At 40.6% G+C, this 123,561-nt stretch overlaps 1 protein-coding gene across 2 annotated transcripts; it reads right to left on the bottom strand.

Annotated features, from left to right (window-relative positions):
* Positions 1–5,829: 5,829 nt before the first annotated feature.
* LOC140316802 (nuclear factor of activated T-cells, cytoplasmic 1-like) lies at positions 5,830–67,797 on the bottom strand. Of its 2 annotated transcripts, none has more exons than XM_072394778.1 (10): positions 67,280–67,797; positions 62,343–63,432; positions 59,331–59,490; positions 51,125–51,327; positions 47,452–47,624; positions 46,328–46,468; positions 37,023–37,078; positions 33,605–33,737; positions 25,770–26,435; positions 5,830–7,673 (listed from the first exon to the last, which is right to left on the bottom strand). In XM_072394778.1, the coding sequence occupies exons 1-10, from the start codon at positions 67,401–67,403 to the stop codon at positions 7,618–7,620; spliced, it is 2,802 nt and encodes a 933-aa protein (XP_072250879.1). In that variant the 5' UTR covers positions 67,404–67,797; the 3' UTR covers positions 5,830–7,617. The 2 variants fall into 2 exon arrangements, with proteins under 2 accessions (XP_072250879.1, XP_072250880.1); XM_072394779.1 differs by lacking the exon at positions 67,280–67,797 and adding an exon at positions 65,467–65,585.
* Between the last annotated feature and the right edge of the window lie 55,764 nt (positions 67,798–123,561).

Below are 123,561 nucleotides of genomic sequence, written 5' to 3'. Positions count from 1 at the left end.
CTTGCGCAACAACCAATGTGTCAGGCATAGAAATTGAAATGCTGGATGACATAAAAAAGGCAACTAATCATGTATCTAATCCAATCAACCCACTGCATCAACCGCATTGGCTGGGCATTAGCTTGCCGAAGCTAGCATTACACCAGAACAGCTACTGGCTCCTCTAACCGGAGAGAGGCTCGTAACATAATAAATGCAGAACTGAAATTCTTTTTAAAGTCCTAAAACAAGCATACTCCACAATCATGAGCTGCTGGTTTGACCACAGAAGCGTGAACATCAGCTGACTTTTCAGTTCCATCCTTTGGGTTTTCACTCGTGGTGTACTGCCTGTACTTGTTTTCTGGTAGTGTTCAGATTGCAAGATTTTTAGTGTCGTTGGATTCTTTTATCATTAACACTACACTATTTCTATTGTGTTCAAGAGATTTTAAGTAGTTGCGTGTGTGATGGTAAAATTTATGTCTCAGGACTGACAGACTCTCCAATCCACATTAACCATTTGTATCACCCAGACACGCTAATTGTTTTAAACTATTTACCTCTTAATTAATACTCAGACAATATAATTGTTTTAACCTCCTGTTTCTTAATTATCATCAAGACTGCATCCTACCCCCCCTGCAGATGTGATTACACATCTAAAGAACAAAGCCCCCCCTCCTCAGGTATAAATGCTCTGTATTTCTTTTGTCTGTATCTTTTCATACCATTGCTGCTGAATGGTGTGGACTGATCTTTTTCCTTGCAACGAAGAATAAAAAACTTAGCCGGCCGGCCGAAAAAGTAAGTTTCTCTATTTCATTGCTCATCAGAGGTATTAGGAAGGAAGCGATTGAAAACTTCCATAACATGTGTTCACACTAGATTGTGGAGCTGTGGTAGAGATTTTTTTTGCCAGATTTAACCACATTTGACAGACCCCTGTCGAGTATTTCCGGCAGTCATTCAGACAAATCTCTCTAGTCAGTAAAGGCACACTGTTAAAAATGCAAGTAGGGTCATGTTATTTCTATCACTAATGTTACTGCTGAAGCGAACTGGCAGATTGTCTCCACGGCTTCAGGTTTTGAGTTGCATGCTTGAAACATCAGAGACATGGATGTTCTTGTTTGACCAAATTCTGTTAGGGGCCGTTTGTATGTGACCTTCACCATTTGTCTGTGAAACGAAAATCAAGCTTGAAATCAAGTAGCGTAAACCAGACTACTGACCATGATTTGGGGATCGTTTACGCTGCTGCAGGCTTATTCAACTGACGGCCCTTTTATTGCTTCAGTATATCAATTATATCAATAATCTTTTTTTTTCAAATGAATGTTATGAAATGGGACAGTGTGTTTAATTTCATATAATATGATAGGCCTTTCTATGATCTATTTCCTCGGTAAATTTATGACTCTAGTAGGTGTATTTCTTGTCTTTCTTCTACATTCTCAGACTCAGACCGTTACTCAGTTTGAGTTTGTCATCATAAGGTCAAGAATCTGTGAAAGTCTGTTACTATTTTTCATACAAAATTCTGAACATAAATTGCCCCGAAGCAGGTTATGAGCTTAGCCTAATTTACCATAATAATTGAGCCAGGTTAAAAAGGAGCCACCTATGAAAACTCAGACTTTCAGCTCAACATAATTTGCTAAACCACTAATCTCGCTTCATAGTAGTTGCCCTCTACTTATCAAAAGATAATCATACTTAGAAAAAGAAGATCTGCCCTTCTGACAGGGCTTTTTAGTAGCTGAAAAAGCACTGTGTAGTCCGTAACACCGTATAGACTAAGATGTGCTGTATGGGTGAGTGTGTGTGTGTGAATGGGTGATTGTGGCTTAAAAAGTGGTCAACTTGACTGGTCAACTTGACTAGAAAGTGCTATATAAGTACAGTCCATTGCCAAGTCTGTGCCCTTACACTGGTTATTTCTCTGTTTTATTTGTTCTATCTAAGCTGGCTGATTTGAAGTGAAGTAAAACTTGTATTATTCCAAAAAAGGGAAACTATTCATAAATTATTTCAATCCAATGATAGCACGATCGTGACAACTTTAACAGAGCAGACAGAGTTTGTGGTTCGGCATTCGTGATCACTGTTAGGGAAAATTATAACAAACCCATTCAAAACAAAATGAAATAACTTACAGCAAACTCACTCATTTCAGGAAGTCACTTTGCAGGGGTTGGATCTGGGGTCAGCTTTTGGTCATGCTGGGCATCCATTAGTGGCCTTATTTAGAGACTTGTTCCTTTAAGGGGAGTGATTGGCCAGCTTAGACAAAGAATCATTACCTTTGCCCGCCCCCTCCCTGCCAGCAGTCAATAATGAGGGATCATTAAAATGAATAGATGGACATTCCCCTTTTCTCCGGATCCTTATTGCAAAATCAGTGTCAGGGGAAATGAAGATTGAGCTAGGAGAAGGCGTCTAAAAGCCTAACAGTGATTGTCGTGAACTCATCTCCAGTGCCAGGCTCCTTTATCTACTGTAAGAGTCTGCACCTGCCTGAACTCCTGACGAGCAAGGGCTTTTACTGCAGCCCATTAAGAGCATCCCTAATGCGTGCTACTTCCAACATAAACATTCTGCATATGTACCGAAACATTTACAGCAAACAATGAAGGAATGACTGCTTTGGATATCTCGGAGTTTCTTCTCCCTCACTGTGAAGAATTAGAGCTTTCAGTGTGAACCAGAGAGTGATATTGAATGCCATGACTTTGATGTGGAGAATAGAGAACTCACGTGTTGTGATCATATAAACAGACACTTAAAGATAATTCTCACTTTGCACATTGCTTAAGCTCCACCATCTGTCCCCGTTCTGAATTTTATAAATCCTTGCACAACATTTCACGCATCACAAAAGAAAGAGCGAATCAAGCTGAATGATTGCAGATGGAGAATAAAAGACAGCACAAGTTTTTCCAGACCCCATCTGGTTGCCTTTCTGAGCGTCTCTTAAAGTGTCTTTTAAAAAGGTGATTTGTCTGTGCGTCTGCAACGATGTGACCATGTCAGCATGTCATCTGCTGAACCTGTCACACGTGAAACGATCCTATAAAAGGAGTTTGTGTACACCTGTGGAGCTTGACAGTTCCACCCCAAACAGATTAAACAGACATGTGTAAACACATGCTCAGATCCACACGTGCACACACATGGTCCTCATCTACTCTCTGAAGGTAACTGATAAGAGGATCTGTTTATAGTCATCTAACATATGTTTCTGAAGAATAAAGAAATCACAAAAACTGACTCGAGGGACCAGAAGAGATCAAATACACCACTCACTTATGGGGCAGAACTATCACAGGTCCCCAAGTATGGTCAAGCAATTATCTCTTAAAGCATCTCTTAAAGCCACCCCCATGGTTCTCTCAACATGCCATTCATAACAGAGGTATATTGAGGATTTACTGCCTGCAGATGGCCGACGAGAGACAAGGGCAACAGCTCCAGTGCTGTGCCTATGCACTGGCTTTATAAAAGCTGAATCAAGAGCTCTGAGGGAATACAATAGAAAGGAAGTGGGGCAATAAAGACACTATAAATCTGTACAATGAAACTTCTAAGTCATGCCCTCTGCCAGGTGGCGTGTACATGTGGACCCTGGGGAAGAAAGGCACGCGCTGCAATCATTATGATCAGGGACTGACTTCTTTTGCTCGTCTGGGCTGTCTTCACCGAAGGGACACTGTTGGATTGTCTGTCAGTCCGATCGTAAGGCGATCAAGTCATTTGATCACTTTGCAAGCATTGGAATCTTCAATGGAATGGAATCTTCATCTGAGTTCAAGCAGCTCTTGTGTGCATGATACCTTAATCTATGACATTTTTATACTAAAACATTACGTTTTTGAAAGTTTTAAGATAACCAAATGGTACACTGACTACACACACTTTTGAAATTTGTTTGCATGTTGTGCCCATCTACGAGAAATCTTTTAGAGATCAGATCAATAGGTAAATAGAGCATTTAGCTACATACAGATTAATGATGACAAAAAAATGAACCAAGCATGACTCACTGTAACAGTCATTCAAGGTTTTGGGCAAACTTTTGTTCGAAGATTTTCTAACCCAACAGAAGGTTAACTAAGGTTAGTACTGTGTGAATCCTGGGCACAAGGGGGATTATTTAAGGAAAAAAATCTGCAAAGCTACAGTTAGACTATTTTCTGAACAAATTACAGTTACTTGCGGGGTGGGTCTGTGCAGTTAAATGCATGTGTTATGAGTTACTCATACCAGAGTCTAGCAAGCAACAATTTGGTGGAGAGAAGACAGCAAGGCCAAGCAAAGCGCCAAGGCTTTCGGCCAGCTGACGTAGCCTCAAGAGTTGATAAACTGGCCTATTTAGGTTAACTTGACCAACAGCTTGAGAGGTCTCTAGGTTGTGCACTCCTTAGCAAGCCAAACTAGCTTTAGCGCAAACTAAACACGATCTCCAAAGCGCTCCACCAGGAATTATGGAAAATAATCTGGAGTCACAAACTAGCCAAGCTAGCTACAACAGCTCTCAGTTGAATGAACAGCTCCCAGCTGAGGGATCCCAAAGGCTCTGGAGATCCGGGTTTGCTCACCAGAGAACTAGCCAGCTGGGAGCCAAGAGGTAGGTCTGCTCACCGCCTCAGCCAAGAGCTCGCACACCAGAGCTCTTGGCGGGCAAGCAGTGCCTTTTACTGTTGAAAACCACAGAAAGTAAATATGTTAGCTTTTGAAGGCTTGGGCTTGCATGTGATCTTGTAATATTTAGCTTTTCTTTTCTTGTGAATTGCTTTTTGATTAAAACATTCACTAGAGACCATAAGCAGTCTTTTTTCTTTCTTTTTTGTGGCAGATCTTAGAAATGTAATATTTTGAGAAAACAAATGAGTTTTTAAGGGCTTAATAATCACCAGAGTGGCACTTGAAGCAGATTTTGTTCTGGACTGAATATAAAATTTGCTTTTCATCAGTCGTTGCTTTAAGAGTGAATCGGTGTATGTATATCACATGTGTTGTAAAACTTCCTCCACATGAACCTTACTTCAGCAGTAAAACTACGTCCCTGCAGTCATCTCTCCTCTGTGTGTGAGGGGATGGTGCTGTGAGAGGAAGACTAAGGTAAGAAGTACACGGTGCCAGGAAAAAAGGGTGCGACTACATCTGTGAATAGTGGGGCTATTTCGGGCATATCATGCTAGTACAGGGGAGCACTGCCTAGGCCTGCCTTCTGTCACTATGGGAGCTCCATAACTTCGCAGAATGGAAATAGTCTTTAGGACTGACAGGTGGTACATAGGAGTGTGGCACAGCTCCCAGGGTGAGGAGCTCTTTCACTCACAACTACCCACCATGAACAGTTCTCCCCAGAAAACATGCAGGCCTCTGCTCAGAATGGTCCTATCAGAGGCTTGTCCCATTCAAACAGAAAATGTATAAGGTGGAAAACTGCAGAAAAGTATTTAGAAGCCAATGCCAGACAACACTGCTTTCATGCCTACAGTGGTGATTCAGTAGCTGTGGTTCAAAGTGTATCACCTCAGATAAGTAATTACTGAAAAGTGAAAAGGCAACAATACGGCATTTTTTATGTTTTATAAACCTAAACAGAAAACATTCTTAAACTTGTTTACAAATAAGAAGTATTAGACACATATTTTATATTCAGGTTTATTTGTAGTCATGATATAAAAAAACTTCTGCATGAATCTGTCCAACTTAAACAACCAATTAAGGCAAAATGCTCCCGTGCAAGCCAAAGATTTCTGATGTCAAACTGAAACAAGTTCACTGGACAAAATCAATTATATATATATACTTGAAAAAGTGTAAATATAAAACCAAGACTTCTGTTATTTATGGTCACCATTATGCCATTTATTAATTAGTTTTGGAGAACACATTAATTAAATGCACTTAAAACACATTTCAGTTTTCATAAATATTTCATATTAAAGAGAAATATGTTTCACCTTGTGCCAACACAGGAAAGCATTACGCAGTTGCAGCGAAAGAGAGTAAGGCACAAAATAGAAACCTTATTCATATGGTTTAGTCATGCTATTATAGAATATGTCCAAAAACTGTTCTAGGAAGCCATTGTGGAAGCTACTACTATTAGCTAAATGATCCACAACATTAGTACTGTGTGCATGCTTCGAAAGACACAAAACGCTGCAACAACTGCAGTGTTGTGGAAGAAGAGTTGAAGTATGTTTGTGACACGACAGTGGAAATCACTCTACGATATTTGGTCTGGTCTGCTCTGTTTCAGCGGTAAAGTGCATGTTTTCTTGTACGGGGAAACCGCTCTGCGCTAAAGTCTCAGACAGAAGAAGGAAACTTGGACAATAATTTCACCAAAGATACAATCCTTTGGTTTTACTCAGATCAATTATTGCCAGCTGTAAGTAACAGTCATGCCGACTCCTCAGCAAAATCACCCAGATGATGCGTTGAACCAAGCCTGTGGTGCACTTAGAAAACCCCTGTGCCTATTTACATGCAAACCTGAAGTTTAAGAAGTAACTGACATAAACTGTCCAGGAGTATTCTGTATTCTCATTTCAATTCAGCAGGTAAGCATACCGTTGTTCATCTATCTCATTGCGGGGAGGGGGGGCACAGAATCCTTGAAACCTGCCTTTATAAGCCCCTACAAACAGGAACTGTTGTCATAGGATATATTTTTCATTTTCTCTGATTGTCTTTACATTATTATGCCACAATAAGGGTGGAGGACTGGAAGACCGGAAAATGCTGTTAAAAATAGGCACTAAGGTGAAAAGCATAATGCAGGGTAGAAGACAAGCTAAAAAAATTATATCAAGGGAAGAAAAAGGGAAAAGCAGAAAGCTAAAAAATAAAAAGGATATAAGCATAAGGCATACATATTTTCAAAGACATTTTTATACAAAAGAATATCATACATAACATTCAGTATAAGTGAACAAAGATAATAATAAGGAAGCAGTAAAAGTCAAACTAAAATGTATTCACAAACTCCCTACATATTTCCCAGCCTTTTATTCTGTTTCCCTGTAAACAAATCATTGAAATGATACAAAAACATCATATAAAAACTTCTGCTTTGGGCTTCAATTTCATTTGTGTAACTGCTGTTGCTGTTTGCTGTCAGTATCACTGCTGTAAGGCACCAGTTTGGTTGTTACTGACCAGCTGCACAAACAAATGAGTCAAAGTGATGAAGCTTGACATTTATTGTCCCATTAGCTTGTCCATGCATTGACATACGGATCACACTCGAAATCAAGATTGTCATTTGTAGAAGAGTAGAAGAGTAATTCAGTCTCATTGAGCTGCTTGGTCCACTAAAGCACATCTGCTGTAAATTAAGGCAAGTGTAGTCACATACTTTGCCCCTGATATCACTTCCCTTTTTCTTTTTTTTATGTAACATTCACCTGTTTATTCAAATAGAGCTTGCCAGTGATTGTCAGTGAGTCTGCAGCGAGTCTTTGAGTGAAGAGGAGCTGATGGCGACGATGGTCTGGGGGGAGATCCTGGTCAAAGCTTTTTTCTTCATTATCTGGATCTCTAGATTTTTCTGTCCTCATGTGGTTATCGCTGCTGTCGGAGTGTGTGTGTGCGCTGCAGCAGAAGACATCTGGATGTCTACGCATGAGTGTGCACCGAAATGCTGGAGAGGTCGTTCCTGATGATCTCGTTAACTGTAGAGACAAAAGAGAAATAGCTTGTCATTACTGACCAATCACAGTGAATATGACTTCAGATCATTATGGCCGATTGTAGTATTATCAGTTTGGATACCTGAAGAGGTTAAATTGGCAGCTTTGGATCCAACGACTTAAGATCAATCTACTTACTCCACACATTGAGATTAGTTTAGCTGCAATGGTTAATGTCACTCAGCCCGATCTAACAGCTATCAACAGACTATAAGGTGTGAAGGTATAAAGGTATAAAACTGATGGCATCAGTTGGTTGGTTTCAAACTTTATCAGAAAGCTTCTGTTGGTAATTAGGAGTTTTGCCCAACACAGAAAGATATTATTAATTTGAAGCAATTATTAATTTCTGAAGCAAAAAAGGTACTAGAAATAACATGGATTCCCTACCTTACTGACTAGGCTAAAAGTCTTGGTAGTGTCTATACTTTGCTTAAAGGCCTTTATCAGTTAGGTTTTGTGTTGGTACATCTAAAGTTCAAAGCTTGCTGTTCGTTTTTTGTTTTTTTTTGGTAAACTCTTGCCACCGTCTGTTTTAGCTCCTGTCTCTTAAAAAAATGGTGGTCTTCGAAGCAGTTGCTCAGTCTGTGTTTTGTGCCAAACTGTTGAGCAGGAAAGCACAAGGCATTATGTTGACAAAATGTTTCGGGAAGTACAAGAGGAGAGCCTAACTTGTGTTCAAAAGTGAGTGTACCCTGTGACTCTATAACTGGGTAAATGTTAGTATTTAAAATGTGTTTTTTATTAGATTACGTCATTTTCTCTGTATTTCTTTCAATAAAAAAGGCTTAAAACTGACAGCATGCAATCTGTCCACAGTGAATACTTGGCATAGTTTTGGTCAAGCTGACAAATGCTGGATATCAGTAGCTGCAATCCAAACATATCAATGTCATTACTAACTCATATCGGTGCTGTACACACATCACTGTTTTTAAGTCATCGTCTTGTCTTTCCTGCACCAGTTCCTGTGCCCGCGCTTTTCCCACAGTTGGGCAGGCAGGGATCAGTCCCCTCGATTATCTGCTCTGTGTTCTTTGGCAAAACAGAGGGAAGTGACTGAGAAGATGGCGAGGACCCCGAGACCTGTGGCTCGACACAAACAAGAAGCCTCATAGTTGAAGGGCTCGGAATGATAACGCGGCCTGATGCAGACGGAGAGTGAGAAAGAGTCTGGCGTAACCAGAGACAGGAAGTCCACCCACTCTGAGGTTCAAAGCGGACCTGCAGTTTGCTATCGCTAGATAATGTTTGGCAAATTGTAAAGCATCAGCAAAGATCAAGATGAAAACAACACTAAATTAGTCCATTTTAATTCTCAACAATTCTCATACTGCTGATTATTCCTCTTACAGCACTACAATGATTTGAAACCCATTTTGTATCCCAAAGTAATAAAAGATCATCTGGTCCTTCGCAGCCAGGTGCTCGATTAATTGACCACCAGTAAGTACTCTGGAACATTCAGGTGTGAGTCCATTATTCTGCAGTGAGAAAGATTATTCATAAATGGAAAACATTAAAGACAGTTGCCAGTCTTCCCCAAGAGTGGAAGTCCCAGTAAGTTCAACACAAGGTCAGAGAAACTGCAAAAATCCCAAGAACTTAATCTCAGACTCTACAGGCCTCAGTTAGCATGTTAAAATGCTAACTGACAGTGCATTTTGAAAAAGATTGAACAAGTATGGCTTGTTTGGAAGAGTTGCCAACAAGAAGGGTTAAAGTTACTCTAGAACATGGCTGCACAGTTCAACACGGTGCACATTTTCACCTGAACAAACTCAAAGACTGAGGAGACGTTTGGTCATAATGCACAGCACCAAACTTGAAAGGTAGCAGATCTACACAAACTCCTCACACTAACTGTCAAGCATGGAGGTGGAGGGGTAATGATTTGGGCTTGTTTTACAGGAGACCTGCACAAATCCATCCTAAATCTAAAAGCTTGGCCAAAACTGGGTCATATAACAAGTAAATGATCCCAAGCACACCAGGAAATGTACAACAGAATGTCTGAGGGATGTCCTGATACATAAAACATTAGAAGTGACAGGGTGCCCTTTCTCTTTCACATGACATAAGTGAATTAAGTGCTGAAACATGACAGAAGTATTGAAACCTTTTTATAACCCATGAAATTAGAAATATATATATATATATGTATATATAAGCAAATTATTAAATAATGTGTAATCCTTTTAACAAAGTTTTCATGCCCAGCTCTCTGTATGGGAACACCCATCTATTCACACACGTACACACACACACACACACAGGTTGGTTGGGACTCACCTCCCTCATCAGGAGGAACTCCCACTGGAAAAATTCAACCTGTGCCAACACTGCTGGCTGTTTTCAACCCTGTTCCACTCCGGCCTAAACAGGCATTTACACGCGGAGGTTATTTTTAGTTCAGCCAAAGCAGGACACAAAGGAAGTACAGGCACATGCAACAATAAAATGATCCAGCTTTAATGTCGCTGCTCAGCCCTATTTGCAGAGGTGAGAAAATAGCTCCAGGTAGTTTTGGAGATGGGAAAACCCGACAGTTTGGCAGCAAGAAGCCACAAATGTTCCCTTTGTCTCTCTCAAACTGAAAGCAGTGGCTTCCTTTCTAATTTTCAGTCATTGTAAAAATAAAAAAAAATAGTGACACATCCCCCACCCACATGTTAGCTGTGGTGTTATTTTGCCGTGCATTACAAACTAATATTTTCCATTGGCATGCTCAGCAATGTTCCACTCTGAAAAAACTGAGTGATAACAAGAGAAGAAAGGTACGACACTGGCCCCTGTGTTTTCATCTTTGTGCTCTGTCGACAACGTGAAAATTTTAGAAACAGGATGTGGCCAACTGTTGCACCACAAGACAACACCAAAATGCTATATATAGCTGCTTAATGATGCCGCACATGTCACTATTTAGTTGCAACAATTTCTGGGAAATGAGGACATTCTGAAGAACCTGAATGGCTGACAGGTAAACCCCCGCACAGGTAATGACTATGAGTGAAGAAATGGGTTTTGCAAAACAAGCAGAATTCTTCTAATCTTGTTCTGAAGACAAACTTTCACTGAAGAAAAGGAACTGAGATCAGGCTCTGTCTTTCCATTTAAGATTAATTTTCGTATGACGTCTTTTGTATTTTTGAGTCTGTCTCACCTTCCACAAAGTGACTAGATAACCACAAATATGCAGTAAGGGGGAAGGCAGTCAGACGAGCAGGGGAACATTTTGTTCTGAGTGGAATTTGGCTTCAAAAGTTCAGCCCCTTGCGTAAAGTGGATGGGTGGGGGTATATTAAATGGTCAAATCAGTAAACTGCAGTCGGTGTAATTTTCCACAGTGATATTTCCACTATTAATGATCTCTATATTGTAAGAAAAAAAAATCCATGTTATGTTACGTTACACAATATTGAAGCACATCGGTGTTGCGTCTCTCTCAGCAGCAATGGAAACTTCTTCCTCTTTTTTTTTTTTTTTTTTTCAACTTGCCCAGGTTAATAATGGAAAGCTGTAACTGGGAGGATACCCTCTCATGAATAAACAAAAACAGCGGAAAACTGAGCTCCAAATATTCCCCTGTTGACAAAAAAGAAAAAAGAAACAAAACACGTGCCCTCCAAGCGTTAGTTAAACAGTGCGACATCCTTTATTAGCTGCGCTGCCAGTGCAATCAGTAAGCCACAGCAGTCCCGACCTGTCAGGACTTATACCTGGGGCCGGGCGGCTGGGAGATCTATTTTAGGCCGATGCGAGAGTGACATGAAAATAAGACTTTACTGTGATGTAAGCTGAGCTGAACAGTTCAATAGACAATTCAACTCTTTTGTGAGGGCTTGCCGGTCTTTCTTGGCAGGGAGCGTGGCTTTTTGCTCAACCCCAGTCTCCATTGGGTGTGACAGTTGGCTGAATAAACATTGACCCTGCTAGAATAACCTGTCTGTATCAACTGTGATGGAAGATGATGTGCTTCAACCTGCTAAGAGGAGAATTATGTCCAGTTTAAATCCTGCTGTTTTTATAAACAACATAACATTAACCGGTGACAGGTTAAGACCTACCAGAGCAGCAAGAACAAAAATAACACTCTTCTAGGGAACTCTCAGGGTCGTGTTGCACCAGATATTAGTCAGAAGAAACAGCCTAATGCAGGGCGTATAACTCATGAATGTACATGTACAAACCACAGCAACAGGGTTTGGAGCTTCCATCTCGATGACTGGAACATAAATACCAGAAGAGTAAAAGACTGCACAGCACAAAAGTCTCATTGAAAAATGGATACTAATACCTGTCTTGTTAAAGAGGCTGGAATTTGTAGAGATTAATAGTTGTTTTCATCTCTTTTTTTGGATTCTAATACCCCAAGAGACAAGAATGCACAAAATACGGAGCTGTGCAAGTCTTGAGCCACCCCTCATTTAGTTATATTTTGCTTCCAAGGAGCCAGATGTTCTTGTAATCTTCTAAATTGGTTTTGAGAAATAGTTCTCCAGACTATCTGAAGGTTTTTAAACTTTTTATTTGGGCATTAGCTACTTTTCAATCGTTTTCACTCCAGTCACTCCATGACCATTTTCAGAGGAATGTGTTTTTTATTTGTTAAGCCATCTAACGCTTACCTATGAACCATTAACTCTCAAAAAAGGCACTTACTTCAAAGGATGAATCTCTGTTTTTGTCTCTGCACCCATGTCCTGTTTTAATGCATCATATTAAGAAATTCACATTCTAACTCATCTACATATCAATCACATAAAAGTAAAAGCAAGCCAATATGTTTGCCCCATTGCAGTGTTTTGATCTACTTTTAACTCTAATGTCAGCATACTTTTGGTGAGCACTCAATGAACATGTTATGTTAGATATCTGAGACAAATACAAGCATAAATAAGTATGATGCTACAATTTGACTCCTTTGTTATACAGTAATTCAAGTATGGGCGTTATGACTCCATTTAGTTACTCTCAGAGTTCAGAGTGAACCTGACCCGCACCAGGGATTTAGTTAGCATTGTTAGAGACGAGCGCTGTGCATTGGTTTTCGATAACAGCCGGACTTCCTTAGAGAGCAGAGGATACCCTGTGGTCTGGAGAGAAACGGAGCCTCGAGGCCTGAGAGCCTCTTGGAGGTTCTTGCTGTTGTAACACGATCCCCTGCAGTCAAGTCAGGCCTGACTGGCCAAGACCAGGCAGAGAGCTGACTTCACCTCACCCCGGCTTCCCTCAGCTGACTATCCAAAACATGACCTCTGAACTTGAGGTTGTAGTGGCAGCTTCCTGGAAGCAACTTTTGTTCCTACTAAGAGTCTCTTGATACAGAAGGAGTGGAGGGCACCTTCCTGAACTCCTCTTACTTTCACAACATGTATTAACTGCAGCTGTCTTAAGGTCAAGGACCTTCACAGTGAAGCAGAGGGGAATATTTCCTCTGCTTGCTTGTACCTCCCGCAGTACAGCAGCAGCTTTGTGAGAAATAAGAGGTAGCTTCCTTCTATTGTGGTAATCAGACTCAGCAGCATGTGGGGAAGTTCATCTGAGTCATAGAAGTTCTTTCATGTAAACACTGATACACTCAAATCTGTGCAGGAGCAAGAGAGGGTAAAAGCAGTCTGGCTGTTAGGCAGACTCAGAGTTAAACCTCATCTGAACTCGTGTTTTCTTGTGAAATTGATTTGGTGGGGAAGCCAAACCAAAGCTCAAACTTGCCGGAGAGAGACAATTGAATTTCCTGTTACATATTACTTTTGTTTCCCAGCTATATCAAATCTTCTCTCGGCCACAGCAGAAACACTTAATGGACAATTTGCCGCCTCCCACGCACGGCTCAAGCAGCTCGGACAGCATCACTTATCTTCTGCTCATAACCAGCAGCATCAAAAATAAGGAGCGAGGCCAAAGGTCAAAACACACACGTGGACGACGCAGAGCGAGAAGTCAAGATGGAGTGAGTGAAAGGGAAGGAGTGAAACGGAGGGAGAGGCAATCATTATTCGCGCCGATAAACCCAAATGGAAAGAGACAAAGCGTTCCGCTGCTGCTTCATCGTGATAAAGTGCTTCATAAATTCATCTGAGCCTTGCAGGTTGACAGCTTCTAATCCATCGCAGGGATCCCTCTGGGCCTAATGATGTGATGATATGTACAGACAGTATATTTCATCTGCACAGCTAGGCTGATGTGTGAAGCCCCAGGCACTCCCATGTGGAAACACTCACTCTCCACGACTGACAGGAGGATGAAGTGAAGAAAGAAAAAAAAAGATGGTGCTGCAGAGCAAGAGTCTACGAGAAAGCTGCATTTACCTCAAGAAGAGAGGTTTTACGACTACCTGAAACAGCCGCATGTTCCTGCTGTGCTAGCCAGGATAGAGCGGAAGCTAACCCACAACATCTTATTTTTGCGTTTGAGTAACTCACAAAGTTTCTCTAAACAGGATCAGCAGACTGTCCAGCTGCTAAGAGAGAGGAGCTGATAAGAAAATGTTTATACATTCACTGATGTCTGTTAGCATTACAAATGAGCATGTACAGACATTTGCAGACGTTTTTTCATCTCTCATGCTGCAACTGAACTTTCATCTCTGTTAAGGCAGTGAGATAAAGCACGGGCCAAATTTCAAAGAAAGAAATGTCAGCCAGACTCGTGTTCGGAAAACGAATCCCAACTATTATAAAAAAACTGCCTCAGATATCAAAGCCCGAAACAATCCCAAGTAAAGTTAAAAGCATTCTTCATGTATGACAAACAAGTTCTGCATGTCAATTTAGAGTTAGCAACATAAGGCTGAATGATCATTTACTTGTTGTCTGTGCCTTTAACCTGCATTTTTCCCCCATCTGTGCTGAGCTGAATCTTAACAGGGTGCATAAGCCCTTTACATATACCTCTACCTGCCAAAGTATTTCTACCTTTCAAACAAGAACTCCTGTTGTGGTTTTTAATGCTACTTGTGATTAGGAAGAGCGCGCCGGTCCTGCACGCGATGGGATTGAAACTAAGTTAATTAAATTGGCATCTCATATTCTTATTTATCCCCTGACAGACTTGTTTAAACTCTCTTTACATACATTTGAAATAGTGGTTATCTGAAAATCACATGGGGTTCTAATGTGTAAGACGGTACATATACTGTGCTAAAAGACAAGGCTACATTTGCAGAGCTGGTTTAAGTAATTCCATTACAAAGTGCCATCTGCTTGACTGACTGAAACATGTGAATGCAAGAAACTGCACATATACATTTTTGTTTTGTATGTTTGCTTGTTTAACTGTTACTTTGGGTGGGGTAACCATTGCCTTAATTTGCACTCCACCCACGTATCACTTCTGAAACTACACCTGCACCGTGGTTGACGAGTGAGAAAAAGACAGTGAAGAAGAAGAGGAAGAAGAAGTGCAAAGATGCAAAGAGAGAAGTGATACACAAACACTGGGCCATTGTAAGCCGTCGGGTCTCCAGTCAGCGTGTCTGCTGTGAAGCTCCTGGCTGAGTTGGATGAGGGAGAAGGTGCAACCTTGACAACTGACTCTGAAAACTCTCAAGGGGTGAAATGAAGACCACCTGTGAGTCTCAGAGTGAATTGTCTCACTTTTCAGAGGATAGGCTTCGTGCCTCTCTGTAGTGGATGAATCGAACATCCTGCCAAACCAAATGGCATGACCCTGGAGAGTTTCGCTCTCTGCCTGGCCCAGTTTACAGTCGCTTAAACCGTCAAATTTACTAGAAAGGCATGGGAACAATAAAACAGCGGTATCCCAAATTAGAAATCTAAAGACAACAACTTTTACTGAAAGCCCCACCACTGGCAAGCTTATTTTGGCCGTAGTGGGGCAGAACCTTTGTCTTTGATGTTGCATGGCGTGCTCTGCCTCTCCCAATCTCACCTCACCCTGTCTCTCTTTGTGGGCCTGCCACTTCCCTCCCCTCCTCCTCCTCCCCCCTTCTCATTTCCTCCTGCACCCAGGAGGCCGCGGGTGTGTGTGCTTGAGGTCGGTCTCCAGGGAGGATGAGGGGGAGGTGTTTACATGGAGCTAATCTCCAGCGCCCTTAACGCCATCTCCTCTGAATTCATCTAGCAGTCGTTACAGACGGGACTATTAACAACACCAAAAGAAATGAATCCAGCCAATATAAGAAAAAAAAGCACTGTGAATGAGGTGCATTTCGCAAATGCACCTCAAAAGAAATGAAAAGGATGAAATAACTTCCCTGCAAGTGCAGGGCAGATGCTCGAATACTAGGCTCCAAACTTGTGCTTTGTAAATTTTCTGATTACACAGCTTAGCTTGATTGCATTAAAATGAGCTCATGCTGCTGCAGTGGAAGAATCCCACAACACATCTCGATAATCTGCGTTTATCAAAAACGAGCACAAAAGTAACAGGCTAAAGAGCTTCTGTGTGTATGGTTGATGACTGGGGAATTTGCGAAATCAAAAGCTCTGTTTCACACAATAAATGAAGCATAAAGCAAACACCAGAGTCTGAATATGCACCCAACTGAGCAAAACACATATATCTTAGTGGAGGAGATATGAAACGGAGTCAGATCAAAACTCCTTGCATGGCTCATTACCTGTGGGTTTATGGTAAAATAACTCAGCCATCTGATAAACTCGGAGTGATTAATTCTGGACTAGGAAACAAATGTTCCAGCGGAGGCTGATTCAGACAGTTGATGGTTGATGGTTGAAAGTGGCAGAAAGTGTAAAGCATACTGAAACAATCAAAATTTTGTAAGCTGCAGCCATTTGGGTGAGAACTTGGCTGCGCACCTGCACAGAATACAATTTATAACAGCATTCTCAATGTGCATCTTAAATCATCTGCTGCCTCTTTAAAAACTGTTTTCTTTTATTCATATATAGAGAGGTCTCCATGTCCAAAAAGAGTTACCTCAGTGCATGCCTTATCCTTCACTATCCATCACAGATACATGGCTCAGAGAGGCTCTTTCCTGTTGTTTAGTGTTCTGTCGATGTGTGTGTCTAACAGCATGTCATGGCCTTCGAGTAACCTCTCTGTTTTGCCATCCCTGAAAAATCACAAGCTCTCTTACTGTCATCTGCTGCAGGGATGCCAAAGCAGAACAGTTGTGGCTGTTTCCAAACCAAACTGGTACAGTTGTTCATGACTAAAAGCCTTGCAGGACTTCAAGTCTTTTTTTATTCCACCTAAATAGAAGAACATCAGCAAACAGGACACGTGGGATCAGAACTTCCTCTCCGAAACTCAAACTGGCAACCTTAGTCTCTTATCGGTTGTTTTACAGCTTTGGATCGCATGATATGATGAGAGTAACATCTTCACTGATCCTGCATCTTGGTGAGCTGGACAGAAGGTTTTAGCAGGCTTCATCCTAAAGTCACGATATAGGCACTGAAGAGTATAGCAGAGGTAACTTAATCTTACAGAGGTTCCTGCTGCGCACAAGAACATGCCCTCTCTCTTTTCAACATCCCTGCGGCGCTCCGACTCTGTACCGAAGCTGTGAGGGATCTGATTAAGACTCTGTCTGCTGACCCTGAGAGCTGCCCTACAGCTTTAAATCCTCAATGACGGCTGGGATTCATACGCACAGAGGCTGAGGTCTCCTCAGGGCACATCACAGACGTATTCACACAGAAGAAGAAGGAAGGTGGAGAGAGGCAAACTTGGCCACAGTTCCATTTATCTCTTTTCCAATGCATTCAGTCTCGCTTTGATTTCCATAGACAGACAAAGTAACATTCATCTGGAGACTATGCAGTTCCAGACTGTCTGAGTCGAAGGTGAAGACAGGGCTACTCTTCCAGAGACGGCAGGTGTGGAAGAGACATTTTCTGTCACCTGTAAATCATAGGATCCCATTTTCACCTGCTTTTGTTCATACTGTTGCAAATCTTACAGCTTTTACAATTGCTGTGGCTCAGAAGTGGAGCTGCCACATGGCCACATGAATACCTTCAAAGAATCAAAGGCCTGCTGTACCTTGATTAAAATGTATGTGATATTTTCACACCGTTGTTTCACTACATGACCTGAACTGGGTTGTCTTCTTCTAGAAAGAAGAAATGACTTTTTAAGAATCAGGAAAGCATTTAGTAGTAGTAATATATCATCAAAAAGCCATACCAAAGCAATTCTTAATTCCATCTTTTCTCAAGATATTCTTATATTTAACATTTCAGCGTGTTACAGCGTGACTGCTAACACTGTATGTGAGCGTGTGCAATCACAGAATTGTAAATACATTTACCAATAAACAAAAGTTTCCTCTTTTGATCATCAAAGGAACTTAGCTTAAAGTTTCATTTCTCGGTGCCTTGATTTCTCTTTTTGTTCACATGATGTTTTGAGGGAAACTGAGCTCAGCTGAGTACAATCGAAGAGTCGAGGGACTAGTTGAGGTTTATAACTGCCAAGGGTCATGTGTCGACAGTAGGACACTTACAGTTCAGTGGTTATGTTCATTCCCTCCCCTGAAGTAAAGCTGTTCACCCGCTGCGTGGTAAGTCTCTGCGCTGCACGCAGCCAATGGTGGGAGAGGAAGAAAACGGGATCTTTTTCTTTGGCTGTGTTTTCCTCTTTTCAACTTTTAGTGTTTTGATTTTAACAGCTTTTGTCGAGAAAGAAGAGCATAGTGTCTGTGTGTTTCCCTGTGTGTGTGTGTGTGTGTGCACGTGCACGTACATGCGTGAATAAAGAACAGGGGCAGTGAGAGATGCTGCCAGGGAAAATCACCAAGATTGCATGCTACTTTCTTCCACCTCAAATTTTCCCCTCTCTCTTTTAGTCTGTCTGTGTCTCTGTCTCCTTCTTCTCTACGGCTGACCTGCTTCTCCTCATGCTCGCTGAATATTCCTGGATGTGAGGAAATTATGAGAATCTCCTGACCCTAAAGTCTAAAAACTATGAAACACATACAACCACGACTCATGACTTGTGGTTGTCCCTTTATTTTAGGTGCATCAGATACAGTTTGGCAACAGATTTCTTACTAATAAAGCCTTTAAAAAATCACCGCCCCGTCACTCAAAACTTCTTTCTAATACACATTTTTTAAAATAAAGATTGTGAGATGTGAGAGCATATCCCTTTTTTTCTGCCTATTCGTTATTTCTGCCAGCTGCATTTTTTACTAACTTTGCTTGAATGATTTGTCAGAGGGTGATACCACTAAAACAGGGAACATTTGTATTTGATCTTAAGTCTTGTGACCGATTCTACTCTCACTTCTTCAGAGTTGCACACATACTTCTACCTCCTCCTCCCTTCAGTATCTCTCTCCCTCCCATCCTCTACTTTCTTAGGTATTTGTGCCAATAGTTGCAAAACCCGACGGCTTTCCCCATCCCACCAGGCTGGACCAGACTTCTCTGTTGACATCCGTCGCTACAGGATACTATTTCACTAAGCTAACGAATTTCAGATGGGGAGCTGTTATTAAGTGGTCTGGTCTGGAGACCTGCTCCTGTTTACTGATGCCGCAGGTATTTATATTCTATAAATACAACTGCTTGGAGCAAGCAGCTCTCTGTGGTTATTATGTCCAAATACAGGATTCCCGCCCCCTCCCCTTGGAACCACACACAACTCTTTGTGTCTTTGTGCTTGACACATTATGAGCTAGATGGCTGCCGTCCAGAAGCTGATCTTGACCTCTGACCTCCTTCCAAAAAGTAAACTTGTCTTTTGGCAAAAACACTGAGCTTGTTGGGTGTTTAGCATTGTATGACTTTTCCATGTGCTCATATTTTCTAATGCCAGGAGCAAATATCCAAGATGCGAGACAAATTTATGGTTTCTGTGACGGTGCAGCATTCTTGCTGTTGTCTTCGTAGAGAAACATTGTTGCAGTAGTAGTGAATATAAGTGTAAGCATTTGTGGAGTTTACTGAATGCTCTTTTAATTACAAACTGAACAGCACAGTAACAGTCATCCCTGAAATCACTGAAGGGGACTGACTTTTACACTTTCCAAAGGAAAATAAAAAGCTAGTTTTGTTCCTGAACAATGAAAGTCAAAAACAGCTTTTGAGATCAAATAGCGCGAGCCAGAAAGTAAACGGATAAGAGCTTGGATGAGGCAGCCTAAACGAAGCCCTTGCCAAGGCACAGATAACCTCAGAGCCTTCTGGGGGAAGCAGACTCACTCAGTGATCAATCTGTCAGAAAAGTCAACCACACTGACATTTGTCATATTATGATTCAGTAATGAGGGAGTCTGGCATGAAGTGGTAGCTCCATGATCACAGATATACACTGGAAGATCCCAGCCAAGCCACAGGCCCTGTCTGAGTCCTGACCTGCTGTGATCCATGTGGCTCGGTGGCTTTTCAACGCGTGTTTCCTCAACCTCAGAATGTGAGCCACATAAACCGGGCCTTTAAACGGCTGTGTCAGGAGAAACTATAAGAAAAACATTACGTATGATGAACTGAAGAAATATAGCTTTAATGAATAGACTCAAATGTGTCTGGACGGGGAAGCATTCACTGTGCCTTGTGGCTTTACTCTGCTACATTTGATTTTATACTTCTAAAAAGACCATTTTGCGTTTGATGTCAGGTAATTACCCTGCATAAAAAGTCCAGTCTGTGTTACTTTCAAGACAACTTGGTGAAATAGTGAAAAAATGAGACAAAAATCTTTACGGTAGCAATCTCACTGCATATATTTATGCCATATGGCAACATGAAACCCATTCAAAATCCGAATCAAAGTCTCTCATCTAAATGTGCTTGTGTGTGGACCTCAGACACAAAAGAAACCCAATTTGTTTAGATAATCTCACTGCAGGTTTTCAGCAGACGCATTCTTTTACAGTGACTGTGGATATTATGACGGAGCAACTGAAACTAGACCAGATCCTCTGGTTCACCTGCCAGGATTTGGGGTCCACACACACACACACACATCCACGCACACCCACACATATGCATAAAAGCCAACCTGCTCCACTAATAAATGGACGGAATTCTTATAGATTCATCTTTCTGCACTCATTCAAACTAGTAATATCCCAATTGGTTTTACAAAGAGCAAAAAAATAAAGAAAAGTACAAATACAGTGACCCCACTATCTTATGTAAGCACCTAAATCAAATAATGTACTAAATTGCAAGGAACTTTGGGCAATGGTGTCAATAATTCAGTGGGTTTCATAATATGCAACTAGAAAACCTATGATCAGAACCAGACTTGCATCAGCTAGTGGGAGAGAGACAAAAAAGATGTAAAAGGAAATGGTGTGCTAAGGTAATCCAGAGGACTTCTGCTAAACACAGCTGTGTCACTTTAATTTCTTAACCAAAGAACATTCGAGTTGCAATATGGTCTGTGTTCTGTGCACAGTGTAACCAATCTGTAAAACTGCCTGATGCCAAGTGCAGTGGCAAGGGGTGGAAATCAACATTTTAGTGCAAGCTGGAGCTGCTATGAAGTTTTTAAAGTTTTTAGTTGTATTAGATGCCGGGAAAAACAAAATTTGGAAAGGTGTTAGCTTAGCCCCAAAGTTAGAATTTCTCCCTGATTCTCCAAACTGCGAGCGTTCGGAGGGATGTCAACTGGTGGTAAGACACAGTCCACTCGTAGTAGTTCACTCAACCCCACATAAAAAAAGGATATCCATTAAATATACTTTTGTTATAACTTACATGCTTTACATGTCAAATTAACATGCTACATTGAAGTTTGCTTTGTAGAAATGTTGCAAGTAAGTGCTGATATAGGGTAGTAACAGTTTTCATTCATACCACAGATTATATGATCTCATATCCAATCCGTTTAATTTGCAAGTTTGGAAAATCAAATAAACAGTTGATGTCTTACACTTAAAAGTTGTCAGCAAACTGATCACGGAATGCAAATTCTAGCACAAGAAGACCTGAGTTGATCTTCATAATTACAACAGAGCACTTCCCTCCAAGTGCTTAGTGAAGACTGTAGTATCAGATAATGGGCAATAAGAGCCAAAGCTGCTCAATTCACACTGTAAAAGTAATGGTTTTTAATCTTAATGAGAGGAAATTGAATCAAATCTATTGCTGATCCCAAAAGTATAGTTGTTGATCCACTGCTTTGGCAGTCAATGACTCTCATAGGTAACTGCACCCATCTATTAATTTTTCCCATTACTATAAAACTTCTTCAAGAAGCTTGAACTTTTACTTATACTCCACTATGAGACATGCTGCCAGGAAAACCGGACTCCTAATATGAGAAGACAGCAACAACAACAACAAATATCCACATCCTCTCTGTGGTCATGAATAATGAAAAAGCCATCACGCTTTTTCTTGTACCTGTCAATATCCCTACATGTGGATAGGAGACTATGTTCTAGGCATTGCACTTAACCACAAGACTGCCTCCCTTTCGGTGCACTATTAGCTGGACCTTGACCTGCTCCCTAAAGGCCAGAGGTTCAGAGGTGGAGTGTGTGAAAGCACCCGCTGTCACTTACAGCGCTTCCGCACACACTCACACACACACTCACACACACTCTGCTGTCTACAGCTACAGGGGCAGCACTGCTTTAGTGAGTCCCATTAGACACTTCAAGCTCCACTCTAATGAACACCCTTCCCCCAAAAATCCTCTCAGTCCACTGCTTCCCTCCAACCCAGCCTCGCGGCACACTCCAATGTTGGCGACTCAGCATGTTTTCAGCATGGCGAGGAGGCGCTCTCAATCATCATTAGGGGTTTTGCGGAGTCCTGGGGTCTGGGCAACGTGCCAAGATGTGTAAAAGTTTCCATGAGGAATGCCTTGAGTTGCCTTCAGAGGCACTGAAGGTGGACGGAGATCCTCAGGAAGCATAGAATGCTTCTTTTTTTTTTTTCATTGCTCGAAGGAAGGAAGGAGGAAAAGGGAACTGACAACAATTCTGTTTCCAGTTTTAGACAAAACAACCTTTGCAGAGTTTTAAATGCACCAACCTTGAATTGAGCAGGAAACAATCACAAGGCAAACTAGCCTGCAACACAAAGTAATCAGGGCACATATGTCACATGTCAGAAATCGTCAGAGGCTACGTTGCACTCTGTGTTTTTCTTCTTTTGGATGAATAAGGCCCCTCTGTTTCTCAAAAAGGCAGCTGGTAGAAATCTGGCTCACTGATTAGCACAGGCTCCTTATGAATTCAGCGCAGTTTCATATCACCCATCTCAGCAGCGACTAATGGGACAGGACACACGGCATCAGCCTCAAATGGCTAGTTACTGCATCTGCTCCACAAACACTCACACAAACACACACACACACAGGACGTATCCAAAGTGCATTTTAACACCAGCGAGGGCATTCCAAGTCAATGGTTTGCAAAGTATGTGCATGTGTAGATGGACATGTGTGCCAGTGATTGTTTGAGACAAGAGGGGGGTATGATGTAATCAGAACTGCTCCTTCAAATATATGACAAAACATGCTGTCATGTTAGCTTTTCTTTATTTAGACTTAATTAGTGCAAATTCACGAGGCAAAATGTAAATGCTACAGACTGTTCTACAATTCATTTCTCCAGCAGTCATATGTCTTGTAAAGGACATGTAGTGGGTTGTGAGTAAGTAAGTGATTTTATGTGAGCCCCACCATGAGCTGTTTATGACGGTGAGTCAACAATGCAACGAGGCATAGTCTTCTCATCCACTTCTGCTTCCATTCCCTGGAATGGATAAGGCAGGATAGGATATTCAAATATAGGAAGTGAGGCTGTGGCAGGCAAGAGTCAACATCGCATTGAATAAAAATGGGCGATAAACGTGCCAGTTTAATTTCTCCCATAACACGTTATGCACAGATACCAGAATCACCACCTCATGCCTTTGAGCTTCTTCTATCATAGCAATGGGAGGACTTTCTCGGTTTACAGAGGAGACTATGTATGGCAGTCTGGGGTCTTTACACCTCAGGCTCTCTGCATAGTAACCCAGTTCCTTGCGGTACAGTAGCTCACCGTTGATAAGTTGAGTGATTTCTCAGAGGCTGAGTAAAATCTGTGTCTGGCCTCAGAGACACATTTCCTCTGGCTGATGAGAGCCGGAGGCCTCAGTGTTGAAGCGTGGGAGGTGCACCACTCTTGGGGAAGATCAAGTGTACTCCCGCAGACTCCAAATCACTGGCCCCTGGTCGCTGAGGAGGAGGGCTTTTCTACACGGCTGGCGTTAAATCACCGCTGCTGCGGTGAGGTCATTCGCTTGCCTTCCTTCTCTAATGGAGCGCTGACTCGCTAACATACAGCCGTAATGCGTGTGAACTGGGAGCGGGGCGCCCTGCGAGCTGCCTTCCGATCTTATTTATTTTAGCTTAGGGCTCATTTGAGGGGTTTGGGATAGGGCCGGGCCTGGGAGCAGCAGATGCCTTTGCAGTATGCTGTTACCACCACACACTTACCGGGACTCCAGCAGCTCACCGCAGATGCTTGCACAGACGTTAGGTGATGCAAAACAGCAGCGAGCTGAGGTTTTCAAGGGGCTGCCTCACTGTCCTCGGTCAATCAATATGCATTCCTGTTCGTCCCTAATGCAACTGTAATCACTGGCTGAATGCATTTGGCCACCAGGCTAGAAGAAGATTGAGCCCCTAAAGTGACAGCGTATGGAGTAGTGGGGAGGAGAAACAAGATTATGTGATTTTACTTACATTAGCACTGCTGTGTACATTTGGTTTAACTTCACACTGTTGGTGTAAAAGGACCTCGAGTCACTTTTCTTTTTTTTTCTTTCACAAAAAACATAACAAAGGTCTAGTTTCACTTCATCCAGTTAAAAACTGAAATTAAAACTTCTGCCCATGATAGTTATTGAAACATTACAGAAAAGGTTGACCTGAGCTCAAATTACATTCCAGACAAAACAGCACTTCAAAACAAATCAAGAAAATTAAAAAGGAAAGAGGAGGGACAAAGTTTAAAATGAGTTCACAGAGCTGATAACCGCCTTGTCTCTGTAAAGTCTGTTGATGAAGAGAGGACTAATGGGACTCATCAAGACTGACAGAAATGCTGACAACCAAGTTTATTCTCAATTATGGTTCCACAGCAAAACTCCCCTGGTCCCCTCATGCCTATCACTTCTCTAGTTCCAGAGCTGATGAGTGAACAAAGTGAACTGATGCTTGAGCACAAGCACACACACACATTCACATGACATCAGGTTACTTAACAAAAGGTGCACAGGAAGACTTATATTCCTGCCTTCAGTGTGGAGGTGTCTTCCCCCCGAACCTCCACGAGGATGCAGGTGGATTTTTAGCATTTCAAACTGGCAGGATGCCAGTGATGTGATCCGTAAATGTATATCATAAAAACAAGTGAAGCCTCTGCTAACATAGATAACAGGTTGCTGACCTGAGAGACATAATGTGAAATGGGCACAGGAGGTAATAAACCCGACCATATGGTCCCTTGGGTGTGACTGGTTTCATTGCCGGAGGGAGACCAGTGACCCCGCAGCCTCCCCTGATGACGACAGCTACATGGTGTTGACTCCGTGGGGAGAAGACGGGAAAACAAAGCCTCTGCCTCCTGCCTCTCAGCATCCCTCCCAGAAATATGGGGGGAAAATGGTTTCAGTTCAGGAAACCCCGACCCATTGTTTTGCTTCCTTCATTAGTCGTTGTGTCAACAGTTTGGCTCGCTATGCGTGTGCCACTGTTTTTGTTCTGCTGCACCCCGTCTGACCTCACTGCTCTGATGTTTTGACAGATTGTTTCAAAATCCCATCAAGGCAATTTGGTGTTTTAATGCAAAGCAGCTACTTGGACAACATAAGCTGGGCCGAATGTTAGAGCAAAAGAAAATAAATCTGCTGGGTCTAAAATTAAACAAACGTGACGCAAATCTGTAGCCAGAGTTTCATCAGGAAATACTGAGAGGTGCAGCAGGGTGTGGCTATGTGTGAGGGCCGGCAGATAAGCAAAAGGTGTTAAATAAATGTAATGTGCTATGTAAACAGCCATTTTTGGCATTGATTTTCACCTCATTAGGAGTAGCTTTCAACTAGAAATAATAGATACATATTATTGTTTCAAATATTATCAAATGAAAACTTTTTAGGTTGTTTGTAAAACTTCTATAATGTAACTCACCATCATCTAGATACATCTGGTCCAGTTCTTGGGGCTCCCGCTTTACGGTGATGGCCAGGGATGGGGGACTGCCATTTTCAGGTAGCAGGCTGGGTGGGCTGCCTCCAGCCTGAGCTGAGCAGGCTGCTGCCTGTGCCTGACTGGGACTGTAGGCCTGAACAAATTGGCTCTCTGCAGGTCCACCAGGAGTGGAAGGGTGGGACACCGGTGAGGATGAGGGGCTGCTGTTGGCATAGATAGGGTGGTAACCATGGGGCCCTGGGCTGTTGAGGTGGCTGGGGCTGCTCTGTGTGTGGAGCATCCCTAGGGAGGGGTTGTGGTCTGGTGATGTTGGATGGGCAAGGTTAGGGCACCCCGTGGTCTCCTGAACTGGGGGCACCACGGGGCCTGGTGGTGCTGTATGGGTGGGGCTGTTGGGGAGGCACTTGCTGTATGCCACAGGGGACAGATCGTGTAGGGTAGGACTGGAGCTGGGGGACGAAGGTGGCATAGCAGCATGGCGAGGTGGGCAGGATGGATATCCACCAGCCAGGAAGGCTTCGGGATCGGCCACGGGCATGATGGAAGTGAGCCTGGGCTGGCCATAGTAGGGCTTTGAATGCATGGACAGCCCTACAGTCCCCAGAGAATCATAATCGTCATTGGGTTCTGTCTTTATTATCGGCACTGGAGGGGAAAAGCACAAAGAAAGGTAGAGATGTTAAAAAACGTGCACGGAAGCCACGTGGCGCAATGAGTGCATGAGGGAGGTGGTGAGCAGGCACAGTTGTGGCTGCGGTACCTTCGATAATCCAAACAAACAACAACGAGTGGATTTGGGCAGAGTTTCAACTTGGCTGAATCTTCTAATAGAGGAACCCTCACACCCCCCCTATCCGAACCCCCTCCCAACCACCCATCTTTACCACACCATGAAGCAAAAAAAAAAAGAAAAAGAAAAAAAAAGAAACAGAAAAATAGGGGGAAAGAAAAATGGATGAATCATCAGTGTGGAAAGCCACAGCTGGCTCTAATAATGAATAAGACCTATTTTCTTTGGACTCTCCTCCAGCTCTGATATCCAATAAAAGTACTTTAAAGTGCTGGACTGCTGCTGCTGCTGCTGCTGCTCGAGGAGCCCAGAACCCCCAGGTTTCCTCCACACTCTTGAAGCACTCATTTCTCTCAGGGCCAAAAGATAGGGGGAGAGTGAAAAAAGGAGATGATTTGATTTTGATTGGACTGCCTGAGCTCCTTAAGAGGCTGCAGAGCTGAGCCTGTGGTTTCAGGAGCTTCAGACCTCAGCTAATGCAGGAGAGTGCCTTGACCCCACTTGATCATCCTGCCTTTACCCTTTGAATTCCTCTTCCAGTGCAGACCGTCTCCATTGCTTCCTGATCAGCTCTGACTGACAGGTATCACATGTATCCTCTATGCTGTCAAGAAAATATTTCAAATCTAAATCTTGATCTAAACACACCACAAACAGAGGATGTATGTAGACTGAGCTGTAAGATGGAGAGAGGTCCACATTAACAAGCTCTCTGCTGAGTTATTATATAAGTACGTTACAGACTGTGCCAGCACAAACCTAATAGGCTGACGTTAAGATACCCTGAAGCATAACAAAGTCTTCTGAGTCACAATGGACACACTGTTTCTATTTCTACACATTGTTAAAACGTGTTAATGGGTGTGGTGAGTGTTTGATGCCAAGCATTAAAAGTTTTTGGCTAAACTTACTCCAAGTGACATTTACACAATGAATAAGTTGTCTGTCTGATCTGTTTGATTTTGTACACAACAGAACCTTTGAGGGATCGTAACAACTAACGGTGCGAATTAAGCGTTAGTGTATCATATGAAAGACGGGCTGTTTTTTCAGCGTTAGTATATTTCTTGAGTTGGGTCTGAAGAGACATTAATCTCGCTTGTGGCCTCTGGGGTGCTGAGCTGCGGTGCGGTGATAACGCAGCAGGGAGCACATTTACGTCAGCCCTGTCTGCCTTAAGAGCCCAGGGACCGGTCTTGGTGTCTGGGGGAGCATCGTAAGGTGAGTCCCATGATGCACAGGCCTCCGTTCCACAGCCTGGGGAATAACAAGGGAGTCACATGGTCCCAATACATCCACAGCCACTTCCCTCTGTGATTATCTTCCTCCTCTCTTCCTCTTCTGTAGTATGACTGGATAGTAGAGTGCCAAGGAGCCAAAGGTGCACGTCAGAATTGCCATACGTAAATCATTTGATAAAAATTTGACTCAGGCTCTGGATTGTTTCCATTGAAGTGATGCACATTTTTTACCTTTTTCTTTTCCTGGTAAATAAACCAAAAGTCTTAAATTCTCATAAAGCTTGATGGAAGCTGAAAACTGATTTACTGATGTACACGCATGAAAGGTTTCCTTGCAGCTATCTGAGAAAAAAAGCTACTTCTCAAATCAATTGCATTGCTTTGTGGTTAAACTTGAAGTACCGCTGAGCTGAGCAGCGAGTGCTCATGTGAGAATTCATACCAACCCGATGAAAGAGGCAAATAGTCTAATTAGAGCAAAACTGTTGACGTTATTTTCCTGCCTTGTGACTATGAGAAAGACTGGCAGCATCGCAGGTCTGATGACTTTGGATTGATGGTCTTTTTTCAAAGTAACAAACATTTTTTTTTGCTTTCCCTATCAACTTCCAGTGATATAAACAGAGGTCTCCCCTCCAGCTTGATTCATCAGTGTGTCTCCTTTCCACTTTGTGTGTGAGCAGAGAAAACAGATTCACCAGGCAAGTCCCAACTTCAGCTGGCTTCTATTTCCTCCCAACCTGTGGGTTATGGCCCACAGACAGTTGATGCTCGGCACATGGTTTTCTCTCCGTCTCTGGCAGTTTCCCCAGCTGTCTGATCCTATTAAACTGATCAGCCGTGGTCTACGTATATTACTGATCACTTGTTTCTTCTGAAGGGAGCATAGATGTGTCTGTGTATTCATTAGCAATGGTAGATGATCTTCTAAATCTCTCTATACTTGTGACCATCAAAGGATTCTAAGTCTCAACTCGTCTTTTTCAAATGACATGGATGTGCCCTGACATTTATCAAGGAACAGGTGGCAGTTCATTAACTCCAAGGTACCTGGTGCACCATGTCCCACTGAGCAAACAATCTGGTCCCCCAGCATACTGTGGGCTTCAGTATAGTGGAGGTAAATCTAACAAAAGCCAAAGCTGCGCACATGACAGAAACAGCTCCATCATTTCCCCGTTTACTGAAAAGGATGACTGTGCAAATACTTTAAAAGAAAAGAGAACAATGTGCGGTTCGTTAGCTTTTCCTGTATGTGTCATAGAACATGTTTCTGGCTTCCCTCCCTCCAACTCTAACCACTAACCATTGCAACGGAGGGAGTATGCCACCAGATTGCGTTAAGAATAGAATTTGATATTATAGAGGAATCTCCAAACGGCCTGTAAAAATAAAGGGGTTCCGAGAAGCTCTTCGCTCGAGCTTCGGTCATTGCCAGCACTTTTTTGGCCTTCGTTGTTTAATGTGGTTGGTGAAAACTGTTTCTTATTTGAAGAGCAACACGTCACGTCTCTACTCACGCAAGAATGATTGGAAGGGAGCTTGGAAAAGCAATGCTCATTGTGGGAGCCAGACAACAGCAATTGTATGTGCATCGCTGCATCATGGACAAACAACAGAAGCTACCGATAGTATATGATACTGCAAATGTCATCTGGATGTCTTTGTCATCATTCATTTCTTCCTGGGAGCATAATTTAAAAAAAAAAAAGATTCATCTGTTGTCAATTCCAAAGTATTTAACTTTTTACAAGAAATTAGCCTTCATGTTCCTGTAGAGCAAAACTTATCCCACAAACCTCACTAAAATATATTGAAAACCTCAAATCTGTAGTCCAAAGCACCTATTTTCAGTTCCTTCACTGATCAGCTTCATAGTATGTAGAAAATTTGAACAAATTTGCAATTTGATGCCAGCAATGCACTAAAAAAAAAGGTGTTATGAAGTTCAGCTGCAGAGTTAGCATATGACTTCCTGACTTTGTATAACACAGTTTCAGATTACATTTCAGGATGCAGCTTTTTAAGGTACCCCTGAGCCCATGAGACTATATTGGCAAGGTGGTCTTTCATGCAGTAAGGGTCCTGCATATCAAACAGAAGTTTCTGTCCTACTTCCCCGAACTCCCTCAGTCTTTACACAACATCTTGCACTCCAGATGCTGAAAGACTAAAGTTCTTTGCAATCTTGTACTTGCACAGAAATATTGACAGACTGTTTGATGATTCTCTGACTGAAAAACCCATCCAAGACTAAGCGTTTGATGGATGCTCCTCTTATGCCCAAATTGTGACACACCTTGCCTGTCACCGATGAATCAGCTTACTGTAGAATCTACAGTTGTGTTATTTGTTCTTATCTTTACGTCTTTCACGTCTTTCTTTGCAACCTATTTTCATGTGTGTTGCTGACATCAAATTTCACATTTGTTTGCAATGGCTAAATACAATGATATGGTTGCTTAAAACACAGAGAATCATTTCTTTCTAAATGAGTTTTGTTTCTTTTCTTCGTTTTGCTAAATAAAGATTCAAACTAATTAACAAATACCAGATAGCATTTTTACGGAAGCCGAGACGGCCATTTTTATGCACTGTTATCTCGTGATAATGAATTAATTATTTCGTCATCTCAATATAACATATAACAAAGATCGTTTTCTCGTGATCACGAATTAATCTATAATATGTTTGTCTTTAATTAAACCAACAAGAGCTGCCACAAACGGCTTCCAAAGCCACTGGCTGTAGCTGTAGCCTACCGGTAAGTTACACTGGGTTTGTTTAGGGGCAACCGGTTAGCAGATGAGAGGCTGACAAACTCCTATCTATCCGGCTGCTTCAGCTAAGGTAAACGTTTGTTCGACATATCGACATAACGAAATAATTAATTTGTTATCACGAGAAAACAATCTTTGTTATATCGAGATAATAATAAAATAAGTCGTTATCACGAGAAAACGGTGCATAAAAAAATATGAAAACAAAATTTGAAAACAAAAAAATAATAAAATCAAGGCCGTTCTCAGCTTCCGTACATTTTCGAACATTTCCTCTTTTATAGAAATTCTGTTTGGAATTCACTGAAGCACAAATGATCCCTTATTTGTAAACTTTAATGTGCAATGCTAAAGACAAATTGCTAAGAATATGTTTCTGAATGACTCAAATCCTGTTTTTACTTTTCCAGACATTAGAAAGGCAGAGTTTCAACGGGTTCACAGCCCCCAACTACTCATATCGCAGAAGCTCATCTATGTCTGTCAGCAAATATGAATGGGACAACTATGTTTCCACTACAAACTGAATAATATGTTACTATTCGCACAGGAGGCGGGCGAGGCTGAGAGGTGATAAAATCTGCTGAGATGTCTGAAACAATGCAATCTACCTGAATTATACATCTGAGAGTGAAACCTTTTTCTTTTTGTTTCTGGTGTGCTGTTAAAATTCTGCAACAATACGTGCTAATAACATTTTCATTACTGTCAAAGAATAACAAGATGGTCACATGGCCTGGATGGAAAATAAAGGTGGTTTTTTAGTATCTGCGTCCCAGAGGGTCTTTGCCTCATCCTTCCGCTGTTTCAAACAAGTCAGGCTATTTTAAGGGTTGGCTTTGCCTTTTTATAGAAGAGCAGACACCAGAGAGTGAAAGAAATGTTCTCTCTAAACAACGTCACCGACCACAGCTGTGCTTGAAGTGGGACATCGGGCCGGAAGAGCCCTTTTCATACAAGTGAGCAAAAAAATTGTTGACAAGTGTGTCTGTGTGAGCGCGAGTGTGTAGGTGTTCTCCTCACCAGTCCACCCCCAGTACCCGGCCACAGTGTTGCTTGTTTCACTCACTGTTGGCACACAAACACACACTGAAACCCTCAAAAGTAAACAGCTTCACAATGGTTTTGTCATTCTGTGCTGCCGTATTGAAACCACAAAACTATCGCGCTCGTCGGCACTAAAAAGGGTCTGCTTTTTTATTTTCTTTATTCGCTCTTCTTTCAAATCAAATCCTGTTTATTTTGTCTGTAAATAGATTTCATTTATTTTTTTCCCCACTACCTTTAACAACAGATTTGCCTGTTTTAAACCCATTTGACTGTATGTAGCAAGTTTAAGCACTAAAGCAAATTGCACTCAGCTGTTATCCAACTCTAATGCTTGAGTTTTTGATCTGAATAGTGAGTATTTGTTTTTCAAAGTATATACAATGTTGTATATTAAAATGTGTGCCTTCAAAAGAGTGGTGCGTCTCCAAACAGGACTCAGTAGTGTGTGATTCCTGGTCTCTTTGGCTGTAACACTTGTGAGTTAATTATGCATGTTTGAGAAGACATTGGCCCTGCTTGTGTGGTCTGCACTGTAATTGTGGTTTACTTGGCAGGAAAAGAAAGAGCACGACAAGTCATCTTTTAATTAGAGCAGTGTTTATATTCAGGCAAATGACTTAGAACAAACTTGGTGTAGGCTGAGAAGCCTCGTATCTCTTTCTCTCCGTCATCCATGTGGATGCGCAGTACATAAAATGGATAAGCTATATATGGCCATAATTTCTCTCATCCACTCTGGTCTAGTTACCCACAATGCACTTGGTCAATACATAATCAGACATCTTCAAATAGCGCTGCACTCCAGCCTCGTCCAAAATCCTTATCACTTATCTCCTGTGGCCATAAATACATCTGCTGATAATGTAAATGTCATATCTTATTAACAGCTGTGGATTTAAAACACACTGCAGGCTTTCCCAGAGGCATTGAACCCATTAGGCACTGATCAATAAAAACAAGATACCATTGTTTTGATCTAATGGATTCCACTTGTTATCATGATGCAGGTCTAACTAATGCACAGTTCCTAGTTGGAATCCCTTAACCAGCATAGCGGCAGAAAAATGCTAAACATGCCTTCAGCAACAACTGTTTCTAAAGACGGAAATGCTGATTAATGTCTCCAGAAACTCTAAACTGGTTCAGCACAGCTTACAGCTCACAGACGTATGCACCATGGATAAGAAGTATAGTTTTGTTGAAAAGGGGGGCAAACACATCTCATCAACTATTTTTGGAAACATGCAATATTAAAAAAAGAGGACTCTATCAGGACGCTGGAAACTGAATTCAAAGCTTTCACCTGTGCCTCACAAGGTAAGCAAACAACTCAGAAAATCTGGAAGGCAGAACTCGCCTCTAAACTCACCAATTCCATTCTTCAAATTCCAATATGAAAGCCATCTCTAAACACTGAGGCCAAGGGCGTACGATAAACACACAGAGAGGTAATCCTGGCTTCACAGGTTGCAACATGAATGACAGGGCAAAGTAGTGGTGATGCGTGTGTGTGTGCGTGTGTGTGTGCGTGTGTGTGTGCATACATGTTTTTCTGTCAGTTCACCGGTGTGTTGGTGAACCAGGGTGGCATTGTGTGAGGAAGGGTGTGAAAGTCAGGCCCCTGGCAGATTGACTTGTCTACATCGACAGAGCTTGGAGGTTCTGTCACTCAGCAGGTACACCTCATGGCTGGGGAACGCGCTTTTACTACAGAATAAACACGCCTCACATCCTCGCTTCTCACTCACAGGCTAAAGGCAAGTGTTGCCAGGCTGTATGTCAAAAACATCCATAAAAAATGGCTACGAATGCTGACAGTTGAGGTAAACTATAGTGCATGGATGTCAAGTCTTGACGAAATATTCCTAATGATGAGTTCAGTGTGTGCAGCCAGTGAAAAACATACATGTGTTTCTGAGACACTGCTAACATAAAGATCGGGCTGATGATTACCATTTGGAGGCAGGAAGGTAAAGCGCTGGTATTGGCTCCTCTTCCTCTTGCCGTTGCAGACGTAGAAGTTAACCTGCACGGGGCTGGATATTCTCTGGTTCCTGTATGGTGGGATCTCCACAACAAGAGTACTCTAAAATGCAAATAAGATGTAAGAAGATTCAGTTATGTGAAAAAGAAAATGGCACTTCATATATGAAGATGCAGGATTAGGTAAATGCTACTTCAGATAATCAACAAAGCTTGACACAGTACACAGATTCATTATATAGTTAATAAAAACTTAGCCAAAATGCACCAGCAGTGTGTAATAAACTAAATACACCCTCACTGCCTCTGTAGGATTTAAGAGAGTAAGTAACAGCAAGGTTCTGCCAATACAAAGCAGTTGATTAATTGATCATCAGCAAGTTTGAGCACACTCTACAGAGGCAGAAGTTTTGGCAGTTTGCTGGTCTAATGCATTTAGGTGTATGTTAACGTAATGCAGAGGAGGAAAGACGGCAGAAAATATCTTAGAGAAGCAATTGTTGTTGCTCATCAATCTGGGAAGCCTTATACGATCAGTAAGACTGAACAAGTATGGCTTGTTCGGAAGAGCTGTCAGGAGAAAGCCTCTTCTCTCTTAGTTTTGCAAATCTGCATGTGAACAAACCAAAGACTTCTGCAACAATGTTCTTTAGACTGACGAGACAGAAGTGGAGATGTCTGGTCATAACACACAGTGAAACCAAAACACATATCAGCACAAGTACCTCAGACCAACTTTCAAACACGGTGGTGGAGGGCTGATGATTTGGGCTTGTTTTGCAGACCTCAGCACCTTGCAATCACTGAGTCGATCATGAACTCCTATACCAAAGCATTCGAGAGTCATTTGTGGAGCCATCTGTCATGCAACGTGACAGCGATCGCAAGAAAACCAACAAATTCAGTCCTCAACCCAATGGCAATGCTGCGGCAGGATCTTAGGAGAGCTGTGCATAATCCAATGCCCACAAAGGTTTGTTTGTGGGCCAGTGAACTAAAATAATGTTGTAAATAAGAGCGGGCCAAAGTTCCTCCACAATGATTAAAGAGACTGATAATGTGATGCAAAAAAGGATAACTTTGGGATAACTTTTTTTTGCTGCCAACGATGGTTCTACTCATGGGTTGAACTTAGTTTTTCATCACTATTTCTGCACTTTCGGGTAGTTTTTCTGAAATAAATGACATGGTGTAAGATATCACCTGTTCTTGTATTACACAAATTTTAGGACCTTCTTTTTAAATCATAGCCTGACAAATAAGACCTTAGAATTGATAGAGGGTGTAGTTTCTCTTTCCCGTTGCATGAGATAAGACGCTTGCTGATACAAAAAGAAAGCAGGGTCTGAGTCATTGTGATACCTGCACTCAATTGATTTTGTTTTTCGATTTCTGCAGCAAATGAAGTCCTTGACAACAAAGGCACGCTTCATATTTTCTTTTCTCAAAGGTATTGAAATTCTTCAAACTATTTAGATGGCTAATATGTCTTTTCAGGCCCACTTCACCATGATTCAGTTTGAAATTTTTTATATCTGAAAAGCTTGGCCTTCACTGGAAATCAAGATGAAGTGTTACATTAAAATACATTCTGAGCCCAGGAGGTTTGAGAGGCTAATCAACAGCTATGTTTATTTTACAGCTGCCCTGCATTTAGGATACTGTTTCCAAGAGGTTGGTCTGGGAACTGGCTTAAATTAGTATGTCTGGACTGTTTAGACCTAGTAGTAGGGCCCGTGAGGTTGGTCCAGTGCCCGTGTTTGTCTCTGAGGAAAACCCTTGGGGCTTTAGCTTTTCCCTGCACAGCACAGGAGAAGAGAGGATGACTTATTTGTTTGCACAGCCGTTCCTTCTATGGGAGGGGTCGCCTGTCCCTACCTCCCCACCCCATTAGACCACAGCAAGTCTGGACGGATATGAACTTTTGACTGCTTTAACTCTGACAGGGAAAAATTGTGAAATTTGTCAGGGTGTTTGTGTCTAATTCCTGGGATAGCTGTCACTCTCATGAGGGCCTACACAGGCCAGAGTGGGCGACTTTGACAGGAAGCAGGTTTTTGTCGGTCATCACTGTGCATGGCGGAAGGTGGGAGGGACAGGGTAGAGGGGCTGGGGGAGTTGAAGGTGAGCTCAACCCCAGTCTGCTTTCCAGATGATGACAAGGAAAACATGCAGGTGGCTGATTGAGTGTGTTAAATGCGTACATGCACATAACTTTCCCTCTCAATTCCAACCAACCAAAGTTAGCACGCTCTGGATAGCAATAAAAACACAGCCAGGCGGGCAGACTGGAGCACTTTAAAGTAGTCCGGTCGCAGCTGACATTGGATGAAGCGCTCTCTTGCTGTCTGTTGCTTTCTCTCGCTGTTTGTTGGATCTATCAGCACACTCTAGTAGCTGTTTTTATCAAAGCCGCATTCCTGCACCTCCACCCCAAAGCCAAGCCTTCCTGCATCTTGGACTCCAGCCCCAGCTCATCAGCCAGATATACAAATAATTAGGCATCAGGGTCTATATTTTCCCTCCTCATGCACCCACATCATTTACCTGAGTGAAATAAAAGCAACAGCAAGCAGGAAAACGTCTTGAAGTTGCAGCATTTAGATGTTTTATTTTAGTGCCCTTGCCAGGGTAAATTGCCCCAGTTGGGGGGAGGATGAGACGACGCTGATGAAAGCCATCAGAAGTTCAAAACATACCGTCATCATGCACAAGCAAATAGGTTTTCAAAGAGCCTGTCCTTGACTCTCCACACGAAAAAGGAAACTTAACGAACCTCGATGAAATCTTAATTAACTCCAAAGCACAAGAAGCTTTCTGTGACACGAAGAACAACACTTGCTTCATTCCCTCTGTTGACAATTCCCTTTTGGTCGGTTTTATATTAACACAGTCTGAATGTGTGACTGAGTGTCAGTAAAACGAGAGCGCGGGTTTATTTTCTCATTACGGCCTTCATGAAAAGCAGCAGGTAGGAAGCCGGGGTGTGAGCCACTCTTGGCTGCACGATCACGGCACATATGAGGTGTTTTAAGCCCAATTCACCACAACACTTTGCAGTGAACTAAACGTCTGGCTATGCTGTGGTGTGAGTGCACATTTGTGTGTGTATATATCTTTATGTATATATATATATGCATTGGTTTTGTAAGCTCTTGTTCATACAGCAATCTGACAGCCGTTGTTTATCTTCACAAGCGTGAAGAGATTTGGTGAAAATTCCATTCAGGATTGCATCGGCTCATCAGCATTGTCTGTGTTCTAATTTGCAATGCCTTAGCAAAGGTTACATCACTACATGCGACAGATGAGGAGGCGACAGAAGAAAGAGAAAGTCTCATGGGGAAGGGGGTAGATTTTAAATAAATCATCAGTCAGGTGCACTTACAGATTTGACGGAGTCCTTGTCTACTTTGGCTTCTGTCTCCCACAGGTGATGCCCATCTATCGACACAATAAAAAACAACACATAGTATGACTCACGATGCAGTGTATTATCATGCAAATAGGACTCACTTTATGTACCACCAAAAAACAAAGAAAACATTCTAAATGTTGAAAGTGAGACAACTGACTATTTCTGGATAAACATTGTCTCATCCTTAATTTAATTTATGGGATTTACAAATCATTTGCCTTCTAGTTTTATTCGCTTATCACACAGTACCCTTGAATACTCTTGTGAAAAATAACTGTGCCTCTCTTCTCTTTCCCTTCATTTCCATCACGTTGAGGTAAAAAGGTTTCCCTTTGCTGCCGTGCAATAAAAATCCCGTGAGCTACCGCAGCTGTTGGGAGCCTGGAGAAGCTCAGCTCACATTCTTTGTGCTTTCTCTGTGATTTCATGCCACACCTTTGCGAACAGAGACTCTCGGTTCTGCTGGGGCAATCAGCACTGACCGCAGTGCAAGTTTTTTTCATTATTTTTCATAACCGATGAGTCATTACATCTGTCAGAAAAGAAGTGACACAGGGCAGCCTTCATGTCAGTGGCAGACCAGTGAGGCAACAGCATGGTTACTGTGCCACTGCTGCCATAAGTTCGTAAATGGAAGCAGCAGCTAGCATGAATGCAGTATTACATTTGCAGTAAATGCTGCACTTTGTTTTAAAGACAGGAAACCATCAGATAAGATAATAACAGTAGTGATAGCACAAATCCAGCAGCTCTGGAAGCTATAAAAAACATGTTTTTTTCCAAAGAGATGCTGTTTTTCACATCATGTGGTGAGTGAAAGAGTAAAGGATTCCAGTCACGGTTGGCTTATTATTGGTGAGATGTGGTAGTGGGGGCGGGTGGTCAGCTTTATTATTCAGAGAGTGTACATCAGTAGATATATCTTTCCAAAATGGCCATATTAAAGACAACAGATTAGAAAAGCAGACGGTGGAGAGATCCGATAAGAGAATTCTATTTGAACTCGGGGAAATCGGAGTTGCATATGGAGAAATGTGCCTCGTTGAGATGGAGATGAAGTGAATGACTGGGGGATGGTAGCGGGGTCATGCCTACAAAACTGCCAAGGAACACAGCAGTGATACCGTTTATGTGGCAGGTGATTGAGATGGGCAAAAGAAAGAGGCAGACGCAGTGAGGATGAAAAGAGTATGGAAGGGCGATTAGAGAGAGCACAGACAGAGAGAAGGTCAGAGCAAAGGGAGGGAGACAGACAGAGATGAGTGTTCCTCATGTTACGTCTAGAGGAACCAAGAGGGAATCTCACCCGCCTCCGCTCTGGGAGACACTCCAAGAGGGAAACCTTAGACTACGACATCAACCCCGAGCTCCACAAGTAAACATGTTTTTCAAACTTTTCATCAGTTTCTCTCTCTCAGCCTTTCTTTTGATTCTTTCTCTCACCTTTTGTAACTTTTGTTCTTCCTCCATCAGACTTATCAAGTCTAAAACTGTGCTTGGATTAGGATGGTGTAACCTGTGGCATATAGTTGCAGATCAGAGAGCGTCATACAACCACAGGACTTTCCATTTGCTCCTTGTTCCCTGCAACATCTGCAAAACGCTTCTGTTCCCGACAACACCTCCTCCTTCAACCAACCTCCACCCACGCGTAATGCATACAAACAGATGCAGACACATGCACACACGCAACCGCAATATCCTTTACCTTTGTTCAGGCCTTCAACTTAAATTATAAGAGGGGGAAGCACAAAACAATAGGTGGCATGTAGCGAGTGTCTGGACTGGTGTTGGTATAATCCTGTCTCAGTTAAAAAGAGAAATGAACGGACATGTGCACACTTATATTTAGGTTTTGTACTCAAAGGTAAACCAGCAGTCTCTGAACTGCTCTACATGACTCATTTGTGCAAATGAGATCCACAAAGACTAACTCCAGACAACCAGCACAACACACCCAGTCATCAAGCAATTAGACTGCATGTGGGGTGAGGTTTCTTCGAGTCATCACCTTCAGCTCTCGACAACACATGAGGTTGTGTACCTGGTGACAACCTGGCAACACTCTTGTTGTCATAGAAAAGCTCACACAAACAAACTTGTATTTTCGTTGTCTGAAGTATGGCTAATGAGCAAGAAGTAGAGACCCCGTCTGGTGTAAATTAATTGCAAAATACAAACAAACATTTCAGACATCGACTATGACACCAGCTTCAGACTTCCTGACAGCTGACTGGTGATATATCCAAACTCATAATAAACTTATAGATCTTCTGTTCTTTTTTTTATATACTGATAGGCGGAGGTGATATTTCCTTGTGAAAAACACAGTGTAGCACACAATAGCTTCCACTGACCAAAAACAGAAAGAAAAAGAAAAAAAAAACAGTTCACTTCAGGATTTTTGAGAATGGAAAATATGATTCACATGCTTAATTGTGGAGGCTGTCTTGTGAAACAACCCAGATGTATTTTGCAGTCTCTTTTCCAGAGATGATTTTAAGGAGCATTTTTCTCTCTTTCCTGTTTACATATCTCAAGTTCATTTTCCATTTTATTACCTTTCTGCTGCTGTTGCCTTGAATAAAAATGCTTCAGTAATTTTTACACACATTTTCTAAGCAATCACCCTGTTGTCCAACAAAGAGCAAAGCCAAGAGGCCAACCAAAGGGATTCCCCATGACTGATCTCGGAGATACAGCTGCTTTCTCCTATGAAGCACCTGGTCTCTGCCAATCTGAAAACTGGTGAAATTGGAGAAATGTGGGTCTGCTTTCGATTGAGAGGCTTCTGTATAATTTATGACCATACAGTAGATTTATGATGGGTTTATAGTTATTCTTGATGTATAACAGGGAAAGTATGAGTTGACTTGACCTGGAGCTGTACAGGCTAAGAAAGGTGGCAGTCAGAGGAGTGAAATTTCAACCTTTTATCACCAGTCCAGCTGTGTGGCATTGAGTCTGATGATGACCTAAACACTGACTGGAGGATCCCCCAAACTTGCACATTCATGTAAAATATGCTAAGAGCATTTTGTTTGCAAAAGACTGTTGCTCTGAAAATGTGGCTTTGCATGGTATCGCAAAGCCTAGCAAGGGTCACTTCAAGGCCCATAATAATAAACCCTCAGAAATGCAGTTTGGTGCGTTTTGGTATTTCAGCAGGGTCTTTTCAACAGCTTGTAGCCAAATGGGGTACAAAGAACCATGTAAAAAGCCCCATTTCTTCAAATTTTCCTAACCATCACAAGCACAATCTTTCACACATGCCCCAGAGAAAATAATTGTATTGTCAGATTTACAAGGATTATCTGGCTATAACATGTTCATACAAGTTCTGAAAAAAGGGTGGAGGCCATGGGACAAAAAACATCCTCATGCTCAGATGAGCTGTTGTGTAGCAGCAGCGCATGCCTAGCTTTCTCAGTTAGCATGTAAAATGATGCCCTGCTCGGTTCACTGGTCACGGCCATTCAATCTCTACACAATGAATCCCAAACTTTAAAGGCAAGAGGAAACTTCTCTTTCGGTTTCACTTTATATAGCAACAGCACCCTACATCCTACATTTAAGTTTGGAGCTTTACTATTCATACAATAAATATTTGTACAATACATGCTTAGTTAGATAAATGACTTATTTAAAAGGGGATTAAAAATTGCAGCAAAGAGCCATCAGTGAGGATGACTGAGCACGCTACCACTAGAAAATGCTAGCTGCCAGTAACATTAACAACTTGTTACTTAGATTTCTTACCATAGATAACTGGAGTGCAAACATCACTCTTCAGACAGCTCAACTGTAAAATGGCTGGTTAACTTTTCTACCTGAGATACAGGATTTGAGAAATTATTAAATATGTTTCGGGAACCATATCTTAAACTTATTTTAGTAATTTGTTGATGATATTTTGCCGATGATTTGTTGTCCATAACCCAAGTGTGCACACTGTGAGCCAAGATCATGATGTTTACCCTCGCCTAATGCCAAAGGGCAGTCTAGACATACATGTGTGCCGTTTAAACTTGGCGAAGGTAGAGCGTTTAACCAAATATAAACTGTCCTTGAATTAGCCCTAACAATTCAGATCATATTGTACGGACTGGGTTCTTTGAACTATGAAGCTATGAAAATCCAAACATTTCAGCCTGGTGTGCAGGCTTCTTCACACAAGAATAAAAATAACTAAAGGCTATTGTTGTGGAGGCGATGTCCGAGATAGTACCGTACAGATAGTACCATAGCTCAGAACTCTCTCTCCGGCCTGAGGAAGACGTGGAGAGGATCACGCTTCTCCCTCCTGCAGACCAGGCCGTGCGGTACTGCTGAGCTCCAGGCAACACTCCAATCAGACCAGATGTAAAAACAATCCAGCTCACCAGGGAATTCCCTCACCTCCCTTCTGAGTCAGAGTGCAGGCTTTCCCCATCTCACTCTCTCTTTCTCTGTTTGTCTGTCTGTCTCTCTATTTTCCCTGCCTCTAGCGCTCATTCCACCCATGGAAAGCAGGGCAAGCCAGAACACACACTGCAATAGGTGCGCCAGGTATGTCTTCCTACTGCTGTGCCAAAAGAGCGGTTTGGGCAAACTGAACCACTTGACACAAAACACATACACATAATAGAAATAACAGAAAAACTGAATCAAGCACAACAATCCAAAAGAAAATGGAAAGTGTCATAAAGGCCAACACTGCGGCTCTGTAAAAAGCACTACTCTTCCCAGCAGAAGAAAAAAAAATGACAAGGCCTATTAAAAGTACTTGTCAATGAGGAAAAAATAATGCTTTCATTGCAACAGAAACAAAAATGTGGGGTTGGGATTTCTTGAGTCTATCATTATCCTGCTGCAGACTGATTCACTTAATCTCCCTTCTATATGTGATCTGTAATAAGCTGAAAAACCTGGAAAACCAATGACAGTGATTAATCTGATAATGAATAAGAGTTCATCTGTAAAAGCCACATGAATTAATACAATCTTTTGCAAGGACAATTGGAAATTGCTGCTTCACTTTGCATTCATTCATTCATTAAATGAGATTTAAAAGTAGACCAGAATATATGCTAACAGCTATTAGCTCAATGTTGCAGTGCACAATAACGCAAGCCTTTGTTTAGGGAGTCCTGCCTTTTCCTACCCTTTCTCTTCCTCCTCTCTCTGTCTACAATCTTGGGATCTTGTCTTTTCCGTTTCATCCCTCTGCAGGGAATCCTTTGTGGATGACTCACTGAAAACACTTCCTACTGAACAACACAAACAGGCCCGGAGGCCAGCAGCTACAGTGCATACACACTTGCACAACAGTAAACACACACATGTTCATGCAGTGGAGGCACAGGGTTTGCATCAGATATCCTGAGGGTGTCGAAGGGGAGTGGTGGGGATGGACGTGACATCTAAAAAGTAGAAGTAATTATTTTTCAGGATGCATTAAGGATTCCCGCAGTGGCAACAGCTAAGAGCTCTGCACATCTGACACTGGGGATATCCAAGTGGGGGTGGGGGGCAGACAATCAGACAATCAAGACGGAGAGGTAGCTTCAAGTAGACAAACGCTATTTTAACATTACAACAGGTTGAAAGAACACCACTTATTCAAGTTCCCAAAGAAGCGATAGTACACTTAAGACTGCACTCTTTTGCAACACTGCAGCTCTTTATAATCCATGGCCAAAAAAAAAGTCTGTTGGGCCATCTTTGGAGTTATAATGACACATTGTAGAATAGTATCTATAAGCTTATGCAATGTCACAACATCTTTTGCATTCCAGAGTTGCCAAAATGTTTTGTCGAGATCTTGTACTGATGATGCGTGAGTGGGACCACTGCGTAAAGTCTTCTCCAAAACATCACAAAGCTTCCAAGGTGTGGGCTCAAACTGATGACCAATCCATGTGTGAAAAAAATGTCACGCTCCCTAAACCACTCTTTCACAATTTCACCCAGATAAATCCTGGGATTGTCATCTGGGATGTCCTGTGGCATCAGGAAAGAAAAAAAATCTATTGATAGAAAAATCTGGTCATTCCAGTATATTCAGGGAGTCATCTGATGTTGAAGAACCTAGATCTGATCAAGTAACGCAACCCCATATGAAAACGCTGCCTGATGGGAACAGCACTTCATCAGAAATCTCCTTACCCTCATGCACCCATCACTCTAGAACAGGGTCAGTGTGGACTCATCGGACCACATAACTTTTTCCCCAGAGTTTAATCTTTATGCACCCTTGCAAACTGAAGCCTTTCTTTTTATTATGATTTTTTTACAAGCTCCTCTTATAAGTGGTTTTCTTAAGGCTACAGAGCTGTTTAACCCCAATACTTTGAGTTCTCTTTGCATTGTGTGTGTGGAAATACTCTTATTTTCACCATCAAACATCGCTCTATATTCTACTGTTGATGTTTGATGATACCAGTTTAGGAAACCTCCAATCACAATCATTCAAGATTCAAGATTTTACAGACAAAATGTGTCCTCAAACATGACTATTTAAGGAATGAGAAGCTTCACACTGCATCAGTTCAGGTTAAATAACTTGTTACACGCTGAAACACATTATTCATGCTGTACTTTTCTAATGAGAGGCTCATCTAACCGCTTAGGTAAATCCAATAATATGTGGACCTATAAAATGAACCTTACTTTTAGCAAAGAAATGATCATTTTTAACTTTGAAATCGGCCCATCCTATCACTCTAATTGAACCATCAAAATCACTTTCATGATAAAGCCAGTGGTTCAGTGATTCACTGAGGACTGGTGGATATTTTCCTCACTTTACCACAAATTGCTAACAATCTCTCAAACATTTGTGGCATACTTTAAAAATCACTAAATGCAGAAAAAAAAAATAGGGGGCAGTTAAAGAAATGAATGTATTTATGAATTATAGCTGTCGATTTTGTGCTAATAGGCTTTTGTGCTGTGCGTGATCCCCCTCTGACTCAACTTAGATGATTTCAACTCTATATGGAATTAATCACACGAATTGGACTGAGACTCCCCAAATCTGCCTGTTGCTCCTTAGGATTTGTGGAATTCTCTGGAAGGTGTTTATTGAAGTCAATTTTGGAAAGTGAGCAGCCACTCTGACCTTTGATGGAAGCAGCAGTAATGGCTGTCACCACTGTGGCAAAAGCAGTGATTGGTGTTGTGCCTTACAAAGAGTTTGGCTGTACGCGCTTGTGTGGGTCTCAGTGTGCGTTTAAGCAGATGTCTGCGAAATGTAATTATTGCGGCGCAATGCTCTGTCTTTCATGGGTGCATTTAGTCATCAACTTTTCCAGCGGAAAATAGAACCAGAGTTGTAGAATGAATCTGTTATACAATTATAATTTTATAGGTTTCTTTTTTTGTTCCCCTTTAAATCAACAAAAAGAAGAATCTTACGTCTGAGAACTTGAAGCAGAGGATTCTCTGATTAAAATGCCACGAGACATTATTATACAGTGTATTTGGTGCATGAGTACTTTTCCACACTCATCCTCGCTCACACACAGTTGACATTATTGAGTGATGTGTGTGCTCCTGTGTATACATGTGTGTTTAGAGTGCGTGGGTACGTCTGTAATGGGCTTTTTAACTTAGGAGACCCTGGAAGTGGTGGGTCATTAAAGTTTACATAAAAGCAGTCTAAGTGGCCGACAGACAACCTCTCTTTCAATCTCTCTTTCTTTCCTTCTCAACACCACAGAGTCAGACAACAAACCGCTGAAATGTCAATGGCAGGGCCGACTGTGGGGATCCTGCTAGTGTGGAGCTCCATGCCGGTTAATGTTTTTAGCGGGTATCGGGGATAGAGGTAAGAAAAACGAGAAGATGAAGGAGGTAAAACAGAGGAAAAGGAGGAAAGGAGGAAAGGAGAGGGGGTGGAAGAAGGGAAATACAGCCAAGAAGAGGTCACAGATCTCAAACTGGAGGGGTGTATGTATGGGCTTTCCTCTCCAGGGTAACCCCCCCCCCCCAACATGACTAAGTAAAGCCAGGAGGAGGGAAACCCCTTATTACCAAGTTCAACCACCTCCTGTCACCTCGTCACTGCATCTCATCACTGTCCTTTAAAGTACATTACTCAAACGGGGATAGGTGTCAATGTTAAGAATGATTCTTAATACAAAGGCTTTGAATTCAAAAGTTTTCTTTTGAGTCGACAAGATAACTCCAGCGTAATTTGAGTGGAAAGTCTTTTTTTTAATTGCATACATTATGATGATTCATTTAAGTCCTCTGCCTGGAATGAAAGAGATGGAACAGGAAAGAATGATATATTCAGTGCAGAATGTCTGTTTGTTTTTCACCAAACAGAAAGATAAACTGCAAGGCCAAATTTCACGACTCTTAGTGGACAAGTGATGCACAGACAATGATAGAGGCTGTTCATTTTTGTGTGGATTATTTCTTTAAAACTAAATGCAAATTTAGATTTAATATTTAGTTAGTTATTAACAAATTATGCAAGCAGGGGCATACTTTGACTGTTTTTTTTCTTTAAAGAAAGCAACAGAAACTGTCTCGAAATTGAAAATGTTAGTAGTTGATAAGTGTGACAGGATGGTCAAATAGCCACTAAGCCAACATACAGTCATAGATGTGAAACAATATACATCACCCTCCTTTATCTTTCTTTAAGTGGTGCCAATCGGCAGCAGTAGACAAATCGCATCTTAACAGACCGCAGAGATAACGCTGAGCTTTATGTTTGCTTTGATTTTTGTGGGTGTGACCAAGAAAATGATCACAACCATCAATCAATCTGCTAACTTTATGAGTAGTCTTTTCACTGTTGCTTCCACCCACACATGGAGAAAACACATAAGCAAATAAAGAGAATAGCCTCGTGTCAGGCAGCCAGGGGGAAATGTCACTGGCAGAGAGGGCAGAGGAGGGAGCCACTGAAAGTGAGTTAGTGAAAGGGTTAGCTGTCAAAATCAGGGGAGTAAGGGAAGAAGGGACAGCAAGGGAAAGAGGGAAAGTGAGAGAAAGAGACGTTGCACATGCTCTGGTTGTGATTCATTTCTTCACTTGTGGCGAGCACCAGCGAACAGGCAATGGAAACTTCAGCAAATGTAAATACGCTTTGGTTAAAAATATAGTGGCCTAATGCACACCACATGTGGCTTGCTGGCAAGTCTTGCACTATTTTGACGAAAAGAAGAACTAAGAAAACGCAACTGGGAGAGAAAAGGATAGAAACATTTGAAAGAGATATTAGGAAAGGAAATTAAAATGCGGTGAACACAGTCTGATAAGGTTTAACTCCAGCTTACCCTGTGCCTTCTCCACGAACACCACCTTGGACTCAGGGAGGAAGTTGAGACCACTGAGTAGCATCATTTTGCCTCCGGTGGCGGGAAAACTGTCCACACTCTGCTTCTCCACCAAGGGAAGCTCTTGAGCAGAACGCTGGGCTACAGAAGGAGAAACACACACACACAACTTTCAACACAGGATAAAGGTCCACGTGAATACACATCCTGATCGTCATCTAACCTGGAAAGAACATAGCCAGCACACAGCCAGTAAAACAGCAGTTTTTGATTAGGGATACAGGCTTATCAAATTTATTATGATGATTTCATGAATCCTAGCTAAGATGTTTTCAGCCAAGAGCTGCCTTTTAAATGACATTGAAAAAGGCGCATGATTGATCAAAACAACATTTTCATGGTCAGATCGCTGTTCATTAGTTTCCATCCAGCAGCCTGCGGCCAGTCACCTGTCTCTGCTTTCTATGAAATGAGGCAAGCTTGTCATCTTTGACCTCTGGAATGCAGTGACCACATTCATAGCCAGAGAAATACAATGAAAATGTCTTATCACATAGTTGTGAATTTTATCTCCAAATGTACATAACTAGGCGTTCTCTAGAGAGCTAAAGAACACAAACTCTTCAGTCATGATGAGCCAACTCTGATTAACTTCAACTTAGGACCATAAACTATAATGCCAGCAATGTCTCCATCTAGTTTTAATTGGTTTCCTTGGGTGCAAATAACATCACACCTACACACACATATGAATGACAAAGGAACAGAGGTTTCTTTCAATGCATTCATTCAGCGGTGCCAAAATTGGGGTTGGCAAATGACCTTTGTGAAACGTACGCTAATGGGGTAGTCTTACCACAATAACTTGAGCATTCAATCATAAAAAGTGAATTTGAGAAAGATAACATGTGTGTTTGGCATCATGTACAATGCATCTATTGCCTTGGCAAATTCCTTTGATCATATAAAGCGTATTGGGTGCAGAAGTAGTGAATTTGCTCCAGCAGGTAATAAAATAGTGGCTCAGTTTATTGGATTACAACAATAGATGCCACCTTTTGCTTAAGCAGAAAGCCAAGAGAAGGTGCCAGATTTCTCTGCACATATTATTATGTCAGACTTACAGCATTCAATGGGGTTCGAGGCAGCCTGTAGGGACACTGTCCTGCCGTTGGGCTGGTTGATGTGGACACGGAACACCAGTCTCACACGAGTGTTTTTACGTCCAATGTCTGTTTCCCCCTTGCGTAGCTCAATGTCTGAGTTACGCAGCTTCAGAATTCCGGCACAATCAATTCTAGGAATAGAAGAGGAGAGAAAACCTTTACAATAACATCTACAGTATAACATGAAATTACATCAAACTCTTTTTTTTCTTTTTGCCTTAAGGCAGGACTGCTTTCAAAAAGCATCACTCAGCCAGTGATTAAAGAGGATACAGTTAAGGTGGGACACTATTGAATTTCTTGACTGTAGCTGTTTTAACAGCAACTCTAAGAAAAGCTGCTCTGCATTAGGAACAGCAATGCAGTCCCCAACGGTGTTATAGATCACGTTCTGGAAGTTCACTGGAGCATGACTGCTTTAATATTAATCCACCTTGTCATCAAAGAGAAAATTTTACTTTAATGGCTTTACGTCAAAGTTTTAAATGGTCACAGTGGTCCAGGAATAAGCAGAAGTCTTCTGAGCTGAACACACCATAGGTTACCAGTATCGCACACGGTCCCATCAGTACCCAAAAGTAATTTTGCTATCACAATTCATCAAGCCTGTCCTGTTCCTTCACACCATTCACTTCATGCATTCTGCATTTTAACCACTGTTAATCATTGCCACATGTAGCAACAGACCCTTCTCTAAGCTGTCTGTCTTTATTTATTTAATTTCACAATTTGGGAGGTGAAGGGCTAACGTTTCTTTTCCTTTTCTAGGTGGAAAAAAAACATTCTTTCACAGGCATTGGCTTTCATTAATTCAAATAAAACTATTGTGGCTGGTAAAATTTTTAGTGAAAACAAATGGAATATGGTTTGGCATTTCGGATATTTTACATGGTAGGTTTTTGGGAACTTCTCCTGGAACATGGCAACTGTCAAGTTTTGAACCAATTTTTTCCTTTGGTTTGTACAATTTGAGTGAGGACAAACTTGAATGACCAGTCCTGCCGATAAATCACTTTTGATGATACTTTGATCTGGTGCTTTGCCATACAGTAGTTTTAGGCATGATTGATTTATTTGAAATAACTTATTATGGCCAACAGTACATAATCTAATATCAGAAAATGAAATACTCATCAAATTGGTTAGATTTAGTTACGGTATAGTATAGATTAGATGAGTTAAAAACAACTCTTTCATATCATCTCCAACAATTATATTTCGTATGATTAAAAGTTATGGTACAGTTTGCAAGGTACGTGCAAGACAGACTGGAGCAGTCTGAAAACTTTGACTGCAGTTTTAAGAAGTATCCCACACAGCAAGCGAATGATTGCTGGCAAAAGAGCAGAGAGATGGATGCTGCATTATCAAGGTGGCTGTTTAACAGTTCAGTGGAAAGAGGCAGTTTAAGGCTTTTTCTTCATCTGTGACTGTTATTCTTGTCAGAGGAGAAAGAGGGAACTTTCACTCCTCAGCTTCTAGCCTGTGCTGACAAAAAACGAGGAAAAGAAACCATACCCTGGGGGACACATCAAGTCAAACAAGTGAGCAGTGCCCCTGAATATGTTACAATATAATGGATATTGTGGTATTGTTGGAAATGATACAGTAAGGCAATACGAATGTTAAAATCATCCATGCAGTCAGGAACCTCTTATGTCCCATAAATATCTTTATAATACCCATCATTTAAACAAACATTAAAGTAAGTCCCACAGAAAAACTGAGCAGTGTAACCAATTCTTTGTTGTTGTTTTTTTGTAGTATTCTAAACCTGAAATTTTGACGGATAAACACAAGGTGCAGTAAGAGTTAATGGCCTTATGTAATGTTCAGATACAGTAGTTTTATCCATAACACAGAGGTCTGGGCCCCAGGCCAAAACAATTCACTGCTGCCTTGTTTGAAAGGAGGACAGCAGCTACTGCTGGATACACTGTAGAGTGAAGCCTCAAGGATTACTGCAAGGCTGGATGGAGGATGAGAGAGGCCAAGCCTAGAAAATGTATGTGTATTTTTCTAAAGACGACAAAGTACAACTAAAGTTAGATAAGAACTTCAAACCACATCTCATTCATTAGTTTTCGGTGGACCTCTTAGACTACAAGAAGAAAGGGAATTAGCTTGTTAGCTGCTGTTTTTCCTTAAACTTCTCCACTGCACATGAGTGTGGTCCATTTGTGGCAGCTTCACCATATGACTCAGTATTTTACCATGTGACTTCACCATGGTAAGATTCTGAGTCTCTTCTAGAATTTTTTAGATGAAATTGTTTGGCTTTTCAAAGGTTTAATTCAATGTTATCAACTTTTATCTACAGTTAGCAGCCGTTTGTTATAGATCATGCAAGTGCTTTTTTTCTTTTTTTTCTTTTTTCTAGTTTTTATTTGACTAAAATGAAACATTGGTGCAAACTGTCTGAATCGAATTCTTTTAGTTTGCTAATGTACAGCAGCAGCTGCTTGGATGCTCAGGTATCAGCTGCACGCTAAAGTGCAAACTGCATCCTGCCGTGTCTGCAAGCAACTTAGCCACTGTTGGGCATAGCAGTTCATAATAATGATTTTCTGATCATTTTCTGCTTTCTCAGATTAACTACTGTGATGGTAAATTTTATGTCTCAGGACTGACAGACTCTCCAATCCACATTAACCATTTGTATCACCCAGACACGCTAATTGTTTTAAACTATTTACCTCTTAATTAACACTCAGGCAAGATAATTGTTTTATCCTCCTGTTTCTTGATTATCATCAAGACTGCATCCTGCCCCCCCTGGAGATGTGGTTACACAAAGCCCCCTCCTCGGGTATAAATGCTCTGGATTCCTTTTGTCTGTATCTTTTCATACCATTGCCGCTGAATGGTGTGGACTGATCTTTTTCCTTGCAACGAAGAATAAAAACTTAGCCGGCCGGCAGAAAAACTAAAGTTCTCTACTTCATTGCTCATCAGAGGTATTAGGAAGGAAGCGATTGAAAACTTCCATAACATTATGTTGTGTGACCAGAGGCTCAACAAGTTGTTTAAGGTAATCATGGTTAAAAGCTATGATCATCGTGTCTGGTATGTGCACAAATGCTGTATACAATTTAATATTTTCAATATTACATATGGCCTCTGTATTGCTAAATGTGCATCAAAATTGCTGTTTCAGTGCTTCAGGAATTTAACTAAATGGTCCCAACATCTGGATAATTCCTTCGGTGTTGCAGTATTCTTTCACCATCCTTGTTACTTCAGTGGGGATGTTCTAATTCATTCATCTTATTGCTTATATTGTCCATAACTAATGTAATGGAACTCCATCATACTAATGGACCGTTTTTTTGTTATAGTATTCTTCAGCTGCAAGTCTTTTAACCTTTTCAGTCCTTATTCATTCACATTAACTGTGTCAACACAGAGTACTTTACTGCCTTTGAACTCCTGCATCTCTCGGGAGTGTAAGTACACAGGCCTCTTATGTGCTGTTATGTATCTATCAAGCATTCTGCAGGTTGAGCTAAAGCATTGAGGAAAGTGTATAAAGAGAGAACAGTGTGCGTTGTAAAATAGGGTTTACTCTAGAAAAATATGGAGAAAGGAAGTTGGAAAGATAGTCAACATGTGGAAGTCTAAGAACACTCACATAGCTCTCATGTTATTTTCAGGCAGTAGAGGAATCTCCAGGATTTTGGTGTTGGATTGCATAACCTCGTGGCTGGCGGTGGAGACGGTTTTGCCGGTGATGCGGTGGACCTGGTAGAAGGCATGTGGTCGCAGGAGGCGGTCGTCTGCGGTCCCTATGAACAGCTGCAGGGTAAGCGGCTCGCTTTCCATGTAGCCATAAAGCTGGCGGGAGAACAAAGGGACCCAGGTGAGAAGAAAAACATCAGGTTTTAAGAACCTCATCTAAGGCAACCTCTCATTTAGGAAACACAAATAGAATGTGCATTAGATACTATGCTAAAGAAAACTGATAGCTCAAACATGGTAGAGGGACTGTGAAAATATGCCTATCTGAGTTGTTTGCTTTTTTGGTTGGGTTGGATACCCTATTTCAGGAATCTGTTCATTTGTCAGTTATATCCCTTTAGGAGATGCTAAATAATTTGTTCATTCTTTTTGATGTTCTTCATTGTATATGAGTGTGAAGATCTCTTGGCTACAGGAGCATGGATACCGACGAAGAAGCTGGCTTCCCATCACCTTATTGTTCTTTGAAATCTTGTAACTGCTTAAAAAAGGCCCACATCAAAACAAAAAGTCAACAGTGCATCAATTGAAAGATACTGTTAGACAATAGGCAATGACTTTGGTAACACCGATTTCCGATTCTATAAGTATGAACTGTATCAACAGAAAATAATCCAAACTGACTGGCAAATCATTCTGACACAAAATCTCTAGAGTCACAATCAAGACATACACATTAAGTTCAGCCAATCTTTCAATACAGGCAACAAGTGAGTTGTTGAATTTTACACCTAAATGTGAAAGGTAAAGGGCCAAAAAACCACAACTCCATGCAGTGCAACATGCAGACACAATCCAGCCCAATTGCCTCTGGGCAGTTATGAACATGCATTATGATTTCCATTAAAGCTCAGAGACTGTGTCCCACTGTGATGAAAGAGACTCCTGTATCAGAACCACCACTTCAAACAACTACCACTTCCTCTAGCAGCCTCCATTAGCTGCTACTGCTCAACTAATAAAAACATCAAATCTTTAAAAAAAAGAGGGGGGGTGTACTCCATGGCCATGCACAATTTGAAAAGTAGTCAAATGTGAGATCAGATGCATTTCAGATATCACCTGTAACTGTCAATCTACATTCAGCATCCATGGCTCATTTTCTGACAGTGTCTGAAGTAGCATAATTTAATGATTTAACTAAAGCCCTAATGGCTCATATGGACAGGGTTTCAAATTCTTAAGTGTGGTGAGAGAAAACTTATATTCTGTGAAGGATTTCTAACCACAATAATTTGACAACAAATTGATTTCTGGTAGAACCGAGACATCACAGACCTCCCAGTATATACTTTCTCTTTGAAGTGCAAAGTGGTCGTACAGTCAGAAGGGAGGATGTTGGTGTTGGCTCATAAAATCTCTCCAAACCCAAAATCTGTAAGGAAGCTGTAGTATCCATCTGGTACAGTACACCAAAAACAGAGGATACTAACCTCTCAACGCATGGACCTCAATGGATCCACCCAGGTGGCTACTTGACCACACGTGACATTTACTATGAGAGATCAGTTACTCAAGCCCAGGGCTCACCAAGCCATGGCCCTCTGAAAAATCCCACAAATTGGTCTATTACCCCAGCACACACCAGCGCTTTGCTTCAGACCAATTTTCTTTGAGCTCCATCCGAGCAAAAACAGTGGTAACGTCAAATGGAATAAAAGACCCCAGTTGTTTATCCAAAGTACTGAGTCATATAACAAAATGTGGACCACATGTAACCTATGACATAATCTGATTAATGGGTTTATAATTACCTTTGAGAGGGCAGGAAGGGATGGGGGTGTGAGGAAGAGCAAGGTTGGTGGAAGCCTGGAAAGTTGTATCACAGACACCTAATAACCATGGTTCAAATTTGTTTGGAAAACTATATTAAAAAGGTGTTTGTTCTGATAATAAACACTAAGATTAAATGGATATTCTCAACACTTCAAGACAGATCTTTTGGACTTGAAACAAGTCAGAGGAAGTGCCTTTTCTTCCCAGTTATAAAAATTTCAGAATTAATCATCTTGAATAAGAATAGGGATAGGATCAGTCATTCAAGTAGAGTATATATCCATATGCTTCAACAATCTAAGCACCAGTGGTTATCTGGCTTAGCTCTTTGATTCTGATATCAAGGGAGAGCAAAGGGAGTGGTAAAGCTAAAGCTGTCAATCATTTCCAGTTCCAACCATCATATTTTTCTCTTCAGCTCGCCATAGTGTCTCTAGCAGCTGTCTCGACCTCTGAGCTAGTCACACATGCTAGTCATCAGTGAGTTAGGCCGAGGTCAGGAGCTTCTTGAAGTCTTGGCATCCCTAGGGGCCACTTCATCTATGCGGTGATCTCACCGGCAGACCCTGCTCCTCTTGTTATATTTTACTTATAGTGTCACCAGAAGTAATTATCCATAGCCACACATGCTACCAGTTACTTGCGCATTGACTTGTGGGAGGGCTATGGCATAGCATGAGGTACAAATCTGAAACACCGGAGCGTTAAATTGTATGACGTTGCCTTTAGATTTAATAAAACACAGGCAGCCGCTCCACAAAGCCATGTCGTCTGTCCCTTTTGCCTCTGTAGATTTTTTTTTTTTTGGATTTCTCTGTGACCTCCAGGCATTACCTCAACCGCCACATGTCTGTATGGAGGTCCACAAGAGAGTAGTATGGCAGTGGGGGAGAGAGTGGATTGGGATTGGGTGAGAATGAGGGGGGAGAGAGGGATTCATCTCTTCACTCGTCCTGCGGTATCGAACTATGATGGCGGCGGCATTGCTCAAAACCTCATGACCTCATTGGGGAGAGGAAGTGATTAATGAGGTCAGGTAGTCCTCTTGGTGACGTTGGTCTACCCAGCAGCAATAGAAGGCCGTCTAGTCCCCCGGGCGACCTCCCTCAATTCCTTTACCATATGTGCTACCCTGACCCTCTTCATACAATCCTCCCTCTGCTTCTGCTAAACTCCTGTGAAACTCAATCAAACGCTCACCACAAGCAGAGGGCAAAACTAACTTCTTCATTTCATTTATAAAGGATAGAATAAGATGAGGGTCGTCAAGATGGTTTAGTGAAGGGGGGGCAATAAGAAAAGCTTCACACACACACACACCTGTGACCTCAGCTTTGCTTGGACCAGAGAACCCTTAATTTTAACCATATGAGTTTCTCTTGCTGTAACAGCAGCCTATCTGGCACATGCACTGTATATTTCTTTTGAGATAATCTAAACCGAGTTTAAATTGTATCCTGATTTGCAGCTGTGCCCGGGTGCCAACTTCTATCCATTTACACCTCTCATCACGAGTCGCTGTCGCATTAACCCTTTCTGATAGCTGAAGCGAAACTGAAACACTGCAGATATGGCAGCTGGTGGATTAATTGTGTAACTGTAAGCAGATGTATTGTCTGGGTCATTTGGGATGCAGCAATTCCACTTATACAGTATTAACGGATGATTTTGCAGCTACTAAATACATACCTTAAGCAGTTCCTATAGTAATGGTAATATTTGAAATGCTGCTCGCACCTGGCCTCAATAGTTCAAATGAAAGATTTGAGCATATTAAGTTTAATAATGACTTAGTGGTAAATTAGATGTGTCTGTCCTGGCTGGAAATTGATTGTAAATACACTCCACAGGCCTGCAATGGGCTGCCTTCTCTCCCTCTGGAGTGATTTCATCACTGCCTGGAGAAATGTCATAACTCGTAGAAGTCCACGTGGCGCAGAGCATTGAGGGGAAGGATAAGATGACTGGAGGCAGGAGAGGAGGGGTGTGTGTGTGTGTGTGTGTGTGTGTGCGTGTGTGTGTGTGTGTGCTGTATTTACACAGCAGATTCAAGCTTTTCCCCATTATCATGCTCCCTTCTGTCAAGCACTGGCACATGCATATAGCCAGCCTTTGCTGTACCCAATTAAATGTACACTCATCCAAGCTGTCTCTCCTTCCAGACTTTACTCCATCACCTTTCTGCCCTACTCATGTCTCCCATGCCTCATAATGAACGCATAAGGCAACATATGCAATCCTTTAATCTGCTTCGTTTCCATGGCTTCACATGCTGCCTCTTTTATAAGCAACCAAGCATCTATAGAACCTCAAAGTTTTTGTTGAAATGAGTACTTTAGTGTTATGTCATCGAGGGCAAAGTTTCAAGCACAAGCCTATGTCTAGACCAGTGTGGGTCCAAATTCCATATAAAAAAATATGGCTTTGTTACTAGCACAGCCTGCCATGAGAAATATCATCCAAACCTACAGAGAATTTTAGTACGATGATGCATAGATGACGGCTGTGCCCCCTCCATCCCATCAATAACAAGAATACTCTCTCGTGTCTCGCCTCATAAATCTGTGGGGCATCTGGTTATCACCTCAAACCAGTGAAAACGACACACATCCCTCTCAATTTTTTCCACGTGTTATTAACTGGTAATTAGTGGTAGCCCAATACTACTGTAAGGGAAGCCCCGCAGATGGAGGAGCACAATTTGAGAGTGGCATAAATACCCCTTTGGGCAACAAGTTATAGCCCTGACTAAGCTCTAACAGCACTGCAGGGTAAACCAAGCTTTTTGAGTATCAAACAAGAGGCAGCAGTGGATTTAATGAGCAATTAGCAGCTACAGTATAGTTTGCTGTAGATTGGGGGGTTTCTTTGAGATGTTACAGAGCCAGCAAGCACCGGATCCCAAGGTGAAACCGCACATGCGAAAAAGCCAGCACGTGTTTGCTGAGGTCTTTCATGTCCTCATGGTGGAAACATACAGCAAATTTGCTGTGCATTACATACTGTTGCAGAGGAAGAGAGACGGGTATTAAGTCACGCACATTTTAATAGGGATGATGGCTACATCCTGTTGAAATTACAACACGTCTGTTGCTGCTTTAGACCTAATGAGAGAGTGTGTGTATGTGTGAGGAGGAAAGCCTATATGCCAGTGATTATCCTATATGAGCTAGCCATAAGCAGGACTGCACTGTACTTAACACACCATCACTGAGGATGAACGCTTCGCAATATCTGTGACAGAGCCAACATTTCACATCAGAACAAGGTGATAGATTCATGCTCTGATTCAGAAACCAATTTTAGACTATTCTACTTTTTATTAAATTTACTACTGGAAATAGATTTCAATCACTGCCGTGGTGGTAGTCTGAGTGACAGTAGACCAGATTGTTGTTTTTTTCTGAGCACAGCTTTGAAAATCACCCTATAGAGTTTTAGCAGCGGCAAAAAGAGGAGGAGTCTGGACCAGTGCCCTAGATCCCCTGAATGGTCTTGTGGTCTGCTCCAGTAAATAAAGTAGGAAAAACAGCCGTGCAGGTCACAAAGTGGACCCACAAAGAGAGAAATGGTTAAAAGGTTGCATATGACAGAGAGAAGAGACGGATGGAATGCAAGTCCATGAGAATGAGTTAGAAATAGAATAGGAAGCACTGAGAAGGTGAGTAATAATCTAGATCTTGAGAAAAGATGTCAGATCTTATTGGTGAAATTTCCTGTGTGCTTATAAAGACAACTCAGTTTGTTTAGGAATAACATGACAACAATTTTGGTTTGACTATGTGTTTGTGTGGGTTGCAGAAACACACTCCTGATCTTGCTGTTTTTTCACCTGGCGTTGCTTTCCGACACACATGTCACCATCACTCATAGCACATGTGTCTCATCATGCATGAGCTAAAAAAAACACGAGCGTTGTGGATGACTGGGCTTCAACCGAGGGAGGCCTGCTGGTGAGGGTTTGGGAGACGGTTGAAGGATGAGCAGTTCACAGGGAGTGACATCCTTGGGCCCCCAAGAGAGTAGCAGGGGGGGCATCAGTGCATGGAAAGGGGAGGTGGCATCTGATTGGCCTTGGGATTCTGACTCCTATGCATCCCCAGCTCAACACCACCCACAGTGCTCAGCCAACCTGAGGGGCTACTCAGGTCCTAATCAGCAGGATACAGAACATCTCTAGGGGGCAGCCAAGTCAAGTTCCAGCTGCCTGGTGACTCTTTCTGCCCCTTCTCTCTCTTTGTCTCTACATGCTCCAATCATAAGCAGCTCAAACACACACACACACACATGTCTTTGAGCTGCTTCCTACACCCATGCCCCTGTGTCATTATTGACTCATTCTCCTTGACTGCACCTCACCCTTCCAGTGCCTGCCACTCATTACCACAGGGCACTGGGGACCACAGCATGCTCTATCCTTCAGGATGAAAACAGTGCAATTCCTCACAACACCACAACAAAAATAAAGAAAGAAACAAAGAGTAAGAGAGTTCAGTTTGTGGGAAGTTTTGTACTTTAGATTCTGCAAAAACTCCCTGAATATACAGCGCTTGCACCTATTCTAGATTTTATCCCTTAGCTTGCACACATCTGCTCTTTATAGACTTAGCTTTCTGCCTTGTCCTTTGCTTGCAGTGGTTCACTTTGTTATAAAATATATCTCAATTGACTGCACATGTAGTATCAGGCAACATTGCTTATCATCTAGTAAAAGTAAACTGTGAGGTAAGTTAGAAGGTGTGACAGTAAATGGCTACGGCTTTACTTCAGACTGGCCAGCACACACAATAAGACTTGGAAGCATCCTTGCAGAGTTAGCAGTGAATCAGGGCCTATGAAGCATAAAATAACCATTTCATGAATCTTAATCTGGGCTTTGCTGTGAATGCAGAGACACGTCTCACTCTGGCCGCAGAAGACTAAGTCAGAAAGTGGTGTAAAGTGAATCAAAGCAAGCCTCACCTGCCACAGCTGTGCATGGCAGGCTGAGTCTGGTCAGCCTATTTCTGTAGCCTGGGGAGGAGCAAGGCTGAAATGTTGATTCATGCTTGTTGATATACAAAGGTTTTTAATGAAGGGGGAATAATTACCTGTATTTACACAGAAACCCTGCAGGTTGACAGGCCTGTTTATAACACCACATTGGCCAACAGCTGTCAACTGCATTTGACACAGAGTGGGCCAGGACGTGCTGACAACATCTATTTACAAAAGAGCCGTGGTGCTAACACACTGCAAAGTGTGTGACGTGGATGGACCACCAACCTTAAACTGTACGTAAAATGTTTTCTGAAAGTGCAAGCTTTGTTGTGACTGCCACCTAATATCTTTCAATTAATTTTTCAACAAAACTGTTACTAAAGAGAAAGTTAGTTGGATAAAGTGCAGTTTTACTTTGAATTAACTTCATGAAAGTGAAATTTACCCTCAGCCTTAAGAACATGCACACACAACACTAAATCCCCACCTTATGTAAACGGAGATGTCAACGCAGTGTGATGACAGCGGAGCAGAGAAAGGACCTCTGTGCTGTGCTGCTGGTGAGACTGACGTGTGCTCTTTAAGAGTTCGCCAAGTACAATAGTAAGAGGCGATGGCCCTCCTTCTATACTAATTGAGTCAGCATGCTCTGCTGCTGGTCAGAGTGACCTTTACAGTAGTATAGTACACTGACTCTCAGCTTCAGGGAACATTAGCTACACAGCAAACAAGTATATGCTTAAATATAAAGTGTAGTATGTGCAAATGCAGTGCTGCTGTCAAATGTTACAAGAAAGGCTGCTGTTGGTAAAAGCCACTTAACTAGGCTGACAAGATGGCAAGACAATGTAATGACACGTTAGATGTCAAGTCAGTTAGAAATAAGTTGTTGTGTGGTGTTGTTATGGTTTCACAATGATCTCTGATTTCAAGACACAAGAAATAGATGACAAAGAGTTTTGCCAACAATTTGTTCATATTTCAAATTTGTAATCAACTAGTTTAAAACTGTAAGCCATCCTCATCTGATTTCAATTTTTCTTTGTTGAAAAAAACAAAAATAGCAAGAGAACATTAAAGTTCAGACTAATGAAGGAAATGTCAAGGCTGCTCAAACTTTCCTTTGTGACTGAATGCTGTCACAGGCAGCATCAGCCAAATGCTCATGTCACTGGTTCGCTGTTGAACAGAAAATCTGCCGTTAATCAGAAAGCACTTGTTTCTACTTATGCTGCAATGACAGCGAGTTATTGCACAAGTTAAATGCAGTAAATAAAAGTGTTCACAGTGAGTCTTGAAAGTATGACTCAAAAGATGTTTGATAATAGTGAAGGAAGACATACCTGAACCACAGGGTGTCCTCCAGACAGCGCCTTCACGGCTCCTCGGCTGCCCTCTGTCTCATAGTGGGCTCTATGGTGGGACTTCGGCTGCACCTCGATTTGTAGGTTGTACGGGCCGGAGCACGACGGCAGTTGCCAGTCAAGTGCTGGCAGAGAAGGGCTGCAATAACATGAAACATTGATTGTTATTGGTTAAAAGTCACATTACACGCAAGTTCTGCTACAGTGAATTATTATTCATCCTCTTAAAGTCTTTTGACTTTTTTGACATAAAACTAAATGTCTGGCTGATCTTACTTGAAATGCAAGCGAGTACAGCGTTTTAAGATTTTTAGTTTACTTGAAATTTAACCACTGAAACACATGGAGAATGACTGTTAAAGTTTTGTTTTTCACATTTTCGTTTATTTGATTTGCAGAAGTAAGGCTTGTGAGGTTGCATTTCCCCAGGGGTTCATAACTGTCAAGGAAATCTAAATCAAAGGTTCTAAATTTGCTTTAAATTAGCCTCAATTTGGGACACTTTGGTGTAATCCAACTGGCTTCATGCTTCTCCATTTCATCAAGGTCTATAATCTAATCAACTGAAGTCATTTACTGACATGCGTAATTCTTTAGGCCTGGGTGACAATTAGTGGCCCTTTTTATGAAGAATAAATGAAAGACGGATGTGCCCTGGTTACTAAGAAGTGTGTTTTGCATTATGGTGTGACAGGTGGAAACAGCCATGATAAGTTATAAGAAAGTGGCAGTGGGAGGAAAGACACTTGTAGGGCACAAAATCAAATCTCACACTAAGTGGCATTCAAGCTGTTCTTTGATATTTTTTATTCTCCATCTCAAATGGATTACAGTGAGATTCTAAAACACAATGGCAGTAATATTAAAGACAATGGATTAAGAAGCACACCCTGCCTTGGAGCATGATATCTCTTTCTCAGAGCTGCAGCTGGCTTCCCTCAACATCATTGTTCTCCAGATGGAGAGTCAGAGATTCCCATGTGAACACCGTGGAGATATCTAAACCAAAACAAACATGTGCAAGACAATATTTCTCTGTGCCGGATGCCTGCTAAACGCAAACCCCTGACCTGAAGGGTGGCTCGACTGAAACCAATCTCTGGCATCTTTGTGGAACTCGCAGGCTGTTTGTTGACCCAAAACGAACTTATTTCCCCCCGTAGGGCTTTATCTGCACAGTCAGTCTATGACATCACGCTAGCTACACAGAGAAAAAGATGGGCTGATGGCGCGACAGACCAGTGTGGCGAGCCGGCTGATTAACTCACAGACTGCTTCCCCTTCGGCCAGGCTTGTCACCATTACTTCCTGTTGCTCACTATCTTAATCAAACACTTGATTTCCGACAGGAAAGTGTGTTATTGGCTTGGAAAAAATGCCATGAGGGAAACAAAAGATTTTTTTGTAAAAAAATGGCTTACCTTGCTCAAAAGACAAAAATCAAGTGTGTGGGTATGCATTGTTATGTTTGTGTGTGGGTTGTCATAGCAACAGCAGCACACATTCAGAGCAACTCCTCTATGTGAAATGTGATTTATGAAATGTTTTTGATCTTCAAAGAGAAGTTGTTTGGAAGTGTGTGTAACTTTGGTTCTCGGCCTTTTGATTTAGCCTTTCAAGATTTAAAACTGATTTAAATCTCGTCCTTACAGACAAAAGCAAGCTAGACTAAAAATGGACACAAGAAGACACCCCAACTGTACAGTAATGCTGCAGGATTGGTCGCATTGTCAGGAAAACAGAGCTCTATAGCATGTGGGTATTATAAATCATAAGTCTTTTTGAAGAACTAAACATGTGTGTGTGTTTCATTGTCCATTAAATGTCATTGTAAGGGAATATATATTTTTGTCTTTTAAATGGGGTTGTGTGAAGTACTTATGAGTAGTCGGTTTCTTACCTGTAGTAGACAGCTGTTGGAGCTTTCTCAATTTGGAGAATAAGGAAGGAATTCTTTTGGGGGAGCTACTCAAAAGAGCAAACCTTTGCCAAATAAAACAAGTCGGTCCTCAAAAATGTCATGGGTTTGAGCAAAAGCCATGTGTAGTGACCTTTACACAATGTCACTTTTGCATCAGATTGCATTATTTTAACATAATATTGCTACATGTCATTGTGTGTGTTAGGTCTTGTGTCAGACTTGTTGGATAACTCACTGCTGGACATCACTTTTGCAAAGTTTTAAAAGATGATAGGTGTTAGCGAATTTCCAGGCTTTTTTGGAATTAGATCAGGCGGAATTTTGAGTCACAGCTGATCGTCTGCAAAGAAGGGGTTCTTTGGCCCCTTCTGAGTAGCTGCTAGCTTAGGTCTCTGTTAGAATTCCTCCCTGATTCTCCAAACTGAGAGGATTTGCCCACTGTTTACTGCAGGTAAGACACTGCCAGACCATAAGTACTTAAGAAAACTCAACTTGCAAAAAAAAGGAATATCTCTTTCAGGCAAGATGGCTGTTGATGGATATTTCAACTTGTGCATGGGCTGAAACTTCTGTTTTAAACTTGGGAGGGGTGGTCTATGTAAAAATAGATGAAGTAGGTGAATTAAAGAAAGAAAATCAGCAAATATTTGCTGTATATCTGTTGCAGTTCTTGTTCAAAGTTAACCTTTGTAATTGTGACTCTTTAGAGGACTCAGTTGCCTCTGACAAACTTATGGAGAAATGCTCCTACTGCAAACTGTGTGTGTGGGCAGAGGCAAGGGATCTGGGTTTGGAGAGATAGCAAACAGTGGACCAAACCATTGTGAGGATTAGGAGGGCTAATTTTCAGCGAAAAAAAAAAAATTATTTTGCATCTCTAATCCCCTCCGCCCAAAAAAAAATCAATGAATCTTAATTAAAATTATATGATTATGATGAAAAATCTCATTTCTGGGGAACAAGTCTCTCCTTTTTCCAGGTCCGACTGGTCTAACCCCACCTTTTCCTCTGTGAGTTCCATCTGATTTTGTGGATATGTATGTTCTGGATTCAGTAGCAGTTAAACATACCTGAGGTAAGGCTTGGGCTTAGGCCAGGAGTATGGATGCTGAGGCACATCCAGGAACCCTCCACAGTAGTTCTCCTTCTTGAGACCCAGGCGGGAGGGGTAGTCCTCATGGCAAAGGTCCACATCAGGACCTAACTCCTCCCCACCAGGTTCTACCTTCAAGCTCATGGAGGATGAGAGGTCCAGCATGGTCTTTCGCGTCTTGATTGGGATTCCCTCTCCCATGTCCACCACTCCATCTGTGGTGAGAGCATTAATGGCTGCCACAATGGCAGAGTTGGTGTACTGGTTGGTGTTGGCGAGCCAGCTCTCATCTGTGACACTGATCCTCGGGGAGCCGTGTGGAGAAGGGGTGGGTGACTGGTTGGGTGAGCAGGATATCTGACGGTAGGAGGACCCACTGAAGCTGTACTTTCTCTTCCCTATGCCTCCGCTGTTGCCTCCGCTGCAGGAGGGGGAGTTTGGCCTGGACACACGAGGTTGAGCTGGCCAGCCCTCCTCTGCCACAGCACCTATCTGAGGGGAGGTGGATGGCGAATGGTGAGGGGAGCCTGCAGGGCCGACAGCATGTGGGCACGACAGAAGTGAGGATGACCCTCTGGGTGACACACATGGAGACTGCCAGGGGGAGTTCTGTGGGGAATTGTCATAGTTGTAGAAGCCAGACTCATATGATGATGCCTCAGAATTACAGCTGCGTGAGGATATGCTACTTGCAGGGCTCAGGCAACTGGGATCACGGTAGCCATCTGCATTGGGAAGTGTCAGTGTGACGATAGAGTTGACACCACGTTTGATGATGTGGTCCTCACTGTTGCTCTCCTCGACCTCGTCCTCAGGGTACTGGCTGTAAGCAGTGATCTCGATACGAGGGCTCTCCAGGGCCGGAGCCCCATTGGGTCTCAAACCGTGAGGCAAGTAATAGCCTGATGATCCATGGTTGTCATTTTGCAGGTTGTAGCTTGTCTGGTGGCAAGAGGTAACTGAGATGACAGGGCTGGACTGTAAGGTGTGGTACTGTGTTGCCAGACAGGGGTTACCCATACCCAGTGGAAGAGCCAGGCTGACATTTGGTGTGTAGTTGTATGCATCTGAAAAGAAAAGTATATTTCATAAATGAATATGGAACAATTATCTACAACTGCAGTACCGTGCACAGATCTTACGCCATCTTTATATTTTCCTTCCAGGTAGCCAGACTTTATTGTATTATTTTGAAGTGGTTCTGAGGAACAGTTCTTCAGGCTTTCTAAGGGTCGTCCATAGATTTTCTTTGGACATTGGCTATATTTTTCCTTTTTTTTTTTTTTTTGGACAAGTCCTTGAATCTGATCTATAAGGGATGAACCAGTGTTGTGTCTACTCGTAAAAAAATAAAAATAAATGGATTGTATCTTTGGGCACTTTGTTACGAGCAGCCTATTACAAATACCCATAGTCTGTTCTCATTTCTATAGTTGCATCAAAGAAAACTTATAAATGGAACATTTATAATAGATTGACAAGAATGAAATTGCACATTTGCACCAACAAGGTGATTCCGAATAAGCTATTAGAAGGAAACTTGGTATCGCTTGGCATGCTGAGTAATGTGCGTTTGCAAATTTGAGGAAACTGATTTTGAAATCTCCCTCAGAAATAATAAAATAAAATCCTGCAAAGACCTGGACCTGAGAGATGCATCTAGCCCTTCAGTTATACAAACTACTATTTTCTCCATGGAAGGGTGTCTATTATGAATCCATTCTTATGAAAGGAAAACAGAGAAAAGGCTGAAGTATGCCAAATTACTCAAGAACTGGACTGAAAAGCAGTGGCAAGAGGTCTTATGGAGCCTTAACTTCAATATTGTTGAAGGATTGGTGAATTATCTTCACAGACAACAAAAGAAAAGCCAAACAAAACACCACTTGGAATAATGACAATAAAGCTTGTCTGAAGGGTATTTCTTTGACTTTCAGACTCTTTAGAATCATACAAACTCTGTTTTTACTTTATTTACTATCTTTCTATTTATGTTTGCACTTGTTTCAATAAATCACTGTGCCTATTAATGTTCCTGACAATATATATTAAGAAATGAGGGGTGGCTCATGCCTTTTGTGCAGTACTGTACATTCTACAGTAAATGGCTCAGAAAACTTGCATTTAAGAACACAAACATACTGTACACAGATCTTACCCATTTACATAGACAGCAACTGCACCCCCAGTCTTTATAAACATCTGGAGAAGCTTAGCAATCCTCTCAGAGCAGTTACTTTATGTGGTTGCAGTGTAGTCACAAGTTACACAGCCACTCTGTTTGTTTGATCAGTTCATCTACGGCTCTATTTGGCACACCCTGCTGTCCTATGTACTCTACAGGAATTCCTCCAGCAGCACTGATGGATGCTTCATTTGATTGATTGCATCACTCACTGAGCGAATTATGCCTTCCCCTGTGGAAAACTGACAGCACTCTCGCATCGCTCTGAGCTTGTGATTAAGTCAAGGAAAGTTTGCTGCAGCGTTACACACAGATGCACCATGGCACACGCACAGACAAAGGGTGCGCACGAGCGAGCCCGCGAGAAAATAACAAGTAGGTTGACATATAGACTCAGTCAGAGGAAGCACACTTTCCCAGCTTCTTAAGTCAGACTTGCAGGAGTTGTATCACTCACACCAGCTTTTTATTGATAATGTCAGTGAGAATAAAAGCAGTCAGAAAGGATACCATTCAATCTGAAACCCAGTGAAGGGCATTCCCCTCGTTGCAGCGTGCTATATTTGTAAACCACAATGCTGTGCATCACATGAAATGACAAAACTGTCACATGCCACATAATATGTGGGAAGCCAATTTAAAATTAGTTCCTGAGATTCTGCTTTCAGAGGTGATTCTTTATGCACAGCAGACAAGCCCAGTACAACAACAGAAAATAAACCACAACCTGAAGTCTCTTTTCTTTTTAAACACTGAAACAAATCCACCGAACAGATGTCTATGAATACATTTTCTTAAAGTCCTTTTCTTTTTGGTTTGCAGAATGCTTAATGCGAGACCTCTTTACAACCTATTTCACTGAGGAAAACTTTCCCTAATATGCTATTTGATTATGATGACAGAATGAAGTACCCACCTCTCTCTGGTTCACTCTGGTCACATTCGCTGTCCTCAAACAAATAACTGAAATCAAACTCTTGCTCTTCATGCTGGAAACTCATTTCAGCCCCAGTCATTGTATGAAAACTGACACCACTCAGTTCAGTCCTCTCTAAATGTGTTTTAAACAGATGATAATCTCCTGCCCACTCCACCCGTTGTGGCACACCTCCTAAAGTCAGGCCTGACTGCCTTTGGTAAGAGTTGCAGCTGATGTTTTTCTGTACCCGTTTGAAGGTGTGTGTGTGATCAGTGCACTGTGCTGCAACATACTTGACTTCTTCTAACACCCACTCAACACACAGAGGCTTTCACTCTTGCCTGCTGCACGATCTTGAAACTTGGGTCTTCCGGGTTCCACACGTCACGTCTGCTGAACTAACAAAATCACAGGGGCCCACAACCTATGTGGTGAAATGACTGAAAGAAAAATAAAAGCCACACTTGAACACAAAGCAGCGCCGCCGCAATTGTTTGCAGCATGTTTCAAAGTGTGGCGTAAGCAGGTTTCATTTGAAAACACAGATTATAGCGTGCTCTCTCTGTCCTCAACCATTTTTCTCAATTATACTATCATGATCAAAACATTCTCTCCCCACAACCAAACCAGCGTGACTAAAAAATTGAGGTTTTTTTTCACACAGATTGCGGTCTAGGCTGGGCTCAGACTGACGGGACCTCAGAGAGAGACATGTGCTCGCACACAGAAGTCATCCATAGCCTCTGGAGCTAAGAACCCTGGGGCCACTTCTTGCACACTGCTGACTTGGGGCTGTGGCAAAAACACCAGCAGGATCTACGTGTGTCTGTGTGCTTGCATTTGCTTGTCTGGGCATCTAAGCATGTAAAACAGCCTCAAGCCCTCTGCTGAATTATTGTCAAGCAAGCTATCCTGCATCCCAGAACGTGCAGATCACAGACACACACTGACACATACACACACAAAAGTCTGCTACCAATTATCAGGCCTCGTACTGAGGGACCGAAATGAATAATAGTACAGCCTGCACCCGTCGGTCTGAAACCTCAAAGACAAAATGAAATTCCTGAAATCCACAAAAAGCCAGTGGCATCAGCACTGTGAATTAAGACAAGGCAGACTACCAATGACTCTCATTAGATAAATCAAAATTTGCTACCACGAATGCTGAATCAAAGAGCTTCAAAATAGACTTTTAACAAAAAAAAGAGAAAAACTGAATAGTCTTCCATTTACAGCATAGGTCTAAAATAAGCTGCAAATATTAAGCAACTCCTGAAAGCAGCTCTCCTGTTGCCCCCCTAACTCTAACTCTATAGTAAATCTGAATCTGAATTAAGTGTCTGAATGAAGTGAAATTAACTTGAACCTCCTCATACAATGGCAGCAGCTGTAAACCCATCATTTTTATTGCATACGATAAGAGGCACCTGTAAAGACAGCTGGAGACACCTAATCCACACCGGATGTGCATGCCAATCACGACACTTGTGTGACCTCATTTGCTTCTTTTGCGGAGCTCAAATAAGACATCTTGTGCCATTAAAAAGGTGTCATTTTGGAGAAAGAAACAAAATAAATGAATAAATAAGGCGTCACATTGCATAAAACTAATGAGACCTCGCATGTATTCTCATGTGTTAATTTGTACATGATTCTCATGTATATTATTTTAAAATATTGAACTGTGATTTCACAATAAAGTCCCCATCAGTTTGCATTAGGTGCTGCACCCTATGAATTTATCTTAAAATCAAGCAGAACACTTCAGACAAGCAATTCATCAATACAAAATGAGGCAGTATGTTACCTTCTTCTGCAGACTTCATATCGGCGGCGAGAGAGGTGAGAAAATGAAGTCCCCGCTCCTTACCGGCTGCTGCGGCTCCAAAGCTGAACTTGGATTTGACGCTCAGGCAGAATGTATCCTGCATTCAACAAGCGATGCGCAACTTTCTCCGGCTGCGAGTCTGCAACACGCAAAGCCGTCACCGATTATATATATATTCACAACAAAACTGGCTTACTTCATGCACCATTAATTGCAAATCGCACAGTATTTCTGGGGAGGAAAAAGCCACTTTTAGCCACAAATCGAACGACAGTGCGCACAAAATGAAACGGGGATAAATGGGTCAGGGGTACTGGCAGCTTCGGTGGCCGAGGTTGAGGTGAGTTTGGCTTGCAACGGCACGGTGAAGGTTTTAAAAAGTCTCCCCAGGTCGATGACGCGGCGCACTTTGTCAGAGGGGCCGGCTCCGTTGCTTTTAAAGCTGGAAAACACCCTCCGTCCTCCCGTCTGTGCGCCGCCCATCCAGGGATGACGCGACCGGCTCCAACTACCTCCTCGACCGCCTGATGATGTCTTCCAACCTGGGATCCCTTCGGAGGAGGTGGGAGGTGTGTGCGCCTTTAGTGTCTGTGTTTGCGGGTGCGTGTGTGTGACAGAGAGAGAGAGAGAGAGAGAGAGAGAGAGAGAGAGAGAGAGAGAGAGAGAGAGAGAGAGAGAGAGAGAGAGAATATACCAAAGTTAAACTCGTGTCAACAAGTGATCTCTCCATGTAATTTTAATAATGTTATCACAATATTAGCAGCTAAATAAGCAGAGGGTATTGATGGAGCCTTCCGTTGTCTGTATTGAACTTTATGTCTAAAAAAAACTGAAATTAAGATAGGATTTTGACTAATCGATCCGATCGTTTTCCCTTTTTTCTGTGAGTGGTTTTGTAGTGGTGGATGGAGGCATCCCACACCAACAACAGGGGGTCATTTTGCCGTTCAATTACTAATAATGACCTTCTTCGTAGACATTGGTAGTCATGTTATTATAAAATCATCAGCATTACTTAAACATTCCCCCAAACTCCAAAGCTCTCAAATTCCATTTTCAAACTGATTTTCCTTGTGTTTGAAGGAAATATGGGTTCATATTTTCGCCCAAAATAACCAACCACTGACAGCAAAAACGGCTCGTGTTCTTCACCTCTGCTTTCCACCACGTTGTATCAAGTCACTCCACGATGAATCGAAGGCAATGCCTTGTGATTTGCCTATGTTTTAGGAAAATTCTGGGTCAGCTTATTTACTATATTACACTCCCACTGCCATTTATCAAAGTAATAGACCTTATTTAATGATTTTATTGCTGCAGAATGGGGTCAAAATCGATATACAGTGCAAGATGCTGCACTGATATTTGGCATGTTTGGTTGAGAACAAGGCTGACACTCATCCTTAAACTACCTTCATGGGAATGCTTGAGCAGATGACAGCAGAATAGAATCTTTAAGCATGCACTGATGCATGCATGTCATCTATGACTGTGAAAACTGAATCTGCCAATCTTGGTGAAATCTTGACTGAATGCAAACATTGAATCAACGTGTAAGCTGAGACATCACTTTAAGACCAGTCTTAGCCCAAACGTCTATGGACTATAGACGTCTATGCCTTTAAGATGTCTTCTCAACCAAAACAAATGCAAAGTTGAAATTATTAAGGTAGCTAACTCACACAGAACACAAAACTCGTTTTCACTGTAGCAGCTGCCTAGACTTACTTCATTTTCAGCAAGTTGCTGGCAGAACTGTCCCAGTGTCACTGACCTGGGCAAAGCATGGCAAAGAGTCCTCTTGTGATGAGCCATGTGGCCCAGCTCTCTTGAGTAAGTCTCCCTGCGGGTCACTTGAGGGCTATTCTTCTGGCATTCTGCTAAGACCACGCCATGGATTCACATCAACACAGGCCTTTCGAGTGATGAGTCCTGGTCAGCTGAGTGTTAAGCTCCTGTGGCAGGTGAGGCCTCTTGCTTCTGGTCAGGGGGGAGGCCAAAGGCTTGCTATCCAGCCTGCTTGACTGCAGGAATTACTAACAAGAGCGGGACAAAGAGATAATACATTTTCTAAATAAACTTACTGGCTTACCAACATGCCTACTGCTATTCACAACGTCTGCCAAATAAATGGCTGGAACGGTGTCAGCTTTTCTAATTAGTTAAGTGGCAAAACTCTTAAGAAAAGCTACTTTTTGGTCAGATTTGTCTGATATTTGTCTTCAAATTAAGCTACTCGTGTGTTCTCTGATGTTTTCAAGGGACAAACTGAATCCATGTAGTGTTTGGATTGTAGACACGCAGGCTGATTTCATGCCATCACTGTTATAAACAGTACATGTCAAGACTGCCATCTTCACATCATGTTTTACTTAAAACATACGGGCTGTCTGACCTCACATTTCTGAGGTAGTTGGTGGTGCTCTGCAGAAATCCTCAGCCACTGCACCGATGGCTGATTTAGCACATGATGCATCTTGTAACACATTAAATAAACCACCTTATGGACATAAACAGAGTCAAAAGCTTAGCAGAGGGGCATTTTAAACTGTTATGGTAGGTATCATTATGATATTTGCAGAGGATTCTTAGAGAAAATTACTTTGATAAATGAATGTATGCGTAAGAGATTAAAAATGAGTCTCAATTATGTACAAAATATGTGGAAATGATAATGACAAATAGATTTTCTTAAAAAGTAGAAGAGGCATATTGCTGAATGTCGGTAGCTGCAATGAGTGCAATTAAGAATGGCTTTGACAAGCTACAATGTTATTTCTCTGACTGAGGTCCAGTTTTCAAGGAAAAAAGAGACTCCCATGAGCCTGAAATGGAGCTGGCAAGCTTGGGGATGATCACACATAATCAGAAGCAGACTCCCTTTTCGAGGCAGGCAGGCAGTGGGGCAAGCAGACTGCACGGGGGAAAGTAATAGTACGCTGTGTTTTCTTTGCCTACAGTAGCTTTCTGGCGTCAGCTGCGGCTTGGCCCATGAGCGTGTGTGAGCTCAAAGATGAAAAAGAAGGATCACATACTTTAGGAGATGAATTATGATACAAACTGGTGGTAGGAAAAAAAAAAGAATGAGCTCCACAACTGATTGGCACTGTCAGCGGGATGGAGCTGCACAAGTTGCTGAACAAGTTTAAAACCCTGCGGTGGGGCACAGTTCACTGGCAGTCTGCGGGCTTATCTTGATGGATTCTGTGATAGTGAGTAAAGCACCTTTAGCTACAGTCTGTCAGCAATAGTCTGGGCACTTCAAACAATCTACAGCGACAAAGATAGTAACCATCAGGTATTAAGCAGATAATAAATCATTCAGGAAGATACACCTGATCACAAACTTGATGGTCAAATGATTCTCTTAAGCAACCTTACCTTTTTGAATAAGTTAGTTAAGTTAAGTCTCTTTTATCAGTGAGATTTGGGCTCAGTTTTAAATCCCGTCCTTAGTTTAACTGTCATCTGCTGCCTTGCCAAAATAAACCATTCACTGATTGATAGATTAGTGTTAAAATATTATCTCTTAATGCTACCACATAGTGAATTTGCTCAGTAGGGCTTAGATTTATGCTAAATATAAGATGTCACAAGAAATCTGTCTTGCGCCGTTGTCATCACGTCATTTTCTTTGGCTGCACTGGTGATGAAGTTTGCTAAATATTGTACAGCAGTTTGGAACAAATCATCAGTAAAGTTCTAAGCAGCTTGTTACGATGAATCTGGAAGGATTTGCCTTTACTTTACATCTTCTCTGGAAATGTAAGATTGTAATTTATAGTGTAACTACATCTGGCCCCATGACATTGCACGCACCGAGCAGCCACAACATGTCTGCTGAGAGCATTAGAGAAGCAGTACGTCTTGCGCTCAGATTTACGAGCGGCCTACTCCTCGCTCGTGTGTTTCGCAGAAAATCATAATTTCTTGCCTTCTTGTAAACAGAATCATGCTCCTTTTGCATTTTCACAAATTGAGCTGTTGGTGGTGCTCTTTTGTTTTACTCTTTGCCCTAAATGCGTCGACCCTTAAGCAAGTATTGGTGACACACCATCCAGGGCAAAATGTTATTCCAGCTTTTCTTAAGTTTCTCTTCTTGTTTTCTTCTGTTGGTGCATTGCTTTAGTGTGGTGCTTCTCTCCAAACTGGAAATTGTTGCAAAATGTGCGGATGATATAATAAATGACAAAAGTGAGTTTTGCAGCATGAGTGCTGTGCTTAATGCCAGCAAATTTAATATTTACTACCAGTGGTTTGGCCCAGAAATCAGTCCTCATCTTGGCATGGTCAGAATACATTTCTTAGAACTCTCCATTAGAGATTTACATGTAAAAAAGTTGACAGGTATGAATAATCCCATCTTAGATTTGCCAAGCTGTGGGCTTAGTCCTGTCATATTTGTTTGTCTAGACATCAGGAGTGCTACCATTTGGGGAAAAAAAGAGCTTGAGGCAGATATTAACATGGACACTAACAAGATGTGTAAACCCAGAACAGTGGAACTCACTCCGGGAGAATCTTTGTGATACATAAACTTCAAGGCTGCAAACCCAAGCCCTTTGCTCATAGCTGCACAGTTAATCATCTCCTTTTACAACATATAATTCATGTTTGACATATCCGGGGAAATCTGCACACTGACATCCAAGGTTCTCTACACTATCATTAACTATTTTTTAAGATTTTCTCTGAGCCATGACTTGAACCAGGCTGCTTTTAATAACTGTAAACACTCATTTGTGAAGACTCTGTTGACTCTGGTTTTTTTTTTCTATTGTAGTCGAGGATGAGGTTAAATGAAGAAGTGTGTAGTTAATGACTGCAGCTTTATGAATGGCTGTGGTCAGGTCCATCTATGCTTGTGTACACTTCTTTGTGAGTATACACACTTGTAAGCTCACAATGGAGAACTACTTGGAGCTATCTTAGGCATGTCTGGACACTGCTGTATGTTTAGCTACTGGCTTTTTTCAGAGATTCCTCTTATGAACAGGAAGTAGCGGACCTGTCTGGCTTGTAAACCAAAGAAGCTTGGCTGTCATTGTCACACGGCCATTGACTAAGTTTGCGTTGTTAGAAAATCAGGAAGAAGCTGTGTGAAGCTGGTGTTTTGTCACTGTTGTTTACATGCTATACTGGAGATAAATCCTTTTAATAACACAGCTCCGGGATCATTGTTGCTGTGGTATGATAAGTGAGATTAAAACACCACTTAAAGCTATTGCTACTCTCTTTGTGCTGCATGCCTTGCAGTAGTGCAGTTTTCCCCCATTCAAGAGACTCTTAAAATAATTACATGAAATGAGGTGAAAATAATATGTAGTTCAGAGAAAAATGCAACTCCTCAAAAAGACAGTAACTCTGGGGGTAAACAAAACAATAAAAGAATGTTAATGCCCTCCATTGATTGTTATTGTCTTGATTAAATACATCTCAACTGGGTTGAAATATCTGAGCAGCGAGTGTTTTTCTTACTAATGATCCATTACTGCACTCTGTCAGTGCTGTTTGCTTTCTGACTGCTTTTGCTGACCATGTGTGATAAGAGTTCCACCATGGGTACTGTATCTTACCCACATGTGTAGCTAATTCAAAACCTGTGGCCAATAACAGTTTCTATAGGTCAAAGGCACCTGACCTATGAGACAATTTTCCTATTCCACTTGTGACACAGATAATTACACAGGCAAGACATCTGATGAGGGCCATATTGTCAGTTTCAAACAAAACAGTGTGATGTAAGCACTCCTTTTTTTTTATTGTCCTCTACCAAAATGTGTATTCATTCAGCTTTGCTACAATCCCAGCAAGGTTATGGGATTGTATGGGATGGTTTCATTTTTCTGGCTTGTGACTGTCACGTCCAGGTCCATTACAGTGATTTAAATCCAAGCATATATGCCAAGGTAATTTTTACTGCAGGGCTCTCCAGCTTGGCTGCTCTACATTAAAACACAGTTATATAGTCCAGCGCAGCCCAGATCCTGGTTCTACGAAGGGTCAACTCTGAGCGCAGTCTCCATGCATCTTGAATCATCCGGTCCGCTAAATACAGAGAGATGATTTGTCACAGACAGTCACTGTTTCCATTGCTATTCAATTTAACTAGAAGATGACAGAATGGGAGATTATATAAGGCACATAGATGATCCTAATTGAAGGCACATTTAGAATGAACAAAAAAATCTCTACTTTGAAAATTTGTATGCGCTCAATAACAGGTCAGCGATCAGTACAAGTTGTGCTGGCTTCCGGTTTTTCTTTTTACTACTGCATGCTTGGTGTCAGTTTTTTATGCTTTATTCACTCAACTTATGACTGCACAAGGGTTGCTGCCAAAGATGGTCGTTATCGGTGTTCCTGAAAGGAAAACTATTTTCCTTGCAGATAAGAAGATTGATACAATTTTCCCATCCATCCAAATGTAATTGAAGTCATTCTGTGCTTTTCCAAATGGACAATAGTATAGATAGAGACACTGGTAAACAATATAGATGATGGCTTGTAAAGAAGACAGACACAGCTGCTGCAACATGACCCACTGGTTTTTGAACTGCATTTAAATCCTCATTCAGTATTTGTCATCTCGGTTTTTTGCAGGCACCAAGTGACATTTGAGGCATGGATCTGAAAGAGACATGAGGGGTACAGTATGCATGTCCATGGAGCAACTCTGCTGTCAATCTCATATCTAAACATATTCTCATATAACTCAAGCATGTGACTTCCGATTAACTGACAAACGTTAACTAACTTCTGAAGTGGCCATTCAAAGGACTGCAAGTTTGGCACTTTGAATGTCCCGCTTGGGAAACACCTAACCTATTTCAAGCCTTGCCTCTATTCCAGTTACTGGACACCAGTAAAAAAAGGTTTCATAAACTCCCTCCATTTTGTGTGGATGTTTTTACTTTTGTTTGCTGCCTCTGGGCTCTTCATGCTACGCTAAGCTAATCTAACATTGTGCTGACTGGAGAGGCCTACTTCTATTGAACAGTAAGAGATGGGTTGCTATACTGTCTTTCACATTTCTGATAATTCACATCAGCTTTTAAGGCAGTCAGTCTCCACTACATCATATTTTCTGACAAGGCTTTTCGCTGTGTAATTTCTTATCAAAACACAGAGGTCTACATCTGTTTATTATCTCTCTATGCCTTCAAAAATTCGCTTTTTTTCTGTGGCCTTGTTACCGTTAAAAACTTAGGGGGGAAAAAAAATCCCATACAGTGACCCCATGACCTTTGTACGATGTTATTGGCTCCATATAAATCCATCATATCACTTTTTAGACAACTCTACATCTCCTGAGCCCTCTGTGAAAAAGACACAATATTTTCTGAGTACTTTTCTGCTCTCAATAGGAAACCTATTGATTTTGGCGCTCTTTTCTCTTACCCTGCCAACAGACCAAACTATAACCAAACACCATAACTACTTTGTTTTATGTTAACTGTAACAGAGAACTGGATGAATTATAAGTGACTGGTGGAAGCCAGCACGACTTTTGTTGTGTTTTACAGCTGCAATCCACACAATGCACACTTATGAATTCTCTTGGTTATTTTTACTTTCTTGTAAAATCACAAAGTGAAACAATATTGTATTTGAAACTATTGCAATGAGCCTGGTTCTCCTTTTAAATAATCATATAATTCAGGATCATATTTTCCTACAGATTGGTTTAAAAGGGATTTTATCATTCACTGTTGACCACCCAGAACATGACTGTTTCTTCCTAATATAACAGCGTGTGCCCCATAACAGTAACTGATGCATGTATTCAGTTGGTTTTAGAGTCATTCAAACTCAATTAAATTCAGTTTAGTTTTATTTATATAGCGCCAAATCACAACATACATCATTTCAAAACATTTCAAAGTTACAGTCCAGTTCAAGCCAATTAGACAGTTTATTACATACAATTCATTGTAATCCAGTCATAATCCAGTCAAATCAAACTAATCAAATTCCAAATCAGTCTAATTAATTTTTTTTTAAAAAGTACCCCAGCTAAGGAAACCAACAAATTGCATGTAAACTTCTCTTCAATCCAGTCCCCCAATTCTGAGCACGCATGAGTCAACGGTGGAAAGAAAAAACTCCCTTTTAACAAGCAGAACCAGACTCAGGGAGGGCTATCTGCCTCAACCAGCTGGGGGTTGAGAAGATAGGAAAGAAGTGACAACAAGCACCATAACACCAGGCCAGGGATACCTGCTGAGAAAGACAAACACGTTATTCAAAGTGTCATATTATGCCCATTTATTACAAGCTGACACAATTTTCTGAGGTCTTTGTGAGGCATCTATGGCATGCTTTGGTCAAAGTAACACAGAGAGACTATACAGCGGCTCCTTTTCCCTCCAATTATTTATACCTCTATTCTACATGGATAGCTTGTGGGCTGTTAGTGCATCCTTCAGGCACAGTCTTGTTGTAAGTCCTGTGTTAATGGCCCCCAAGTTAAAACATGCACCTCAGAACATTGGCTGATTAATAACACCATTGAGAACTCACATGGTTCTGTCACATATCGGCTCCATAAACTCTGGACTTCACTGGCTCCCCATTTATTCTCTGTACCTCGGAGAATAAAGCATCATCTGAGGTTGAAGCTGGGTGGAGCTACAGAGGGACGGGACTGGACAATCTTGCAGGATGATGAAAGTTTCCCCTGCAAATCTAAATTGCTCTCTGAATGACAAAGTTCTATTAAGTTTCATAAGACTAATTATGTTGTGTACCAATGGGGCGCTGAAAACTAGCATAAAACTTCAGCGACAAGGTAGCATCCCATTCAACAGGTCATGGTGCTGAATTCTTCATTACTGAAATTAAAGTTTAAAATGAGAATGCATATGTATATATATCCTGGAATGGAGTGTCCTGGAATGTAAAAGAGTGACTGCTGGTTGACATAGAAAGACATTTAAGTTAGTGTTCTTCAGTGTTAAGGCAGATGCACAGTATGATTTATGTGCTGTATGTCTTTCATGTACAGACTCAGGAAAGCTGGAAGCAGGTTGCTTAACGCTGCTGTAACTGTGATTCTCCGACCTGTCCTTGGTGTTGGTATTGACATCTCATAAAAAGATTGTAAAAATAGCTCGATCCTGGCTTACACTGTAGCAGCAGGTCACGCTCTACTTTATGATTGTTCTGACAGTCTTTCTGACAGAGGGGTGAAGAACAAAAAGAACCCTGCTGCATATTCCAGATGAGGGATTCAAATGAACTAACAACCTTGTCTTCTTCCTCTTTTTTTCTCTCTCCATTTCCTGTCTCTTGTCAGTGCCTTTCCTTTATCACGGCACCTCTGTTGGGATACCCTCTTCTGTTTCCTGTTGTTTGTGTGAGTTGCCTGGAAACCATGGCAGCTGTCCAGTTGCTAGGGATTTATTTTCTTTTTACTGGCGTGACTTGAGGGGTTAGAGGGTTAGAAGGTCAACATATGGGTTGGATGCTTTACTGTTTTTTATTTGGCATTTTGATATATGACTGAAAGTAATGTCTCGTTCCAACAAATTGGTTTACCCACCTCTTTAAACAAATATTGTGTGAATGTAATTAGAACGACTATACAAAGTGATTCAAGGTAGATAAAGAATGTATCTGAAAAATCTAATCAAAATTGCCTTAATTTTGTCGTCTTGTCAGTGGTTACTTACCTGTCTCTATTTTATCGTGCATTTATGCATCTTTATATTATTTTTCCCTTCAAAAGAAATTAGTCTATGTGTGGCTTCTCTCCAGCTTCCTCCCAGGTTAATTGGTGATTCTAAATTGACCCTAGGAGTAAGAGTGAGCATGCATGGCTGTTTGTCTAGTTTGTCTCTGTGTGGCTCTGTGGTGGACTGGCAACCCGTCCAGGGTGTGTCCTGCTTCTCCAACCCAACCCTGATTTGGAATAGGCAGGTATGGAAAATGGATGGATGGAAACTGGGGAAATTACTTTGGGCAATACAAGAGTTGTCACTGAGAGACAATGGAAACTTATCACCTAACTCTGTAGTTCCACGCAGCTCTATGAGCAATTTATAGTCTTTCAGCTCATTGTTTTGGTACCTGCTGCACTACTGTTTTGATTAATTATAACCAGTCTCATCAGATTCATTTAGAGCTACAGCAGCCCATCCAAATTGCCTGCTCTGCACAAACTGTCCAGCATACAGTTAATGGGACAGTTCTGACATCGCCTCTGATCAAATTAACTAGGTAACAGCTTGGGTTCAGGAGGATAATAAAACTGTCTGTTCTCTTTTTCTCACAATTATGTCCTTCACTGATTTGACTTATTTCCAAATCTTATGATGTAAACAGTTATTTTGGAACTTTGATTTAGCCTGATAATGTTTTTTGTTCACTTTGATCCATGGTGTTCCCCTGCCTGAGCCAAGTCATAAACCTTCTCACCCCTTTCACATCTGCAGAGGCAGATGGTTGCCCTCCTTGAGTCTGGTTCTACTGGAGGTCTCATCCTGTTAAAAGAGAATCCTTCCTCTCCATTGTCGCCTGCTGCCGCCTGTATATTGAAGACAGAGAGGATGGACTCAAACTAAAGATTCATTACAATCGACTGGTTACCTTAATCAGGCTAATTTTCAACAACTGTCATTAAATAACTACAATTATATTAATTTGGATTGAATTCAACTAAACTGATTTGGATTTAACTTGTTTGCTTTCTTTATAAAGTGCCTTGAGATGACCTCTGTTGTGAATTGGAACTGTATGAATAAAACTGGTCAGAAAATACCATGCCAATAGTTTAAACTCTGAATCCAAATTCACGCAAGAACTTTTATGCCATTCAGCTCCTCTATCATTTTGGGCCAATATTTATTACCATAAAAATCTACCATAAGAACTCACTCACATGAATAATCCTCACTGCTTTTGGTAAGGTACCTGACATGTGCACACATGCCTCTTAAAGCTGTAAGCAGCACAAGACAGAGACCTTAGTTAAAAATGAAGTGATTCACCCCCATCTGGGATCTTAAACAACTGCAGTCAGAATGTATCATATGATGAATAAGCCACATAGTGCGATGGTCAAGAGTTGTACGACTCCACTGAGGCTTGGACCTCACGTCCCTCGCCTGAGAGCACTGGTATATGTCAGGTTTACATCAGGCTGTGTTCTGCTTTTTAAGCATTTTACAACTAGCAGCCACACACACATTTAAAAGCACGTGTTAAATGTGTATGACACACGTGCACAGGCCAGATTAGAACGTATGTGTCCCGGATGAAAAACTCATCAGGTTAGTGACTCATCTGAATCCATCTGAAGTCCTTTGATTCCACCCTGTAGCCTTAAGCATCTCCCCAGTTTCTGGAAAGCTGATCTGGTGGTATGTTTTTCACATGAATCCTACAGTGGTGTTCCTGACCTCAGACAGTGATCCCAATCAGGAGGAATACCCTGATGTTGCAGTTTGGACCCTCTGTGCTGAAACCAAATAGTATAATCGTGTAATGAGGGATTCCTCTCCAGGAAACTCAAGTAGGAAAACTGGCTGCTGTCCCTGCTGATAACTTGCATGGTTTAGTATAACAGCACAATTTCAGTAAGTAATAGTCTAATTTTACAAAAGACCATTTTGTATCCAATGACTGAATGGTTCTGGGAATCATCTTTTAGTTTAGTTGTGGCTGCCAATGTTACAGTCGTATTTGCTAACCACAGTAGAGTTTTCTGTTAGAACACGTCATATTTTCTCGTACAGCGAATCAAACCGAGATGAGTCACGAACTCCCATTCTGTTCCAATAAATAAACTCTATGATATATAAAGAACAACACATGACATTACAAGTTCACCATTACTTAAACCCTTAGGAATTATGAGCCTAAGTAGCAGCCAGATGCTGCTAATCAAATACACTTGATTACCTGATCAATAGCAAGTATGAGCACCTCTATAAAAGCAGAAGGTCTGCAACATTCAGATGTGTAATGCAATGTCAAGGAGGAAAGATAGCAGTAATGATATAAGGAATTTCCATGAAAGGACATTTCTATACAATTTAGATTCAATCACTCCACAGTGAGAAAGATTATTCAGAAGTGGAAAACATTCAAGACAGTTGCCAATCTTCCTAGAAGCAGAGCTTCCAGTAAGCTCACCTCAAGCTCAGATCATGGTCAGCAAAAAGAAAACAACAACAACAAAAATACCTATAACTTTAACCCAGATTCTATACAGTCCGCAGTTAGCATGTTGAATCTTAGAGTTCAGAACAGTAAAGTTAGAGGAAACACTGAACAGCTATGGCTTGTTTGGAAAGGTTCCAGAAGAAAGCTTCATCTTTCAGCAGCATGGCCTGGGTTTGCAAAACCCTGTCTGACCAAGCCACAAGACTTCTGGAACAATGTCCACAAGACCAAAGTGGAGATTGCCCAGATTGGTCTTAATACACGGTGCCACATTTGTAGAAAACCAAAAACAGCATATCAGCACAAACACCCAAAAACTGTCAAGCGCTGTGGTGGAATGCTAATGATTTGGGCTTGTTTTATATCCACAGGACCTGGGCATCTTGCAGTCATTGAGCTGAACTAATCTGTATACCAAAAGTGTTCTTGAGCAAAACGTGAGGTTGTTTGTCTGACAGCTAAAACGTGGCTGAAATTGGGTCGTACATTAGGAAAATTATCCCAAGTACAGCAGCAAATCTAAAAACAGAATGTCTGAAAAAAAAATCGCTCAGTCAAAGTCCAGAACTCAACCTGATTGACCAGCCTGATGCTGTCGTGGGACATTAAGGAGGTGTGCATAAATGACTGCCAGCAAACCTTAATGAACTGGAGCAATGTTGTAGAGAATAGTGGGCCTAATTCCTCCTCAACAATGTGGGAGACTAATACTATCATACGGAAACCGGGCGTTTTTTTATTGACATGACATCTAAGCTATGTGATCTAAGGCAGGTGACAGAATGAATACTGCGGTGTTTTCTAACAGGGCATGGCCACTGTGGTAACATTTATGTTGACAGAAAGATCATTATTAATGCAGCTTGAGCTTTGTTTATTGTATTGTAAGCATTATTACAGGATACAAAGTTTATTAATAGGAAGCAAGTACTGTTTGTCTTGGCTCATGTTGTTCAGTGAAGAGTTTTGCACACAGTATTGTATTTACCAGAACAGACAGTAAAATAATGCTTTGCAGGATAGATGGGTTTTGGGATTATGACACATTCTCACCAGCGAAAGAAATACTGTTGAGAAATCCTGCAAGCCTTCATGGTTTGTTAACTTCAGAACAGACAGCAGGAGGCAGTGTTACTCAGCAACTCCCATGTGTCACAACCTTGCCACTATCTACACATGTTGCTATCTCTTCTGGGAAACCGTCTGGACCCATAATCAACCGACAGTAAAAGAGGATCAAGCACCATCACACTGCCAAGGAAATAAAATACAAGCATGCCGAGAAATGTGCTCAAACAAACATGTGCGTGCACACAAAATGATGTAAGTTGCGTGCACCTGTGTACACATGTAAAGAGAGGTTTGTTGCCTCATATAATGGCTCTCTCTTCTTTTGCAATTGTGACTACATGTGTAAATACATCTGGGCAATATAATTTCACACATCATCACTTCCACACACCTACCCCCCAAATCTCCACCTCCCTTTGCACCATAAGAAAATAAAGCTCAAGTCCTGTCACAGGGAATCCCTGCTATCCCGGCTGAGAACATGCACTCCATACTGGCCCCCCTGTCATAACTTTCTTCTAACAGCCTGAAACCACCCTGACCCAATGTCTGGAGTGACTCAGTACCTCAGCTTCTTTCACTTCCCCGAAAGCCAAGCCAGCTCATGAGTGAGGAGACCCCCAAATGGATGAGATTTCCCTCTTTTCCATCAGATTGGTCTCCCATTGGAACACATTAGCTCTGTGTCTGTATGTGCATTCACTTGTGTACTTTAAGAAGATCCAAGAGCCTTAAGGTGGAAAATGATTCCCTGAATGCATTTACATACAAGTATCATCATAAAAACCACATCAGTGTTCTAACTTCTTGTGAGTGTTGACTGTCTGTCAATGTTGCTCTTTTAAAATGAAGGACCAAAAATGTTTTAATGCCTTTTTTATGAGTCTGTGGTCCTGGAGTCCAACATTGAGGTTCCTACTTTGCCCAGCATGTGTACAAATGGAATGTGACCACCAAAGTCTTTCAAAGTTCAAAGATGGGCAGTTTCACAACACTGTCTCACTTGTAATGATTCATTTTTATGTACTTATTCCCAAAGCTGAGGCCAATACTTTTGCATTTGTAATGCACATATTTTATAGCAATTAATAAAAGCAGGATCGAGCTGAAAAGCTAGCCATGTATAGCTTTACAACATGTCCTCTATATCAGGACATTTCTGTTATTTCTATTTTCTGTGACACAAATTTTGACTTGAGCCAGTGGAAAGTACATGCAGGCATACTGAAAAAGTAGCTCTTATTCAATCAGGTATAATTAATTTGATTAATGTTGCTTCATGGTAATTTAACGATGGATGTCTGCCTGACCTATGAAATCACTTAAAGTTTCTCTCAGTCTCAGACAGTTGAAAAAAATCTCTTTATCCCACTGACAATATTCTGCTTGTGAAAACATCTAAACCTTTCTGTCCCTAAAAAGCATTATTTATTACCATTTATTATAAGCAATAAGTTACTTGCAATTTCTACCAAAAGATTATGACATGGGCGTTAACTCACAGACACTGACACTGAGTTATAGCAAGTAGGCTACATGGTGATTAAATCAGAGAAGACCACTTGTTTGTAATAAACTGATTGGACCAATCAGCTGTTGGGAATACAAAATGAATGATAAGAGTCTTGTTTAAAGACTGGGTCATAATTAGAGAAAGGTTAATATCAGCACACTGCAGAGATTCCTTATCATGTTAATAAAAAAGAGCAAAAGTAAACTACACTAAAAAGTAGTGCTTGTTGTCTGCTAACATCAGATTATTTTAGAATACCAAATGTTTTAGAATCTATAGTTTTGATAGATAATTGGGTAAAAGTAAATATGAATAATCAAAGATTGAGATACTGCACCAAAGCTTTTAAGGGATAGAACAAATGCAGTTTTGTCTGTTTTCTCTCTCTGGTTTTGATGCTGTTTTGTGAGTTGTTGCTGCCATCTGCTGGTTAATAGGGATATTACATTATCATCTTACTCAACAGGAGAAATTAAACTTTTTTTTTTAAAATCAGACAGTAAAAGTAAAATGTGTTAATTTAACCAGGATCTAGCGCTATAAATTTTTAAATAAAAGCTTTAAATTTTGAACTTGTTGGAGGACTCTTAGGTTGGATCAGTTAAAAAGTCACTGTGAGCTGTATCTTTATATTTCAAAAGCACCTGCCGCCTCAGACAGGTCCCTTTGAAAACTGTACAACCCCCCTCCCTCTGTTCCTCTCACAGACCTAATGCTCAGTTGATCCCATTAGTGGATACGCAGCAGTACGCTGCATTCCATAGATGCAGTGTGTGTGAAATAAGGGAAACTTGATCGTGATTGAAATTCAAACATTTTGCTCATACTGTATTTCATTGCCATTTTGTGTCTTTTGATAAAAAGCAGACATAGTGATGTTATGAGTGGAGAAAGGGTGAAGAAAAGTCACATTAGAATGGCCAAAACATCACCGAACTCGCTTTAGGAACTAAGATGGATGGCAGTTATGCAGATGTATGGTAACCTGACCCGCTGAGAAAATGCTGTATCTGGTGAGGTGGAACAGAGGACAGACATTATGAAGTCAAAACTCTCACGGGAACATTCTGCACTTTTAAGCTTCAGTAAATACAACTCCGATGGTGAACCGCGCTCTGATTGGACGCTGACATTTCGTTCTAAATCTTTCGTGCAACGTTTTCTATTCAAGTTCAATTTATGCCTTGGTCAGGCCTGTTTGCCTCTGAATGACGGCCCTCACAGGGTACCAGATTGGTCTCTTGCGAAGCAACACTAACTGGTAATGAGCATCCATGTCCATCAGCCGTTCGTCTGATACTTGACTAATAAACATGCAGGGGGTTATGTGGGGCTATTTAAAGGCCCTGAAATGAAGGAGCTGGAGAGAAGAGGGTCGTTTTCTTGTTCTGGTGTCAGTCCGTGTCAGTCAAGTCACCAGAATTTATTGGCGTGGGTTAGATTAGCGTTGTCAAACGTGATGGTGTGGGAGCCTAACACATGCTCAGGGACACAGAATGTTGGTGAATACATATGAACTCATTCATCTGATACTTTGCCGCCATCATGTGGAGACGATATGCAACAAAAGGATGCCGACAGCAAAGGTCCATGATAACCGCACATGTAAGCCAGGGAAATGTGCTGGGGCTTTATCTAAAAACACACGAAACATATATTTTTTATTTTTCTACTTTTTTTTTTTTACAGTGTGCGGAATAAAGGAGATTTATTTTGGCCACACCGACTGTCATAATAAAGAGGCCCGTTCACATTAGGATACATAGTTCCTGAAGATGTCCCACTAAAAAAAATATTCACGTTTATCAGATTGTGTACTATACGTTTAGCCCTATATTTTTCTACATTGTCTTTGGCATTTAATACACTGGAAGCACTGAGATAGGTTGCTTTTCTATTTAAGGAAAAAGCCCAGCATCAGATTTTTCTCTCCAGGAAAAACACAGATGTATATCAGCAGGGTAAGTATCAAGTAAAAAGTATGAGATAATCATAACTTTATGTGTATTAAATAGTGCAGTTTATATGGTTTACCTCTATGGAAACATAGAGAGGTGTACAAGTAGAAAGCATGAAAGCACAAAAAAAATGTAGTCTCCACCTCAGATTACAAAAACTAATCTGATCCATTCTAATGTCCGTTATGTATATTGTGTTGTTAGAAGCTAAAGAGAGGGATTCTTTCTTCTGTAGTTAAACATGATTAAAAACAAAAGAAAATGGTATTGTTAACAGGAAATAGAAAACTTCAGCTCAAGGCCTAAACCCTCCTCCGAATGAAGAAAGGTCAAGAAGAAATTGTTTGTGAACATAATCAGCACGTTTAACATTTTAATTGTAAATTGTAGTCTTGGGGGGGTGTCATTTATCATAGTGGTGTATTTGTATTTTTTTCTTTCTTTTTATACAAAACACATTTATATGTAAATTATGGCAAAATAACATTTCCAAATTAATTATTTTTGCTTTGTGATAGGTTCTAGGTTTGGGTGTAATCCTAAATTTAAAATGAAGGCAACACAAACAATAACCTAATTCATTTATTTATGTACTTATTTTAAGACTATGACTAAATGTCAAGTTTGCTTTGATTGGAGTTGTTCATTATGTCTCCGAACATGACGGAGAATAAACCTTTTTTTTTTTTAAGCTGCTTTCAAAAGATATGAATATGTGAGCTGCAGGGTATCATTAATGCAGTTCGCACAAAAGCAGATTTTCTATTCATTTTTTAATAAGTAAGTTAAAAGTGGTTAAATGTGTTTTTCTGTTACCGTATTAAGCTAATAATCGAAAGCCCTTTTCATTCTCTCCTTACAGTTTGTCAAAACCCAATAAAATCAGCACTGCGAGTGCACACGCATCAACACAAAATAACCGTGATGATTAACAATGACAAACCACAGAGCGATATTACTTTGAACTGTTCATCATTTTGCACGACTGTTATAATTATGACACCTAGTCCGTACTTACTCCAGGGAAAGCAGTCTAATCAAGCACATGTATAATAGTGTAATTAAATCAACCTGCCCTGGGCTCATATTGACTCGCTAATATGGCCAATACAATATCACTGTTATGACCTGCTGCTCTCAGACTCCATCCGTACATGTTGGCCCTGCAATAATTGCTGCAGATGAATGAGACTGTAATGTATGGAGTGGTCTGATAATGATAAAGCAATGGCTGGAAGGGAGTTCACGTACACTCATCTACATATGTGGTCAGACATACAGTTAGTAATTAAAAAGAGAAACACAGTGGATGCATCACTTGTATGTAACATCTGAAAAGATGACAGTTATTACTGCACATCTGCAAGAACAGTGTGCGAATTCAGACGTGCAGTGATGCTTAAAACTCATTCATTGTGCAGCGTATTAAATGCAGGCGTAGCGCTGGGAAAAGAGACTGCAGAGCCATGACAACACGACAACAATACCTCATAGGAAACTATTGCAAATTTAGATGTTCGTTTTGCATCAATTAAACACGTCTTACTTACGTTGTCATTGCAAACAAATAGAAGGAAAAAACTGGACTACTGTGAAGACCTGAGAGAGACTTTACGTCACACACATGCTTCACCTCACTGTGGCTGGTGACTTTGCTATAACCAGTAATTAAGGCTAAGTAACACTGAGGCTCTTGTTTCACACACAAACACACTGTACACTGTTATGGATATTTGTGGGACAAGACAACAGTCCTTATTCTGTGTGTCCACAGGATGTGACTGACAATATGTGTAGTGAAGGGATGATTGTGTTGTGGAATCCAACAACTGCTGCCCTGTAGCCTCCAGCTGCAGTAACACATACCATTATGGGGTAGATAAGTTGTTTCTTCGCTCATCAGCTGGAGCTATATCTAAATATGACAAATATATGGGAGTAGGTAATGTATAAACATGTACAATGTTGTCATGCATTTCTTTAAAACCTTACATTTATAATACGCACACCAAGTAGTAAACTACTGTGAAAATATTCAGTCATAATTGAACTTGGTCAGGTGCTCTTTGTCCAGTGTTGTAAAAACCTTATTATCAAAAGAAAATAACCATTTCCTTTGGCCCTTGGACAAAAAGTACACATTCACATGCATGAAGAACACACATCCTTACACAAACAGAGAGATTTATGATGATCCTCGGCTGGGATGATACTTCTGAGGAGTCTGTCCTGGCTCTTGTTAAACACAACAGCCTCTCACTTCTGTGTAAGAGCCCCTCTGTGTGGCAAACGCCACACTCCTCTCCCTCATCACTGAAAGAATGATCGGGTCTGAGTGCGTGCTTATGGCTGTGTTGCAGGGGGAGAGCGAAAAGTGCTCATGTCAGACAGATGGAGAGCGAAAGTAACTATAGAGATGGACCTCCTACTTCTTTGTCCCTCGTTTTTGCTCCTGGCTCTCCTCAGCATGAGCTCACCCTTATGCAGGCTGACATACAGCACAGTGCAGCGCTTATTCATGTATTCGAACCTAATTCCCAAATGATTTAATCTGTAACATGATTAACTGTGGAGCAATTAAGAAATAATCTGTTAGTTTTCAAGAATTACACTACAGTCTTAATCATTACGGAAAGGAAAGTGGGGGCTGTGATATTGGACCTTGTTGCGATCTTGACGTCACTTTTCTTTCTTTTACTGTTTTTCGAATGAGCATCAGATCTTTATGAGCCTGGACCTCACGGAGGCCACAGCTGGGGTCAAATGTCAAACTGCAATTGATGTCACTATGCTCACATGGCTATGGCTGATGCATGATTAGTTAGATATGTACATTTAGATAATGTGCTTGTCCCCTAATCTATTAGGAGCCTCTCTGCTCTTCGCCCAAGGGCCCTAACGCACTCCAATGTATTTATGGTCAATAATTAAAAGGGAAAAGCATGCATTAAAACCAGTCTCTACTTAACAGATCTTAACTAATGAGATTAGGATAATGAATAGGCCACTTTACCAGCTTGGCCTGGTACAGTGGCCATTTCGCTGACAGCTGCTGAATATGACAAGGTTAGCATCATAAGCCTTTTCTTGCAGGGAGGGTTTAGGGCCCGGATTACCGAACCAGGAACAGTGAAAAGAGGCCAGTCTATTTGTATAAATACATTAATCCAGAAGAAAAGAAACACTGGACATTGACTCATTTGTTTTTGGATTCCATAATTCTATGAAAAATGAATGGCATTTTGTTTTGCACAAAGAATCATCTGGAAATGCAAGACTAGCTTGTAAAGTCACACAGAAAGGCTTGATTTAGAATCAGCAGACCATATAAGCAACTTCTTCAAAATGATATGTGACTTGGATAAACTGAGGGTACAGGACAGCCACAGAAATCAAAGTCAGTTCCATCTCCCTCATGACTCTCTCGGCTGCAGCAGGTCTTGGATAGAAGAGATGAAAAAGAGAAAAAAAAAACAGGGCCATAAATATGATCCAACTACCTATTTCCAACTTTCGTCTCTCCAGCCACAGCACACGTACAACATCAGCTGTGAATGATCCAAAACACCAAAGGTTAATTTTCAGTTTGTACAGTGGAGGGTTGCTATTACATTTTGACCTGCAAATTGTATCTCCCGTTTAATACCCTGTCATTTAATTTCGGGGTCCCTTTGTAGTTTGAACTGGGGGCTGGCTATATCTGGTAGTGGCCATCTGTTTATTATTTGGCTGCTGCTTGGATGTGCTGCCTGACTGCATTAGGGAGTGAGAAGGGCAGCAGGAGAACGGCACTACCTGGCCCTGGTAGGGTCTTTACCGGTCTCCCTGGAGCCATTAAAATCCTGTTAACTTTGATAATCCCTGGCAAGAACTTGGCCTCTGTGGACCACTGAACTGGAGAGGAATACTTTAAAGTGCCACTGTTTAAGAGGTCATAACGCCTTGTAAAGCTGTGTGTGGTGGCTGCTGAGGGTCTCTGAGAGCAAAGAGAAAGGGGCAAGCTGTGAAACCAAATATGATTTAATGCAATTTTTCCATCTGGAAAAGTCCTTGTTCTACCTCAGCTTAGTTGAGCTGTGTCAAATCTTCACTTTCTCAAGAATGTTGAAGTGTTTTACTTTACCAATTAAGAGTTTCACTCTGGTATCTTTTGATGATACTCAGCAGAAAGAGCAATTTGATATGCTACTTGCATTTTTACTTTTATGACTCACCCCTGTTTACTTTTGTTACCCAACAGCACCAGATAAAAGGTTTTTGTCCCCTCAAAGCAACGTAAACTTCCAGTAAAAGACTGACCAAGCTGAAAAATGTTAAAGTAGTAAGTAACTGCAAAGTGATTCCCAAATTCATACATCTTAAAACGGAACGAACAAGAACACTTTGGATGAGGGTTATCATTTGTTATCTATCATAAATTCCAAAAAGGATATTTTTGTTGAATTTGAACGATGTCAAACTTCATAGGGCTTCTTTTCTCTCCCTAAATGTTTGCCCTCTGTCATGCTCATATTAGGTATTAAATAAGCCTCGCCTACATTCAACATTCAAATTAACAACAACTTTCTCTGCCTTCCCCTGGGATTCAGTAAAAAAAGACATCTAGCAATGTGGCTTCATTTGGAATGGTATCTAATTGACTATATTTCTCAGTGAGAGTAATTCAGGTTGGTTAAGCAGAGCAACCAGAGCAAATCAGAGTGGAATCGGAATTTGCCCCTAACAGGTGTTGTGAGGGCAGCATTAACACCAACACCTGGCCTGAAGCCCCAGAGACCACATGCTACACAACACTATTAGTCAGCTATGTGGATCACAGATAGAGAGAGCTAAAACTGACTCCTGCCACTTCCCAGAGTGAGAGACCTATAAAAGAATAGGTCTTGTTTCCTTTTTGTTCTCCTGATAACATTTTATCGTTCGCTTCAAAGCTTTTTGCAGGGATATTTCAAAGCAAGCCTGGCATTCTAAAACAAGAACAACATTGCAACAGTAATTTCTCCTCTTTGTGTATGAAAATTTAAATTGCTCTTCGCTCAATGGGAAGCAGGGGATGTAACGAGGCAGAAACCACCAGCATCTGCAGAAAGATTCCATGCTCCCTTCTGGTGGCGATTACCAAGTGGGGCAAATGGAAAGGGGCGAGGGGGGGGTATAATGATTGTTGAAGCTGTAGTGGCACTGCCCCCTATCTAGATAGAACCTCAATGGCCTGCAGTCAAAACTATCAGCACCCTTTCATGATCATCTACTGTACAGCAGCACTGATAATGCAAAAAGCGAAGCAGGGATGGTTCATCTTTTTTGAAGCAACTGTGAAGAATGCGCTCTAACCACAGAGAGCCATTTAACATTCCTCTGTATACTATCTAAAGAGGAGAAAATGCCTTTCTTTTCTGCAACACGTGTTCACTCCTTTGATGCTGAAATTGAACTGAGACTCTGATTAGTATCAAACCATTTAAAGCTATTTAACATTAAACATAGATTTGGGTTTCTAATCTTTCCAGTGTGCAACTTGTATAGTTCAAAAGTAAAAAAAAAAAGATTCAGGATTTGTCTGTATTAAATCAAATGTATGGGTTAATTAAAGAGGGCTTTAGGGTCAAGACAATAATGCCTTATGTCATTGACGACAATTCGCTCGTTTCAGATACATCGACTAAAAGACATGATTAGTTGAACCTGACTAAGCAGTTGTCTCAAGGCTTTATTGGCAGTGCTGAGCTTCCAATTTCTCATTTTGGAACTACAGTGATACAGTGTTTTTGCTCTTTCACTGCTCATCCTTTATTTTGACGGCTTCAACTGCATGGCATAGTGTCTGCATCTTCACAGACTGCAATCAGATGGAAAGGGAGACATGGAAAAGACAGTGAGGAGCAATCTTGCCTTTATTTGTGCCTTATTACCACTGTGCTCTTAATGCCTGCTTATGGCTTGATGCTAACCCTCCCACTCTGCAAAAGTGAAAAATGATCCATTGATTTGACTGCTAAGTCATTAAAGGGCATATTCAAGCACTGGGCAATGACCACATGGATTAAAAGGTCACAAAAAGGCCTTGTTCATAGCAGGGCCTTGCTCCAAAAGGCCACATAGGCTTCCTTTATGGTTCTTTGTTACATTAAAGGTTAAACCCGGTCTTTTTTTAATCACTGGGATGAGCAAAACTAGCAAGCGCCTTTAAGGAAACAGGGGTGTACAAAGTAACAGGAAGAAGGTGTGAAGAAAAGAGTGTTAGGAAGATAGATGAAAAGGGTGAGACGAGAGATGAAGGAAGGACAAGAAAAGGAAGAGGATGAGAGATGAAGCCAATATGTGGAGGAAGATTTCCTGTGTCACTGCCGCCCTGATTCCTCCCCACTCCTTCTCCCAGAAAATTAAATATTGATCAATCTCACAGGCCTACTAACAATGAAGGAGATAAAGAAGAGTATTAAAGGAAATAAATAAATATACACTTGTATCACCTGTCCGAGCTGTGGGGGAGGAAGGAGAGTGGGGAGGTGCAGAGGGGACAGGGGGATGGGTGTGATGTCCAGGCCTGGGAAGAGCAGGCCCATCCATCAGCCACACCCTGAACATGCGAGAGGTCTGCCTGGCTGGCTACATGCTGGCTAGGGCCGTCTTTATCTCCTCCTTGACAGTTAGCAAACAACCCCTCATCTCTGATTGGCTTTATCGGTGAAGCTTCTGAAGCTATGCAGCCTTTTAAATAATTAACAAGGAGTATGTTTCTATAGCTCCTAATGAGGGATCTGTATGCAGAACTGTCCTTTTCTCTATAGAGCACAGGTTTAAACAGTAGGCTTTAATACATTTTCAGTGTTGAGCTTGGCCCCATATTTCTTATGATGCCATTTTGGTCCCTTAAAAAGGGAACAAACACACTTTCAGTTAAGTTTATTGCATTGCTTATCAGTGAACCTACAACCAGGAGAAAAGAGACAATAATTTTGCATTTACAAATACTACATTTTTTGCTACTTAGTCTGAGCGTTTTATTAGTAGTGTTGCTTGGTGATACAAAGTAATTTCTGTTTGCAAATGCAGCATTCAAACTCGACCCCTTCTTCTCTGTGCAGCAAGCACAGGAAAAAAAACTGCTAACTCAGTGAAATCAACATAATATACCAATTGTTTCACAGTGGTTACACTCTAAAGCACCAATAAATCCATCCAGACCTCTACCTCAGTCATGAGAAAGAAAAGTACTCTTTGTGTATCGGGACATAATGAAAAAAATAGTCTGGACTGAACCAGGCGAACCAGGCAAATATGACGTCATATGAGCAACAGCACATGGCGTATTGCACTGTTTGCACCATTATTTATTCGACAAAAGTACACCATTGCTGCTTCAATGGGAGTTAACAGGGTAAGAAGCTGCCAATTAAATGCAATTAATAACTTGATTAAGTGTGAGCCCCTCTGTAAAAGCAGAAGATTTGATAGTTTGTTGATATGGAACCATTCAGGAGTGTGTTAACTCAATGCCAAATGCCAAGGAGGAAAGACATCAGTAATGACCTCAGAGAAGCAATTGTTGCTCATCATTCTAAGAAAGGGTTGTAAGGCCATTTCCAAACAACCGGGAGTCCGTCATTCTACAGAATAAAATATAAGTGGAAAACATTCACTAAAAGTTGCCAATCTTTCAAGAAATGAACATCCCAGCAAATTAACCCCAGGTCAGACTGTGCATGCTGAAACTCTAAAGGCCTCATTTAGCCTCTTAAATGTTAAAGTTCAATTACAAAAACACTAAACAAGTATTTATATTATTTAGAAGGGTTGCCAGGAGAAAGTTTATTTTCTCTAAAAAGAACATGGTAGCAAAGCATCGGTTTGCAAAGTTACATCAGCACAAACCACAAGACTTCTGGAACAATGTCCTTTGGACAGACCAGACCAAAGTGGAGATGTTCGGTCATAATACACAGCACAACATATGGTGAAAACCAAACAGCATAGCAGCAGAAATGACCCATGCTAATATCCAAGCACGGAGGGGTGCAGGTATTTTGAAAGAGGAATTTGTGTTCATTCGTGTTCAATGCAAAATTTCAGTAGCTCACCGGTTTGTAATGAGGGATCTGTATGCAGAATGTCTGATTCTCCTGATTACGAAATCCCCGTTTAAAGTTTCAAATGTCCATGAATTGATGTTCTCACCCAGTGGATGCTATGGGGACTGATATACCATCTTAGACCCTATTCTTAAGTATTTTGTTTATAACTGCCTGGATGTTCTTTCTTGCCTGCCTCAGGGCTATAAAGCCATGCTCTTCCAACTGTGTTTCTGACCTTGGCCTTTTTGAAGAGATTTTCCCCAGACTCCCTGAATCTTTTCATAGTACAATTAACAGTAAATATCAAAGAACCTATTTTTTTTTTTGCAATGTTCTTTATAATGGAGTTTTGCGCCAAAAGATTAAGAATTGGGTGGAGGCTCCTTTTATACCCAATATTGACACCCTTACCAATTGCTTTTAGAATATTTCAGAGCAGTATTATTTATATATTTTTCCGTTCTTTGCATCTCTCGCAACCTTTGATTACGTTGCTAGCAACAAATTCTAGCTTTGTTTAAAATGTCTAAATACAATAAAGTTGGACAGTGAAGACACTGAAAATCATTTCTGTCAGGGCCTCAGGACACAGACGCAGGGTCTTTTCAGATTCAAAAAGGGTTTATTTAAATAAACAGAGCACAGCAACAGGTTATGAAAACCTAAGCACTCTCCTCAGTAACTATGGGTGAGGTCGAGTGCAGCTATGAAAGTTATCAAACATAACTCTCCACGCCAGGAGGAAAACAGAAAAGCTATCAACAATTTAACAAAACAAAAACACGCTCTCCTAAAGAGGCGGATTTAAACAAAAGACGCACTCGAAAAACCGAGGCACTATGAAACTTTAACTATAAACTTAAAGCTCTCCTTTAACGGAGGCGACTACGAAAGGTTGCAAGGAAAAATCTCTCCTTGAAAATGGAGGAACAAACAAGGCTATGAAACTTACCGTATTGAATGAATAAACTAAGACTATGAACAAGAATAAATTACAAAAGATAGCTCTACAGGAGGATCGCTTCACTGCAGGCTCATGGAAACTATGGCTCAAGGTAAGGCTGGTAATGAGGCTCATGAGAGGAGACAACATACTGGCACAAGACAAGGGAAACGCAGACTATTTGAACACGAGGGACCAAGGGGAACAGGTGGAAACACTTGGGAATCAGGGAAGATGAGACGCGTGACACGGGAGGAAAGGCAAGATACCTGAAACAGAGGGGAAAGTTAGTGATTTCAAAATAAAACAGGAAATGACGAGACATGAAACAGAACGTAAATCGTGACAATTTCATTGAAATTGTGTCTGTGAAATTAAGGTCTGATGTTTTAAACAAATTACGGAAGTACATTTTTGTTGTATTTGAGGTATTTCCTAATTTTTCTAATTCATTTTTAAATCAAGCACTTTATCAAACTTTCAGTATTTATATCCCCTGTTTTGTTAATTAAATGTTGTGAAAAGTTCAGGAGGAAACAAATGATTGCCTAAGCTTTTTTTCAACTTTGTGATCTATTTTTTTGTCTTTTCAGTTTTAATTGCAAATTTATTTTAGTAAAATCAATGATGGACGTAAAGATGATCCCTCACCTATAAAAAACAAAACCCTTTTTTTTTTTATCTTTTCTTCACAAGTCAAGAGTTAGACTGGCCCAGTTTTATGGGTTTTACCCTTCACTATTGATTGTCAGTCTATTTAATAAGATAAACATCACCAATCATCACAAACGCAGCTTGCAGTAAGGTTTTTTTTAGACCTAGTTTATATGGCAGTGCCACTGGAAGCTCTTATGGATGTGACTGATCTAAACAAAAGCCCATTTGGCTTCACTGAATAATGAACTGTTTGAATCTAATCCCCTTCCATGCAATGTCGACAGCCCAAGCAGCTATGGGATGCAGGTCCTTAAACAAATTATGACAGGGGATTGTCCTTGCGAATCGACCTCTGCTGACCTCTTGTATTGCTGATATTTATTACAGTCTTTTCTCTGGATAACACGCCTGTTTGTGTGTGTGTGTGTGTGGGAAAGAGAGGGTTAGTAAATTCTTTAGTGGAAGCAGCCAGGCAGCTGGTCATAAATGCCAGTGCTATAGGATTTCAACATAAAGAAAAGAAGTGCAACAGCCTCTCTATCCTTTACCACCTCCCCCTGTGCTTCACAACCCCCCCCCCCCCCCCCCCCCCCCCCCCCCCCCTCCCGCTGCTGTTCCACTCATGATCCAGAGAGATGTTATCGCTCCATTTAAGAAAGGAACAAACAAGATTATACTGTAAGTTATTCTCGATTATGGCCACAAATCTGGTGCGGGAGCGAGGGCAGTGGGAGAGGATTGGGTGGAGGGTGGGTTGGAAGAGTGAAAGATGATAAACTAAACTGCGTTTCTTTTCTTTTCCTCTCGGTCCATCTCCTTTTATCCGCCACACAAACTGATTTATGGGATAAAGAAGAAGAGGCTTTTGCAGACAGTATATCTTTCAAAAACAGTCTGGCCTTCAGTGGCGAGAAGAAAAAATGTGGCAGTGACATATGTCTTCAACAGACTGTGCCTTTTTTTTTCTTGTGTGTGTGTGTGTGTCTGACTTTGACATAATCCCAAATGTACAGTCAACACTGTGCTGAGCATTTCTTAAATACAACATGACTGAAAGGAAAAAAAAAAAGAATAAAAATGTCAGCCTCTCAGATTGTAAAGTGAAAAGTGGCTGTAAAGGCTCTCAGTCAGTCGAGCTGCAGCATGGTCCCACATCTCAGGCGATGCGCTCTTTACATCTGCGCTGCCTGGCTTCTGACTGTGGCTCATCACGAAAACGACAGAGCAGAAAAAAAATACGACACCTAGAAGTCTATTCATGTCATACAGTAGAGCGAGGGGGCTTTTTTCCTCGTCTCCTCTGCAGCTACAACCATCAATTTAGCTCTGTGGTGGCCAGTCAGCCCCTCTCCATCCCAGCTGTGTTTGACACTATTTATCTGCTCTACTGAAGCAGATCATTTTTGATTATTAACCTCCCACCCAAAGAAAAAAAAAATAGAGAAGGTTAAGTCGCAAAATGACAACCTAACACGATTCCCACCATGGCAATCAGACACTTGACTGTTACAGCTGCAGAGCCACTCCATCAAATCTTCCTTTCAAAGCAAAAACACACACAAACACGAGCACACATACCCTCAGTCCCATCCCTCAGTATGTTTTCACCCCAGTCCATCTTTCTTCCTCTTCATCTCCTTTTCTTGCCTGCTCTCCTTTCATCTGTCTTTCAGTCCAGTTTTTATCTTCCTCTCCTTCTCCCTCTCTCTTTCCCTCCTTCACCCCCTCCCTCACAACCCTGTGTCTTCATCTCTCGCACGCCTCTCTCAGTCCATGTGTGTACCCTGCCCATTAAATTACAGTCCTCTCTAATAAAAGGTTGAACTTTCTTTACCCACTCATGTGGATGAAGAGTCTGCCAGTTTCCTGCTGTTCCAAATTCCTGCCTCAGAATATTGGAAACGCGCAGACACATGCATGCACACACTCCAAATAACAAGAACAGTGAAATCCCCGCTATGCCTCATTGCTAACATTTATCTTTCTCCGTTAAAGTGTGCTAACATCCAAAATTCAACCACCCACATTTGCGTAAAAAACTGATGATGTATTTGTCAACCCCTCTTACCCCGCTGCTTCAAACCCGTCTCCCTGACATCTTTATTCTATACACACCGGTGCCATTACGCCTGCCCATCCAATAAATTAAACCCATTTACTCTTCTGAATTATGTTATGTTTATTGATGCTCGTATAATTTAATTTCACACAAATTCCATTAAAGATTATGCTCTCTGTCACAGAGCGGCGCTTCCAGGAGAAGGGAATCTAATCGGGTTATAATGGATCTGAGACATGCATTACAGTTGGGACATACACACACACATACAGGCACACACACACATACCCAGCACACACCCATACACACAATTGTCATCTTAATAATGTAAAGTCAAGCAAACCGATCAATGGTCGCTGCAATGATGCTGTCAAACTGCACTAAGTGACAGGAAGCTTTCAGAGCACGTTATCAAAAGGAAGTGATCTCTGGGGGATTATACTTTCTGCTGGCCCTGCAGGGAGTTAAATATGTCACCTCAGTGGTACAGCTGTATCAATAATGGCTCATTGAGTAAAAAAAATAAATCAAAGAACCCAGGTATCATACACAGTTTCAGCCACTGGAAATTTAAATTCAAATACCAACACTGTCAGTCAAATATTTGCATGAAACCCTATTACAGTTGTCCCTTTTATCCTCATGCCACCTTAGTCCTCATTAAGTCACTTGATAAAGCCTTATTAAAAACCAATGGAAATATTCATGCAAATGGTTTTTCAGAAGTGGCTCTTCCGGCTGATCACAGTGCACTTTTCAGCCTCTCTGGCCTGTTTAAATACATTTATAATACAATACAAAGGTATGTTATATTCATTTTGAAGTCATAGATTAAATTGTAAATACAATATTAATACAGTGGTGCAATCAAGAATTTTCAATTGTGATTACACATATCATTTTGTGTATTTAAGCCCAAAGAGTAGCAGTTTAATCACTAATTTATTAGGTTATGTAATACGTTAAAAGATCTTTTTTAAATGTAATTATGCTTTATACGAAAGTATGATTGCTCCATATGTTGTGCATTTCCCTATAAGAACGTGACCTTGTGGGTAATGTGGTACTGAGCAGTTTCAGAAAGTTAAACGCTAAACAATTGTACAATTGTTACATTTTCCAGATTCAGTTAGGTTTGGATTCATCACCACATTAACATCTCCATAGGTGGCCCTACATAATGATGTCCACTCTCCATGTCTCACTGTTTTCTATTGAGCACAAATACTAAAGGAGGAAGGAGGGGAATCCAGGAGTCTACATGCAACAGATCGCAACACAACATTTTACACTGCACTTCTCTTCTTCCCTCACACTTGTAATTCCATACTTTTCTACTGTGCTCTGTGATTGGTTATGGTTAGGAGTTAAAAGCACACGGTTAGGGTTCAAATTAATGGACATGTCACAAAATAAATGGTTAGACAGTTACAAAAATCCATTACTATGGATTTTGACACTATATTTTGGACAAATGTAGCTTTTACATGTTTTTTTTTTTTTTTGCCAACCTGGAAACTGATATTTTGCAAACATGAAGATTCAGCGGTGGTTGTTCTGATGGAATTTCATTGTTAGCGTCTAAAAAGAAAATATTGTTTGAATTACAATCCATACGCAGGGTAAAACAGATTTCACGCATCCTGTGCTTTTAAATGTTTCATGAAGCTGCAGCTGTTTGACTACATGATATTCTTCACTGCAGTCATTTTCTTTATTTCAACAATGCATATTTATTTGTCTGTCTTTTAAACAGTGCAGAGTTGTCAATGAGATAATATATCTGAAGTCCTTTCTTTGTTTGTAGTAACCTAAAATGTGGGTTGCTCATCCTGGACCAGAGAATTACACTCTGATTCATCATGCGACAATTAAAACAGAATAATAACTGCAATTAGGAGCCCATTTGACAATTCTGACGTCCTGGAGCTTCACATCAGCTGTTCCTGAGTCATTGCCCCAAACCATAATCTTCCAAAACACTCCTTAGATCGCCTTTCTTAGTCACGACAGTGAATAAGAGCTTAATCACAGACAAATAATGACTTATCATGGTTTTATTTGGCATCATTTGTGGAAATTAATTGAAACACAAAACATTTTTGAGAGCTCGTGGCCTTCTTCCTCTTCTTTTTCTTGTTTCAGCTACTTTATGGCACATTTAATCTACCTTACGTGTAATCTACCTCGTAAGCAAAAAACTAACAAATAAATAAAAATGCTTTGGAAAGTTACAGTATAACACTACCACAGGTATGTGTAGAAACTGTCTTTGTGTTCTTAGTTCCATTTTTCTCCTGCTTACAGTTAACCCAGAAAGTGACAGGCTTATTAAGAATAAGTTTATCCAACACCTCCCAGTAAGCCATTTGTAAGGCTTGAGATGGAGTTTATCAGGGGCCTGTAATAAGCGGCATGTAGCCCAGGTCCACTGTGGCTTTGTCTTCATTTACCTGCCTGTACATGTGTTGCACTCAGGATTAATTTGCTGCTTTGATGTATTAAATAAAGCCAGAGGATTTCCAGTGGCATGCTCCCCAAGGTGGATGCTTTTAAAAGGAGCTTTTTCTTCATTCCAGCACTTAGGTTTATTACAGATCCCCAGACTGTCCAATTTTAAAGAAATATGCCTCCAAAATAGCAGGATAATTGTTTTTACCCCCCCCCCCCCCCTTTGCAGGTGATTCATGCAAAAGAAAATCCAACATGGCAACAAAGATAGATTTTATGAGATCTGAAATGTGGCGGTGCATGATGGAGAAAAGAGAGTTTTGTGTGTTTTTTTAGGCTAAAACAAAGCATATTTAGAAGAGAATTAGGCATTTCTGAGCACTTAATCACAATTTACTACCCCATCACAAGTGACGTTATCATCTGACATCGCACGCCAGCATCTCAAATACTTCACTCTGTGTAGCTCTTTCATGAAAATGATATTTGTAATTATTGCATGTCATTATAACTGCAATAACAGACGCTAGGATGACTAAACAAGCAGCAATCCAAACATTCACTTATCTGTGTACATCTCCCACAAAAAAGTTTACACAATGTGAAAACAAAAACAAGGGCAGTAACATCCATAAACCGAATGTGATGACACATCAACTGTTCAGCAAACAGAACTGTGCTGTCATATACTTCCTGTTGTTTTATTTGTCCAGTTTGGTGTTTATATGAAGAAGACACAAAGACGAGGGGGTTCTTGGCGCTCAAGACAATATGTAGATGGAACTGAAGTAAATATGAGGATTAACTGTTTTTTTATGCCATTTTCTCACTCTCCAGAGTTGTGTAATATGAAGTGACAAATCCATTAACAAGAAATCCATGCTTTCAGAGCTTCATCCATCCTCATATTAGTCTTCCACCTTATACATCCGCTCCCCCAACACCACCCCTTGAGCAGCAAAGTTGAAACATTCCCACTTGCTAATGCAGTTTCCTGTCCTCCACATTACACTAGAGCTGAAAATTGTGCAACATCTTAGAGCGGATTTCCACTCCTGGATTCTTCAGTGAGACCATAAGTTCACTGAGTACAAGCTGAGACGATATGTGGGCTCAAAAAGCGTTAGGTTATATCTCGTGTAGGCTACTATAATTTACTTTAAAAATCTCCCTTTTCCTTATCCTGCTCTTATAAATGTGGCATGTTCAGATGTGTGTTTCATGGGTTTACCCGTTCACTTTCCCAAAGATTTTATTCGCACAGGTGTCACCTTAAGTGTTACTTTGGGACGTGCAGATCACGAGTTGGTGATGTAACAGTATACATATTTGTCACCATGACAACTTGGAAAATTGTGGTGCACTGCAAAACCTCTGCAATAACTTCCAACCTTAACCAAGGACTTTTATTGCCTAACTTTAACCAAATAGTTTTAATGTGTATTTGGTAAGGTACTACAAGGTACTAAAACTTTAGAGCAGTTCCCTTGTGTCTCAAAAGTGACAGTAAAGTAGGAGGCTTTGTGTTAAAAACTGATGCAAACTTCTCTTGAACAACTTTAAATATATCAGAAGTACTAAGTTTTACAGCAGTCCAGCAAAATAAGTCAAAATAAAATTCAAAGGAAGGAAGTGAAGATTAGCAGTTTCAAAGTTGAACCTGAACACGACTTTCATTCTTGTGTGTTGGGTCTCCTTTGACCTTTGTACATGATCTGTGTTATTTTATTCTCTTTTTTAGTCAGCGCAGTGGAATGACTCTTTCATGTCATTTTACAATCAGAGCATAGCCTTGTGATGTGCATAGTATAGTGCTTCAATCATAAATGCAAGAATAAGTGTCAATATGCAGCTGTTGAGTGGTACCCTGTGTAGCTGTACATTGAAATCTGACACAAACTGCAAATTACATTCAAATTCCATGAGTCGGTACATCAGTCTTTTCACACACCAGCGTAAAGTGCAGATTAGTGACCAAGATGCATTTTGGTCTACTGTAGTTGATGGACCTTTTATTTCCTTTTTTTGTCTCTGTAGCCGTTTTAATACATTATCGATGAAAGGAAGTTTCAGGTTCAATTATTATTATAGATAAGTTACTGGCGCTAATAGATTAAAAAATTGATAAGTTAAAATCAATAACATTTTAAAAAAATCACAGACAAACTTTAAAATTTGAAGTATAGCAGAGTTAGAGAGGCGTGTGACGATTGCCATCAGTGGATTAGGGTTTTGTTGCTTGACAACAACTTAGTTGATGATGTCACACAAGGTCAACAAGTCAACATCTAGGGTGCAGACAAGGTCCTTCTCAGTTGAATATCCTGGATTACAATGTCTGTTGTTAACAAGCACTGAAACCTCTCCACCTTTACTACCTCTCTGTTTACAGTCTTTTACCATCTGTATTTCTTGAGCTTTGAAAAGCTTAACCAGCTGTACAAAACAAATTCCCATTGGTATGGTTATTCATCACAACTGATATAAAAATTATAAAAAAAACTACCAGAGGAAATCATTTTAGCAGCATAGTATCCAAACCAGTGCAGAAAAAATTCTCAAAAATCTGTGATTTAACAAAATAAGCATCCCAAGAGAGAAGCTACCGTAGACTGCTGCTGATACGTCAATGATTGTTCCTCAATCTTCAACCTTCATTCAGACACGTCTGTGCAAGTGACAGAAACAGTCCTTAGAGTCACAGTTTTCTGACAACCTGCCATGTTACCATAACATGTCATATTAGTGTGCCAAGCGTGAGTGGTTGCATTAAACATGTTGCCTGTGGATGGATGTTACTGAAAATGTCCCCTCTTTTAGCCTACATGTTCAATCTTCTTGAACAATGTCTGTAATACTGTGAAAATGTAACTGCACTACAGTAAAATAGTAGTTGTTATCCAGACACAGAACAGAACCTTCGATTTCCTTTTGTTCATTTGACTCACATAGTGAGTAAAAAAACACCTGCCATACACAGAATATGATTGTAGGTAAAACCGTAGCGGAGAAAAATTCAGTCTCAAAATGCACCAGGAGGGTAATTCACAGATGAGACAGACACAGTAGTATTGGAATTAATGGAATGCAGTGCATGTGTGAAAGGGACTTATATATGAGTGAAGTCTTTGCTATGTATGACAATGAGATAATTACCTTTGCTGGTTCCCCAAGTTTAAATAAACACAGAATGAAGAGTAGGGAAACTTTTTTATTTATTTATTCCTTTCATTGTATTTTATGTGCCTTTTATCAGTGCTCCATAGCTCTTCCATAGTGAAATAAAAATTAAAAGTAATATCTAGAGATCTATAGAGATCACTTCCTGGCTGGGGCCTTTCTGTGTGGAGTTTGCATGTTCTCCCCGTGTATGCGTGAGTTGTATACTCCAGCTTCCTCCCACCGTTCAAAAACATGCATGTCAGTGCCCCCCGCGACCCTAAATTGGTTTAAGCGGGTATGGAAAATGGATGGATGGACAGATGATCACTTGATATTTGTGTCTTTCAGGTTATAGTGTCTTCTTTGCCCTCTTCCCTTTTACAGTCTGATAATTTGAAAAATTACTCTTGAAAATGCCCTTTATGGTCTAATTACTTAATCCAAATAAGAAAAGAGAAGATTAGATAAGAGATACCTATAAATAATCTCCCATAAGTTATAATTAACAAGTTCTATGTACAGAACAGAGTGATGTTTTGCCTTGGGTTTCATCCATTCTATGCAACTTAACTTCCAAGTTGGAACCACTGGTTTATTCCTCATGCACATCTGAAATCAAAACTCCATTCAAATCTAAAAATGTCACAGAAAAACTAAATATAACTTACATAAACTCTCACCAGCACCGAGGTTATCAAGCTGCCGTGGAGACAGTTAGACTGTAGCGCTAACCCTTACGCTACCCAACATCTCTCAGGTGAAACACTCGACATGATCTTGCCAGCGGGTCATGTATAACTGGTGCATATCTGCATTTAGGCATTATTAGTTCAACTGTCACAGCAGGTCAGTGTCAATACGCCTGGCGAGCTCTCAGTTAACAGATGTTATGTGTTGTCCTATGTGCCCACATGCCTTGCTTTATATTTCACGCACCAGTAGACACAGACGCACATCGCTATGGTAACTTCATTCATCTGCAAATCTCACCGGAAACGTATTGAAACCCCCTTCTACCAGCAGCACCACCATTCCAATCAAACCTAATTATACCATATTGCTTTTCTTGTTCAACAATAAGGAAGGTTGCTGGGGGTGGGTGAGAGGGAGAGATTTAATGTAATTATTGAGACATTTCTTTCTCTTCTCGGCGTGGCATGAGTGAGATTCACCGTGATGGACGCTGCTTGTCAAAATGCCTATTGATGAAGCGCAATTTGCAGTCATAAGGCAACTACCTTCCAATTATGTTAGTGCCAGAGCATTCCTCAAGCCCAGCAACTCCAATCCTTCTCTCTTTTCTGAGTGGCTAGACCATTGCCCTTGGCAGACAGGTACCAAATGGGCTGCTCTCTGCATGCTGCCTTTAATGTTTTATTGATTTGCTTAGCATACGCCCCAATTCAACTCACACACTCCAACACTATTGCCCTTTGTACTCACAGCCTGACCTGCCTCACATGAAAATTACGTTATTGAAATATGTTAAATGTGTCCCCTCCCCCCCTTTCTGCGAGAGAATATCTCACCTATTGATGGATCTCTCAGGGGCTAGCAGATTGGTAATATTAGATCCCCACCAACTTAATGACTTCTATTACTACAATTCCATCGCTCCCCTCAGTCAATCAATCATATTAACTAGGTAACATATCAAAGCCATGAATAAAATCAAAAGGGATTAGAAGATATATTTTTTAATTTTTATGTGAGATACAAAAAGAGAAATGAATAGAGGGTAAGAGGGTAAGAGTGAACCCGTTTGCCATGGAGAAAGAGAAATACACCAAACATTTGTAAAGAGAGTTGGGAAGTTAATGAGCAAAGAAAATGTCATCTGCACAACAAAGAACATACAACAACACTGAGTCTTCAATTTTCTCATCCCACTTAATAAGAGTGCTCACAATCATCATTCATTTGACTACAGGGGATCCAATTACCTCGATCTGGAGATGGTATCAGTGAGTCACAGAGACAGACAAATATTTCCTTAAAAAAAACCATTAAGTAAGAATCCAGAGTATACTTTGGAGAGGATACTTGCATGCATGTTAAAAAATGCATTTGTATCCATGTACGTCTGCATGCATCTGTGTATGTGTGCATCCAGGTGCACATGTTGATGATGAATATGTGTCCTCAGACTCCCCGAGCAGAGGAAAGGAACCTCAGATAGAATACACAACAGGGACAGAGACAGCTTATTCCCAGACAATGTCAATAGCTCAAGGGTAAAATCATTTGTCACCGCAGCCAAATCCCTCTAAATGTATACATTTATTATTGTCGTGCTTTAATTGATTGTAGGGCGCCAAGAGAAATACCAAGGGTCTGTAATACTCGCCTATCTCATTTACAAATCACACTTTGCAAAGCTTCAAGGACATGTGAGGCTTCTCTAAGATAAAGAATGCGGGGATATCTGTTTCTAAACCTTGATATTGCAAAGTTACACATTACTCTGGCTTCTCCCATCCTAAAATAAAACAGCCTGTGAAGAAAAAAGTTAATGAATTAGGACACTGAAAAAAAAAAACTTACCGGTACTTGGAATAAACAAAGTCCTGAATGAATTACATTTTCCAGACAAAAACTTTGGAGTTACTTTGATTTCTGAGGTTTTTTTTTTCAATAATGCAAATTTGTGCAATTCAAACAGTAAAAACTGGTCTGATAAAGAATTGAAAAGAAACCTTTAGGAGATATATACTCTATATTTATCCCTGAATGGCTTAGAAAAGGGTTAACAAAATATTTTTGAGCATACTGATGCTGGGAACTGCCTCGTCTCATGGAAAAATGTGAATGTCACAAAATAGTCATGAAAAATATACTCTATATTTTAAGTTATGTTTTAAGTTTGCTACAGTGTCTGTTTGAACTCAAACCAGGATGCTTTTTTTTAACTTTAACCAAGTAATTTGTGTTGTATGAAATAGCAATGAAAACAGCAACTGAGACCTAAAATGACATTTCAAACTTTAAAACATCCATGGTTAGGATGGGACTTGGTTGTTTGACTCAGTTGTGGGTCGAGAAAATGCAAATGCAAACTTTCTCAGCTTCTCAAACGGGATGAGACATGAGTCATTTTTCTATTTCCCATAATGTAGGGACACTGTGTTCCTCTATAATGTTGTTTTCATGTGGAGTTTCACAAAAAGAATCTGCGCAGTTAATATACGGCAGATGTTAAAAGACCAAAGTTCTTTGCAATTTTCCATTGAGAAATATGCTTTTAGAACTTAACGATGATTCTCTGACTGAGTTTGGCACAAAGTTGTGAGACACGACCCATCCATATTTGCCTTTTCTTTATATTCAATCCTAACATTTAATTAACACCAATTAATCTGCTGGGTATAGAATCTTCCAGAAGAGTGTTACTTGTATGTTCTATACACTTTAACTTTTGTCTTTCTTTGCCTTTGTCCCATCTTTTTTTGAGTGTGTTTAAGAAATTAGATGTTTTATATATTGTCATTGTATTATATATTCTCTTAGTACAATGAAGACACTGAAAAACACTTTCTCTGGAATAGTGACTGTTGAATTATTGTTTTCATTTTAATTTAAATTTGATTCAGTTTTCATTTAAAGAAACCTTTCATGATTGAGGTTTGTGTGTTGCACCTTGTGTGGTGGTTAGCACTGTTACCTAACAGCAAGAAGATTTCTGGTTCGAAGTCCAAAACAACATGCATGTTAGCTAACTGCTGGTTCTAAATCAACTGTAGAAGTGTGAAAGACGTGGTTGTCCCCTTGTTGGCCTTTTCTATGGTTTGGCGACCTCTCCAAGGTATACTATGTCTTGCCCACCACCAGCTGGGATAGGCTCCAGCTCCCCAGCAACTGTGAAGAGGATAAAGCCAGTATAGAAAATGGATGGATGGATGTTATACTCGTAAATATTTCTAACATGGAAATAATACACACTATTTTTTGTCATAACTTAATTGCATTATTTTTTTTTCTATAACAGTCCTGTAATTAATCAGTTGGCATGTTGTCGCTTTCTGTCCCAGAATCTCACTGTTGTCTGGATGGCTTCTTGCCCTGTGCAAGATTCTATATTAAAGCTTCCATCAATCCAGCCAGAGCTGCTCAATTTCATATAATCTGACCAATGCTGTGTTTTTGCACACACTATATCTATCAACGTAGATAACTATCCATTACTAAAGGCTTACACCAATGTTACACCCACCAATGCAGACACATACACACATCATGCACTCTAATCTCATTGGGACCACCCAGGTACAAGAAGTAATTACAACAACTTTAGGTTACATCAACATTCTCAACCCCCAGCTTTACATCATCTTCACTCACGAGTTTCATACAGTAACCCAAAGCAAATATTATGTCATCCATGTTTTGCTTGTCCTGTTTATGAGTGGGAGTTGTGTCCTTGCACCAACAGTGCTCAAGCGTTAACCTGTCAGAGCATTTGAAGTTATTTAGCTTGTAGCTTCTTTTCACATTTGAAAAAAAAATGGTATTCGAATCTAAACACAGCTGCAATTATCTTTCGCATTTGGCACGCTCGTAATGTCAGCATGAAATAATAATTTGTCTGACATGCAATGTGTATGCTGACATCTGTTCATGAGCCATGCAAGAGTCCCGTCTGATATTCACTTCCCATTGCAACCATTTTCAATTGATTCTTTATGAGTCATTTCAAAGCTAATGGCTTGTGAGCAGCCCGTTGAAGAGAGGGCCTTTGGGAGAAGACACCCAGACTGACAGACATCAGAGATGAGTTGCATACACAGCGACACCAAAGGGATGAAGGCAGAACAAAGTGATCAACAATCTGCTGAGATTTGTGCATAAAAGACGGCAATCCCACAGCTCTCGTCCATGATTATATTCTAAAGTGCCAATTATGTTGCATCAGAAAACTAAAACGGGAGGTTGACACTCTACAATAAAGCAAATAATTTCCACTTGGAGGAGCAGAAAAATGTTAATATGAGGGGTGGAAGATGGAGTGAGGAGGATCTCAGTTAAAGGAAGTAGCTAATAAGGTTTAATGGTGCGTGTCAGGAAGCCACAGTATGCAAAGGAAACACAGCTGGCTTCATTTTGTAAACTATTTGATATACACATCTATCCCGCTCACAATTATCAAATGGGCTCGGGCCACTGGGGACAGTTTAGCAACTCCAATCAGGGACATTTTCTCTCTGCTATCCAGTTGTCAAGGATAGAACATCAGGGTTATACCAGTCAAGTTTTGCACAGTGATGTAAAAAACATAATGTTTAGATCATTGAGAAATATGATCAATTTTTACAATTTAAATTGAATTATATAAACTATAGAGAAATATAAGACAGCAGATAACTGTTATTTTGGTTGTATTAGGATCCAGTTTTTGTGAACGCAGAGGAGAGAAGCAAACAGATGTAAAGGGCTGGCACAAAGCCGAATGCAAATTCAACAGGACACCATGCATACGCAGATAAGTGTATGGTCTCATTTAGCAACTTTTTCAGCAGACTTTAGTTACATTTCTTGGAAATTGTTGGGACCACTAGACAAACATGCTTGTGTTCGTCCGATTAAAACTGGATTTTTGACATACATGTAAACATATTAGTCTGACCAAAAACATACAAAATCAAGCTTCTCAAACCCGGGCTAACATATCCAGATAATTCAGTTGAGGTCAAAGAATTTCTGCATGTAAGCATTCAACTAGACTCAAATTGGCCTAGGCGTTCTTCATATGCTCTAAAGTTCTAAAGTTTTGCATCTTATTAAAAAAAAGTAAAGCCTAAGTGCATATCAATACAGCATAATTCCCAATAAAGCTAATCTCATTCACATATTTTTCTGTTACTTTTGTCAGTCGGCCAGACATGTCAGAAATTGTGAATAAAAAACAGCTTGTCAAGGCTGTGTGTCAACTTGTAGTCACTTAATGTATTTCCGCTCTGCTCTAATAAAAGCCTGATTTTGTAACCGCAACCTCATCTAGCAAAATCACCATTCAAGTAACTAAGTTTATGCAGTGAATTCAGCTCTACTTACATGTATGATGATCTCCAATAGAGAAAGTTAAAAGCAGCAGAATGTCTTGAACGTGATTTCATATAGTCCACAGTGTGATAATATACAGACATTTGAATCTACAAATCTTTAGCAATTTGTAATCCAAATGGTGTGACAAGACTGTGATGGGTGTGCTTGCCCAATCTGGTCTTGTCAACCAGAGCCGTTGCTATTAGCTGCTCTATCAAGGTAGATGTGTGTGCATGTGTTTGTAGTTACAGTTTATAGTTTGCAGGTATAATGGCAGTTGTGCCTATAAAATTCCCAATCCCAGCACTGGAAACAACTGCCTATGTGGAAAAGCAGGCTTAAAAGGGAAGAGGGAATTATCAAAAACAGAAGCAAAATAGAGTCTGACAACAGATGGGACGAAATCTGTTTAGACATCAGCAAATCCTCTCAGTAAAGGAGAGAGCCTCATGATTACACTGAACTGAAGCTGAATTCTGAGCTGACACTTCTTTGGGACAGAAAAATCCCTAACGTCATGTTCGATTTCCAAATGTGTTATGGTGGTTTGTTGCAAGATGATAGCCGCAATGAGTGCCTTAGTCAGCTGTTGCTAACAGTATAGAATTTTGTGAACTGGAGGTTAAGGCTATGCCGTCTACAGGGGCTGATATAATAACTGGTTTAGGCTGCAAATATCACAAAGTCAATCCCCAGAATTGAATCCAAATTGGTCTAACACTATATGAAGTATCTCAAAATATAATGCATTCATAGGAGAGTTCTGCCTTGTAACTTTACTGCGAGTCAATACAAGACTGATGAATATGTCTGCTGTACCAGTTAAGTCATCCCAGTTATCGAATGAAATGCCAAAACTACGGTCAAATGATGCAATGTTGTAATAGTTGTCAACTTGAGAAATAAAACAAGTTAAAAAGCTCAATCAGTGGATCAACCCATAATCACAATGTTTATGTACTGTTGCTGCTGGCATCATACGAGCATGACCGCGTCCGTGTGGACATGAACTCCGAATTGGGAGTGGCTTTTAGCAAAGAAGCGAGGGGAACAGTCTGTGTTTTCAAAGTTTTTTTGCAATTTTTCTGGTGTCCAAGATGTTTGCCAGCTGTAACTTTAAGGGGGTGTAGGTGCTGAAAGCCCGTGCAGGAGAAAATAGTAAAAAGAGTTTGTCTAGGTGATGGAATGAAGCATAAATGTATGAGAGTGTGACCAGCCAAATGTATTTTCAACAGGACATATTATGAAAAAAAAACAAAAAACACTCGTTCTGTGCTTGAGGGAATAATTTAGGGAGTCTGAAGTGACTAACAACTCAAAAACTCAGACTTAAAGACAACCCTGTCACATTTTTGGGGCAACCTCTGTCTGAAAATTCTCTATTCATTAAACCATTCAGATTCACATGGCACAGTAAACTATAATCATCCAGCCTCCCCATCTTTATCTCCGCCCACAAATTCAAAATACTGTATTGACTGCATTTAGAAGGGGGAAGTCCAAACTCTTTTGCTTTTGCTTTTTTGCATTGCTATGACAGCAAATTTTCATAATCTTTTATACAGTCCATGTTTACAGTTTATACACTTTTCAATAAGATTGGTCTGTGTGAATGACAGGAAATTAAGATTCAGTTTGACTTTCAGGGGGAAAAAAAATACAATGAAAAAATTTGATACAAATTTGATAGTGTTCTGAAATCATCATCATGTTTTCCAACAACTCAGAAAAATGTAAAAATACAACAGAAAAAAATCGGCTAACATGTATAATTAGCATACATTAATCAAATCCTCATTTCAGTCAAAAATGCCTCCAAAACAACATAACTACTCTTTTATGCAGAGAAAGTCTGCACATGTACTCAGAACAAAATAACTTTTATTTTCCAGCTACTGAACCTTTGTGTCTTTAAGAGTTGCAAGTTTAATTTCCTCACAAGGGTCAAATAATTGTCAGTCACCAGCAGATTTAGAGACTGAGCACTGCAGAATAACCACTAAAGGGGACAAAGCTATATTCTCTGGCTGGTAGGATTTACACTGTACTGCAACGAGGATAAGGCCATCATTAAATCATTATGATTGCAACCCTTGACTCCTGAGGTTTTTTTTCCCCTTTTCTGTTTTTTTTTTCTTTTTCTTTTTTTTTACCCACCGCAGCTTGTGAAAAGAGTATCCTGAACTTCAAAAATTGGATGTTGTCTAATAAGCCTCTTAGCTTTGATGGGCCTAATTTAAACTACTATGTTCCTGTGGTTTCCTGATCCTATTATAAATATTTGAAGGGAAGTATTTATCATTGAGATACTGTATATCAGCAAAGATGGATTTCTTGCACAAGCAAAGGTCAGTCATTTAGATACATAAACATGCGACTGGGAAATCCTCTGTGCCTTGACCTGAAAATTATGTCAGTAATGACAAGCAGAGGATGTGGTAATGTGCTATTAATGTTAGATGTGGAAGACCTGGTTCCCATGCAGGGAAACTTTTCCACTAGTGTTTCCACTCTGAGACTTGTGAAAAGTTACATCTTACTGCTTTTTTTATTTTAATCAAATATTTTTCTTGCCAACCTTCTCCTCCACAAGATCAAAGGAAGCCTCAACAAGCACTGCAATTCTGTGGCTGGCCACTGGTAACGTCAAGTGTTTATCGAATTGCACAATGTGCAGGTGACAGTAATTATCAGCAGATGACAGTCGCAGTCCCCAATGTGGACCAGATGGTGATACAAGGGTCACGCATGCATAGCCACAGGGGACAGAAAAAAACAAGATAAAGGTGGAAGAAGGGAAAAATACAGACACATTAGGGATTCGGTGGAGAGGGTAAGGCTGGATAAAACCACAAAATGGAAGCATCATTATGAGCCTATAAGAAGCCACAGGAGGAGAAACCACAGGTGATGCGCCGATTAGCATGATGCTGAGATCCAGCATGTTGCTGATCAAACTCAATGAGAAAGTTTGGTGTTGTAAAATTGCCAGCTACCTGTTGAGGGCAAGTGCCCTCCATGCCACGTTAGCTCTCAAAGCCTGTGCTCACTTTGTGTAAACCTTTTTCTGAGGATAAATGCTCACATATACAAACACATATGCAAAGCACTATACAGCAACAGTCATGGCCACTGAGGCAGATATGTGATCAAAACCACACAAAGTGGCAATCGCTGTTTGAAGTCAATGGTGGGTGTAAGTCAGTATAAGGAACATTAACAGCTACTGATATGGTACTTAGGTCACAGATAACAGGATGTGGGTTTGCTTTGCCCTCTTTGTGGAGTTTGTGTTTCTTCTCCAGACTTCCTCCACAAACCAGGCGGACTCTAAATTTCCATAAATATTAACTGAAGGGTTTTGTCTGTGTTTCTGACCTCAGGACCGTTAAATGTCTCCATGACCTGACACACCAAGCCAATGTTAAGAAACAGTGGTGACGAAAGGCTTTGTCTTCTCAAGTCAGCCGCATCTTGGCACAAAAGTGGCACTTGAGCATACCGCAAAGACGTCATTCAGCTACCAAATGGGACGTAGGATCTCAACTGCTCCAGGGGACATGCCTTTCTGCTGCACAAGGTAACATACACTTTAGTAAGGGAAACTGGAGATCAAAAAAAGGAACTAAGAGAATAAAAAAATGTTTGAATAAAGTCAGTCACTATTATTTTAGTTTTTTGGGATTCAACATAAAATAGTTCTAGCTCAGTGAGACGTGTTAGACTCACATGATTATACTGCACAAAAAGTTTTATTTCAACTGAAATTGAAACATCATACGGGTTGTTTTGCACATTTGCATACATATATTTTATATACATATATGTACATTTAAAAAGGTGGGAGTGGGAAATGTTGGTGTTTTTTGGATGAATTTCTATAAATATTTAATATAGAAATGATTTAAAATAAGGACCAAAGTCAATTAACAAAATCAATTTAACTACCTTTATTTAATGTAACTGATTATGCAGCTAATAACTAAAAAAGCCTTAATGCAGTACAAACTATGTTAATTGGAAAGCTCAAGTAAAATACGCAGACCTCACTTGGTACCTTAACACTGTATTATCATAAAGTCATTAAATACATTACATTAGATTTTAGCCTGTTTTGTCCAAAAAAACAACAAAAAACTCTCCAGAATTCATCATTTCAAGGCTTATTTTTCAAAGTCCTCTGGGTAGCATGCCACGAAGACCACTCTTTGGTTAATACCATATCATACATCATCTGCCAGTGATAGCAACACAGAGTGACTGAACCGCACATGTCGGCAACAGCTTTTACCAAGCATTGCTTTTACCCCTATCGGACAATAACAATGGTTATTGGGCACACCAGGAGGCACTAATGATCAAGACAAAATCCAAAGTCATCTCACAGGTGAAAGAAATTTACAGTTCTGTTCTATTCCTCTAAAATTGAATTTGGTGTGAACACAAAAGAATTAGATGTTTATATTATAATCTGTTTTTATTATAATACTAGATAAAACATGTGAATGTAAATGTTTAACACCTGTATGTCTGCAATCGTCGAGTCGAGGAACTGTACACTGAATAAAAAATGTGATACTGTGTCTGTTCTTTCCATTGGATTAGATGTCTCGTTAAATGCCACTCGAAAACCCCCATTAGTTCATTTCCCTCTTGGTTAATTAACATCTGCTCCTGACCTTTCCAATGGATAGGTGCAACTTTATCTTGAAAGTCAAGGTTACAAAACTATGCATCAAAGCAGACTGATTACCGATCACCAGAGTGAAGGAGAGAGGCTTTGGCAAACTGCTCTGGCTTGAATGACCCGGTGAGGATCAGAGGTGTATGAGAGAACAAAGAAGAAAAGAAAAAGAGAAGAAGAAGACGAATATCTGAATTTGTTTAACATTTGATGTTAATTTAACCCAATTACTGAAATAAGATTACTGATGGATAGAAATGCAGTATGTAAATCTTTTGAACCTTAATGGGACCATCAAGATTAATGTGAAAACAAGTATCTGTTTAAGAGAAGCTCTAACATATTCTAATGATTCTAAGGACTAGAGGTTTAAATCCTGAAACGCTAAACTGTAATATAAAAATCCTAGAGCTTCACACTAATGCATTTCTGTATAAATACTAAATATGCGATGACAGCTATAATATGAAAGGGCAAAGTTATCTATGAAACTGGGCACATCATGATGTCATGCTGGTAACACCCTCGAGTGCTCTTGGTCCTATAGAATGGACTTGAACTCGCCATCATATGGTCATTATGATATAGAGAAGCACTCACTCTTCCTAATGAACACCAGCACATTACATTATATCCACTTCCATGCTGAACACTTAGAAAATGTAACTAGAGAACTTATGAGACTGTGCCTCATTCTGGCCCGTCCACATGACATGAGAAACATTCTGGCGTCTTTGTAACCATTAGTTACGTAAAAAAGCACTCCGCTTATTCACCACTTCAAGATCAACTTACTTGTCACAGGAAGAACTGGTGTCATAATGTCTTCTGTTGTTCTCCAAGAACTTTATCATCAGATCTGTGAGGGCAACTTGAGTTGGAGACATCCATTTCTTAACTCAGAGTTCACCCTGCACACAAGTCCTTACACTTTTAATACTGTCACTTGCTAATGGTCTTATTACTGAGAAATGTAGAAAATGTCCCATGCTGGAATTTTTACAATTTAGTGACAGCCAAGTCAATAAAAGCAAAAAACACAAATTTAACGTTTTCAACGAAAACCATTAGGCAACATTGCAAGCACGTCATCATAAAGCAAACAGGCTGGCATGTTGAGCTTGTAAGGGTGCAGGTGGAGAAAGGTTTCTGACATCCATCCCGAGTGTGTCCTCCCTCTAAAAACCTTTATTTTATTATATAATCAAATGTTGGCCCTTATGAGTCTCTTACAAGAAAGACCATTAGTTTGTGTGTTACTTTTGTTCTTACTCTGTTTGGTTACTTGTAGGCAACTAAACTAAGCTAGAGTACCAAAACCTAACACATCACTAAAGTGAATTTTGTCTCCATGAAAATTAATTTTAATTTTATGATTGTGTATGTTTTGTATAAAAATACTTTCAGTTCAATTCAGTTTTATTTATATAGCGCACAACAATATCATCTCAATGCACAAGTGCTACTACATGAAAACTACTTTACGTTTTCTAATTGCATACATAATTTTTTTCTGGGCAATTGGATTTTTTTTTATAATGTCATGTATTTTCCCTTACCCTAACCCATTATTTTAAGATCTTTTAAACTGACTAAATTGAACCCAGTGGCTCTGGTGCTTATATGAAAAGACAAATAAAAGATGGGAAAAGACAGTGACATTGAACGTAAAACAGAGAACAGAATTATGTCTATCAGATGAGAGCACCTGTATTAGACCTATCCAACACCCAAGCCTAACTCTTAAAGAGCCTGTTTCCTGGTTGATTATACTTTCATCAGTAAATAACCCTAAAGTTGTTTGTGCATGTGCCCCAATGGAAAAAATAAAGAAAATAATTAATATAAGGCGTGAAGTCAGTAACACGTATGTTGGGGACTATGGACTTTGTACATAATTATTATTGACACAGTTGTAATGGTGTTCAATGGTGTAAAGTTTGTAATTTTGGATATGTTTCATATGGCTTATTCCATTGCTGTGTTTGCTTTTTTTTCTTAAAATATACTATTAAACTATGCTGTTTCTGTAATTTTGTCATGTTTCTATGACAGAAATGCAAAGACCTAAAGCAAAACTGCTTTTATGTTCCTTCTCTGTCCATCTCTTTGACTCGCCATAGCGCTTCCTCTGCATGAGAATAAACAGTGGCATATGAAGCAAGCTGTATGATCGTTAACCATACAAGTTGCCTTTAAAGCAGGACTCTGATCCCTATTCATTACGTCAAAGTGTGGAAGAGACATTTCTATTACCACACCAGATGTCCAAATCAGCCGTGTTGTTTCAGTGCTTACTGTGCTAAGCCGCCCAGGACCCACCGTTTATTTACGTAGGGGAGCTCTGGCGGCCAGGGGGAGTCCTGGCTAATTGTGAGCAGCTGTAATATCACAGGGCCATCATTAAGAGGGCAACGGTTTTGCACACGCATTCATAATCCACCATGAAGTGGAATAACAGCAACGTCCGCCGACCGCTACTGAATTACCAGATTGTTAGTGTGGCCTAATTTTTACACTTTGTTTATGAAAGACTAAACCGCTCAACATGATTAGCACCCACAACAGTGTGATATTTCTCCAGGGAAGCAGTCTTGGGCTGGAAAGTTGCCTGAAGAGGTGCATCAGAGAGATGCTGAAGCTTTATGTGTGTGGTTTGTAGTAGGAATTACACTGAAACTGTGCACAGAGGAATGACATAATCTGTGAGAGCATTCAGCATGTGGATAAATTACTGTACCAAAATAATGAAATCATACAATAAACGCTCAGTACTTAAATGAAGGGCGGTGATAAAGAAATTGATGTGATTGGTATGTCAAACTCAACTGTAACAGTTCCTCAAAGGATACAAAGATTTGCTAATGTTCTTCATAGGAACACAAAGAGATAAGAATAACATGGAAAACCCCACCTTGGTCCACTCCAAGGAGTTCCAGCTGTTTATAGGACAAACCTGAGAATAGAATGATAAAATATAGACAAATAATGAGAGAATAATCTTCAATCCATTTACTGTTTACAAGAGCATTGGCAGAGTGCTTAGGGTGCCCTTTTTGTCATATCTCCTTGTTGATATTTGAATTTGTCAGTGCATGTCAGGACTCCAGAATGTTTTCATAATCTGGTTTTATTATAAGCAACACTGGCCAATGTTGAAAAATGAAGTCAAAAAGACAACAACGCCGCAACCGTGGCCATCCGCTCAACTGCCCGGACCGAAGTGGACCACACACAGTGTTTCAGAGTAAAGGTTTGCATAAAGTAGATATTAGAATACAAGCAAACTGCAAACAACCCCCACCAGGCATGCTTTCTGTGCGTGTTTTGATTTTTCTAAACAACAGCGTCATTGCAATAGCACGAATGCAGGCGCCGCTTTTGAATATGGCTTTTTGGTGTTGCATGAAGACAAAAACAAACTTTAGTTCATGGAACATTAGGGGATGCACATCCTCCATATTCCAAGTGTGTTTTTTGAGTGTCCATAGTGTTTGTGTGTGGGAAACAAAAAGAGGAAAGAGACAGTGGAGCAGCAACATAAGAGGATTTCGAGAGGATTGAGTTTTATATTATAAATATTTAGAGAGAATGATTTGTATCTTTAATGATGAATGATTTGTATCTTTGTATCTTTAACTAACTAATAATACAGCTGTAGGTAAAATCTTGTAAGCTCTTAATTTATTTCCTGTCCATGTTATGTTATTACCTAGGTGAGTGTCATATTAAGCAATCGCCTTACTTTTCCACTCACACTCAGAATATCTGCTCATTGCTCTGTTTATGCTTAAGGTTTATGCAAACAGACATACGGGGCCAATTCAAGAGGGCCCTTCTCCATTTTCATGAGACAGCATATGCAGATTATCATCTCTATCAGTGTCCTGATCACAAATCAGCCTTCTCATTACTGGAGCTTAGCTTAGAAGACACAGCATCAATATTAGATGACAATGACTGGAAGAGGTGGAGGGCTTACAGGCCCCCACCCTCCTCACACATTGTTCATGACAGGGCCAAGAGATCTGCAACATGAGAGTGTATGAGTCATAACAAACCACCTGTGCAGTCACGACCTTACAGGGCCATAAATGAATACTTAAATCACCTTGGGTTTTACGATATGGATGTGTGTCGCGTTTCCTCCTATAACGTAATGGCCACAGTCTTAGCTTTTTACAATCTAATGGGGAAATATTCATTGTGAAGGCATCTGCACAATATGCACTGTCATGTATTGGAACATTTATAATGCACAGATCTGCACAATGTGCAGTGCTGGTGATGTGATTCACCTAAATACTGATGTGACTGCAAATCAGCGATTTGTTCACCTGCTGCTCAACATACTGTAGCGCATTTGATTTTAATATAAATGTGAGTGAGTAACTATGGGGAGAAGTGCAGATAACCTCTACCTCTGATACCTGCACAGTATAAGCATCTCCAGAAATCATAGAAGATCACAAGAAATTCAACCACAAAAAATGAACTTCTTCATTTCTTTAAAAAAAGTTTTACGAGTAGAAACTGTAACAAGATGACCATGTTTGTATGCTAATTAGCTAATAGGTCCAAAATATTAAGCACAACCCTCAATTGTAAAAAAAAGTCGGGACGCTGTCTGAAATGTTAATTAAAACAGAATGCAATCATTTGCAAAACTCATAAACTAATATTTCATTCACAATAAAATATAGAAAACAGTAGAAAAATCAATAGAACATATGATAATAATATAAATTAAATAGAAAACATAAACTGCTGAAAATGGGACATTTTACTATTTCATGAAAATATCTTGAACTTGATCATCAGCACTCGGTTCAAAAGACTGCACCTTTAACAGTGTGGCTGTTTTAGTTCCCGGAACTGACATCTTTCACAGGTGATGAGGCTCCATCAATATTGAAAGGTTTAAACAAGTTTAAGAACATATGCTCACATCTGTTTTTCAGGAAAGGCTTTGCACATTTCAGCAAGACAACACATTCTGCACTTACGACTTGTCAACATAGTAGATTAGTTCGGATGCTGTGCTGGTTTGTCAGCAGTCCTTCATCCAAATGAAAACATTTGAAACATTTTGCATGCCATACAAGAAAAAGACAAAAAAGGCTGTGACGTGAACAGCTAGAGTCTTATATACCAGACAAGGATGAGACAACTGTTCTCCTCAGGTGCCAGATGTTTACTGACTGTTGTTAAAGAAGAGGGAGTGACATTCAACGGTCACGCAGTTTATAAGGCAAAGATATGAAAGAAAGGAATGGTGTGTATTTCATGTACTGCTCTTGCTTTAGCCCAACATTTGTGAGGATATCTAGTTAGCTGACTCAACTACAAACTATAAACATGAGACACTCATGAAGGCAACATCAGGTCTGCCAGCAGTGTGTTGAAAGGCAGGAAACAACTCAGCAATAGAGGCTGAAATGTCAGTAAAATGTATCACATCCAACCATGAGGTCAAGGAAAGCTTTCATTCAGTATGTTCAGTTATAGTCATCCAAATAATGGAGTTAAAGTAAATCTTACTCTCAAACATGACAATATGTGTGCAGCTCATGGGAAGTGACACTGATAAGTTACATCAACAGGCAACTCCACACTTTGGTATCTTGACATGATCGCTGATACATGTTTTGGTAATGAACAGATGTTTAAACTTACAGAAATATTCAATTCCCCTTAGTATTGGTAGTTTGAAGTTTGAAATTCTAATATTGTGAAAATCCTTGTTTTAATTTGTTATACAAAATTTACTTAATGCTACAAAACCCAGGACATCTCCCATTAGATGAGATTCAGAACTCCTTTCCTACTTTTTTTTAATACTTGTATTAGTACTTTAATACTTGTATTAGTATTAAAGTACTTTAATACTTATTTCTGATGAGCATGGAGTTATAGTTATTTCTGGAGAGATGTTCAGCCATTCCTCTTTCCAGATATTTGCAGAATTGGTTGTTTCTCTGCCTTTGTACACAAAAGGAGCTTTATTGAAATCTAGTCAGGTGACCTACATAGCCACATCGTTACACACCAGTTGCAATTTACTTCCTCTGTACAGTGTTGAGTGAACATCAGCTTGACTTTGGCATTACATTTTCTGTCTTCTAACTATACTTTCCCGAGTGTTGTGCTTCTCTTTGCGTTTTCAGAATGCAGCTACAAAGTTCTCTTCTGGCTTCTCCAGAGGCAGATCAAGGTCAGGTCAGGAGCTGCAGAGGCGGTAGGACAGTACTGCGTGTGTGTATGTGTGTGTACTGTATGCGTGTTGGGGCTGGGGGAGCTAGACGGTGAGAGGGACGCCTTAGGACCCTGACAGCTCCGGTTGCCTGAGCTATGACCACCAGGGTGGAGGAGGCTAGCCGCAGATCGATTGTCGCGGAGCTGGATTCCTGCAGTAGAGGGGCGATTGGATGCAGCGCGCTGGGACTCAATGACATAAGCCCAGACGTCTAAGTGTCCCATTAGCAAGATAGCCGTCCATGTCCTGGTACTCTCCTCTTCAACCCCCCCATCGCCAAAGCTGGCATCATATGGAAACAGCTCAGGTGATCCCCTCAATTGCTCGAGGATGACTGAAACGCAAAGGGCAGCTGCTGACACTGAGACACTTACAAATGTCGGCACTTATGACAAATACTCCATGTGTAACCACAGCAATTATATCTTTATGGAATTTGTAAATCATCCAAAGAAGCGGACACCCAGAGTGAATAGTGTATGTGTGTTTACATTCGCGTGTTTCTTCGTATTTGTGAGTTTGCATGTGTTTACAGATAAGCAAAGCAGGGGGCAACAAGGCCACGTGTGTGCTCTGTGCACATTAAGCTCACAAGATGACACGCTGTGGTTGGATTGTTACGGACAATTTCTAAACACATAAGAAATGATGACAAAACAACCAGGCCACACACAGAGATTCTGCTGTGACACACTGCCTGCTGGGCCTAAACACAGAGGCAGCGGCAAACTCAGGAAGGCTCTGGTGAAGGAGTTTTATTACTCTTCTGTTCTCAGCAAATGAGCATATTTATATGTCCTAAATATGAGCTCCAGGGCTGGAGTATCCTGCTTATAATCTCTGTCAAACTCTTTGGCAGGCTCTCATCATAACATTGTGACCAATTACAGACTAACCTATTGTCCAATTTAATGAAAAGAGAAGATCTTTCATGTTAAAATGCCCGTTAAAATGAGTATATATAATACTATGAGATTTTCTAAAAAAAAAACACCTTAGATGTTGTTTTGGATTTTGTATGTTGTAAATACTGTTCTTGGAATCACACTATACATTAATGAATTTAATCTCATGTTTCTTCTTTTTTCTCATGTTTATTCTTCATTTCATTATATTTTTGCTTAATTTTCTGTATTGATATGAATTGAGTTAACCACTGAATGACGGTTTAACTGGATAAAATAACTAATTATTTCCACGTGAAAGACAAGGAAGCTGGCCAAGTACCAAAAAAAATAAAAAATACCCCAAAAACACAAAGGGCAATCAAAGACCATGGAATTCCTGTTTAAGTAGTTAGGATGTTTCCTAACTGTATGTCCACAACTGTTTCTTCTGAATTCTGTTCCTGGTCTGCATCCCAGAAATCTCCTCTTCAACATTGAGGGTCTTATTCGAGGAATTTCTTGAATTTTTGCCATGGTTACACATTATAACAGCTGTATGAAAAAAAGTGACAGAATTACCAGTAGAAATACATTTGGTCAGTTTTAGGACTAAGTCAATGTGACACAACCAGGTCACATCAGAAAAATACCAGGCTGTGGAATTGGTTGATGTTATAATTTTTGCTAATTGGCAAGTTACAGGCAACATGGTGAAAACTGGTTGATACAGATGTTAGGCCCATCCCTAACGATAATTTTAAAAATTGAAAAAGATGGAATTAAGTGGGAAACAAGGAGTGTTTGCTAAATCTCACAGAATACTTTGAGAGTTAAAACTCTTAGCAGACAGATTGAAAATGACTGTGGATGCTGTAATAAAAGGCTGTGATTGTTGCCAAAGACTCTGCAATCAAACATTGGTAAGCAGCGCAAATAATAGTGTTCGAGCAGATTTTCTCTATTATTTTGCTGAGGTGCAGGAAGTACTTTTTATTTTGCTTAATAACCTTGAAAGGATAATACTGAACTTAGTTGCTGAGAATGCGCCTGATGCTAAAACACTGCCCATATTTCCTGCCTGCCACCATTACCGACATCAGGTCACCCACTGCAGCTCTCCAATGAGTAGTGAGCAGTTTTGTAAGACATGTCGCACCAAGATGACTTTGCTTGTAAAGTCTGAGACACTTGCTTATCTCCCTGAGATGTGTAAGAAGTTTGATTTTCAGTGTATGTACAGTGTTGTTTGATGGTGATTCATACAATAACTGGTGAGTTACTGTTTTGTGTGGCCAAGAGAGACAGCTATAGACAAAGCTCCACTTTGTGACTCCCCTTCACTACCTACTGCTCTCTCGGTCTCTCTTTCAGACACACTGACATACTCATTTACTATAATACCCAACTGTGAATCTGTTTAATCATCTACAAATTTTACTTGTTCCAATAAATGAACTTTTGCAGTTGTTTCAAATAAAGCCCCTGAAGATTCATCAGTAGTGACATTAAAGAGAAACACGTCTGGAAAGAAATGACAGACCTTTGAGAAAGCAAAATGAAAACAAATACAGTCTGTTTCCGAATTATGTAAATAATAAATAGAACATGACCTCATGAACTCTGAGCAACTGCAAACACCAAAATAGACTTAGAATGCTCTGATCTTGGGAGCAGATGTTCAGGAAGTTACTCTCTTAGTCATCTGGAGGTCCAGGGATGACAATAAAGACAAATACATTTTGGAAGGTTGAAAAGCATCCATTAGGCCTGTGATTACAGTCTAAAAAATAATAAAGCATTCTTTCATCCAGTGGCAGGAAGTTAGAATATATTTTATCTACAAATGTAGAAACTTGATGATACAGGCATCAGTAGAAGGTAGAATAAATAAAGTTTTATTTTTTTACTTGAGTATTTAAATGGTATGTAACTTTAGCTTTAGTTATATGTTACTCTTGAGATTAATATTTTACAAAATAAAGATATACAGGACAAAGTTAAACATCAAATTAGTAGTTTCCAATACTTCTGACATCTTTTACGAAGATCGCTTTTATTGTGTTTACTTTCACTTGTAAAGCAAATCTGAAGCAATCTCTCAAAAGCTGCAAAAACAGAAACGTGAATCAGACACATTTACATTGACTGCTTTGAAACAAATAGACAAGACTGCATTATTATTGCCAGATAGTGGCACTATATGTGAGCAATGAAGTATACTATATACATACTACAATGCTAGTGGTTGTGATTTTGTAGGAGAAGCAGTTGTTCCAAAGGAACAAACCTTGCACAAAATGAAAATACTGAACATCCACATGAGGGAAACAGACAAAGCTCTTCTTCAGCGATATATTATATCTCGGAAGACACCAGTCAGTCGCTTGAGTTTATTGTTTGTTGCCTCAGACCGGACTCAGATGGTGAGTCACGTCAAGGTGCGCCGGGGCAGGCTACAATTCCTTCCCATAAGTGCACATTAAGTCTGTTTTGACCTGGGTACCAACCACAGAAGAACATTTTTATTGTGCATTATTTTTATAGTTTTTTTTTAATTTAGATTTAGATTTTTACCATTTCCATTGCCTTTTCTTTTTACGGGTTCTGAATACAAATCAAAAACAGCAGCAGAAACCAGGCTTATGAAATGTTAACAGTTCAGCCCCATTTTTCCCTTCAAACTTCTCTCAAGGTTTAATTTCACTAAATGTTCAAATGATGCAACATTTCTTCGAAAAACAAGATTAGAGAAAAAGTCCAAAAGCAGAAAAACAAATGTATATCAGTCAGTACGGTTACATGCACATGTCAAGCTAAAGTTAGTTCAACCAGGTAATTTAATTGGACCACTGTCCTTGTTCCAGTATACATGCATGGAGGGGAATCAAGTAATTCAGGGAACTGCTTTGGGCTATGAAAAAAAGTTGAAGATATTCTGCTGATGGTAACTTTTCTCTGAGGAGATCAGAGAGGACATTGTCTTTAAGTTACCTAAATGGTGATTTTTGTCAAATGACCATGTTGTTATATATTCAGGATATCTCATAACACTTTACGTGATCACAGTAGTCTTAATAAGCTGATTTTCTGTCCCAATTTCTGATAGCAGTCTTAAAAAAGAAACAAATACACTATATTGCCAAAGGATTCACTCATCTGCCTTTACACGCGTATGAATTTAAGTGACATCTCATTCTTAATCCATAGGGTTTAATATGACGTCGGCCCACCCTTTGCAGCTATAACAGCCTCAGCTCTCCTGGGAAAGCTTTCCACAAGATTTAGGAGTGTGTTTATAGGAATTTTTGCCCATTCTTTCAGAAGCGCATTTTGAGATCAGGCACTGATGTTGGACGAGAAGGCCTGGCTCACAGTCTCTGCTCTAATTCATCCCAAAGGTGTTCTACTGGGTTGAGGTCAGGACTCTGTGCAGGCCAGTCAAGTTCTCCCACACCAAACTCGCTCATACATGTCTTTATGGACCTTCCTTTGTGCACTAATGTCATGTTGGAACAGGAAGGGGCCATCCCTAAACTGTTTCCACAAAGTCGGGATTGAAATCCCCATGAAATTGTCCACAATCTCTTGGTATGCTGAAGCATTCAGAGTTCCTTTCATTGGAACTAAGGGACCAAGCCCAACTCCTGAAAAACAACCCTGCACCATAATCCCCCCTCCACCAAACTTTACACTTGGCACAATGCAGTCAGACAAGTACTGTTCTCCTGACAACCAACAAACCCAAACTCATCCATCAGATTGCCAGATGGAAAAGTATCATTTATCACTCCTGAGAATGCGTCTCTACTGCTCTAGAGTCCAGTGGTGGCGTGCTTTACACCACTGCATCCGATGCTTTGCATTGCACCTGGTGATGTATGGCTTGGATGCAGCTGCTCGGCCATGAAAACCCATTCCATGAAGCTTTCTACGCACTGTTCTTGAGCTAATCTGAAAGCCACGTGAAGTTCGGAGGTCTGTAGCGATTGACTCTGCAGAAAGTTGGCGACCTCTGCGCACTAAGCACCTCAGCATCCGCTGACCCCGCTCTGTCATTTTACGTGGCCTACCACTTTGTGGCTGAGTTGCTGTCATTCCCACTTGCTTCTGCTTTGTTATAATACCTCTGACAGTTGACTGTGGAATATTTAGTAACAAGGAAATTTCATGACTGGACTGACACAAATGTTTGTAGAAGCAGTCTGCATGCATAGGTGCTTGGATTTATACACCTGTGGCCATGGAAGTGATTTGAACACCTGAACTTAATTATTTGGATAGGTGAGTGAATACTTTTGGCAATATAGTGTATGTCAATGAGAGCAGCTTTCATCGGAT

Source organism: Leuresthes tenuis, unplaced genomic scaffold (genome assembly GCF_036924035.1).
Source record: "Leuresthes tenuis unplaced genomic scaffold, fLeuTen1.0.hap1 SCAF_10, whole genome shotgun sequence".
Taxonomy (NCBI): domain Eukaryota; kingdom Metazoa; phylum Chordata; class Actinopteri; order Atheriniformes; family Atherinopsidae; genus Leuresthes; species Leuresthes tenuis.
The sequence above is the reverse complement of the archived record's forward strand: the minus strand, read 5'-3'. Positions and strand labels throughout refer to the sequence as shown.

Excerpts from the sequence above, each read along its gene's own strand:
- LOC140316802 (XM_072394778.1), bottom strand. The coding sequence starts at position 67,403 with ATGCAGGATACATTCTGCCTGAGCGTCAAATCCAAGTTCAGCTTTGGA. Across the intron at positions 51,328-59,330 it reads GAGGACACCCTGTGGTTCAG|CTTTATGGCTACATGGAAAG; the intron begins GTATGTCTTCCT and ends TTCTCCCGCCAG. Across the intron at positions 37,079-46,327 it reads GTTCGTGGAGAAGGCACAGG|ATGGGCATCACCTGTGGGAG; the intron begins GTAAGCTGGAGT and ends TTGTGTCGATAG.